Source organism: Salmo trutta, chromosome 7 (genome assembly GCF_901001165.1).
Source record: "Salmo trutta chromosome 7, fSalTru1.1, whole genome shotgun sequence".
In the NCBI taxonomy this organism is placed as follows: Eukaryota; Metazoa; Chordata; class Actinopteri; order Salmoniformes; family Salmonidae; genus Salmo; species Salmo trutta.
This window is the reverse complement of record NC_042963.1, coordinates 30241381-30380471: the sequence shown is the minus strand read 5'-3', so window position 1 is coordinate 30380471 and position 139091 is coordinate 30241381. Positions and strand designations below refer to the sequence as shown.

Sequence of the window (139091 nt, the reverse complement as noted above, 5' to 3'; positions counted from 1 at the left end):
TGTGAAATTATTTTGATTTGATATGATAGAGGGATTTATGTTAAGTTTTCGTTTTTTGACAATTTTTTCCCGCCGATAAAGATATGATCTATATGCTTCCAAAACCGTACTGCAAGCGATGCGTGCTACCTGTTTCCAGGTGGATATAGACAGGCCTTCATGGTAACCGTAGTATCCCAGGTGGCAAAGCCACCCACCATGCTTTGCCCTGTCTGGCAATCCCCATACTTTACCTGTTTCCGGCTCCAAAATCTTGGACGAGGTGTTGGGTTTTTGAAAGGCTTGCAATGGCATTGCTGCTTAACACTGTTTGGCAATGCAATGATAGAAGATATATAAAAAGACTAACTACATTATTGAAGGAAAATGACTGACTTATTACACTTGTGATACATGATTGTCTCACCTAGCTATCTTAAGATGAATGCACTAATTGTAAGTCACTCTGGATAAGACTGTCTGCTATATTTTGATTTCCTATTTATGAATGATAAGAAGCCATCTGTGCTCTTAAGGTCCTTACTACTAAATAGTGTCTGTTACAGGTGCATAGGAGTCAAAATAGGAATACTGGAAAAGATTGAGACCCGCACTGTCGAAAAAAGGAATAAATCCAAAACTGAGGCTTGAATGCAAAATAAAGATGCTTATTAAAATAGCACGGTGCTAAATCAGGTGAAAACAAAACAAATGTTTCGGCCTCAGGCCATCATCAGTGTAAATCGTTGGCACAAACACCTGGCTTCTATTTCAAGTATAATTGCACATGTCACATGATCAAGCAAGAAAATGCATCAGAAAATCTATAAATCAGTGCTTAGTACAACAGAATGCATGAGATGACATACAAAATGTACAAATGTGGACAGAGAAACAACAAATTATTGCTTTAACATACTGTATACAATGTCAACATTTCCTCAGAATACATAACACAGGATTGTAATAGAGTAGGTAGCTAGAGAGACCACTAGTAGGGGATATGGAACACCAGTAAGACTCACTATACCAGTTACAGAACACACCACAATTACAATGCCTGATGGGTGGAGAGTTTTTAAATAAACTCAGCAAAAAAAGAAACGTCCTCTCACTGTCAACTGCGTTTATTTTTAGCAAACTTAACATGTGTAAATATTTGTAGGAACATAACAAGATTCAACAACTGAGACATAAACTGAACAAGTTCCACAGACATGTGACTAACAGAAATGGAATAATGTGTCCCTGAACAAAGGGAGGGGGGGGTCAAAATCAAAAGTGATAGTCAGTATCTATTGTAGCCACCAGCTGCATTAAGTACTGCAGTGCATCTCCTCCTCATGGACTGCACCAGATTTGCCAGTTCTTGCTGTGAGATTTTACCACACTCTTCCACCAAGGCACCTGCAAGTTCCCGGACATTTCTGGGGGGAATGGCTCAAGCCCTCACCCTCCGATCCAACAGGTCCCAGATGTGCTCAATGGGAATGAGATCCGGGCTCTTTGCTGGCCATGGCAGAACACTGACATTCCTGTCTTGCAGGAAATCACGCACAGAACAAGCAGTATGGCTGGTGGCATTGTCATGCTGGAGTGTCATGTCAGGATGAGCCTGCAGGAAGGGTACCACATGAGGGAGGAGGAAGTCTTCCCTGTAACGCACAGCGTTGAGATTGCCTGCCTGCAATGACAACAAGCTCAGTCCGATGATGCAGTGACACACCGCCCCAGACCATGACGGACCCTCCACATCCAAAACAATCCCGCTCCAGAGTACAGGCCTCGGTGTAACGCTCATTCCTTCAACGATAAACGTGAATCCGACCATCACCCCCAGTGAGACAAAACCGCAACTCGTCAGTTAAGAGCACTTTTTGCCAGTCCTGTCTGGTCCGGCGACAGTGGGTTTGTGCCCATAGGCAACGTTGTTGCCGGTGATTTCTGGTGAGGACCTGCCTTACAACAGGCCTATAAGCCCTCAGTCCAACCTCTCTCAGCCTATTGCGGACAGTGTGAGCACTGATGGAGGGATTGTGCGTTCCTGGTATTACTTGGGCAGTTGTTATTGCCATCCTGTACCTGTCCCACAGGTGTGATGTTCGGATGTACCGATCCTGTGCAGGTGTTACACGTGGTCTGCCACTGTGAAGATGATCAGCTGTCCGTCCTGTCTCCCTGTAGCGCTGTCTTAGGCGTCTCACAGTACGGACATTGCAATTTATTGCCCTGGCCACATCTGCAGTCCTCATGCCTCCTTGCAGCATGCCTAAGGCACGTTCACGCAGATGAGCAGGGACCCTGGGCATCTTTCTTTTGGTGTTTTTCAGAGTCAGTAGAAAGGCCTCTTTAGTGTCCTAAGTTTTCATAACTGTGACCTTAATTGTCTACCGTCGGTAAGCTGTTAGTGTCTTAACGACCGTTCCACAGGTGCATGTTCATTAATTGTTTGTGGTTCATTGAACAAGCATGGAATACAGTGTTTAACCTCACTAGGGTAGGGGGCAGCATTCGGAATTTTGGATGAAAAGCGTGCCCAAAGTAAACTGCCTGCTACTCAGGTCCAGAAGCTAGGATATGCATATATGTAGATTTGGATAGAAAACACTCTAAAGTGTCCAAAACTGTTAAAATAATGTCTGTGAGTATAACAGAACTGATAATGGCAGGCGAAAACCTGAGGAAAATCCATCCAGGAAGTGCTATTATTTTGAAATGCCTGTTTTTCCATTGAAAGCCTATCGCATACAAAGACTTATGACCTAGTTCACGATCCCTATGGCTTCCACTACATGTGGCCAGTCTTTAGGCATTGTTTCAGGCTTTTACTCTGAAAAAATGAGGGAGAAACACCACTTTCAATGATAGGACAGTGGAAATTTCCAGACATGAGTCCTGCGCATGACTGGGAGCGTGCCTTTCTTGTTTTTCCTTTTCTACTGACGAAGCTATTGTCCAGTTGAAATATGATCGATTATTTATGACAAAAACAACCAGAGGATTGATTATAAGCATCGTTTGACATGTTTCTACGAACTTCTATGGTACTTTTTTGATTTTTCGTCTGTCTGTTGTGACCGCACTTGTTCCAATGGATTACTGAACAAAACGCACCAACAAAACTGAGGTTTTTGGATATAAAGAGGGACTTTATCAAACATAACTAACATTTATTGGGTAACTGGGAGACTTGTGAGTGAAACCATATGAAGATCATCAAAAGGTAAGTGATTAATTATATCGCTATTTCTGATTTTCGTTACTTGTCTACTTGGCTGGTTACTGTTTTTAATGAATTGTCTGCTGGGCGCTGTTCTCAGATAATCGCATGGTTTGCTTTCGCCGTAAAGTCTTTTTGAAATCTGACACCGTGGTTGGATTAACAAGAAGTTAATCTTTAAACCGATGTATAACACTTGTATGTTTCATGAATTTTTATAATGAGTACTTCTGTTTTTGAATTGGGCGCTCTGCAATTTCACTGGATGTTGGCCAGGTGGGACGGTAGCGTCCCACACCCCCTAGAGAGGTTAAACCCTTTACAATGAAGATCTGTGAAGTTATTTGGATTTTTACGAATTATCTTTGAAAGACAGGGTCCTGAAAAAAATCACATTTATTTTTTTGCAGAGTCTAGAACATCCACCTTCATTCTGTCTGGAGAAGACTACGTTCAAGATTACCACCGCTACGTGAACATTTTATCTGCTGTATAACACAGAAGGACATGGAGGAGACCGGCCTCTGAGAAATGATATGCAATTGGGGATTTTGGGTAATTTCTCCTGAAAGCTCTCTTGTGTTCTATAATAAGTGTTCTTATCTGTCTACTGGTTTTACCCTCATATTGTTTATTGCAAGGACAGGAGATAAGGTCTATGAAGCTAGAAGAGCTGCATGTGAGGAACTGTTTATAGTGTGTTATTTGCTAAATATGCTCACTTTTTTTATAGGAATCCCTACATGCCGCACAACTACGGCAGGGGTACAAGCCAGTCACCTTGTCCAGTCTTCTGCCATTTATTTTCGGGGGGACATGAGTGTCAACCCGAATAATTAAGTCCCTGACATTCCTGGCCTTGTAATGTGAAAAGAGAGGAGGGTCAGAGAAAATATTTTGGCTAGCAGGATCAGCCATTCCAATGCTTCTTTATCATTCCCTTGATATCATCACTCAAAGGAAAATATATAGTGGTACAGACACATTCATGTTTTTGGATTTTTTACTTTTATCCTTTCAGGTCGACCTCTCATCAATGGTGTTTTCTTTACGGAAAGCATCATCAAGCCATTCTTTAGGGTATGAGAGGGCCTCAAGATATTTTCATAGTCTAATTTCTAAAGTCTGTTTTATGTGCTTCAGTCTCAGAAATTGTGTGTACGGTAATCCCTTCTTCAGAAATGTGGGATACGCACTAGAAGTATGTAGGATACTGTTCTTGTCTGTAGGCTTTGCATACAAAGTAGTGGACAAGGACCCTGAGTCAAGGCGTACAAGAGATCAAGGAAGGTTCTCACCCTGACTAATCTCGGTTGTGAACTTGATATATTGAACCATATCATTAAGGTAAGTGAGAAAATCATCAAACACATTGAGGGGACCATTCGAAATGAGAAACATCTTATCAATATCTTTTGAGAAAGGGTTAGGGTTATTGTGCCAAAAAAACTTGTATTCAAGATAACCCCCAAATAGACATGCGTAGTCAGGAGAGAAAATGGAAACCGCTCCCTGTTTTTGTAAATAGCAACCGTCTTCAAACAAAAAAAGTAACTGGCACAGGAGGTCCATTGAAATTTTTGTTTGCGGCTGATAGGGGTTGGCAGGCCAGAGTTTGTGGCGGATCAGGGTGACAGGTTCCAGCTCACAGCTGCAGAACTGCAGCCAGACATCATGAGATCTTCCTGAAATGAGGACATTCCTTAGATTTTATTGCGAAACATTACATTTACATTTACATTTAAGTCATTTAGCAGACGCTCTTATCCAGAGCGACTTACAAATTGGTGCGTTCACCTTATGATATCCAGTGGACCAACCACTTTACAATAGTGCATCTAAATCTTTTAAGGGGGGGGGGGTTAGAAGGATTACTTTATCCTATCCCAGGTATTCCTTAAAGAGGAATACCTGGGATAGGATAAAGTACATTACCTCCAATGTTGGTGAGATGCATGTCTAAGAACTTTCAATATTTTCTCCATATTTTCATCATAACCGAGTGAACAGTTTTAAGGTAAACTATTCAAAGTTGTAATTTGTGCAGGAATACAGTGTAGTGTGCACAATACAATGACATAAGTAAATAACTAGAGAATATTAAGTACAGTGCAGTAGATGCCATAGCAAAGAGTCAGGGTTAATCTATTCAACAGTCTTATGGCTTGGAAGTAGAAACAGTTTCTGAGCATGGTGGTGCTACACTTGATGCTCCAATAAAGGAGTAGGCATCTTATGCTGCATTCACGTCATGTCCGGAACTCTTAAATACAGTATGTCCTTCCAAATGGGAAAAATGCATGTGAACGCCCCAACTCGGAATTACGACTAGGAAACTCGTGTATGAACCCCGATGTTTCTCACATGCTGAACTCTGACGTTATACACCACTGTAAATGGCAACAAACATGGCCACAATTTTGGCTGTCAATGGTGAGAATGGTTCTTGCATTCCTTCCGAGCGCGTGAACACCAAGTTGTTCCTCCCAAGTAGATAATTATTCCTTCAATAACTCCGACATGACGTGAACGCAGCATTAGTTTCCAATTTTAAATAATAGGCCTACCTCTAAAGCCGGGCGGACACTACACGTTTTTAGCCTGATCTACGGACTTCCGATCAGCTGCGGGCGCATTTTTCCAAATCGGCGCAAACCAGGAGTAAAACGTAGCACTGCAGCACATAAAGTATAGGCACATACCGATTTGCGGTTGATGGCTCTCACGGGCTCCCAGGCACTCTACACGACTTATAGTGTCCTCATCATTTTCTAACAGGTTGAATATATTCAGCCTCAAATCGGGTTAGTTACAACTGGGGTTGGAGCGAGAACCTACAGGAGTATAGCTCTCGAGGAACATGGTTGGAGAGCCCGGTCCTAAAGAGTAGTGACAATTGTTATTGAGTTACCGATCCTGGTTAAATTAAGTTGAACAGAACAGAGCAACTATCTCACTGATCCAAGTTGATGGCATGAGTGTGAGCATTATCACGCATTGAGTCAGGTCTCCGTAAATCAGCATGGATAGCTTTCTTCTAAAAGATGGCATCGATAAAGAAAAACAACACAATGACAACTACAGTTTAAGTTGGAAGTTTACATACACCTTAGCCAAATACATTTAAACTCAGTTTTTCACAATTCCTGACATTTAATCCTAGTAAAAATTACCTGTCTTAGGTCAGTTAGGACCACCACTTTATTTTAAGGATGTGAAATATCAGAATAATTGTAGAGAGAATTATTTATTTCAGCTTTTATTTCTTTCATCACATTCCCAGTCGGTCAGAAGTTTACATACACTCAATTAGTATTTGGTAGCATTGCCTTTAAATTGTTTAACTTAGGTCCAACGTTTCGGGTGGCCTTCCACAAGCTTCCCACAATAACTTGGGTAGATTTTGGCCCATTCCTCCTGACAGAGCTGATGTAACTGAGTCAGGTTTGTAGGCCTCCTTGCTCGCACACGCTTTTTCAGTTCTGCCCACACATTTTCTATGGGATTGAGGTCAGGGCTTTGCGATGGCCACTCCAATACCTTGACTTTGTTGTCCTTAAGCCATTTTGCCACAACTTTGGAAGTATACTTTTGGTCATTGTCCATTTGGAAGACCCATTTGCGACCAAGCTTTAACTTCCTGACTGATGTCTTGAGATGTTGCTTCAATATATCCACATAATTTTCCTCCCTCATGATGCCATCTATTTTGTGAAATGCATCAGTACCTCCTGCAGCAAAGCACCCCCACAACATGATGCTGCCACCCCCGTAATTCACGGTTGGGATGGTGTTCTTCGACTTGCAAGCATTCCCCTTTTTCCTCCAAACATAACGATGGTCAAACAGTTCTATTTTTGTTTCATCAGACCAGAGGACATTTCCCCAAAAAGTACAATCTTTGTCCCCATGTGCAGTTGCAAACCGTAGTCTGGATTTTTTATGGCGGTTTTGGAGCAGTGGCTTCTTCCTTGCTGAGCGGCCTTTCAGGTTATGTCGATATAGGGCTCGTTTTACTGTGGATATAGATACTTCTGTACCTGTTTCCTCCAGCATCTTCACAAGGTCCTTTGCTGTTGTTCTGGGATTTATTTGCACTTTTCGCACCAAAGTATGTTCATCTCTAGGAGACAGAACACGTCTCCTTCTTGAGCGGTATGACAGCTGCGTGATCCCATGGTGTTTATTCTTGCGTACTATTGTTTGTACAGATGAACTTGGTAGCTTCAGGCGTTTGGAAATTGACCACAAGGATGAACCAGACTTGTGGAGGGCTACAATTTATTTTCTGAGGTCTTGGCTGATTTCTTTTGATTTCCCCATGATGTCAAGCAAAAAGGCACTGAGTTTGAAGGTTGGCCTTGAAATACATCCACAGGTACACCTCCAATTGACTCAAATTATGTCAATTAGCCTATCAGAAGCTTCTAAAGCCATGACATCATTTTCTGGAATTTTCCAAGCTGTTTAAAGGCACAGTCAACTTAGTGTATGTAAACTTCTGACACACTGGAATTCTGATACAGTGAATGATAAGTGAAATAATCTGTCTGTAAACAATTGTTGGAAAAATTCCTTGTGTCATGCACAAAGTAGATGTCCTTATCAACTAGCCAAAACTATAGTTTGTTAACAAGAAATTTGTGGAGTGGTTGAAAAAATGGGTTTTAATGACTCCAACCTAAGTGTATGTAAATTTCTGACTTCAAATGTACGTTTGATTTATTCTAAATGCAGAATATTACATTTAAATGAACTGATACATGGGACACAATTATCAATCATAAATCATGACTAGTGGAGGTACATTGCTTGTACTTAATTGTTTTCTTATAGGGAATCTAAAGACAGTTATGGGTAGCAAGTTGTGCTTCACATTGACATAAGTAGTCTGCAATGGCTTCAGAGACAGGTGATGACATCCTTGGGCTTCAAGTGTGGAACAGGAATATATTGGGCATCTATACTAATGGATGATTATTGTTGGAATTGTTAGAATGTATTTCTAATACTTGCCTGGTCCAGTGGTTCTCAACCTTTTTTGGCCGTTGTAGCCCCCCATTACATCTTGCTCTGCCCAGAGTGCACTCAAAACACACCCCTCATGCGCATTTTACATGTAGGCATATGAAATTAGTATTTCTAAGTACCCACTTCAAATGTTGGTTCCTGATTGGGAGCCACTGTCCTAGTCTAGCTACGTAAGCCACATTAGGCAATGGCTTTGTCTATCTGTTCCTTTCATCCCAATTGTCATTTCATTTGACTGGTGTAAACAAGGGATAGGGGGATTTTTCACCATAATGCACCAGTCATTTTATTTAAGATGAATTAATGTGAACGATCAAGAGCACACTTCAGGCTTAAGGACATAGGCTGCATCCTGATTCTCTACCCTTTTTCAGAAGTGTGCACATGCACACTCCTTGTTATGGATTTAAAAGTATAGAAATGCTGTAACCATTGGCTAGTGGAAGTTTAAATTCATGGGAGAAGGTGTACTACTTTCAAAGAATCATGGAGAATTAAGAAGCAGCCAGAGAAAAGAGACACAGCTTAGCACCCAAAATAAGAAATGACACCATGCCAAAAATCTTGATTATATCGACTGATTGGTTCTGTATGAGGTGACCTGAAGAGATATCCTTCAAGTTCTCAATGGTGTTGATGCTTTGCCTCCAGTCATTCCTGATGTCTGCCAGGGAATTCTGGATGTCCTTTATGTCCCCCAGGGCATTATGGAGCTCAATGAGGCCTGTACGTACCTTGTCTAACTGGGAGTGGATGGCAGACTGGAGAGTGGGGACAGACTATTGTAAATAGTTCAGATAGGGCTTTACATTAACCAAAGGCCAGTACATATTCACAGAATCCAATGTAAAAGGTTAAAAAAAAAATCTATCTTCAGTCATGCTTCTACTAAAACTCCAGATCTAAATGGGTGATCAATAAATCATTGGATTTATGTCAGTTGCTAGGTCTTAGCAAGTGAGTGACTCCTTTTCTAATGATTATGCTAGCTAGCTATGGCTCCATACCAGTGGAGGCTGGTGGGAGGAGCTATAGGAGGACGGGGTCATTGTAATGCCTGGAATTGAATAAATGGAAGATAGCATCAGACTACAACGTTAGAGTTACACTTGTAGAAAACTCTTATTAACAGTGACTTGGACAATAGCTTCTAAAAACGTATTATAAATAAGAAAAAAGCTTGCTACCTAGCCAGAAAAGAAAGACATTTTAACTTACCCACCGCCATGGCAGATGGACTTCTTTGTTGGACATGCTCAATCAGGACATGCACAAGCAGATTGGCTGTCAACTCAGCTGTTTACAGCTAGCATTCGACAACCAGCTAGGAATCATAGCTAAGACTTGAATGTCTCTCTGGTTGATAACGTTAACTAGCTGGGTCAAAGAAATGTATAGCCAGATATTAGTATTTCTGGCATAGTTATAAATGGCCAGCTTGCTAAATAACTGGCTAGGTAGCTAACGTCATAACTTTTAGGACCTAGATGTGATCGCTGACAGGAAAAAAATATTATTGGTAATGTCAGCTAACAGGATAGCCACTTCACTCCGGGAGACCTGTAACTTACATGTCAATTGTATATCCAAGGTGTACAGGTCTCCCGGAATGAAGAGGATACTAGCAGGTGGAATGCAGCGCTAACAAGCAAGCCTGTAGCTAGTTAACGGTGTCGCGTTTCCGAATGTCGCAAGTCTGTAAATAGCTATTCAGATAGCGAGAACTTGGCTAGTTTGGTTTTCTGTGACAATGTTAGCTAACAAAATACTTAGATAATTTTCTAGCTAAAGGTAGTGTCCTCTAATATTGGCAATACAATGGCACCGTTCTATAACTTAATAATTTTATTATTTCAGGGGGGCTCCCGAGTGGTGCAGCGATCTAAGTAGGCCGTCATCGTAAAATAAGAATTTGTTCTTAACTGACTTGCCTAGTTAAATAAAGGTTACATTAAAAAATAACCAGTTGAGCTGACAGCCGTTTTGCACTGTTTCGCTGTGGCTTTAGTCATCAATCTAGCAAGAGGGAAATATTTCATTAATGTAGTAGTGTTCGCCCCTAGAAAGCTATGACTGGCTTTCACCTGGAATTGTTTATTTATGTCTGAGAAAAAAAACACTTTTCAAGCTATATGATCTAGTACACAATAAAAGTATAATAAAACATATACTGTACAAATATGATATGATAAAAAACTGTGAATGAATACCGTAATTTCCGGACTATTGCGCGCACCTGAATATAAGCCGCACCCACTGAATTAAAAAAATATTTATATTTTGAACATAAATAAGCCGCAGGTGCCTACCGGTACATTGAAACAAATTAACTTTACACAGGCTTTAACGAAACACGGCTTGTAACAAAAATAAATAGGCTTTAACGAAACACGGCTTGTAACAAAAATAAATAGGCTTTAACGAAACCCGGCTTGTAACAAAAAATAAAAAATGAGCAGTAAGCTTTAGTTGTCTTTTTGCACTGAGTCAATTCCTCACGCTGCTGTTTCCAACGTCTTATGAGCTTGGTCTTAATCATCGACTCAAAAATTTGAAAGCGGGAAAAATCCATATATTAGCCGCATCATTGTTTAAGGCACGAGGTTCAAAGCGTGGGAAAAAAGTTGCCGATTATAGTCCGGAAATTACGGTAAGCCTTTTCATACTTTATAATATGTCCATATATAGTTCAAATCTGTTTTAGGAACATCTACCCAAAATATTTCACCTTCTATATTACTATACCAAACATATAATGACATTGATGATAGTTAAAAGCTGTTAAATTTGTGAACTTGTGAACATTTGGGCCATTTATAGACATGTGGAGAAAAGTAAAATGCTAGATTTTGTCATTCTGAGCAATGTGTCTGCCTCTGACATTAAACAAATGTTTGACTTCCACACAAAATGACTTCTTTACTTATTTTAGGTTTAAGAAAGTATGTAGGTTACATTCTTTATCGTAAAGCTATGAAAGTTATGTATTTAGATCCGCCTGCTCGAGACAAACTCAGTGATTGCTTTGCCATGTCTGTGCCATGTAGCAGTCGAGCTGGATACATATTTTTTCTAAGTATAGGCCCTTTGATGTAATGTTGCAGTGAAGTGATATTCATCAATGTAATGATGTACCCAATCACCAGAGGGAGGCAAATACAAGTTTATTCGACAGAGGACTGGATTGCTGTCTTCTGACTTATAAAACGGTGGGAAATCAATAAAATAAGTCATGTAAACATATACACTACCGTTCAAAAGTTTGCGGTCACTTAGAAATGTCCTTGTTTTTGGAAGAAAAGCAAATTTTTTGTCCATTAAAATAACATCAAATTGATCAGAAATACAGTGTAGACATTGTTAATGTTGTAAATGACTATTGTAGTTGGAAACGACTGACTTTTTCTGGAATATCTACATAGGCCCATTATCAGCAACCATCACTCCTGTGTTCCAATAGCACGTTGTGTTAGCTAATCCAAGTTTATCATTTTAAAAGGCTAATTGATCAGTAGAAAACCCTTTTGCAATTATGTTAGCACAGCTCAAAACTGTTTTCCTGATTAAAGAAGCAATAAAACTGGCCTTCTTTAGACTAGTTGAGTATCTGGAGCATTAGCATTTTTGGGTTTGATTGCAGGCTCAAAATGGCCAGAAACAAAGAACTTTGTTCTGAAACTCGTCAGTCTATTCTTGTTCTGAGAAATGAAGGCTATTCCATGCGTGAAATTAACAACAAATTGCAGATCTCGTATAATGTTGTGTACTACTCTCTTCACAGAACAGCGCAAACTGTCTCTAACCAGAATAGAAAGAGAAGTGGGAGGCCCCAGTGCACAACTGAGCAAGAGGACAAGTACATTAGAGTGTCTAGTTTGAGAAACAGACACCTCACAAGTCCTCGACTGGCAGCTTCATTAAATAGTACCCGCAAAACATCAGTCTCAAAGTCAACAGTGAAGAGGCGACTCCGGGATGCTGGACTTCTAGGCAGAGATCCTCTGTCCAGTGTCTGTGTTCTTTTGCCCATCTTAATCTTTTCTTTTTATTTGCCAGTCTGAGATATAGCTAATTCTTTGCAACTCTGCCTCGAAGGCCAGCATCCCGGTGTCGCCTCTTCACTGTTGACGTTGAGACTGGTAACAGAACAAGAATAGATTGACGAATTTCAAAAGAAATGTATTTGTTTTTGGCCATTTTGAGCCTGAAATCAAACCCACAAATGGGTTTGCAGCAGGCTCCAGATACTCAACTAGTCTAAAGAAGTCCAGTTGTATTGCTTCTTTAATCAGAACGACAGTTTTAAGCTGTGCTAACATAATTGCAGAAGGGTTTTCATTTTAAAATTATAAACTTGGATTAGCTAACACAATGTGCCAAGAGTGATGGTTGCTGATATTGGGCCTCTGTACGCCTATGTAGATATTCCATAAAAAAATCTGCCATTTCCAGCTACTACAGCCATTTATAACATTAACAATGCATACACTGTATTCGTTTTAATGGACAAAAGAAAGTGCTTTTCTTTCAAAACAAGGACATTTCTAAGCGATCACAAAGTTTTGAACGGTAGTGTAATTTTTTTTTAAAGTAATTCTGTCAGCAAGTGAAGGATTCCTTACTAATGATTATGGTATCAAGCTAGCGTAATTAATGTTAGCTGGATTGGTGGCTAGCTAGTACCTCTATGTTCAACGTTTAACGTTGTTAGCTAGACACAAACATAATGATGCATAGAATGATCTGCACAAAAAGGCAACCAAGCACGGTCTATTAGCTGTTCACATTACCTTTAAGCACTACATTACGTTGCACCAAATGTCATGCCTTTCAACGGGGACGTCCACAACGGAGTGGCAACACAACGCTCCATGCGGTTGAAGGCTCGGTTGTTGCGAGACAGACGCCGCATACTTTGAAATGTTTCAAACTCTGCGGTGTCTTCAGTCTAGCCAGGGTCCATTAAAGGACAGGAAGTTACCAAACCACATATGATGAAAATATTGATGACTTTGTAGGATAGCTAGCAACTTGTAAACAATTACCCATTCCTATAAGTAAGTTCTATGTTAAATAATACACATTGGTTTTTGAGGCAATTATATTAAATGACTGTTGCTTCCCGTTTAAGTTTATTGTTATGGTAATGTCATGTGTTTTTGATTGTAATTATTAGGTGGAGGTCGCTAGATACAATGGTATCTTCAACCTAGCCTAGCTTTTAGCTTGCTAGCTGCTCTGCTGTTCAAGCTAGCTTGATTTACTGTAAAGTTACAGAAACAAAACATGTTTTTATTATCACCTGAAACAATATATGTATCCTGTCTTTTAGAAGTCAAATGGACATCTTACAATTTATTCACCCTCCTTAGGTATTGTAATATAATTATGTTATAGCACCATTAATGTGCAAGTGTGGTAAGAATAAGGTTTGGGGTATGACTTTTCTTTAGGAAGCAAAGCAACTCCCTTTCATTGAATCATATGCCAAGTATTCCCATTCTTCCATCTTACACAATGGAACTACAAAGTATGTTTTTAAAACAAGACTATAAGTAGTAATTTGCTTTCTTTGTTTTTTTTCAACCTCCTTTTCATATCAAAATGTGTTACACGTGAAAATAATTTCACAATATTTATGCCATTCAGTTTCAGTCACAAAAGGTAATATGTGAATTGCCCACAAGGTGGCAGTATTTTCCCTATTGAAGTGACTGCTCTGCACTCTGTCAACCACTGCTCAGTCACAACAGCACATTATCCCGTTTCTACTTGTGCTCAATTTTCCATGAAAGACAGAGGCCCAGTCCCAAATGGAACCTTAGACCCTACGCCATACCTGGGCAATTATTTTCCATGGAGGGCCACATTAGAATATATTTTTGCCATCATGGGCCAGAATCATATTACAGGATTATACATCATGTGTATGACTGTGTTGACAGATATATCTACCGTAAATCACATCCAGATATGCCACTTATTTTACTTTTTTAACATGCACAGAAATAAACCACATCCATGTTCTCCTTTTGGTAGGTATTTTCATTATTAAACATGCAATGAACTACACAGAGGAAAACGTTTTCTGTGCATTCAGCACCACGGACAGAACTCTTGTTAATAATGGTTATGCACAAAAACACAAGAAAGAGAGAGAGCTCAACATTACATTTAAACTACTCAATCAGTGTGAGGAGTGAAGTCTCTGATGGGCATTGACTTGAGCAATGAAGTCAGGTATAGTTTCTGACGTTGCTATGCTCAGGATTGCTGAGAGCTGAGAGTCAGTAAGAGATGATCTGTGCCTTGACTTGTTATAGTTCATCACTGAAAATGTCTGTTCGCATACATAGGTTGACCGAAACAGTACAAGCAACTTCTGAGCATGACTCCTAATCTTTTTTGACTCCTAATCTTTTTTGACTCCTAAGTTTTGTTCATCGAGAGATGCATAGAACCTTGTCAGTGACATTGTTTTGAATAGTTCTCCAATCACAGCATCAGATTGAAGATCGATAAGCTCAAGTTGTAGGTCAGTTGGAGCGTTATCCACATTGAAGGTGAAAGGAGAGGAAACCAACAGCATGTCATTTTCCAACACTTTGAAATCCTCAAAACGAAGAGAAAACTCACCGTTCAAAGCACGCAGCAGCAATGTATACTGCTCCCACTGGTCATCTGATAGGGAACAGACTAGTAGTGTAGGAAGGTGGGTGAGATTGTTAGCTTCTACTTGGCAGGTCAGGAGGAGTAATTTTCCCTGGAAGGCTTTGACAAGGCTGTACATCTGATGTGCAAAAAGGCCCGTCCCTTGTAGTTTGGAATTCAGTTAATTCATGGGGGACAGGATGTCCACGGTGAAGGCAAAATCAGCCAACCATTCTTTATCTTGCAGTTGAGGGAAATCCACATATTTTCCTTTCATTTGCAAAAACTCAGCAATCTCCAAATTCAGGTCCCACACCCTTTTAACCACCTTCCCCAAACTCCGCCATCTCACGTTTGTGTGGTAGAGGAGATCTGCATGACCCGATTCTGTCTCTTCCATCAGTGAGACAAACTGCCTGTGGTTTAAAGATTTTTTTTACCACTTTAGTGACTGTATCCACATGGCTCATTTTCAGAACACATTTACAGAGCACCTCCTGATGAATAATGCAATGCAGGAAAATCATTTTCTGATCTGGGTTCAAAAGGACAACGTTTTTTCCCGTCAAGTTTGAGCACCCATCATTGGTCACACTCGATAACTTTTCAAAATTCAGTCCCAGCATTGCAACACACTTATTAACCTCCAATAAATATTTCCCTGTGGTTGTGCTCTTCATTGACTGCACTGAAGCAAGCTCTTCTATAATTTCAAAGTCTGGGGTTATGCCTGGTAAGAATATCAGTGTCAGGTGCATCACCTCTCTCATCCAGGGCCAAGGAGGAATAGGTGAAAAATGTACCATGTCTATCAACTGTTGTTCCATATTCTCTGCGATGTCCTCAACACGCTGTGTCACTCTTCGTCTTGACAGGGAAACATTTTAAAACAGCTTTTTCTTGTCGGGGCAAGGTATTGCTACAGAATCAATTAAACATTCTTGAATGAATTCGCCCTCAGCGAATGGCTTGCTATGTTTAGCAATTTTGTGGGACAGTACATAGCTAGCTATCGCAATTCCGTAATTTTCTGAAGGCAGTTTAGTGAAAAGTCCTTGCTGCTTTTGCAACTGAGAAAGCAACTCTTTCGATGCACTTGCCCTCTGCTCAGAAGACATATTCCTATATTTCTCTGCGTGCTTCGTCTGGAAGTGTCTGTTCTCGTACAGTTGTTATTTATACGTCCCTTCAAAATAAATGTCCCACAACCGCTGGGAGTTAAATCATTATACAAAGGCAAGTATTCATTGGGCTTTTAATTTGAATAACAAATACATTTTCAAAACTTTACTATTGCAAATTCTTTACGTGATCTGAGCATGATTCCGCGGGCCATGTTCCGCATGCCGTATTGCCCAGGCCTGCCCTACACCCTGGGCACAAATCTGAGAGGATTTGACAGGTGCATTCAATATTTTTATTTAACCTTTATTTAACTAGGCACGGCAGTTAAGAACAAATTCTTATTTAAAATGATGGCCTACCAAAAGGCAAAAGGCCTGCTGCGGGGACGGGGGCTGGGATTAAAAAATATATATATATATATATATATATATATATATATATATATATATATATATATAGGACAAAACACACATCACAACAAGAGAGACAACACAACACTACATAAAGAGAGACCTAAGACAACAACATAGCAAGGCAGCAACACATGACAACACAGCATGATAGCAATACAACATGTGAACAATATGGTAGCAACACAACATGGTAGCAGCACATAATATGGTACAAATATTATTGGGCACAGACAACAGCACAAAGGGCAAGAAGGTAGAGACAACAATACATCATGCAAAGCAGCCACAAATGTCAGTAAGAGTGTCCATGATTGAGTCTTTGAATGAAGAGATTGAGATAAAACTGTCCAGTTTGAGTGTTTGTTACAGCTCGTTCCAGTTGCTAGCTGCAGCGAACTGAAAAGACGAGCGACCCAGGGATATGTGTACTTTGGGAACTGGCAGAACGTGACTGGCAGAACGTGTGTTGTATGTGGAGAATGAGGGCTGCAGTAGATATCTCAGATAGGGGGGAGTGAGGCCTAAGAGAGTTTTATAAATAATCATCAGCCAGTGGGTCTTGCGACAGTTACACAGAGGTGACCAGTTTACAGAGGAGTATAGAGTGCAGTGATGTGTCCTATAAGGAGCCTTGGTGGCAAATCTGATGGCCGAATGGTAAAGAACGTCTAGCCGCTCGAGAGCACCCTTACCTGCAGATCTATAAATTATGTCTCCGTAATCTAGCATGGGTAGAATGGTCATCTGAATCAGGGTTAGTTTGGCAGCTGGGGGGAGAGGGGCATTCTTCTTACCAAAACACATGACCTTTGTTTTGGAGGTCTTCAGAACAAGGTTACGGGTAGAGAAAGCTTGTTGGACACTAAGAAAGCTTTGTAGTAGAGCATTTAACACAAAATCAGGGGAGGGGCTAGCTGAGTATAAGACTGTATCATCTGCATATAAATAGATGAGAGAGCTTCCTACTGCCTGAGCTATGTTGTTGATGTAAATTGAGAAGAGCGTAGGGCCTAGGATTGAGCCTTGGGGTACTCCCGTGGTGACAGGCAGTGGCTGAGACAGCAGATTTTCTGACTTTATACATTGCACTCTTTGAGAGAGGTATTTCGCAAACCAAGCCAAAGACCCCTCAGAGACACCAATACTCCTTAGCCGGCCCACAAGAATTGAATGGTCTACCGTATCAAAAGCCTTGGCCAAGTCAATAAAAATAGCAGCACAACATTGCTTAGAATCAAGGGCAATGGTGACATCATTGAGGACCATTAAGGTTGCAGTGACACATCCATAACCTGAGCGGAAACCAGATTGCATACCAGAGAGAATACTATAGACATCACGAAAGCCAGTCAGTTATTGATTATTGACAAGTTTTTCCAACACCTTTGATAAACAGGGCAAAATAGAAATAGGCCTATAACAATTAGGATCAGCTTGATCTCCCCCTTTAAATAAAGGACGAGCCGTGGCTGACTTCCAAGCAATAGGAACCTCCCCAGAGAGGAGAGACAGGTTAAAAAGGTTGGAGATAGGCTTGGCAATGATAGGGGCAGCAACCTTGAAGAAGAAAGGGTCTAAATCATCTGACCCAGATGTTTTTTTGTGGTCAAGTTTCAGGAGCTCCTTTAGCACCTTGGAGTCAGTGACTGCCTACAGGGAGAAACTTTGTAGCGGGCAGGGGAAAAAGAGGGAGAAGCATAGGGGATAGTCGCATTAGAAGGGGTGGGAGATGAGGAAATGTTGGACGGGCAAGGAGGTATGTATGAGTCAAATAGGAATCCTGACTTAATGAAGTGGTGATTAAAAAGCTCAGCCATGTGCTTCTTGTCAGTAATAATCACATCATCAACTTTAAGGGACATGGGCAGCTGTGAGGAGGAGGGTTTATTCTCCAGGTCTTTAACCGTTTTCCAGAACTTCTTGGGGTTAGACCCACAGAGAGAGAACTGCTCCTTAAAAAGAAGGTCCAAGCGTCTTCAACAGAGGGGGTCATGCTGATTCTATACCATTTTACAGAGGCCAGTTCATGAAGGAAGGCTTGCTCATATAAGTTTTTTAGCAAGAGTCTATGACAAATTAGGACAGGTCATTTCACTGAGCAGCCATTACGAACACAAGCTGTTAAACAGTGATCACTAAGGTCTTTACAGAAAACACCAGACTGGTACCTATCAGGACTATTTGTGAGGATAACATCAAGAAGAGTAGCCTTTTCTGGGTGTTTGGAGTCATACCTTGTGGGATTGGTAATAATCTGAGAAAGATTTAGGGAGTCCCATGGCTTTAGGATTTGGTCAGGTGGTTTAAGCACGTCCCAGTTTAGGTCACCTAGCAGGACAAATTCAGACTTAGTGTAAGGGGCCAGGAGAGAGCTTAGGGCATGGTAATGCCTCCAATATAGTAATAGCTCCATCTTGTCTTCTGATAGGTTAGGTTGAAGTTTCACTATATTGTTTATACCAATCACCTCCTCTGAGTTCTCTACAAGTGCATAGGGTGTAGACTCTAGGGGTCCATTTGGGATTGGACCAAATACTACACTGAGTGTACAAAATATTAGGAACACATGCTCTTTCCATGACATAGCCAGGCGCACCAGTTTGAGTGTGTCAAGAGCTGAAACGCTGCTGGGGTTTTCACGCTCAACAGTTTCCAATGTGTATCAAGAATGGTCTACCACCCAAAGGACATCCAGACAACTTGACACAACTGTGGGAAGCATTGGAGTCAACATGGGCCAGTATCCCTGTGGAACACTTTCGACACCTTGTAGAATCCATGCCCTGAGGGCAAAAGGGGGTGTTCCTAACGTTTTGTACATTGGTGTATGTGTGCAAGTTTAAGGACCAGAGGCAAATACAGGTTCAGATGTCCAACACAGGTTAACTATTTTAGCCAATGGTGTAATTGCCTGTGTGAGGGAAGTAGAAGTCACAAGGACGGACAGGTACCACTTGTATGGCAGGCTGAGTCCCAAATGGCAACTTATTCCCTACATAGTGCACTACTTTTGGCCAGAACCATAATCGGCCTTGATCAAAAGTAGTGGGGAATAGGGTGCCATTTGGGACCTAGAGTCTAGACAGGATAATGTGGTCAGACAGTGTGCTCAGGTAATTGTTCTTTGGCAGTGGTAATGTTAGGCCCTATGAAAGATTTTATGCTTACTGAATTCTCTGAGTCAGTCCCCTGTATTCAAGCATGACTGCCAGTCTGTTTGCGCTATAATGCCAACTCCTTGTTACTCATTGTCATGCCAAAATAATTGTTTTGAGCATTGGAGTTTGCAAGAGCACAAACAGATCTGGAAACAGGCTAACTGTATTCCCTTCTTTTCACTCTCCTGTACTTCCTCTTGCTGTCTTACTGAAGACACCGTGCCTCCAGACTGCTACGCTCTAAAAAATGCTGTGTTAAAAACAACCTAATTTGGTTAAATATTGGACCGAACACAAGTTGGGTTATTTTGACCTAGCCAGTTGGGTTACAAACATCTCATTACCATGCCCTGCTCAGATCAGAAGACTGGAGGTGTGGCTTATTAGGGGCGTGGCTTTCAGGTAGTTTTTTGGGAGGACTACCTGTGATAGTAAATGTAATTCCGGTGAATCTGTTCTGTTGTAATGTCAACACATGTTGTTGTAGAGCACTGACACTTTTATAGCTTTAATAAGACTTACACAAAAGTATGAGTTCCTAAGTGCCTATGCATATCACAAGCCCCCCCCTTGGATTACCCAAACATGGGTTAATTTAACCATCAGTATGGTATTTATTCACTTTCATGCAGGTTTGACCCTGCAGATGGGTATTTTCATAATGTTATCCATAGGTTATTTTCAGGAGGCGTGGCTTTCAGGTATTTTTGGCCACCCGTTATAGTAAATGTCATTACTGTTTATTATGTTACGTTTGTTCACTGCATATTAAAATTGCCCTTCATTATTTTAACCTTTTCACGCACGATTTTGAAATATCTCTTATGGTCTTTCAAGCATGAGTTTTTTTATGTGATTGATGTCAGAATGCACTCACTGTTTCAAAATGTGGTTGTTACGCAACAGTACAGTTATCCTGCACTCAAACCAAGGCATGCTGCCTGCTAATTATCTATAGGCTATGTTTCAACTTACCAATTTAAAGTTGTTTTCAAACAACAGTTTTATTTTCTAACAACAGTTTGAAATTAGGATTTCTGCCTCCTCATTAATGCACATAAAAGTAGCCCATTTTACTGGGCAGCCGATTTACTTTTGAGGCATGCTATACTAATGTAAGGCGAGGATTAGCTAGATGAGCCGGGCAAACTTCTCTCTTCGAGCCCAAGCAGTCCCCCAGTGTTTCCCCAGGTCAAGTATGCAGACACACCCCCAGTTAGAACCTGCATGAACTTTTTCCCCCGGCGCATTTCCCAGCTGACCCACATTGCCTTCATTGCTGTTTACCTTATTAAAAAACTTTGGACATGTGTGCATTCCCATCAAAGTATGTGATCTTATTACTACACTGCTCAAAAAAATAAAGGGAACACTTAAACAACACATCCTAGATCTGAATGAAATAAATAATCTTATTAAATACTTTTTTCTTTACATTGTTGAATGTGCTGACAACAAAATCACACAAAAATAATCAATGGAAATCCAATTTATCAACCCATGGAGGTCTGGATTTGATTTGGAGTCACACTCAAAATTAAAGTGGAAAACCACACTACAGGCTGATCCAACTTTGATGTAATGTCCTTAAAACAAGTCAAAATGAGGCTCAGTAGTGTGTGTGGCCTAACATTGCCTGTATGACCTCCCTACAACGCCTGGGCATGCTCCTGATGAGGTGGCGGATGGTCTCCTGAGGGATCTCCTCCCAGACCTGGACTAAAGCATCCGCCAACTCCTGGACAGTCTGTGGTGCAACGTGGTATTGGTGGATGGAGCGAAACATGATGTCCCAGATGTGCTCAATTGGATTCAGGTCTGGGGAACGGGCGGGCCAGTCCATAGCATCAATGCCGTCCTCTTGCAGGAACTGCTGACACACTCCAGCCACATGAGGTCTAGCATTGTCTTGCATTAGGAGGAACCCAGGGCCAACCGCACCAGCATATGGTCTCACAAGGGGTCTGAGGATCTCATCTCGGTACCTAATGGCAGTCAGGCTACCTCTGGCGAGCACATGGAGGGCTGTGTGGCCCCCCAAAGAAATGCCACCCCACACCATGACTGACCCACCGCCAAACCGGTCATGCTGGAGGATGTTGCAGGCAGCAGAACGTTCTCCACGGCGTCTCCAGACTCTGTCACGTCTGTCACGTGCTCAGTGTGAACCTGCTTTCATCTGTGAAGAGCACAGGGCGCCAGTGGCGAATTTGCCAATCTTGGTGTTCTCTGGCAAATGCTTAATGTCCTGCACGGTGTTGGGCTGTAAGCACAACCCCCACCTGTGGACGTCGGGCCCTCATACCACCCTTATGGAGTCTGTTTCTGACCGTTTGAGCAGACACATTCACATTTGTGGCCTGCTGGAGGTCATTTTGCAGGGCTCTGGCAGTGCTCCTCCTTGCACAAAGGCGGAGGTAGCGGTCCTGCTGCTGGGTTGTTGCCCTCCTACGGCCTCTTCCACATCTCCTGATGTACTGGCCTGTCTCCTGGTAGCGCCTCCATGCTCTGGACACTACGCTGACAGACACAGCAAACCTTCTTGCCACAGCTCGCATTGATGTGCCATCCTGGATGAGCTGCACTACCTGAGCCACTTGTGTGGGTTGTAGACTCCGTCTCATGCTACCACTAGAGTGAAAGCACCGCCAGCATTCAAAAGTGACCTAAACATCAGCCAGGAAGCATAGGAACTGAGAAGTGGTCTGTGGTCTCCACCTGCAGAACCACTCCTTTATTGGGGGTGTCTTGCTTATTGCCTATAATTTCCACCTGTTGTCTATTCCATTTGCACAACAGAATGTGAAATTTATTGTCAATCAGTGTTGCTTCCTAAGTGGACAGTTTGATTTCACAGAAGTGTGATTGACTTGGAGTTACATTGTGTTGTTTAAGTGTTCCCTTTATTTTTTTGAGCATTATATATCATAATAGTTTCTGTATATTGTGTTATATAGTTTCTACTGTAGCAAACCATATTTATGTATGGAGGATAATTGTATATGTGTGTATTCCTTTATAACCGCAGACAATCGAGGTACTGATTTCATAACCTTTACAGTGTTTATAACAATTGTGCTTATGTAGGTAACTGGCACCGGATGAGATGCCTGCCGTTGTACGGGCTCCTAACCAACTGTGCTGTTTTGTTTGTTTTTTCGCATTGTTCGTAACTCAATTTGTACATAATGTTGCTGCTGCCATCTCTTATGACCGAAAAGAGCTTCTGGACATCGGAACAGCGATTACTCACTTCAAACTGGACAAAGATTTTTAATTTATGAGTCCAACGCGAAGAATATACTGCTTTGTCAAGACTCGAGCGTACCAGATGAGCTAAATGCCTTTCATGCTCGCTTCGAGGCCAGCAACACTGAAAAATGCATGAGCGCATCAGCTGTTCTGGATGAATGTGTGATCATGCTCTCCCTAGCCGATGTGAGCAAAACCTTGACACAGGTCAACATTCACAAAGCCGGATTACCAGGATGTGTACTCAAGGCATGCGCGGACCAAGTGTCTTTACTGACATTTTCAACCTCTCCCTGGTCAAGTCTGTAATACCAATATGTTTCAAACAGACCACCATAGTCCATGTGCCCAAGAAAGAGAAGGTAACCTGCCTAAATGATTACTGTCCCGTAGCACTCATGTCGGTAGTCATTAAATGCTTTGAAAGGTTGATCACACCATCATGCCAGAAACCCTAGACCAACTCCAATTCACATACCCCCCCAACAGATCCACAGATGACGCAATCTCAATCACACTCCATACTGCCCTTTCCCACCTGGACAAAAGGAATACCTATGTGCGAATGCTGTTCATTGACTACAGCTCAGTGTTCAACACCATAGTGCCCAAGAAGCTCATCACTAAGCTAAGGACCCTGGGACTAAACACCTCTCTCTGCAACTGGATCCTGGATTTCCTGACGGTCTGCCCCCAGGTGGTAAGAGTAGGCAACAACACATCTGCCATGCTGATCCTCAACATGGGGGCTCCTTAGGGGCCCGTGCTTAGTCCCCTCCTGTACCCCCTGTTCACCCACGACTGTGTGGCCAAACACGACTCCAACATCATTATTACATTTGCTGACAACACAACAGTGGTAGGCCTGATCACCGACAACGAAGAGACAGCCTAAAGGGAGGAGGTCAGAGACCTGGCAGTGTGGTGCCAGGACAACAACCTCTCTCTCAATGTGAGCAAGACAAAGGAGCTGATCGTAGACCATAGGAAAAGGAGGGCCGAACAGGCCCCCATTAACATCGATGGGACTGAAGTGGAGCGGATCGAAAGTTTCAAGTTTCTTGGTGTCCACATCACCAACAAACTGTCATGGTCACACCAAGACAGTTGTGAAGTGGGCACGACAGCACCTTTTCTCACTCAGGAGATTGAAAAGATTTGGCATGGGTCCCCAGATCCTCAAAAAGTTATACAGCTGCACCATTGAGAGCATCCTGACCGGTTGCATCACCGCCTGGTATGGCAACTGCTCGGCATCTGACCATAAGGCACTACAGAGGGTAGTGCGTACAGTCAAGTATGTCACTGGGCCAAGCTTCCTGACATGCAGGACTAGGCAGTGTCAGAGGAAGGCCCAAAAAATTGTCAAAGACTCCAGTCACCCAAGTCATAGACTTTCTCTCTGCTACCGCACAGAAAGTGGTACCGGAGCGTCAAGTCAAGGACCTAAATGCTCCTTAACAGCTTCTACCCCCAATCCATAATACTGCTGAACATCTAGTCAAATGGCTACCCAGACTATTTGCATTGCACCCCTCCCTCTCTGTTGTCATGTGTGCATAGTCACTTTAATAACTCTACCTACATGTACATACTACCTCAACTAACCGGTGCCCCCGCACATTGACTCTGTTTCGGTACCCCCCTGTATATAGTTTCGCTATTGTTATTTTACTGCTGCTCTTTAATTACTTGTTACTTTTATCTCTTATTCTTATCCAGATTTTTTTTTAAACTGCATTGTTGGTTAGGGGCTCGTAAGTAAGCATTTCACTGTAAGGTCTACACCTGTTGTATTTGGCGCATGTGACTAATAAAATTTGATTTGCTTTTGATTTGACTGTCAATTACCCCACTACCAGCAACGTTTCTCTTCAATCTACTCCGGCTTCCCAAGAACCCCTCTTACCTCCTCCGGAGCGCTACGCTGGAGATCCCGGATCCTGCCGGACATTTCTCTCCCAGTGTTCCCTCATCTTTGAGCTCCAGCCCTCTTCATTTCCCTCGGATCGCTCGAGGATAGCGTACGTGAGCCCCGGTTCATCTGGGGCTACAGCACCCGGGCTTCCCCCCTGTCAGTGCTTACCTCTCCCAATGTCCCGTTTATGTGGTCTCCAGCTACAGACCAGGCATTCAAAGACCTCAAGCACCAATTCACTACCTCCCCCATCCTAATCCATCCGGATCGGTCGCGGCAGTTAGTGGTAGAGGTCGACACCTCGGACGTTGAAGTAGTGGCTGTCCTATCCCAGCGTTCAGCGCAAGACCAAAAGCTGCATCCCATCGATTTCCTCTTCTATCGTCTCAACCCTACAGAAAGAAATGACTTGCGGTGGAGTGGAGGCACTGGTTAGAGGGGGCGGAACACCTATTCATTGTATGGACAGATTACAAGAACCTGGAATATCTCTGCATCGCCAAGAGCCTCAACTCCAGGCAAGCTTGATGGGCCCTGCTGTTCACCCGATTCAACTTCACCATTTCGTATCGCCTGGGGTAAAAGAATGTGAAGCCGGATGCGCCGTCACGCCTATATAGCCCCACTGCTACACCATGGGACCCCGAGACCATCCTCCCTACCTCTTGTCTCGTGGCTGCACTCATCTGGTGTATAGAGAACTGGTTCCATGAGGTGCAGAGTTCGGGGTCCGGTGGTGGGGGGCCCGGCCAACCGGATGTTTATCCCGGTCTCTGCCATTCATCGGTTCTGGAATGGGCACATTCCTCTCGACTGGCCTGCCATCCTGGCTCCCGTCGGACGCTGACCTTTGTACAACAACATTTTTGGTGGCCCACCTTGGTTCCTGACGTCTCTGCGTTCGTCGCCGCCTGCACCGTGTGTGCTCAGAATAAGAGTCCTCAGCAAGCTCCGTCTGGCCTCCGTCAACCACTTCCCGTCCTTCACCATCCCTGGTCACATATATCCCTGGACTTCGTCACTGGTCTCCCCCCATCTGATGGCAACACGTATGGTGGACCGGTTTTCCGAAGCCGCCCGTTTCATTCCTTTCCCCAAGCTACCCTCAGCCAAGGAGATGGCCCAGCTCATGGTGCAGCACGTCTCCGGTATCCATAGACTTCCGGTGGACATGGTCTCTGACTGGGGTCCTCAGTTCTCGTTCCAAGCCTGGAAGGCGTTCTGCACGCTCAGTCTGTCCTCCGAGTTCCACCCCCAGTCTAACGGCCAGTAGGAGCGAGCCAATCTGAACCTGGAGATGACTCTACGCTGCCTGGTCTCCGTGGGTGGGTAGAGTACACCCGCAACACCCTCCCTGGCTCAGCCACTGGTCTCTCGCCTTTTGAGTGCTCCCTGGGATATCAGCCCCCACTCTTCTCAGAGCAAGAGGGATCTGGGATCTGACAATCCTGGTAAAGTCCCGCAAACTGTCCCTCCATTTTATTGGCCCTGTCACAGGATCCAACGAAAGTGGCGCCCCTCCTCGGTCGGGGGGCGCTCGCCGGTCGTCGTCGCCGGCCTATTAGCTGCCACCGATCGTTGTTTCAGTTTCGTTTAGTTTGTCTGTCTGTTCCGCACCTGTTTTGTGTATGTCATTAGTGGGGACTTATTTAATGTGTGTTTTCAGTTGGGATTTTGTGCGGGATTGTTTGTTGTCCACTCAGGACGGTGGGCCTGTGAATGTAGTTGCTTCGCTGGTTGTATTTTGGATGTTTTTGTATTTTTGTGTTTTGTGCTGGCTGACGTCTTATTTCTCTCTTCGGACCGTTTTGCCCTGTGTTTTGGGTTGGTCATTATTATTACGCGCCCTTCTGTTTTGGCGTGACCAGTTTGTTGCCGGAGAAAATAAAGACCGTATACTTTACCTCTGCTCTCTGCGCCTGACTCCAACCACCACTCCTAGAATCATCTGACAGGTCCTGTATACAGTTGAAGTCGGAAGTTTACATACACTTAGGTTGGAGTCATTAAAACTCGTTTTTCAACGACTCCACAAATTTCTTGTTAACAAACTATAGTTTTGGCAAGTCGGTTAGGACATCTACTTTCTGCATGACACAAGTAATTTTTCCAACAATTGTTTACAGACAGATTATTTCACTTATAATTCACTGTATCAGAATTCCAGTGGGTCAGAAGTTTACATACACTAAGTTGACTGTGCCTTTAAACAGCTTGGAAAATTCCAGAAAATGATGTCATGGCTTTAGAAGCTTCTGATAGGCTAATTGACATAATTTGAGTCAATTGGAGGTGTACCTGTGGATGTATTTCAAGGCCTACCTTCAAACTCAGTGCCTCTTTGCTTGACATCATGGGGAAATCAGCCAAGACCTCAGAAAATAAATTTTAGACCTCCACAAGTCTGGTTCATCCTTGGGAGCAATTTCCAAACGCCTGAAGGTACCACGTTCATCTGTACAAACAACAGCACGCAAGTTTAAACACCATGGGATCACGCAGCCGTCATACCGCTCAGGAAGGAGACGCGTTCTGTCTCCTAGAGATGAACATACTTTGGTGTGAAAAGTGCAAATAAATCCCAGAACAACAGCAAAGTACCTTGTGAAGATGCTGGAGGAAACAGGTACAAAGTATCTATATCCGCAGTAAAACGAGTCCTATATCGACATAACCTGAAAGGCCGCTCAGCAAGGAAGAAGCCACTGCTCTAAAACTGCCATAAAAAAGCCAGACTACGGTTTGCAACTGCACATGAGGACAAAGATCGTACTTTTTGGAGAAATGTCCTCTGGTCTGATGAAACAAAAATAGAACCGTTTGTCCATAATGACCGTCATTATGTTTGGAGGAAAATGGGTGAGGCTTGCAAGCCAAAGAACACCATCCCAACCGTGAATTACGGGGGTGTCAGCATCATGTTGTGGGGGTGCTTTGCTGCAGGAGGGACTGGTGCTCTTCACAAAATAGATGGCATCATGAGGGAGGAAAATTATGTGGATATATTGAAGCAACATCTCAAGACATCAATCAGGAAGTTAAAGCTTGGTCGTAAATTAGTCTTCCAAATGGACAATGACCCCAAGCACACTTCCAAAGTTGTGGCAAAATGGTTCAAGGACAACAAAGTCAAGGTATTGGAGTGGCCATCACAAAGCCCTGACCTCAACCCTATAGAAAATGTATGGGCAGAACTGAAAATGCGTGTGCGACCAAGGAGGCCTACAAATCTGACTCAGTTACACCAGCTCTGTCAGGAGGAATGGGCCAAAATCCCCCAAGTTATTGTGGGAAGCTTGTGGAAGGCCACCCAAAATGTTTGAGCCAAATGTAACAATTTACTGAAATACTAATTGAGTGTATGCAAACTTCTGACCCACTGGGAATGTGATGAAAGAAACAAAAGCTGAAATAAATCATTCTCTCTAGTATTATTCTGACATTTCACATTCTTAAAATAAAGTGGTGATCCTAACTGACCTAAGACAGGAATTTTTACTAGGATTAAATGTCAGGAATTGTGAAAAACTGAGTTTAAATGTATTTGGCTAAGGTGTATGTAAACTTCTGATTTCAACTGTATATACTGTATATAGGCTTTTTTTTTTTACATTTCTCTTTTTGTCACGTCCTGACCAGTATAAGGGGTTATTTGTTATTGTAGTTTGGTCAGGACGTGGCAGGGGGTGTTTGTTTAGAGTGTTTCGGGGTTTGTTGGGCTATGTTCATATTTAAGAGGGGTGTTTGTTTAGAGTGTTTTGGGGTTTGTTGGGCTATGTTCTTTGTTAGTCTATTTCTATGTTAGTTCTAGTATGTCTATTTCGATGTGATGTTTATTGGGTGGACCTTCAATTGGAAGCAGCTGCTCCTTGTTGCTTCTAATTGAAGGTCCTATTTAAGAGGGGTGCTTTTCTATGGGATTTGTGGGTAGTTGTTCCTTGTTTAGTGTTTGTTGCACCTGACAGGACTGTTTCGTTTTGTTCTTCTTTGTATACATATTTAGTTGTTTCTCCTTCTTCAAAATAAAAAGAAGATGAGTATACATATTCCCGCTGTGTTTTGGTCCAATCCATACGACAACCTTGACACTTTTTTTTATAAATATATCTAACAACAACAGATTAGACACATTTTGGCCAAGCTATCCGTGGAATAAGTTTAGAGGGTGTTAAATAATATTACATTGTATTATATTTTATATCTTCAGTTTATGTTCTTAACCCTGGGCAACATTAATGCACTGTAATGTAAAGCTAATATCCTGAGTAGCCTCATGAGCATAGTTCAACTGTTTTACCCCAACCCAAATTGTAAGCTTGTAAATGTAAACAAACACTGTATAGGCTCAAAACATTGTTAAAAATATAATTTCGATATCATGGGATGGTCAGTCCTTGCATCCGTAGTTCTGTCTATGAATTTGAGAGTGTTTATATTTCTCCAGGCCCATCAGGCCTAATTTCAGGAAATTAGCTTGAAAACGGCAACATTTTTTATCTTATTCCAAAAGGTGGGCTTTTAAAATCTTCCTTCCCTGGTCTTGAGACCTGGTTCGTCCGGCCATGCACTGCCGAAGTCATAGTAAAACTCCTTGTATGCTATTCCTATCTCACTCGAGTTAGGGGATCCCTGATGAATTTGCTATCACAAAAGGGGTCCCCGGCCCCAAAAAAACTTTGAGAAGCCCTGCCATAAGTCATAGCAAAATATGTAGAATTTCAGGAAATTAGCTTTAAAACGGCAAAAACATCTCTCCACCCCACAGCAAAACGTGTAGAATTGCAGAATATGTGCTGTAAATTTGCCAATATTTCTCTCCACCCGAACCAAATCTCACTTAGGGCCCCCAAAAGGATAGAGCCAGCCATGCCATGTGTTATAACTGTTTATTACATATACCATTCTATAAAATGTTTATTACATTTATAAGCTATATATAATAAAGAAAATATAACAGTTAATAGTATATAGACTTTATTAATACTTTTATAAATCCAAGGCTTGTCCAAAATTATATAAAGTATCTTAGGCCTATACTTAATAACATTGACACGCCAGACAACTTTCCACTAAGAAGTAGGCAAAAATGTTTTGACAGACATAACTCGAAAACACATTATTCTAACCTGCTTGCACTTCCTTCAACATTTTCCATGTTTAAACGTTTTAACTCATTGCCCTGGCCCCCGTTTTCAGGGTGGGAAATATTGTTCACGTTAGAATAAGAACAGAAACGTGTATTATGTCAAAACGAAGTCCTGTTTACCTTATACACATACCATTGGTGGCCGCTGACTGTCACTCAAGGTCTTAGTGGGTGTTACCAGTTGACTTCGTAGGACTTACGAACGTAATAGATGTGTGATTGACAGTAGACAACGACAGTCAGGCGCGATAGACTCTACGAACAGAACACAGATACACTTTGCCTGTCAACGCGCAGTTTTAGATAAAGGACATCCAGAGTGAGTTGTATTTTTTATTCCATCATCGCAAACAACCGGTTATCAACTAGTGCCTTCAATCAGAGTTCATGAAGAAGTGACGACGCTTTTTACACTTTTACATTTGGTGCCTGGACGGGACGATTCATTGCGTGTCTTTATGTGACAGTTGAGCTATTTGTCCGTTTACTTTAGAGATGGCAGATTTACCGCTGCCGCAACAGTTGGTTGATATAGACCCGGATTTCGAGCCGCTCTCGAGGCCCCGGTCATGCACCTGGCCTCTGCCTCGACCAGAGTTCATCGAACCGGCCTGCTCAAACACATCTTCACCGGTGCCTTCAGTCAAGCAGGAGCCTGTCGAATACATCAGTAACCTCAGTTTTTTAGAAGAGTCAGAGGACTACCCGGAGGATCAGAAACCGCTCGTTTTGTGCAATGATTTTCAGTGCCAGGGGAACTGCATACACCCGCAGCAGGAGCAACAACATCCACAGCAGTTACAGCATCAGCAGCAGCACCCGTGTCCTCTGCTGCCGCACCAGCAACAGGTGCCCCCGATCTCATCCCCTGTCGGGTCGATTTCGGTGACCGCCGCCGCAGCCGTGCAGAGGAAAAGCAGCTCGTCGCGTCGGAACGCCTGGGGCAATATGTCCTATGCGGACCTCATCACCAAGGCGATAGAGAGCTCACTGGAGAAGCGACTCACCTTGTCTCAGATCTATGACTGGATGGTGAAGAGTGTGCCATATTTTAAGGATAAAGGAGACAGTAATAGCTCAGCAGGTTGGAAGGTAAGCAATAATGATCAGTTCTTACGTGATATCTATATAACATTATGTAGGCCTATTTTATAGCCAACGCGTTTTGTAATTAAACCCTGTTTAATTTTAAGTCAATAAAATTACGAGGTTTAATGCCAAGAATGGCCCACTTCATTAATTCACTGTGTGCCACAATGTCCTGCAGTGCAGCATCATGAATAGATAGAGGTATTTGGGGATCACTGAGCAGCGATAAAAGACAAGAACCAAATTGTGTATAATTTTGAAGGATGGCTGATATTCCCCCACCTGTTGCTTGTACATGGTGCCGTGGTCTCACCCAGTGAGTACGGTGAGGTCGGTGGATGGTTAGGTGTGTATAGTGTCTATTTTATCAATGCCAGATTTACTCACAAATAAACCTTGATGAAGCCCAAGTTCACCATACAACATATAACTCCAACAACCAGAGTGACATAGGCTATTCACCGACATTGACAAACAATTTTCACCAAATGTAAATACCAAATGTAAATATCAAGCTATACAAGAAATAGCCTCTGATGGCGGCATATTTCATATCATCCAACAAAATGACACACTGCTCAACTCAGCTCAGCCATAGAATGATGTAGCCAATACAATGCATTTAGAAAATATTCAGACCTCTTGACTTTTTCCACATTTTGTTATGTTACAGCCTTATTCTAAAATGGATGAAATAGTTTTTTTTCATCGGTCTACACACAATACCCCATAATGACAAAGCAAAAACAGGTCTTTAGAAATTTTTGCAAATGTATAAACCCCCTGAAATAACACATTTACATACAGTACCCATCAAAAGTTGGGACACACCTACTAATTTAAGTTTTTTTCTTAATTTTTACTATTTTCTACATTGTAGAATAATAGTGAAGACACCAAAACTATGAAATAACATATGGAATCATGTAGTAACCAAAAAAGTGTTAAACAAATCACAACATATTTTATATTTGAGATTCTTCAAAGTAGCCACCCTTTGCCTTGATGACAGCTTTGCACACTCTTGGCATTCTCTCAACCAGCTTCACCTGGAATGCTTTTCCAACAGTCTTGAAGGAGTTCCCACGTATGCTGAGCACTTGTTGGCTGATTTTCCTTCACTCTGCAGTCCAACTCATCCCAAACCATCTCAATTGGGTTGAGGTCGGGTGATAGTGGAGGCCAGGTCATCTGATGCAGCACTCCATCACACTCCTTCTTGGTGAAATAGCACTTACACAGCCTATGTGGTCATTGTCCTGTTGAAAAACAAATGATACTCCCACTAAGCGCAAACCAGATGGGATGGTGTATCACTGCTGAATGCTGTGGGAGCCATGCTGGTTAAGTGTGCCTTGAATTCTAAACAAATCACCTGTATTTTGGGAGTTTCTCCCATTCTTCTCTGTAGATTCTCTCAAGCTCTGCCAGGTTGGATGGGGAGTGTTGCTGCACAGCTATTTTCTGGTCTCTCCAGAGATGTTCGATCGGTTTCAAGTCCGGTCTCTGGCTGGGCCACTCAAGGACATTTAGAGACTTGTCCCAAAGCCACTCCTGCGTTGTCTTGTCTGTGTGCTTAGGGTCATTGTCCTGTTGGAAGGTGAACTTTGCCCCCAGTCTAAGGTTCTGAGCGCTCTTGTGCAGGTTCGCTACGTTCTTTGCTCCGTTCATCTTTCCCTCGATCCTGACTAGTCTCCCAGTCCCTGCCGCTGAAAAACATCCCCACAGCATGATGCTGCCACCACCATGCTTCATCGTAGGGATGGTGCTAGGTTTCCTCCAGACGTGACGCTTGGCATTCAGGCCAAGGTGTTCAATCTTGGTTTCATCAGACCAGATAATCTTGTTTCTCAAGGTCTGAGAGTGCTTTAGGTACCTTTTGGCAAACTCCAAGCAAGTTGTCATGTGCTTTTTACTGAGGAGTTGTTTTCGTCTGGCCAGTCTACCATAAAGGCCTGATTGGTGGAGTGCTGCAGAGATGATTGTCCTTCTGGAAGGTTCTCCCATCTCCACAGAGGAACTCTGGAGCTCTATCAAAGTGACCATTGGGTTCTTGGTCACCTCCCTGACCAAGGCCCTTCTCCCCCGATTGCTCAGTTTGGCTGGGCGGCCAGCTCTAGGAAAAGTGTTGGTGGTTCCAAACTTCTTCCATTGAAGAATGATAGAGGCCACTATGTTCTTGACAACCTTCAATGCTGCAGAAATGTTTTGGTACCCTTCCCCAGATCTGTGCCTCGACACAATCCTGTCTCAGAGCTCTAGGGACAATTCCATCTACGGACAAGGATGATCAATGGAAACAGGATGCCCCTGAGCTCAATTCGAATCTCATAGCAAATGGTCTGAAGACTGAAATAAATAAGGTGTTTCTGTTTTTTATTTGTAATACATTTGCAAACATTCTAGAAACCTATTTTCACTTTGTCATTATGGGGTATTGTGTGTAGATTGATGAGGGAAAAAATGAATTTCATCAATTTAAAAAAAAGGCCGTAATGTAACAAAATGTGGAGAAAGTCAGGTGTCTGAATAATTTCTGAACGCACTGAATATGGCACATTTCTTCCAACTAGTTTGCAATACAAACACCATAGACAGGTTGGTTGTTTAGCAACAAAACCAACGTGTGTGCAACTATGGTTTGGACAGGGTTGGCTTAAATTGTTGACAACCTGTAAACTATGTTTCATCGCCGATGTTTATTGAAAACATAAATGCATTTGCACAATTTGCACGTTGTCTCTCAAATACATTGTAACTGTTAGCTATACGGCACATTTTAGCCGTATTAGCATTGGCATGAAATCAGTCAAACACCTCAAAAGACATGGAATCAAGAACACGATGAAACTAGCTTAAACAGGTCACTTACAATTCCTCACATGGCAGCTTGTCATTGTTGCTAACTATCTGGCCATCCAGAATCACAACAACACACTGACTTTAAAGCATTTCAAATGTCAAAGTGTCATCAAAATTCTAGCTTGATAAATCAAATGCTTTAAAGCGATGTTGTCTATTCTCATGTTCATTCACAATTGAGAATAGCCTATTCTCAGACTTAGGTTATAGACCTTTTTTTTAACACCTTCTAAGGATAGAATATTTGGGAAATAAGCTACTGTAAATAACTTTAACTTTAAGATTTTATGATCGGCCTAGTAGGAGGATAGGTTATTGGCCATTTGGTTTTCAACCTTGCGTGGAGGGATTTTCCCGGCCCGCATGGGTCATTATTAAGCCTAAACTTGATTAAACTTGTCATTAAATGTTTCTATAGGCTATTGATATGGTTTGTTCTCTCAAGTTATTAGTCCCATTGCTACCGTACGTTTTTAGGCTATTAAAACAACTTTTTGAGATCGAACTCTGTTACATTCACAGTTTGATTGGGAGAAAGCCATGCATAAAACAATAAAAGACTAGCCTAACCCGCAACTAAAAATGCATTCGTAAGTCTTTCATGCTGAACTTCTCTGTGATAAAGTGATACAAATTATCAAACTTGGCTTTCATTTGAACACTGATATTGTAAGAAACAACATTCCTCTCATCTCTGACCGGCTGCCTGCTCCAGGTTGCTGTGTCTGTCAAGCCGAGTGTGGTGCCTGCGATCTGATGATATTCTGTCCATTCCTCTGATGAAGGTCAGGACGATACAGCTAATTAGTGACCTTAATTCATCAATCAAGTACAAGGGAGGAACAAAAATCCACAGATACTCAGCAGAATGACTTTGACACATGTACAAGTGTGTGGTGTATTTTTTTTAACGTATCCTACTCCCCCAAATACACCCTCAGATAGTGGGGTCAAAACCAGGGACCAGCCATTATTGGCAGCAACCCTGGAGCAATTATGGTTAAGTGCCTTGCTCAAGGGCAGATCAAGAGACTTTTCATCTAGTCAGTTTAGGGATTCAAACTAACAATCTTTCAGTTATGGGACCAACACTCTAACCGCTAGGATATCAGGGTACACCTGCATGGAGGCCTAAAGCAGCACCTAAACCTTTACCATGCCGTCACGTTAATCTGAGAGAAGTCATCTGACCTCCCTGTAACGCAAGTCCTGCTAACATGCCCAGTACACTCACACTAGGCTGTGAGGTCACAGTTTGTCTTGTGATTTAATGATCAGTTTGACGTATTAAGTCTTGTGGGGCCTCAGTGTGTCTGGTGACTGTTACTAGGAATCAGAGATTCACACCAGCCTGACCAGGGATCAATAGCGTTCTTCCTGCTTTATGGCTCTCTGGTTTACCATGATGGTTAGCTCGATGTTCATCTTTAGCTCAGTTGGTAAAGCACGGCGCTTGCAATGCCAAGAGAGTGGGTTTGATTCCTAGACCACCCTTACGTAAAAATATGATGCATGCATGACTGTAAGTCACTTTGGATAAAAGCATCTGCTTAATGGCATATATGATAATTACCTGTATATTGTAATTATCAGGGTCTGAGTCAATTCTGAATTGAGTTGCAAATTGCTTTTTTTTTCAGTTCTTGATTTTGAATTGGCCACACCCCACAGGAAATGTAATTTCAATTTGAATTAAAACCTCTTAAATGTATCTAAATGTAATTGAAAATGTAATCTACGTAATCCCCAAAAGTAATTATTTATCATGTGAGGGCCATAAACAATAACTAGTAATGTTGTATACTCCAAGAAAGGTTCAAATCTCACATTTCTGGTAAAAATTGTTATAAATTGCTGAGGTGTAGTCGCTTTTGAGGACAAAAGCTCAAGTACACAGTACAAATATGATACAAATATCATTTATTTCCTATTCAACAAAACTGTATGAATAAGGCTTGAAATGACTCATATCTTTTTAGTATATTCAATTTATAAAACAACTAACTATAAGATTTCACCTTCTTTATAACTGTAAAATACGTATTTGCATATTTAGCGTTAGAGAAGATGTGCATATTTTCTAAAGTTCTCTCTTGATCAAAACGTCGGCCCCCATTGCTGTCAACGTCTCACAGACATCTAGCTTGTCTTCCTGAAGTCATCTTTTTTTAAATATATATATATTTTTTACCCCATTTTCCTCCACAATTTCGATCTTGTCTCATCGCTGCAACTCCCCAACGGGCTCGGGTGGCGAAGGTCGAGTCATGTGTCCTCCGAAACATGACCCGCCAAACCGCACTTCTTAACACCCGCCCGCTTAACCCGGAAGCCAGCCGCACCAATGTGTCGGAGGAAACACCATTCAACTGACGACCGGAGTCAGCCTGCAGGCACCCAGCCCACCACAAGGAGTTGCTGGAGCACGATGAGCCAAGTAAAGCTCCCCCGGCCAAACCCTCCCCCGATGCTGGGCCAATTGTGCACTGCCCTATGTGACTCCCGATCACATCCGGTTGTGATACAGCCCTGGACCGAACCCTGGTCTTTAGTGACGCCTCTAGCACTGCGATGTAGTACCTTACACCGTTGCGCCACTCAGGAGGCCTGATCTCATCTTTCATTTCATATTAATCTCTTCCGTCTATGACAAACAGAAAGTGTTTTTTTTGTTTAAAATCAATGAATTATTTCAGATTACTGACAAGAAATCGATCTCTGAATGAGCTACAGCGACGAAACAACACTAGCCTGCTGCGCTACGGTGTAAGGATTCCAGGCATATATGTTGTTAGTGGCTGTGATGTAGATTTCAGCCAGGAGTTGATGGGACAGTCGGAAGAGCGAATGAAATGGTAGGAGGGACAGCCCAGCTTCAAGTAGTGTCAGATTTCACATCCTGCTTCACATAGGCAGAAGAGACATACTCCTGTGTCTGTGAGAATCAGGGCTACCGCTCAATGCAATCAATTTCGAACTATGGTGTCCAAATATCAATTTTAAAGTGAAAATCTCTATCGGAACCGGTACCAGAACCCAAAACAGGGGACTTTACATATAAGAGAAGTTACATTTTTTATTCAATTAAATTCAATGAAATTCAAATGACTTATCGCCATAGTAATGTTTATTTTGACATGTAGCATAAGGTCATTTTTAAAAGTAATTCTCCTAAAACAATTTTAAATAATTAAAGTGGTCCGGCAACATTCTAAGATCATGTTGAGGGTTCAGTTGTCTATAATAGTTGATCATTCCTTTATTGTTTTGAAATATATACGTTACATATATATACGTTATTCTAACATGGATTAAATTAATGTTTTCCCTTATCAATCTTCACCCAATACCCGATTATGACAAAGCGAAAAAAGGTTTTTAGAAATGTTCGCAAATGTATTACAAATGAAAAACAGAAATACCTTATTTACATAAGTAAACAGACCTTTTGCGATGAGACTCGAAATTGAGCTCAGGTGCATCCTGTTTCCATTGATCATCCTTGAGATGTTTCTACAACTTGATTGGAGTCCACCTGTCTATATAAGGTCCCACAGTTGACAGTGTATGTCAGAGCAAAAACCAAGCCATGAGGTCAAAGGAATTGTCCGTAGAGCTCTGAGACAGGATTGTGTTGAGGCACAGATCTGGAGAAGGGTACCAAAACATTTCTGCAGCGTTGAAGGTCCCCAAGAACACAGTGGCACCTAAAGGACTCTCGGACCATGAGAAACAAGATTCTCTGGTCTGATTAAACCATCAGACCAGAGAATGCCAAGCGTCACATCTGGAGGAAACCTGGCCCCATCCCTATGGTGAAGCATGGTGGTGGCAGCATCATGCTGTGGGGATGTTTTTCAGCGGCAGGGACTGGGAGACTAGTCAGGATTGAGGGAAAGATGAACGGAGCAAAGAACAGAGAGATCCTAGATGAAACCTGCTCCAGAGTGCTCAGGACCTCAGACAGGGACAAAGGTTCACCTTCCAACAGGACAACGCCCTATGCACACAGCCAAGACAATGCAGGAGTGGCTTTGGGACAAGTCTCTGAATGTCCTTGAGTGGTCCAGCCAGAGCCCTGACTTGAACCCGATCGAACATCTCTGGAGAGACCTGAAAATTGCTGTGCAGCGACGCCCTCCATCAAATCTGACAGAGCTTGAGAGGATCTACAGAGAAGAATGGGAGAAACTCCCCAAATTAAATACAGGTGTGCCAAGCTTTTAGCGTCATACCCAAGAAGACTCAACGCTGTAATCATTGTCAAAGGTGCTTCAACAAAGTACTGAGTAAAGGGTCTGAATACTTATGTAAATGTGATTTTTAAGTTTAGGATTTTTTATACATTTGCAAAAATTTCGCTTCATCGTTATGGGGTGTTGTGTGTAGATTGATGAGGTGAAAAAAACGATTTAATCAATTTTAGCATAAGGTTGTAACATACATAACAATGTGAAAAAAGTCAAGCGGTCTGAATACTTTGCGAATGCACTATCTTTAAAAATATCAGAATTCATTAGATCAAACACTGCTATACGGAAGGGAACAATCTAACATCTCATGACAAAGAAAAATACTGTTTGATATATTTTTGTTGTAAACAAACTAATATTTGAAATGGTATGTGTATTCTTTGCATTAATAAGCGGCATATATCCCAAAATATTTGCCAAATTAATGAGATTTTCACGTTTTATGTTGAATTGGTTTGAATTGCTTGGAATTAAATTCTACTTCCTTGAATTCAAATTCAATTCAAATTCTGCTCACTGTGAGGTGGGATCAATTAATTGTTTTAATTGAAATAAATGTAGAAATTCCGAATTGACCCCAACATTGATAATTATGTTACTAGAGATAATGGTAGTCTTCAGGGGAACCTCAACGTAAACAACAGCAGCAGCAGTACAACTTCAGAGAAGTTGACTCGTTTCTCAAAGCTGAAGTGTATTCTCAGGGATGTGAAGCACTCTGATCACAGCAGATAGAAATAGATTGAATAGAGCCAAGACAATTCCCTTTTATATTTAGTTGATTCTGTCTACACATTTCTCACAGCTGATCCTTTCCAGTGAAGAACATGTTTCTCCATTATAGGTGAACCAACTTGCTTATCATAAGTGCTTTATAGAGCATTCATTAACTATTCAAATGTACTACTTGGGTGCTTCACAAATCATAAAAAAAACGAATGGTAATAAAATGTACAATAAAGCCTTTATAAATGTTTGTTTGCTTAAAGCTGAATCTATGGACAGGAATGGGGGCCTGCTTAGAACTGCCTCTCATTCACTCCACTACATAACTGAAGTTTTTGCTTATCAGTCTTGAGGCTGTTATGTTACTCTTATGGACATCAGGCACCCCTCCCTTCTTCAGGCTAAAAATAGCTGTGGAGGATTACCTGGAATTACCTGCGAGACAGATACTCCAGAGGTGTGTTTCAAGACGTAACAGTTATGGTCTGCCTACGCGTGCCGTGGAAAAACATTTGCCCTCGTTCTCCTTGTTAAAGGTCAGTGTCAACGTTCCATGTGGTCATGGGATGTTTCTTTGGATCCACTTTTAAGCTTTAGCTGTGGGTATGTGTCAGAGAGAGAGAGAGAAGAAATCGAGAGAGACAGAGAGAGAGAGAAGAACTAGAAAGAGAGACAGAGAGAATGAATAGACAGAGAGAGAGAAGAAAGAGAAGAAAGAGAGAGTAGAATCATTTTTTATTCAGAAAAGCCAACCTGCTGCTTAACACTTTATGCTTTTCTGAAGTTGTACTACTGCTGTTGTGGTTCACTTTGAGGCAGAGGTTCTCAAAGTAGGGTCCGCGGATAGACCTCAAATAATTTATGAAAATAAAATAAAACGTTATATTTTTAAAAACATTTTTACATTTCATTTTTTTTAATGAATATTACTAACCTACAACAGACAAAAACATTTTTGGCAAGGGATCTGTGGAATAAGTTTAGAGGGTATAATACAATAAAATGCAATGTAATATTATTAATCTACAATTTATGGTCTTAACCCTTGGCAACATGGGTCTAGGAGACTCACGGGGATATTGGTATCCACAGTACTCCACCAATTATACATTTTTCAACTCAATACTTGTTGTATTCTCTTCTTGTTTTATACTTCTTTTTTATTATTACATAAATGCACTGTATTTTAAGCTTTAAAACTGCAAAGTCTTCTCTCTGTCTCATGGCAAAATGTGTAGAATTGAAGGATATTAGCTTCAATTCTGCAACAACAAAATATGTATCTGCCCCATGACAAAATGTGTAGAATTGCATGAAATTAGCTTGAAAACTGTGAATAAAATCAGCCTTGCCCAGAAGCCGCTTATAAAATGTTCCGTCCCAGGGCCTGAGACTTGGTGCGTCCGTCCATGCACTGCCAAACTTATAGTAAAACTATGAGTGGGTCCCTGATGAATTTGCTATCACAAAAGGGGTCCTCGGCTCTAAAAAGTTTGAGAATCCCTGCTCTGAGGTTCCTCTCTAGTATAGAAAGGCTATTGTATTATGGTCTTCTTTTCAGTCCAGCATACAGTTATGATGGACTCAGCTCAGCCAAGACTGAAGAATAGTTTCTCTCCATCATAATCGACTTGCTAAAGAAATGTCCCAAAGTCATTTACACCACCTATACTGTATGCACATTTTATTTCAGAATATTGCATTTACTGTCCTTCTAAAGCAGAATAAATGCTATATTTTCTTACATAATCCTTTTTGACCCAATTTAACTATGCCTATAGACACAGTGTCGATTATGCTATGGTTTGTTTGTGTGTCAATCCTGAATGTTTGGTTCCTTTTAAACTCTAACACAAAACCACCTCTGTTTATATTAGTAATGTATTACTCTGTGTACTTGTCCATATTCCTCAACAGCACTGTTTATGTAGCAAAATAGCCTGCTGCTGGTGGCTGTGCAAGTGTTCATCAGTCAGCATTGATGTGGCTGGTAGCTGGATGAACCTTGGTACCCCAGCAACTTTTGAATTCCAGAGGAGTGAGGGAAGAGAGTGGAGAGATTCCCCCCTGTCCAGTGATACAGCACGTGCTTCGGCCTCCCTCCTCTCTGTCACTCATTTTACTGACTTCTTTCGAAATAAACAAGTTCTAGAACCTCTGTCGGAAAACTAGAGCGAGAGCCCCGTAGCAGACTTATCTGAAAGTAAACAAAACAAAATACACTATCGGTCGATGCACATGATGATATTGTAGGACAAGAGAAGCACAAAAAATAGTGAGTGAGTGTGTTCAGAGTTGGTCACGGAAAGATTTGGCATGCACTGCAGGTTATTGGCACCCAAACGCACTGCATGACTCTCGTGGACACAATGACACAATTCCCTGTTGTTGTCAATTCTACAGCGCTCTGAGTTTATTGTGGTGTCTTACAGACATCCAGGCAATCAGAGAAAGCTTCACTCAGCTCTATTTCTCCACTTAGTGTTGGATCACACGTGAACAGCAGACAGTGACACTGCACTAGACTAGACAGTTGTAAAAGTACTATAAGCCTCAGTGGAGCTGGTCTGGCACTAGGCCAGTTCAATAAGAGCTATCATAACGCTGGCACAGGAAGTTGTCTCCTTTACTACAGCACTGTGAGCTGAGAGCAGGCTTGGGCTCAGACTAGAGGCCATATGTTTCAAGCATTTCAGAGTAGGAGTGCTGATCTAGAATCAGGTCCCCCCTGTCCATATCATCTTATCCATTGTGATCTTAAAGGCAAAAATTATCCTAAATCAGCACTCTTACTCTGAGACTCTTGATAGGCTACATATAGCCCCTGGACTAGGGTGACTGACTGCTGTAAGTGTGTGGTTGGAAGAGTAGAGAGAGAGAGAGCAATGAGAGAGCCCAATGGATATTGCAGAATAACAAGAAGAGCATTGCTTTGGGGATTCGTCATAGAAGAATTCTCCTCCTTGATGTTCGCCAAAGACATTCCTTAACGGCTTGTTTGTGCTTTTTAAGTAAAATGCCCCACCAAGGTTATTATAGTACACTAAAACTGCATCTAAAACTAAAACTAATCATGAATAAACTATTTAGTAAACTGAAATAAAATAATTAAGAAACCTGTTTGAAAAACTTAAAGTATACTATTATCTTTGAATCCAAAACGAACTAAAATTAAATAAAAACCATCATGAATTATATTCAGTTCTATTTTTTTGGGGAACAAAAATCTAATGGGGGTTTCAAGCACATTGAGATTTACTTCATCATTTAAAGATAGACTCAGCGAGATGACGTTGCCACAAGCAGCACCTCAAGATATTGGGAGTGTGTTTGAGTGGTAAGGTTAAAGCAACCGATGGTACACGAAAGCCGAGGACTGAAGTCGGGGGAGGTGCATCTGCAACAGCTGAAAGCCAGATACTAATCTGGTTTTCTAACAGCAAGCCTCAGATCAACATGGCAGTTTTGCAATTTTTTATAAAGAAAATATATATTATAATGTTGAATTTAACATGTATCTAAACCCCATATCACACATTACAAACTGAAATCATCATATAATATTATGTGTGTACACATTGTACAATCAGTTAGTGAGAGAGAGCTTCCAATATCAAATATTTTTGTATATATCCACTGTACACATAAATAATGGCAAATTGGTTCTTGTTTCAGTCATGTCTTTGCTCACATTTGTGTGGGTTAAACAAAAACACCAATGATTGGTTGACAATAGAGCCTTCCACAATGCAGGCAATGCTGCAGGAGGAAATTGGTGAAGAGCAACTGTAGAAACATGCAGTCGACTGCAGTCAAATCTTCATGACCTTTGATCCCAGGATTTTTGTAAAGTTCCTGCAGTTGACATGTAGGCGCAAGTCTGACAATTTTATCCCCAGAATGCAACACACTTTGAAATGCTGACTTGACAAAAGTGATCTGCTCAAACGTGCCCATTGAGATTAGTAGACAGAGTATCTGCGCTACAAAGTGGTAGCCACAGGACCAAAATAGCAGAGAAGTTTAACCTCGCGCTTCAACACTCCAGGTTGTGGCGAAAATTTACCCACCACTACTGTTTACTTCATGCATCTATGTCATCTCGCTGAGCCTACTTTTAAACCTCACCTAACCTATGACCTGACCCATCACCTTATGCATTACTACCCAAAAAAAAAAAAAAGCTACACAACACATAAATGGCTCCTAGCCTCCCACGTATAGGCTACTTTATGTCCCTAATACTAAAACTGAAACGAAATAATATAAAAACAAAATATAAATGTTTTTATAAAAGTTAAACTAAGTAAAGACTAGTCAAGTGGATCTGAAAACTAACTGAAACTAAACTGAATTTCAAATAAAAATCGTAAAACTAATAGAAATAAAAACATAAAACTCTAATAACCTTGGGCCCCACATACTATATTTTGAGACTCTAAACCAATTCCTCTGTGCGAAAGGAATGTAAAAAAAAATATATAATAATGCACAACAATATTCTTGTATGGACCGTAATTTTATTTTTCAGTCAAAACACTTGGACTCTTACAAAATCTATTTCATGTTGTTTTTATTAGGATATCTTGCCAGCGCTGACTGAGGCACAGCCGTGGGTAGGCTATGTGTTAATATGGATGTGTGAGTTCAGATAGGGTGACTTATTATAAGAGACGTTCTGCAACATAAATGTACTAGAATTGGAATGCCCTGGGCCAAAGTCTGTTGTTGCTGTCGTGGTAGTTAGTCAGCTCAGTGGTGATGACACAGGAGAGGCGAGCCGGGGAGAACCGACTCGGGAGGTGAGGAGGATCATGTGAGCTACACTACTAATTAGATCAGATACACAGACAGATGGACAGATGGAATAACAAATAGAAGAGGAGATGCAGACGCAGTTAGAAATACAGAATGACTGGTAGCTGTGGACTGACAGACAGTCCGGAAGACAGGCACAGATACGAACATGGACTCATAGAGAATAAGCCTAGCATTTTAACTCATCTCACACGTCTTTCTGTGCTTTACTTGTTTTCAATTTACTTTCTGCAGTAAATGCCTAATAGTTGAGTGTTAAGGAAGTTAATGTGCAGACAGACATACTTCTCAGCTGGCGCACCTCCTCTTTTGTGAGATGAAACACCAACCTTATGTCAGGAAATGCCTGCAGAGCTATGTGTGACTGACTGGCTGCTGGGGCTGAACAAAATCAGTTTCCCTTGTGTGAAAACTGTTCATGTACAAAATGGCTTCGTCACTGCATGAATTCTATAAAACAGCCCTTTTCCTCCTAAATATGTCTGAAATTCTTTGACATAGCTCGGGGGTGCATCGCAGCAAGGGTAGGGTAGGGACGCTAGGAGCTGCTAGTAGCCACAGACCTTATTTTTAGGCCTGAAAACCATAACTCAATTAAATGTTCATCTTACCTGCTAAAAAAAACAACAGTTTAGACCAGCATAAATTTTAAGCTGGTCGGATGCTTGTCAAGCTGTTGTGACCAGCTGGTGCTGCTGGTCGACCAGCCTTTGTTGTATTTTCGCTGGTGATCAGTATTTTCAACACTGGTGACCAGCATTAGCTAAAACAAAACTAGCATCAAGTCACATTATACAGCCTTATGAAGTCATGATTCATTCCTGTTGAAATCCAACCAGAGTGGATTCCCACAAACTGCATTCAGAATGACTGCTAGTATTAGAATAATACATGCGACTACCTAAACCATCTAAACTGGAACAACCATTTCAGTAACAGGTGAAATAAGTTAAACTAACACCTTAGATTAGTTTAGAAAAATGTAAGTTATTTATATTTGTCTAGTATAAGATACATGAATTGATTAATTAATCAATCAATGTACAGTACATGCAAAAACACAGATATTGGAACAAACAATTTTAAAAAATCAAACTGCAATAGAGCATGCTGGGAAATATGAAAATGACAGGTGTGGTTTTGCAGACCAGCAACATTCTGATTACTTGGGAGTCAGCCTCATTTGAGATTGGATCTCACAACTTCTCAGTTTCCTGCTTCGCCACTGGATCTGTGAGTATAATAAAGATTGTTAAAAGACTAGAACCAATAGACATTCTGTCATTTTTCCCTATGGGGGAACCCTTTTGGGTGCCACATAGAACCCTTAGATTTGTCCCTATAAGGGAACCCTTTTGAGCTCCATTCAGAACTCTCTCATGAAGAACCCTCTGGTTCCAAGTAGAACCAAGGACAAGTTCTACAGTTATACTTATAGGATACTTCAGCTATGCTTATGGCACACACTGTTAAAAATTACCTGTAATTTGATGGTAAGTTACCAGCTACTGAGTTGCCTACAGTTGAATGAAGGTGTTATTGTTGTAAAATGACTTGTTGTTGTTTACCTTACTTTCACTGCTCTTACAAATGTAGGTGAGGGCACTGTGGTGGCTGGGTAATATTAGCATATTTGGGGGCATGGTCTAAAATATGTTATATTTGAGCCAACCGTTAGTGGAAGTGTTGTACCAGTTTAAATGGTTTTATTGTTATGTTGATGAAAGTCGAGCAAGTTGACCACGCTCAGGTCTACAGTCTTGCTTAGAGCTTGTGATAATAAAGCATTATACTGTTAACCTTTCTGGCGCAGGCGTTCCGCTAGTGACCCACCTCGACAACATCCGGTGAAATTGCAGAGCGCGAAATTCAAATTATAGAATTATTTAACATTCATGAAAATACAAGTGTCATACATCAAAATAAAGCTTAACTTCTTGTTAATCCAGCCATTGTGGATTGTGTCAAATTTCAAAAAGGCTTTATGGCGAAAGCACACCATGCAATTATCTGAGGACAGCGCCCCGCATACAAAAGCATGAAAAACATTTTTCAAACAGGCAGGTGCACCAAGAAAGTCAGAAATAGCGATATAATAAAAGCCTTTACCTTTGAAAATCTTCTTCTGTTGGCACTCCAAAAGGTCCCAGCTACATCACAAATGGTCATTTTGTTCGATAAAGTCCTTCTTTGTAACCCCAAAAACTAAGTTTAGCCAGCGCGCTTCATTCAATAATCCACCAGTTTCCCTCCTTCAAAATGCATACACAATGAATCCCAAACGTTACCAATAAACTTCTCCAAACAAGTCAAACAACGTTTATAATCAAACCTCAGCTACCCTAATACGTAAATAAATGGTACAATTTAAGATGGAGAATCGTTATTGTCTTTACCGGAGATAAACAACAAAGAACGCGCTCTCATTCACGCGCATGAAAACACTACAGCCAAAATGGGAGCCACTTAGAAACTCTCAAAATTCTAGCTCATTTTTCCAAAAACAAGCCTGAAACTCTTTCTAAAGACTGTTGACATCTAGTGGAAGCCCTAGGAACTGCAATCTGGGAGGATTTCGCTCATAATAAACATGACAGCCATAGGCAGATTCTTTTTTTTAATGATTTGTCCTCTGGGTTTCGCCTGCCATATCAGTTCTGTTATAGTCACAGACATTATGTTAACAGTTTTAGAAACTTTAGAGTGTTCTATCCAAATCTACCAATTGTATGCATATCCTAGCTTCTGGGCCTGAGTAACAGGCAGTTTACTTTGGGAACGCTTTTTATCCGGACGTCAATATACTGCCCCCTAGCCCAAAGAGGTTTTAAGAGATAACTTTTCATTTTCCAGTGACTTGTAGAATTTTTATTTAGAACTGAAGGATGTTCAGCTTATGTTTTGTTTCAGGGCTGGGTTTTATTTGAATGTTACCACCCACCAGCATAGTGCTGTTTATTGATCAGAAACAGTTGCAAAGTTATTCCTCTTTGTGACTGAGATGAGCCAAACAGCCTTGTGTCCACTTGGCCAAATTAAAATAGGGGGTGCAAACTTGTTTTTACACCTGCACTTTTTTTTACCTGAAAAATATCATAAGCCATTGGATAATTTGTCAATTTTCATTTTTTTAGCTAGTCTGTATGTAAAAATGATGTATGACCATTTTATAAATTGTAGCCACTGGGATTTTTGCCCATTCTTCAAGGCAAAACTGATCCAGCTCCTTCAAGTTGGATGGGTTCCGCTGGTGTACAGCAGTCATACCACAGATTCTCAATTTGATTGAAGTCTGGGCTTTGACTAGGCCATTCCAAGATATTTAAATGTTTCCCCTTAAACCACTCGAGTGTTGCTTTAGCAGTATGTTTAGGGTAATTTTCCTGCTGGAAGGTGAACCTCTGTCCCAGTCTCAAATCTCTGGAAGACTGAAACAGGTTTCCCTCAAGAATTTCCCTGTATTTAGCACCATCCATCATTCCTTCAATTCTCCAGTTTCCCAGGCCCTGCCAATGAAAAACATTCCCACAGCATGATGCTGCCACCACCATGCTTCACTGTGGGGATGGTGCGCTCGGGGTTATGTGAGGTGTTGGGTTTGCGCCAGACATAGCGTTTTCCTTGATGGCCAAAAAGCTACATTTTTGTCTCATCTGACCAGAGTACCTTCTTCCATATGTTTGGGGAGTCTCCCACATGCCTTTTGGCAAACACCAAACGTGTTTGCTTATTTTTTTTATCTGTACTTCTCCACAACTTTGTCCCTGACCTGTTTGGAGAGCTCCTTGGTTTTCATAGTGACGCTTGCTTGGTGGTGCCCCTTGTTTAGTGGTGTTGCAGGCTCTGGGGTCTTTCAGAACAGGTGTATATATACTGAGATCATGTGACAGATTATGTGACACTTAGATTGCACACAGGTAGACTTTATTTAACTAATTATGTGACTTCTGAAGGTATTTATCATCTTCTTCTTTATTGAAGGAAAAACACTTAAACAAAACAAACGACGAAAACAGTCCGTAAGGTGCACAGACTATACTAGGAACAACCACCCACAAAACACAAGAGAAAACTAACCCAACTAAATATGACCTCCAATTAGAGGTAACGACAACCAGCTGCCTCTAATTGGAGGTCCTACCAAAACCCCAACATAGAAATAGAAAAACTAGATAAACACATAGAAAACCCAAACCACACAAAAACCTGAACCACACAAAACAAACACCCCCTGCCACGCCCTGACCAAACTACATTAACAAATAACCCCTTTTACTGGTCAGGACGTGACAGTAATTGGTTGCACCAGATCTTATTTAGGGGCTTCGTAGCAAAGGGGTGAATACATATGCACGCACCACTTTTACGTTTTTTATTTGTAAGAATTTTCTGAAACAAGTTATTTATTTAATTTCACTTCACCAATTTGGACTATCTTGTGTATGTCCATTATATGAAATCTTGGACTATTTTGTGTATGTCCAATAAAGCTATGCTTCAAAATAAAGCCTTATGAGATATTTAATGTATTGTCATAAAGAGTTTAATTATAACTTTAACATTTGCCTAGGAACTCACTTGGTGAAGGCCACAGGACTGAAAATAAACAAATTCAACAACCATGTCTCTGTCACTAACAAGTACAGTCATGGGTGGTAACTCGACAATTCACTCAAAAGGGGGGGCATCAAACATCCTCGAATTCCAGAGTTGTGTGCTCATATCCCTGCCTTGTCCGTGTCCTCTAGAGTTTCCTGAGCGGATGCCACTGCTTGGCCTTTTAGGTCTGCATCTAGTGCACTGCTTTTGACCAGAGCCCAAAAGTAGTGCACAACATAGGGAATAAGGTGCTATTTGACCAGGAGACCAGGCCCAACCAGGCTCTCTCTCTCTCTGAGAAAGAAGGGCTTGTTGTTGTATCTTATCCTAGAACTTCCCTTTCCTCTCTGGTCTTACTGTATGAAGAGATGTCTGACTGTATATGTTTAAAGCAGTAAGAGTAGTGTGCAGTGGTTTTCTTTATTTTTATTATTTTCTACATTGTAGAATAATAGTGAAGACATCAAAACTATGAAATAACACATATGAAATCATGTAGTAACCAAAGTATATTTTATATTTGAGATTCTTCAAAGTAGCCACCCTTTGCCTTGATGACATCTTTGCACAAAGGGTGGCTACTTTGAATAATCTAGAATCTAAAATATATTTTGATTTGTTTAACACTTTTTTGGTTACTACATGATTCCATATGTGTTATTTCATAGTTTTGATGTCTTCACTATTGTTCTGAAGAAAATAGTAAAAATAAAGAAAAACCCTTGAATGAGTAAGTGTGTCCATACTTTTGATTGGTACTGTATATCAGGTGATTATAACCTGTTAATAACATAACAACCACTAAAGAAAATGCTGTTTTGTTTGGTTGACCCAACTGCTGGGTGTTGGGTCACTTAGTTTCATTGTTTTCTTTAAGGCCAGGTACCACAGGCTTTTTTGCGAATGTAAAAATTTGAATGAAACAAAGTTAATGAAAATGCATATTTCTTTTAGTTTATCATACTACAATAATTAAAATGTCATCAATTCTAACCACTTATAAATGGACATACAGTGCCTTCAGAAAGTTTTCACACCCCTTGACTTTTTCCACATTTTGTTGTGTTACAGCCTGAATTTAAAAGGGATTAAATTGAGATGTTTTTGTCACTGGCCTACACACAATACCCCATAACGTCAAGTTGAATTATGTTTTTCGAAATTGTTACAAATTAATTAAAAATGAAAAGCTGAAATGTCTTGAGTCAATAAGTATTAAACCCCTTTGTTATGGCAAGCCTAAATACGTTCAGGAGTAAAAATGTGCTTAACAAGTCACATAATAAGTTGCATGGACTCACTCTGTGTGCAATACTAGTGTTTAGCAGGATTTTTGATTGACTACCTCATTTCTGTATCCCACACATACAATTATCTGTAAGGTCCCTTAATCCAGCAGTGAATTTCAATCACAGATTCAACCAGAAAAACCAGGGAGGTTTTCCAAAGCCATGCAAAGAAGGGCATCTATTGGTAGATAGGTTAAACAAGACAAAGCAGACATTGAATATCTCTTTGAGCATGGTGAAGTTGTTAATTACACTTTGGATGGTGTATAAATAACAGTCAATATAAATATATTTGTTTGTGATATCCAATTGGTAGTTACAGTCTTGTCCTATCAATGCAACTACCGGTAGACTCGGGAGAGGCAAAGGTCAAGAGGCGTGCATCCTCAGAAACACGACCCTGCCAAGCCGCACTGCTTCTTGACACACTGCTCACTTTTCCCAGGAGCCAGCCGCACCAATGTGTCAGAGGAAACACTGTACAACTGGCGACCGTGTCAGGGTGCATGCACCCGGCCCGCTACAGGAGTCGTTAGAGTACGATGGAACAAGGACAACCCGGCCGGCAAACCCTCCCCTAACCCGGACGACACTGGGCCAATTGTGCACCGCCTCATGGGTCTCCCAGTTGTTTCCGGCTGCAACACAGCCCAGGATCTAATCCTGATCTGTAGTGACACCTCAAGTACTGCGATTCAGTGCCTTAGACCGTTGCGCCACTTGGGAGGCCCGTTACTACAAAGATACAGGTGTCCTTTCAAATTCGTTTGCCGGAGAGGAAGCAAACCGCTCAGGGATTTCACCATGAGGCCAATGGTGACTTTAAAACAGAGTTGTGATAGGAGAAAACTGAGGATGGATCAATAATATTGTAGTTACTCCCCAATACTAACATAATTGACAGAGTGAAAAGAAGGAAGCCTGTACAGAATAAAAAATATTCCAAAACGTGCTTTTTATTTGAAACAAGGCACTAAAGTAATACTGCAAAACATGTGGCAAAGCAGTTCACTTTTTGTACTGAATACAAAGTGTTATGTTTGGGGCAAATCCAATACAACATATTACTGAGTACCACTCTCCACATTTTCAAGCATAGTGGTGGCTGCATCATGTTATGGGTATGCTTGTAATCGTTAAGGACTGGGGAGTTTTTCAGGATAAAAAAGAAACTGAGCTAAGCATAGGCAAAATCATAGAGGAAAACCTGGTTCAGTCTGTTTTCAACCAGATTAATTCACCTTTCAGCAGGACAATAACCTAAAACACAAGGCCAAATCTACACTGGAGTTGCTTACCAGGAAGACTCAAATCTGCTTTAAAAGACCTGAAAATTGTTGTCTAGCAATGATCAACAACCAATTTGACAGAGCTTCAAGAATTCTGAAAATAATAATGGTCAAATGTTGCGCATTCCAGGTGTGGAAAGCTCTTAGAGACTTACCCATCACAGCTGTAATCACTGCCAAAGGTGATTCTAACATGTTTTGACTCAGGGGGTTGAATACTTATCTAATCAAGATACTGTATATTCCTTTTCTTTTTTTTCTCTTTTTTTACAAATGTTAGAATTTTTCTTCCACTTTGATTTTACAGAGTATTTTGTGTAGATTATTGACAAAAAAATTACAATTAAATACATTTTAGTTCCGCTTTGTAACACAGCAAAATGTGTGAATACTTTTTTAAGGCACTGTGCATACATAATTTCGAAACTCAATCACAGATAATTTTAAAGCTCATTTCATAGAGAATGTTACGAACTGGACTATATGTAATTTACTTTGAAGAGATGGTGATTGGGTCTAAATAGATGTTTGTCGTTTGGTAGTCTGAATTAAATGTCCTTGTCTTTAACTGCCATTTCCCGAAAGTCAACACATTTTTCTCAGCCTCAGAAGCATCTGCATTCACCAGATTTTGTGTCGTTATCCTTAGACGTATTATCCAGAATTATACATCGGGAATTGTTGATACGTTTTATTTTTGTTAATTGTAGATAACATTTTCTTTGAAAAATGCAAAAAATATGGATTTTACGTATCTTTCTTTAGTATTTTACAGATAGAAAAATGTAATGTTTTTATCCACAATCGGCTATGTATAAGTCCAGTCCTGGAGTGTCTTAACCATATTAAACCAAAATATTTAGGCTGACTTCATCCAGTGTCCAGAAAAATGGATTTGCGTGATATGCATATACGTGCATATTTAATTAGATATCACATAATTAGTATATTTTTATACAATATTCAAGAAATTGTTAATACAAATAGTACTATGTTTGTGTCTACACTAATTTTTTAGAGAGTGCAGGGACAAATTATCCTGAAAGACAACCTCAAAGAGCATCCTCACTCGTTGCGTGCCAACCGTCATTTTCCTTTAATGTACAACTAAAAAACACATGAGGAGCTTTTCATGTCATGTAATGCCAGCCAGCCCCGGCCGCCAAGCCCCGCACCCAGCCCCGGCCCCCAGCCCAGGTCCCTGGCCCCAGCCCCCGGCCGCCAAGCCCCGGACGGTGGAACCTTTGGCGATTGGTTATTTTTACCCCTTCCTGTAAAAACAGCAGCAGCTCGGTTGGTGTGTTGGTTCGTCCCCCACAATGAACTATGATGCACATCCTGCTGACTGGCTGGAAAATAGCACCGGCCTGCTGTTCACATCTCCTCCCTTCGCCCTGAAAAACATAAGGGCCAGGCAGGGAGAGAGGGGAGGGAAGGAGGGAGGGAGTGGTATGGTTCCTGGCTCAGGCTAATTGTGTGTATGTGTGTGCACGTGCATGTGTGTGTGTGTTTTCTCTAGCTGCTCTCCATTCTCCGCAACGGTCATTCCCTGTGCTCTCACTCTGTTGTCTATCACTGTATCAACAGTTTTCTCACTGCTCTAGTAGTGATCATATCTCTAAAAAGGTCATAGGTCAGATCTAATCTACAGTACTGTAGTATGTACAGTAATTACACTAGCATAATTCTGAAACAATATAGGGTGTGGGAAATCATTCCCAAACACCACACCCAGTGATACTGACATAATGATGATAAGGGTGATAGTAGGGTTGGGTGGTATCCAGATGTTCATATCGTCATACCGTCCTTCTTTCATACCTGGATATACATTATTACCCGCTTAGTATGCATGCGCCATATATTTATGTGGATGCATCATATATTTATGAGGTGGACACTTGATACGGTCACATGATATTGTTGTGGTATGTCACAAAATCATGTTACGACCACACATATCAATATTCATTTTATATATCAATATTTTGCTAAGTCTTGCTAAGTGGATGGATCTCTACAGAAGGTGTAAACGGTACAGCCAAATGGTGACTTGCATAGTAGCAATATCAGAAATAGTGTCAAAATAAAATAATATCAATAACGATATCAGTGGTAGAGGTAGTTATATGCATACAATCAGGGGTAAAGTGGCTGAGCAACAGGTCTTCTGAAGTGCTGCTTGATGAGGCCGAAGCACCAGTCGGGGGTGTAACAGTATAGCTTCCGTCCCTCTCCTCACCCCTACCTGGGCTCAAACCAGGGACCCTCTGAACACATCGACAATAGCCACCCCCCTCGAAACATCATTACCCATCGCTCCACAAATGCCGCGTCCCTTGCAGAGCAAGGGGAACAACTACTTCAAGGCCTCAGAGCGAGTGACGTCACCGATTGAAATGCTATTAGCGCGCACCACCTCTAACTAGCTAGCCATTTCACATCGGTTACACTCACCCCCCTTTTGACCTCCTCCTTTTTCGCAGCAACCAGTGATCCGGGTCAACAACATCAATGTAACAGTATTGCTTCCGTCCCTCTCCTCGTCCCTACCTGGGCTCTAACCAGGGACCCTCTGCACACATCAACGACAGCCACCCTCGAAGCATCGTTACCCATCGCTCCACAAAAGCCACGGCCCTTGCAGAGCAAGGGGAACAACTACTTCAAGGTCTCAGAGTGAGTGACGTCACCGATTGAAACGCTATTAGCGCACACCACCGCTAACTAGCTAGCCATTTCACATCGGTTACAGGGGCAAACTTGGCGTGGCCTGTGATCAGGAAGTGAAGGTCCAGACTGTGGTGGAGCTGGTGCATGGATCACCAGGCACAATACCAGAGCACAAACTTGTTCTTGTTTTGGCCACTACAGTTATCACAATTCAGGTTCACACGTGTTTTCCCAACTCCATAGTTGGTGAAGAAATGGTGCATGTAGTTGATGACTGCACTGCTGCATTTGCTTGCTTGGGCCAGCTCTTTTTTTGATGGGAGGCATTAGACCATTCTCCTTGTATGACTGGTGGAGGAGATTCAGGCATGTTCTACTGATGCTGAAAGACAGATACAAATATTTTAGCATTATTATACAATAGATGTGAAATGGCATCACTACACACACTCCATACACATAATATTAGCTAGCTAGCCAGCCATATAACGTCAGCTGGCTAGCTAACAGCAAGCTTTAACTAGCAATACAAACCGATTGTCATAGCTACCTAAAGTTAACCAAATAGGTTCAATGTTAGCTTGCTAACATTAGGCTATAACTAGCGATGCGAAATGGCAATTCTGAGAAAACATCACTAACGTTACACACAATTCATACACGTAAATTAATATTAGCTAGCAATCCAGCCATCTAACCTCAGCTAATGTTAGCTAGCTAACAGCAAGCTTTAACTTGGGGTCTTTTGTTTAGACATGTCACGTTAACATTAGCTAGCTAAAAAATTACCTATAATCCCAATCCATAGAGTAACATTACTAGCAATACAAACCGATTGTCATAGCTAAAGTTCACCAAATAAGTTAGGTTCAATGTTAACATTAGCTAGCAAGCCAGCCATCTAACCTCAGCTTACGTTAGTTAGCTAACAGCAACCTTTAACTTGTGGTCTTTTGTTTAGACATATCACGTTAACATTAGTTAGCTAACAGCAACCTTTAACTTGTGGTCTTTTGTTTAGACATGTCACGTTAATGTTAGCTAGCTAAAAAATTAACTATAATCCCAATCCATAGTGTAACATTCCTAGCAATACACACCGATTATCATAGCTAAAGTTAACCAAATAAGTTAGGCTCAATGTTAACTTAACTTGCAATGAAAACAACTTTCTGACAAAATTAGAAACGTATAATATCTGAAACTGTAGCTAGACTCTTACCCGTATACATGGATGAAAGCTTCATGGCAGACTGCAACCCCTTTCATTGAATAAGGCGTTCTGTGTCGTTTGCACAGTTTGTTTGGCCCGTTGTATTCCACCGATTTCAAAACTCGGTCAACTTTTTCCGTGACAACACCATTGTTGATCGCTGTTTCTTCCCCATCACCGTCATCAGAAGACTTTACAATGTCTTCGTCAATGAAAATGTTTTTACCTAAATCAGGGATTTCCTTATCGTCTGATTAATATTCAGAGTCAGAGAGTCAGCATGGCACGATTGTCCTACAGAAAGTAGTTCATCACAACTTTTTCCACTGACCTTGGTCGATAGCGCCTGATAAATTCAGAGCAGCGATGATTTTGAGAGCACTAGCAACATATTTGTAGTTCTCCATGGCTAACATTATATGTTTAGAAAAAACGGCATTAGAAAGGATTATCTACGCATAACGAGCAGCTCATTTTAGAGACACAAGATGCTACACCGCAGACCAATCTGAATCTCATCTCTCGGCATATCCAGCCCACTCATTATCTCAGCCAATCATGGCTAGTGGGAAGGTTCCTTCCGTTTTCTTTGGCTTAACCAACTAGGCTCTTAATTTAACAACTTTATTCGTATTTACAGATGGCATAAACGTTTGTTAGTAAGGCAGCTGAAAGTTCACATATTCGAGAAGGCATTTCTGCCAAAAAAACACATTTTGATTAAAAACATTTTTTTTACGTTCAAACTGCTCTCCTGTGAAGTCGTGACTTGCGACATACGCCTAGTTTCCTGAATCGGGTCACATAAATTAAAAAATGTAAAATAATAATAATACTGTCGCCGAAACAAATACGATTCTGACGAGTTGTCCTGCAGAGTTATTCGAGGAAGGAAAGAGAAAGAAGTCTCACATCACTCTCTCATTTTCAGATTATCTAATTACTGCTCTTTTTGTAGCTTGGCAACTATGTGTGTGTTTTCTATACCTATTTGCTTATCTCCCTGTAGGCTTTACAGATGCTCCCCACCCCTTGGCTGCAACCCTTCTAATTTAGTGTACCCTGCGCGCACAACCCATGTGGAATTCTGGGTCTCTGGCATCGTTTGGAACTGCCGATCTGCGGTCAAGAACGGCGAGTTAATCTCAGCCTATGCTTCCCTTCAGTCACTTTACTTTTTGGCACTGACGTAGATCACTCCAGAGAACACTGCTCATCCAGCTGCTCTCATCATCTGACTATGTTTTCTCTCATAGACCGAGAGCTTCTGGTCATCGCAGGGGTGGCACAGGGCTACTCTTTTCTCCTGAATTGAGATTTTCTCTTTTCTCCCTCTCCCACCTGTCCATCTCTTCATTTGAATTCCATGCTGTCACTGTCACTTGTCCACTCAAACTTGTTGTCATTTAGCTTATCAAAGTTTGACACTTTGATAAGCTATTTTCCTGACGATGGCCCACTGCTCTTCCTACTTGGCGACTTCAACCTCCTGACGTCGGCCTTCGATTCATTTCTTTCCAACTCACTTTCCTGTCCTTGCCTCTTTTGACCTCACCCTTTCCCAATCCCCTCCAATTCGCAAGGCAGGCAATATGCTTGACCACATCTTTACTAAAGGTTACGCGCCTACTAATCTCACTGCAACCCTGATCACTACTTTGTTTCCTTTTCTGTCTCCCTTTCCTCCAACCCTAACCACTCAGCCCCATCCAGATGGTCATGCGCCATCACAATCTTCTCTCTATCTCTCCCACTACTCTCTCTACTGCAACTCGCTGTTGGCTGGGCTCAATGCTTGTGCCATCATACCCCTGCAACTTATCCAGAAAGCTGCAGCCCCCCTGGTTTTCAACCTTCCCAAGTTCTCTCATGTCACCCCACGCCTCTGCACACTCCACTGGCTTCCAGTTGAAGCTCACATCCACTTCAAGACCATGGTGCTTATTTACGGAACAGCAAGAGGAACTGCCCCTCCCTACCTTCAGGCTATGGTCATTGGCCCTCCCACCCCTACAGGAGGGTAGCTCCCGCTCAGCCCAGTCCAAGCTCTTCTCTGTCCTGGAACCCAAATGGTGAAACCAGCTTCCCCCTGAAGCTAGGACAGCAGAGTCCTTGCCCATCTTCCAAAAACATCTGAAACCCTACCTTTTCAAACAGTATCTTAAATAATCCTCCTCCTCACCTCGACAAGAAAACCATCACTTGCACTTGTCCTCCCGCCCCCTTCTAGCTCTGACTCGACTGATATTTCTGTGTTATGTGGTTGACCCACCTAGCTATCTAACTGTTGACCCACCTAGCTATCTAACTGTTGACCCACCTAGCTATCTAACTGTTGACCCACCTAGCTATCTAACTGTTGACCCACCTAGCTATCTAACTGTTGACCCACCTAGCTATCTAACTGTTAGTCGCTCTGGATAAGCGCGTCTGCTAAATTACTAAAATGTAAAATGAAAATGAAGCTATTTAATGCCGAATGTGTTGTATTTCTGTGAAGGAAAACTATAGTTGCACATCCCTGATCACTCTACTGAAGCAACAAATCAATACACAGCTTGACTCACCTGCTCCCGCTTCTCCTGTTGTGCTATTTACAAACAAACACGTGACTGGCTTAACAGTTCTGGGGAACTACGGTAAGCTTCATAATGTAAAATAATGTGACAGGTGAAATGAAGAACTCGATCTGCTTAATCTCCTAATGTATTGCACAAGTTGACTTCAGGTATTGACTCAAAAAGTAGCTACAAATATAAAAATGTATTGCAAAACTTAAAATAAATTGTTTCAATGGTATTGACGTATTGAAAAACCATCCCGTGGCTATTTCCAAATACCCCGGTATACGGTATATGGTTGATTTTGCAAATACGACAACTTTTGGATGTTAAATGTTTTGGAAAGGGAAACCTCTTGAAACCTCTTTTTATCTATCTGAATATTTTCTTCACTCTGTCTGGAAACAAGATCTAATAGTGGCTGAGACCATAATATTTAAGAATATATATTCTTTTATTGTTCTCCCCAAATACCCGAGGGGAAATGTCACTACCACCACGTCTCAAAAATTGCTATTTTAGTTGAAAAGGAAATTACAGAAATTCAATTGTAAGGCATTCGGCATTGGGGCAGGTGTCGTTCTCTTGGCATCTGCCAAACCCAGATTCATCTGTCGGACTGCCAGATGGTGAAGCGTGATTCATCACTCAAGAGAACATGTTTCCACTGCTCCAGAGTCCAATGGCGGCTAGCTTTACACCACTCTAGCTTGGCATTGTGTGGCCTACTACTTCTTGGAGATGGAGAGATAGAAGGAGGAAGGGATGGAGGTAGATGGGACGGAGAGAGGAGAGGAGAGAGCGAAAGATGATAGAAATAGAGAGGGAGAGAGAGGCTTGGTGAAGGGGAGAGAGGGAGTGGAGAGGGAACGAGAGAGAGAGAGGGGCTTGTGGAAGGAGAGGGAGGGTTGGGAAATGGGCTTTCACAGGCGGAGAGAGACTTAGTAGGACGGGTGTCTGTCTGGAACTGTCAGCTGACTGCTGGGGCTGTGGTTTAGAGCTCAGGGGCTGAGGAGGGCTAAGGGTTTGAGGACAGTGCAGGGTCTGTGTGTGTGTGTGTGTGTGTGTGTGTGTGTGTGTGTGTGTGTGTGTGTGTGTGTGTGTGTGTGTGTGTGTGTGTGTGCCTGCATCTGTGTCTATGTCTATGTGTCTATGTATCTATGTGTGTGAGGTTGAGGCCTGAGAGGGGCTGTGCAGAAGCAGTACAGTGCAGGGTCTATGGTCCAAGAAGCAGACTGTGTGAGGCTGTGGAATGTGTGGCATGCTTGGCCGCTGCATTGTCCTCCAGTTCCATCCAGCCAGCGACAGGATAATCACCTCCCTTACACTACACCCCACCCCTCACTTCCCCCTCTATTCGGGGCACTGGGGGGCCTCTGGGCCACCACTAACAATTCAACACACATCATATAACTGCAAGTATTTAAGAGGATTCATCGGGCTGGCTGGGGGCTGTTGTAGGGCAGACAGACTGGAAGATCATGGGGTGGTTTCTATAGTAGTAGGGAGGACGGATAAACTAGTTGGAAATTGTTTTTACTGTTGTTGTTTTTCTATATGTGTTAGTAGAAATATGTTGCAGTTAGACCTTGTTTTAGACAAGGTTAAAAACACAAGATATAAAGTCACATTGAACTCAGTCAGTGTGCCTGCCTGCCTGCCTGGGTGCATTTGAGGTGAAACAAAGCAAGTGGAAATAAAAATGCAGGCCAGTTCTCTGAGTTTTCCTGCTTCCAACCTCTTCCTACCAAACTCCTCAGCCATTCTCCAATGCTCTCAGTACAGATTTCCACAACTCTTCAAAGTTTAAGTGGGCATCAGCACATGTCATCCTAACCCATGTTAGATATTGGGCGTCATATAGATATCTGCAGATGTTGTGATGACTAGTTGACCACGTCAAATCAAATCAAACGTTACTGGTCAATATTGGACCAATACAACAAGTCAAATCAAATCAAATTTATTTGTCACATACACATGGTTAGCAGGTGTTAATGCAAGTGTAGCGAAATGCTTGTGCTTCTAGTTCCGACCATGCAGTAATATCTAACAAGTAATCTACGAATTCCACAACAACTACCTGGTACACACAAGTGTAAAGGAATGAATACGAGTATGTACATCAAAATATATAAATGAGTGACGGCCGAACGGCATAGGCAAGATGTAATAGATGGTATGGAGTACAGTATATACATATGAGATGAGTATTGTAGGGTATGAAAACATATAAAGCAGCATTGTTTAAGGTGGCTAGTGATACATTACATCAGGATGGCAAGATGCAGTAGATGGTATAGAGTACAATATATACATATGAGATGAGTAATGTAGGTTATGAAAACATTATATAAAGTGGCATTGTTTAAAGTGGCTAGTGATACATCTAATTACATCAAGATGGCAAGATGCAGTAGATGGTATGGCGTACAGTATATACATATGAGATGAATAATGTAGGTTATGTAAACATGATCTAATATAAATAATATAAAGTGGCAAGTGATAAATTGATTACATCAATTTTCCCATTATTAAAGTGGCTTGAGTTGAGTCAGTATGTTGGCAGCAGCCACTCAATGTTAGTGATGGCTGTTTAACAGTCTGATGGCCTTGAGATAGAAGCTGTTTTTCAGTCTCTCGGTTCCAGCTTTGATGCACCTGTACTGACCTCGCCTTCTGGATGTTAGCGGGGTGAACAGGCAGTGGCTCGGGTGGTTGCTGTCCTTGATGATCTTTTTGGCCTTCCTGTGACATCAGGTGGTGTAGGTGTCCTGGAGGGCAGGTAGTTTGCACCCGGTGATGCGTTGTGCAGACCTCACTACCCTCTGGAGATTCTTCCGGTTATGGGCGGAGCAGCTGCCGTACCAGGCGGTGATAAAGCCCGACAGGATGCTCTCGATTGTGCATCTGTAAAAGTTTGAGTGTTTTTGGTGACAAGCCGAATTTCTTCAGCCTCCTGAGGTTGAAGAGGCGCTGCTGCGCCTTCTTCACCACACTGTCTGTGTGGGTGGACCATTTCAGTTTGTCCGTGATGTGTACGCCGAGGAACTTAAAACTCTCCACCCTCTCCACTACTGTCCCATCAATGTAGATAGGGGGCTGCTCCCTCTGCTGTTTCCTGAAGTCCATGACCATCTCTTTTGTTTTGTTGACATTGAGCGTGAGGTTATTTTCCTGACACCACTCTCCGAGGGCCCTCACCTCCTCCCTGTAGGCCATCTCGTCGTTGTTGGTAATCAAACCTACCACTGTAGTGTCGTCTGCAAACTTGATGATTGAGTTGGATGCGTGCATGGCCACGCAGTCGTGGGTGAACAGGGAGTACAGGAGAGGGCTGAGAACGCACCCTTGTGGGGACCCAGTGTTGAGGATCAGCGGGGTGGAGATGTTGTTACCTACCCTCACCACCTGGGGGCGGCCCGTCAGGAAGTCCAGGACCCAGTTGCACAGGGCGGGGTTGAGACCCAGGGTCTCGAGCTTAATGACGAGTTTGGAGGGTACTATGGTGTTAAATGCTGAGCTGTAATCGATGAACAGCATTCTTACATAGGTATTCCTCTTGTCCAGATGGGTTAGGGCAGTGTGCAGTGTGATGGCGATTGCATCGTCTGTGGACCTATTGGGTTGGTAAGCAAATTGGAGTGGGTCTAGGGTGTCAGGTAGGGTGGAGGTGATATGGTCCTTGACTAGTCTCTCAAAGCACTTCATGATGACGGAAGTGAGTGCTACAGGGCGGTAGTCATTTAGCTCAGTTACCTTAGCTTTCTTGGGAACAGGAACAATGGTGGCCCTCTTGAAGCATGTGGGGATAGCAGACTGGGATAAGGATTGATTGAATATGTCTAAACACACCAGCCAGCTGGTCTGCGCATGCTCTGAGGACGCGGCCGGGGATGCCGTCTGGGCCTGCAGACTTGCGAGGGTTAACACGTTTAAATGTTTTACTCACGTTGGCTGCAGTAAAGGAGAGCCCGCAGGTTTTGGTAGCGGGCCGTGTTAGTGGCACTGTATTGTCCTCAAAGGGAGCAATAAAGATGTTTAGTCTGTCTGGGAGCAAGGCATCGTGATCCGCGACGGGGCTGATTTTTCTTTTGTAGTCCGTGATTGACTGTAGACCCTGCCACATACCTCTCGTGTCTGAGCCGTTGAATAGACTTTACTGTGAAATGCTTACTTACAAGTCCTTAACCAAGAGTGCAGTTCAAGAAAGAGTTAAGAAAGTATTTACCAAATAAACTAAAGTCAAAAATAATGAGATGTAACCAAATATAATAACAATAACGAGGCTATATACAGGGGGTACCGGTACTGAGTCAATGTGCAGGGGGTACAGGTTAGTTGAGGTAATTTGTACATGTAGGTAGGGGTGAAGTGACTATGCATAGATAATAAACAGCGAGTAGCAGCAGTGTACAAAACGAATGGGGGGGGGGTGGTCAATGTAAATAGTCCGGTGGCCATTTGATTAATTGTTCAGCAGTCTTATGGCTTGGGGGTAGAAGCTGTTAAGGAGCATTTTGGTCCTAGATTTGGCGCTCACATTGAGGGAGAGGTTGTTGTCCTGGCACTACACTGACCTCTTCCCTATAGGCTGTCTCATCGTTGTCGGTGATCAGGCCGACCACTTTTGTGTCGTCAGCAAACTTAATGATGGTGTTGGCCACGCAGGCGTGGGTGAACAGGGAGTACAGGAGGGGACTAAGTACATAACCCTGTGGGGCCCCAGTGTGGATCAGTGTGGCAGGTGTGTTGTTGCCTACCTTTACCACCTATGGGCGGCCCATCAGGAAGTCCAGGATCCAGTTGCAGAGAGAGGTGTTTAGTCCCAGGGTCCTTAGCTTAGTGATGAGCTTCGTGGGTACTGTGGTGTGGAACACTGAGCTGTTGTCAATGAACAGCATTCTCACATAGGTGTTCCTTTTGTCCAGGTGGGAAAGGGCAGTGTGGAGTGCGATTGAGATTGCGTCATCTGTGGATCTGTTGGAGGGGTATGCGAATTGGAGTGTGTCTAAGTTATCCGGGAGGATGCTGTTGATGTGAGTCATGACCAGCTTTTCAAAGCACTTCATGGCTACTGACGTGAGTGCTACGGGTGGTAATCATTTAGGCAGGTTACCTTCTCTTCCTTGGGAACAGGGACTATGGTGGTCTGCTTGAAACATGTATGTAGGTATTACAGACTCGGTCAGGGAGAGGTTGAAAATGTCAGTGAAGACACTTGTCAGTTGTTCTGCGCATGCTTTGAGTACACGTCCTGGTAATCCGTCTGGCCCTGCGGCTTTGTGAATGTTGACCTGTTTAAAGGTCTTGCGCACATCGGCTACCGAAAGCGTTATCACACAGTCGTCCAGAACAGCTGGTGCTCTCGTGCATGCTTCAGTGTTGCTTGCCTCGAAGCTAGCATAAAAGGCATTTAGCTCGTCTGGTAGGCTCGCGTCACTGGGCAACTCGCGTCTGGGTTTCCCTTTGTAAGTTTTCAAGCCCTGCCACATCTGACGAGCGTCAGAGCCGGTGTAGTAGGATTCAATCTTAATCCTGTATAGATGCTTTGCTTGTTTGATGGTTCGGGTTTGCGTCCGGATTAGTGTCCAGCTCCTTTAAATTGGCAGCTCTAGCCTTTAGCTCCATGCTAATGTTGCCTGTAATCCATGGCTTCTGGTTGGGATATGTACGTAGGGTCACTGTGGGGACGATGTCGTCAATGCATTTATTGATGAAGCCGATGACTGAGGTGGTATACTCCTCAATGCCATTGAATGAATCCCGGAACATATTCTAGTCTGTGTTTGCAAAACAGTCCTGTCGTGTAGCATCATCTGACCACTTTCGTAGAGCAAGTCACTGCTACTTCCTGCTTTAGTTTTTGCTTGTAAGTAGGAATGAGGAGGATATAATTGTGGTCAGATTTCCCAAATGGAGGGCGGGGGAGAGCTTTGTAAACATCTCTGTATGTGGAGTAAAGGTGGTCTAGATCTTTTTTTCCTCTGGTTGCACATGTAACTTCCTGGTAGAAATTTGGTAAAACGGATTTAAGTTTTCCTGCATTTAAAGTCCCCGGCCACTAGGAGCACCGCTTCTGGATGAGCATTTTCTTGCTTGCTTATGGTGGAATAAAGCTCATTTTTTTATGGCCTTATAGCCTTATGGCCTTGAGTGCGATCTTAGTGCCAGCATCGGTTTGTGATTGTAAATAGACGGCTACAAATAATACAGATGAGAACTCTCTTGGTAGATAGTGTGGTCTACAGCTTATCATAAGGTACTCTACCTCAGGCGAGTAATCCCTCGAGACTTCTTTAATAGTTGACGTCGCGCACCAGCTGTTAATGGCAAATAGACACACACCCCCACCCCTCGTCTTACCAGACGTAGCTTCTCTGTCCTGCCGGTGCATGGAAAATCCCTCTAGCTCTATATTATCGGTGTCGTCAGTGAAACATAAGATATTACAGTTTTTTATGTCCAGTTGGTAGGATAATCATGTTTTATTTTATTTTATTTTCCAATTAGCCAATAGAACGGATGGCAGTGAGAGTTTACTCGCTCTCCTACGAATTCTCAGAAGGCATTCCGACCTCCGCCCCAGTTTATCTCCTTTTTATCTTCATGCAAATGATGGGGATTTGGGCCTGTTCCTGAGAAAGCAGTATATCCTTTTCGTCGGACTCGTTAAAGGAAAAAGCTTCTTCCAGTTCGAGGTGAATAATTGCTGTTCTGATTTCCAGAAGTTATTTTCGGTCATAAGAGACGGTAGCAGCAACATTATGTACAAAATAAGTAAAAAAATAAGTTACAAACAACGCAAAGAAACTAACAAAATAGCACAGTTGGTTGAGAGCATGTAAAACATCAGCCATTCTCTCCGGCGCCAAACATGCATGTTTCTTCAGCTGATGTGGCCAAACTATTTCCCTCACTCACAAAATCTCTCTCCTGTGATTGGAGGTTTGGTTTTAAGAGGCTGTTTTGGAAGGATGTAGACCCAGGTATTCTCTAAGAACATGAAGTATGGCTGCCATCTTCAAAAGGCAGCAGAGGTCCCTTCTTCCTGACTCGTTAGACGTTTCCCCCTGACTTCACTGGGACGCACACACACTCACACATGCACAAACACACAAACACATGAACACACACACACCCACACACTTAGCCCCAGTGTGTTCATGGTGCCCTTTAGGGGGCCACTGTCTCCTGTGTTTGGCAGTCAGAAAGGCCATATCAGCACCAGGCAGCACTTCCTGAGCGGATATGATGGAGAAGGGAGCTCTGAATGAACTGCCCACTAACATGAACTGCCCACTAACTAGCCCAATGGGACACTGAGGTCTCTCGCTCTCTCTCTGTACTCTCTCTCTCTCTCTCTCTCTCTCTCTCTCTCTCTCTCTCTCTGGCATAACACTGCTCTGGCTTCGTACAGAATACTGCAGACTATCACAGCACACACACTCTTAGTCATGCACTTACGTCCAACACACACACACCCACCCACACCCACACCCACATACACACACAATCTGATCTTCTAAAATCCATTATATAAATCACAGAGAGAGAGAGAAAAAGAGAAAGAAATGGGGAGAAATAGAAAATGAGACAGAGAGAGGGAGGGAGAACGAGAGACAAAAAGAGCGAGAGAGGCAGGGAAGGGGGACAAAGAGTGTGACATGGTGTGAAGAAATAGAAAGAAATTAGAGTTCATTCCTGTTAAAACTATTTGGACTTTTTACCCTGTAAGTAGATGCAGAAATGTGAGTCATTAATTTTCAGATTAGACCCAGTCAGAGATTACAGTTCATAATATCTCTGTCTAGAATGTATGCCTAAATTTCATACTGTGGAACTATTACAAGTCTGAATATATCTGTCATAGCTTCAGCCTGTGGAACTAAGACTGAGTCCTTATTATCGTGCAAATAGACCTACACTGAGAATATAAAGCATTAAGTACACCTGCTCTTTCCATGACATAGACTGACCAGGTGAATGCAAGTGAAATCTATGATCCCTTATTGATGTCACCTTTTAAATCCACTTCAATCAGTGTATATGAAGGGGAGGAGACAGGTTAAAGAAGGATTTTTAAGCCTTGAGACAAATGAGACATGGATTGTGTATGTTTGCCATTCAGAGGGTAAATGGGCAAGACAACATATTTAAGTGCCTTTGAACAGGGTATGGTAGTAGGTGCCAGGCGCACCGGTTTGTGTCAAGAAATGCAACGCTGCAGGGTTTTTCACGCTCAACAGTTTCCTGTGTATCAAGAATGGTCCACCACTCAAAGGACATCCAGCCAACTTGACACAACTGTGGGAGGCATTGGAGTCAACATGGGCCAGCATCCCTGTGGAACGCTTTCGACATCTTTTAGAGTCCATGCCCCGACATATTGACCCTGTTCTCGCAAGACTGACCTGAAGATATCTCTGTATCCCAGCGAAATCGGTGCCATGAAAGGTTGCCATGTCTGCAGTTTTCTAGACAAATTGGGCTACTTTAAAAACAATGTCGCAGGTGAAAATATTTTGGTCGAGAATTGCAGGTTTTGGGCTACTTCTACATTGCACCGCGGCCACCATGGCATTTCTCTCTATCTCAAAAAAAGATTTCACTGTGACCTGCTGCTGCTGACTATCAGGCAGTGAGCAGGCTGTTGCTGAGTGAGTGAGTGTGGTGGGGAGGGCTGGAGGGGTGTGTGTGTGTGTGTTGAAAGCGCTGATTGAGAGTCACGTGACTAAGGAGACGCGCGCACTTCGTGCCAACTTTTTACCAGTTGTAGGTAGGCTATTCAAATCAAGTGAAATGTTATTTGTCACATGCGCCGAATACCACAGGTGTAGACCTTACAGTGAAATGTGTACTTACAAGCCCTTAACCAGCAATGCAGTTCAAGAAAGAGTTAAGAAAATATTTACAAAATATTTACTAAATCAAAAGTAAAGTAAAAAATATTCAAAAGTTACACAATAAAATAACAATAACGAGGCGATATACAGGGGGTACCGGTACCGAGTCAATATGCGGGGGTACAGGTTAGTCGAGGTAATTTGTACATGTAGGTATGGGTAAAGTGACTATGTATAGATAATAGACAGCACGTAGCAGCAGTGAAAAAACAAATGGAGGTTGGGGTGTCAATGTAAATAGTCCAGGTGGCCATTTATATTAATTGTTCAGCAGTCTTATGGCTTGGGGGTAGAAGCTGTTAAGGAACCTTTTGGTGACTTGGTGCTCCGGTACCGCTTTGCCGTGTGGTAGCAGAGAGAACAGTCTATGACTTGACAATTTTTGGGGCCTTCCTCTTACACCACCTGGTATAGAGCTTCTGGCTGGCAGGAAACTTATCCTCAGTGATGTAATGGGCCGTACGCAATAAACCCTCTGTAGTGCATGGTCACAGCGCTATCGCAAATGTATCATTCTCCACGTTTAATGTCAGTTTCATTGTGTACTTTTCTCTGAAATGAGATGTAGGCCTATCAGGGGCCATAGGCTACCTGCATCTAGCTCAGCAAACCATGGCAAAATGTAATTACAATCATAAACCCAGATTTTAGTCAGTAGCCTATGCCTATTGAAATTACAAGTCAATCTCGCAAATAGTCAATTTATAACGGCTTATGGTCTTAACATCTGGCACAAAATAACAGCACAATTGCCAGAAAATAGCCTAACATTTGTTTTTTGAACTTTGTCCAATTTACACAGAGATTTTGAGATCCTCTCTCCAACTTTCATCACTCAAACTCGCCTGTCGGATTTTTCTATAGGTATGCACATGCGCAAACAGGATTTATTTACAATCATAGGAGTCAAACAAGTTCAGTCCACATCCACTGATGAAAAATGATCTGGCGAGTTTAATAAAGGAAAATGATATTTTCTCTTCAGACATATTCAAATTCCTTTAAAGTCACGTTAAGCTTGCAAAAAATATTATTTTGATTGAAAACCAAATTTAGCTTCTGACGTTGTTACGAATTACATCGATATTCCTTCTTAATCCAATCAATAACATTTTGGAAAAAGGGTTTATTGGATAAATGTGGCAAATCCTCTCTTGCTGCACAAAAAAAAACATGTTAGGATAGTTTTCAGGCCTTGTGGGCGGGCTTTGAATTGTCATTGTTCTGGAAATGCTTTGTTAGACATGGCAACCCTGGTGCCATGAATAGGCTAGGATAGTCTACAGTGCATTCGGAAAGTATTCAGACCCCTTGAATGTTTCCACATTTTGTGGAAATACATTATTTACATAAGTATTACGGGCGGCAGGTAGCCTAGTGGTTAGAGAGGATGGAATCGCCGAGCTGACAAGGTAAAAATCTGTCGTTCTCCCCGTGAGCAAGGCAGTTAACACACTGTTCCCCGGCACCGAAGATATGGATGTCGATCAAGGCAGCCCCTCGCACCTCTCTGATTCAGAGGAGTTGGGTTAAATGCAGAAGACACATTTCACTTGAATACATTCAGTTGGACAACTGACTAGGTATCCCCCTTTCCCTATTCAGACCTTTTGTTATGAGACTGGAGTTGAGATTGGAGTCAACTTGTGGTAAATTCAATTTATTGGACATGATTTGGAAAGGCACACACCTGTCTATATATGGTCCCACAGTTGACAGTGCATGTCAGAGCATGGAGTTTGCCGAAAGGCACCTAAAGGACTCTCAGACCATGAGAAACAAGGTTCTCTGGTCTGATGAAACCAAGATTGAACTCTTTGGCACGAATGCCAAACGTCACGTCTGGAGGAAACTCCATATGGTGAAGCATGTTGGTGGCAGCATTGTACTGTGGGGATGTTTCTCAGGGACTGGGGCTGTTAGAATAGTCACCATCGATGGAAAGATGAAAGGAGAAAAGTACAGCAAGATCCTTGATGAAAACAACACAGGAGTGGCTTTGGGACAAGTCTCTGAATGTCCTTGAATGGCCCAGCCAGAGCCCGGACTTAAACCCGATCGAACATCTCTGGAGAGACCTGAAAATAGCTGTGCAGCGATGCTCCCCAGCCAATCTGACAGAGCTTGAGAGGATCTGCAGAGAAGAACGATAGAAACTCCCCAAATACAGGTGTGCCAAGCTTGTAGCGTCATACACAAGAAGACTCGAGGCTGTAATCGCTACCAAAGGTGCTTCAACAAAGTACTGAGTGAAGGGTCTGAATACTTATGTAAATGTGATATTTCCATTTTTTTTATTTTTATACATTAGCAAAAATTTCTAAAAACCCGTTTTTAGCTTTGTCATTATGGGGTATTGTGTGTAGATTGATGAGGGGGAAAAACGATTTAATACATTTTAGACTAATGCTGTAACGTAACAAAATGTGGAAAAAGTCATGGGGGCTGAATACTTTACGAATGCAATGTACATGCAACAGACTGAAGACTGAACACACATACTCAGATCATTAGCGAAGAGAAAGAGCAGGCAGGCCAGCGCGAGGGAGATAGGATGGGGCAGGCAGAGCAGTGGCATATGTCTTGGAAATATGCATCTCGCCAGCTCTTGACTTGCATGCCTCGCAAATTCCCAAAAGTAGCCTATAGTTCGCCTCTTCCTCTCTGGTTTCATTTCAATTACACAACTTTGCCCAGTCCTCTATGGCCTATCATCTAGTTAAGCTATAAACACAGAAAATAATGTGTTTTGTTATAACTGCACTGTGAATTTTAATTATGTTAGGGTTTTCTCTTAGCGTTAAGGATCCCAACTTCGTTTAAACGTTTAAACCCCTATAGCGTTTATCGAAAGCAACTTACAGGCATGCGTGCACACAGTACATTTTACATACAGGTGGTCCCAGAAATCGAACCCACTATCCTGGCTTTGAAGTGCCATGCTCTACCAACTGAGCTACAGAGACCTGGAATCAGACATAATGAGTTGTTTTCTGAAGAACAGTTACCTCAGATATTGTTAATGCAGCATGTAGATATGAGCAGCAACATTAAGTGTTAGACTGTCTATGCTAGTAAAATGTGACTCTCTAGGTCCATTAAGCCTGATGAAGCTTTGTTGTTTTCAACCTGACTCAGCGCTCACTCACAAGCAAATTAACAGGCTTGGCATAAAAAGGTCACTCATCATGTTGCTTAGTGTTCACAGAGGAGAGGATGCAACCCAAATGGCACCTAATTCCCTGTGTTGTTCACTAGTTTTTACCAAAGCCTTATGGGCCCTAGTCAAAGTAGTGCACTATATAGGGAAGAGGGTGTCATTTGGGACATAAATGTCATGTAGCTTAGTGTTCACAGAGGACAGGAGAAGGCTGCACTATACTATGACCATTAGAAGTCCTTCCCAAATGGCACCATATTCCCTGTGTTGTTCACTAGTTTTTACCAAAGCCTTATGGGCCCTGGTCAAAGTAGTGCACTATATAGGGAAGAGGGTGTCATTTGGGACATAAACGTCATGTAGCTTAGTGTTCCCAGAGGACAGGAGAAGGCTGCACTTTACTAGGACCATTAGAAGTCCTTCCCAAATGGCACCATATTACCTTTGTAGTGCACTACCTTTGACCAGAGCCCATAGGTGCCATTCAGCTTTATCTCTCTCTCTCTCTCTCTCTCTCTCTCTCTCTCTCTCTCTCTCTCTCCAGATTGTGCAAGAAGAGTGATTTTCATCTGCACCCACTGTGCACATGCCTCACTACTGGCCTCTTTACAGGCCCGTCCAACCGAGACTGCTCTCTCTCTCTCTCTCTCTCTCTCTCTCTCTCTCTCTCTCTCTCTCTCTCTCTCTCTCTCTCTCTCTCTCTGTTTCTCTTTGACTCAGCTTTCTGCTCAACTCTCATTTTGTAATTTTCAGTTTGCTCCTGGGCTAGCTAATGTGTGGAGTGAGAGAAAAAAAGAGGTCGGTGGTGGAGAGTGTCAAGGGGGAGAGAGACAGAGAAAGATAGAAAGCTTGAAAGGGAGAAAAGAGAAAAGAGAGATAGAGAGTTACGTACAGGAAGAGCACATAAGGATGTGGTTAGCCCATTCAGCCTGTCATTGTGAACTTCTCTATAAGCTCTGAACATGTCCTCTTGCTCTCTCTTGCCTCTCTCTCTTGTCTCTCTCTCCATTTATTATCTTATCTCCGTAAGACTCCAGTTGTCTTAAACCTCTTAAGCAAATCTCAGCAATGTGAACCTGCTTGTTGCTCTAACCATGACCATCTGACTCACTTGAAAACTGACACTGGCTACTGTATATCTTAAAAAGCAGGAATGTTCTTTGTGCTGTTTCGCTAACACTCTTATGGTTGTTGGACCAAGCTTATAGGCAATGTGATCTTACAATGTGGTGTTTGTTGATGTGGTGGTTCGTCTCCTTGAATGACAATCTCCTGGAGATACTTTTGGCAGTTACAATTAGTGTTGTTGTGATGCATCTGTCAGTTAGTATTCTCTCTGTAGATAGATCAGTCAGTATACCCTCTATTAGCTGTCGAGGCTGTTTGGTCACCCAGGGTGCACCTGGCAGTATCTGGGTCTTGTTGTGACCTGTGACCGTTAATGTGATCCTCCTCACACCTCACTAGTCTCCCTGGGCCAGCCTCAACAGCTGGGACCATGAACTGGTTATTCATATTAGAAAGATGATGATTATGTTGTTGTTGTTGGAAAACAGTTGAGTTCATCATTAAGACTTAAATATGTTGGAGCGCTTGAGAATCACCACCAAGACTGATGCCTTAAATCAAGACATCTATCTCCTGGATACATCATAGAGTATATATCATCTCTTTTGCGGTCACCATTTGCTCATAGACTTATTTATAGACTCACAGAACAATGGGTAGAATAGGGAAGAGGAGAGTGTCCATTGGTCATATGGTGAGATGTAAAGATGCCTAGCACTGGTTAGCAGATGCTTAACTGTCTCAGATAAACAGATGGATGGTCGGGCAGACATGCAGACAGACAGACAGACAGACAGACAGACAGACAGACAGACAGACAGACAGACAGACAGACAGACAGAAGCAGATGGGACCAGGGCATCAAACCATCAGATGTGATGACAGTGAGAGGTGAGAGGGGATGCCTTTAAATCCCATTGGCTGACTGCCCTCTGCTGACTTTAAACCCCACACCATGAACACACACACCACTGGCATCTCTGACTTATTGTGGGCAACACTGGAAATAGACCAGAGAGCAGCGAGGAGACATTCTCCTACAGCACAGTATACTATGTGTCCTTTCTTGTACATTGACATTATGTAGCCTGTGAAAATAAACCTACAGTACAACAAGCTGTTTATTTGTTTAGTGCACCTTTGAATTGCAAATTGCACTAGATGTTTGTCATCAGTAGAACTGAAGGTGTCAGCAGCAGGCCTGCCACTTAAAGTGCCTGTAGATTCAGTAGATGGCTAGGTAATATATACATGCCATTTAGCAGACTTACAGTCACACATGCATACATTTTACGTATGAGTGTCCCCAGCAGGAACCTAACCCATAACCCTTCACACTGCAAGCGCCGTGCTCTACCAACCGTGCTACACAGGACCAGAGACACAGATAAATAGAGCAGATTCTATCCACTCATAGCCAGAGAAAACAGAGGGTTCTGTCTGTAGGGAAACACAGATCTAAGGGATGGAGTTCACACAGCTATCATTTATCTGATCTCCCATACCTACCTCTCAGCCTGACACTGGCTCGACTTTGGTTTTGAAGGGGTGCTTCAAATGACTCACAGGGTATTTTTTGGGACAGGGTTGACATTTCAGGGTATTGTTTCTGAAGAGGAGTGGGAGGAGGGGACACCCCCAGCCCAGAGTCATTGAGGTTGCTGAGGTCTCTTCTGCTGTGTCCTGCAGAGTGAGACCTGTTTCAGTTTAGGGATTTAAAAAATTTGTATTTCACCTTTATTTATCTAGGTAAGGCAATTAAGAGCAAATTATTATTTACAATGTCGACCTGTCAGCGAGCGAGTGAGCGCACCACGTATAACACACAAGTAGGTGAAACAGTATAATACAAACAACAATACACATAATGAACAGTCAGCAATACATTTAGTAATAGGCGGGATTTAAAAGGCAGGGGGAAAACACATGCAGTTATCAGATTAGCCCCCCAGAGGAATGGCCATCTCCATGGATCCCCCCATGGCTGCCACTGCATTCACCGTGGACCCTTTAATGCTACGGCATTCATACATAGTCATGCACATACGCACGCACGGACACGCACGCACGCACGGACACGCACGCACGCACACACACACACACACACACACACACTTGCACAAAGTAGCACACACACTGTCATGTTACTATCCTTGTGGGAACCAAAAATTATATTTTCCCTAACCCTAAAACAATTCTTATTGAATTTTAAAACATACAATCTACTTGCAGTGAAGACACTCAACATTTATATTACATCCCAGTCATCTAACAGACTCCTTTCCAGAGCGACCCACAGGAGCAACAAGGGTCAACATCCTGCTCAAGGGCACGTCGACAGATCTCCCACAAGGTAAAAAACGGGGACCCGAACCAGCAACCAGTCAGCCACCAGCTCAAGCTTCCAACCGCCAGGCCACCAGCTCTCCAAGATCCTCCCACAGTTTCCCGAGTGCTGCCCCTCAACCATCCGAGCCCCCCCCAGTCCCCCCCCTTAGAAAAAATTAAATAAAAAATAACAATAAAATAAAATGATTCCATTTCCCCTCCCCAAAGACCCCACCCCCACGCACCAACATCCAACAAAATGAACAAAAGAGAAAAAATGAAAACAGAAAACAACAATACAACAAAAAATCATAACAGCAAGACCAACTAAATATGTTTGAGTGCATGTATGGCACTATTTACATGTGTGTAGTGTGTGTGTGTGCACGTGTGTGTGTTTGAATAAGTGTGTGTATATGCATGTGTACACGCATACAAACACCTGTGTGGCATCAGCCTCAGGCAAACAGGCATTAGATGAAACAACTATGCCCCTCAGTGTAAAACAAACATACTTAACTTCCTATCCCCCGCCCAGCAACTCCTCTCCCACTTGTCTCCAATTCCACTTCCCAACCCTCAGCTTCCCTCAACCCATCCCACCTGTCTCTGCTGGCCACCCTCTTCTGAATTCTACGCACCATATATCTTTCAACTATGCTGTGATGTTTAACATCCAATTTGTATCTATCTATTCAAATAGAATCCACATATTGCGAGTTAAATGAATACTTTTAATCAAATCAAATAAAATTTTATTGGTCACATACACATAGTTAGCAGATGTTAATGCGAGTGTAGCGAAATGCTTGTGCTTCTAGTTCCGACTGTGCAGTAATATCTAACAAGTAATCTAACAATTTCACAACAACTACCTTATACACACAAATGTAAAGGAATGAATAAAAATATATACATATAAATACAAAGATGAGCGATGGCCGTGCGTTATAGGCAAGATGCAGTAGATAGTATAGAGTACAGTATATACATATGAGATGAGTAGTGTAGGGTATGTAAACATTATATAAAGTGGCATTGTTTAAAGTGACTAGTGATACATTTATTTCATCCAATTTTTATTATTAAAGTGGCTAGAGATTTGAGTCAGTATGTTGTTGGCAGCAGCCACTCAATGTTAGTGATGGCTGTTTAACAGTCTGATGGTCTTGAGATAGAAGCTGTTATTTCAGTCTCTCGGTCCCAGCTTTGATGCACCTGCACTGACCTCACCTTCTGGATGATAGCGGGCTGAACAGGCAGTGGCTCGGGTGGTTGTTGTCCTTGATGATCTTTTTGGCCATCCTGTGACATCGGGTGGTGTAGGTGTCCTGGAGGGCAGGTAGTTTGCCCCCGGTGATGCGTTGTGCAGACCTCACTACCCTCTGGAGAGCCTTACGGTCGTGGGCGGAGCAGTTGCCGTACCAGGCGGTGATACAGCCCGACAGGATGCTCTCGATTGTGCATCTGTAAAAGTGTGACAAGCCAAATTTCTTCCGCCTCCTGAGGTTGAAGAGGCGCTGTTGCCCCTTCTTCACCACACTGTCTGTGTGGGTGGACCATTTCAGTTTGCCCGTGATGTGTACGCCGAGGAACTTAAAACTTTCCACCGTCTCCACTACTGTCCCATCAATGTGGATAGGGGGGCTGCTCCCTCTGCTGTTTCCTGAAGTCCACGATCATCTCCTTTGTTTTGTTATGTTGACGTTGAGTGTCAGGTTATTTTCCTGACACCACACTCCGAGGGCCCTCACCTCCTCCCTGTAGGCCCTCGTCGTTGTTGGTAATCAAACTTACCACTGTAGTGTTGTCTGCAAACTTGATGATTGAGTTGGAGGCGTGCATGGCCACGCAGTCATGGGTGGCCATGCACGCCTTCCCTGTAGCTCAGTTGGTAGAGCATGGTATTTGCAATGCCAGGGTTGTGGGTTCGATTCCCACGGGGGGCCAGCACAGAAAAAAAAAAAAATGTATGAAATGTATGCATTCACTACTGTAAGTCGCTCTGGATAAGAGCGTCTGCTAAATGAGTAAAATGTAAATGTAAGGGTGAACAGGAAGTACAGGAGAGGGCTGAGAACGCACCCTTGTGAGGCCCCAGTGTTGAGGATCAGTGGGGTGAAGATGTTGTTTCCTACCCTCACCACCTGGGGGTGGCCCGTCAGAAAGTCCAGGACCCAGTTGCACAGGGCGGGGTCGAGACCCAGGGTCTCGAGCTTAATGACGAGTTTGGAGGCTACTATGGTATTACATGCTGAGCTGTAATCGATGAACAGCAATCTTACATAGGAATTCCTCTTGTGCAGATGGGTTAGGGCAGTGTGATTGCGATTGCGTCGTCTGTGGACCTATTGGGTCGGTAAACAAATTAGAGTGGTCTAGGGTGGCAGGTAGGGTGGAGGTGATATGATCCTTGACTAGTCTCTCAAAGCACTTCATGATGACGGAAGTGAGTGCTACGGGGCGATAGTCATTTAGCTCAGTTAGCTTTCATTGGGAACAGGAACAATGGCGGTCCTCTTGAAGCATGTGGGAACAGCAGACTGGGATAGGGATTGATTGAATATTTCCGTAAACACACCAGCCAGCTGGTCTGCGCATGCTCTTAGGACGCGGCTAGGGATGCCGTTTGGGCCGGTCTGCCTTGCGAGGGTTAACACGTTTAAATGTTTTACTCATGTTGGCTGCGGTGAAGGAGAGCCTGCAGGTTTTTCTGAGCCGTTGAATTGTGGCTACTTTGTCTCTATACTGACGCTTAGCTTGTTTGATTGCCTTGTGGAAGGAATAGCTACACTGTTTGTATTCGGTCATGTTTCCGGTCGCCATGATTAAAGGCAGTGGTTCACGCTTTCAGTTTTACTAAAAGTATTAGTAATTGACTGACCAGGTGTCTCCAGATCTCCCAACAATGTTATTTTTAGGGTCAATTTTAGATTAATGTTATGCTTTTTCAGCCATTCCTGAACCTGAGACCATAAACATGCTACCTGAAAGCAATACCAAAACAAATGGTCTATTGATTATGTATCCTCACAACAAAATCTGCAGAGCTGCAATGATTGTATTCCCCAGATATTCAACATTTTGTTGGTGGCAAGAATACTGCAGAATAATTTTTGCTGAAAAGCACTTCTTGAATTTTGTGTCATTTTATCTTTCAACTCATACACCCTGTACCACAGGTATTTTATCAAACAGCACATTTGAGTTCAACCGTAATATTTGTTCTATCTTTTCAGGGGGATGAAATTCAAATTGTAACCAGCTCTGCAATGCTTGTTTGAAAAAGAGAGATACTTTGAAAAAGGTTTCATTTTCAATTAATCGAAAATGAGACATGGCAATCTTTAAACAATAGATAAGCTTTTCTTAGTAATCCACTTGAGAACCATTTAGGATTCAAGTAAAAACTTTTGTATAAGTGAAGCTTTTAGAGAGAGGTTTATTGCTTTTATATTTAATAATCTCAACCCACCCAGTTCATATTTATTATATAGATAGGCACGCTTTATCTTGTCTGGTTTAGCATCCCAGATAAAGCAAAATATTTTTTGCTCATATCATTTGAAAAACCAATCATCAGGAGTAGCCAGTGCCATTAGTAAGTGAGTAAACTGTGATATTACTAAGGAGTTAATCCTTTTTTTTTACTAGTTTTCTATTGAAATTCATTGTGGAGAGCTCATTTATATATTTTGTGATATGAATACCAAGTATGTCTACTTCACCATCAGCCCATTTTATAGGTAAACTGCAGGGTAATGTAGAAGTTGTATTTTTTTAAAGATCCAATATTGTACACATTATAATTAGGTTTTAGTCTAGAGAATCCAGAAAAGTAATTTCGATTTTCAATGAGAATCGGCTCTACCTTGCGGACTTAATATAAAACTTGAGACATCGGCATACATGGACACCTTTGTTTTTAAGCCTTGGATTTCTAATCCTATAATGTTGTTATGTGCACTGATTTTAATAGCTAGCATTTCGATGGCCATAACGAATAGATATGGTGACAGCGGAAACCCTTGTTTAACTCCTCTTGACAATTCAAAATTCTCTGAGAAGTAGCTGCTACATACTATTTTACACCTGGGGTTGCTATGCATTACTTTAGGCCATTTTATAAGAGACTCATCGAAATTGAAAACATATACATTACATTTACATTTTAGTCATTTAGCAGACGCTCTTATCCAGAGCGACTTACAGTAGTGAACGCATACATTTCATACAATTTCATACATATCATACATTTTTTTTCTGTGCTGGCCCCCCGTGGGAATCGAACCCACAACCCTGGTGTTGCGAACACCATGCTCTACCAACTGAGCTACAGGGAAACATTTATGAATTAAATCCAATCTTACTTTATCAAAGACCTTTTCAAAATCCGCTATAAATACCAGGCCTGGCTTCTTAGATGTTTCATTTTGTTCTATTATTTCTAGTAGTCATCTTATATTATCTCCAATGTATCATCCATGTAAAAAACCTGTCTGATCAGGATGAACAATACCTGGTAAAACCTTTTTATTTCTGAGTGCTATGCATTTCGCAAATATTTTTGCGTCACAACATTGAAGTGTAAGAAGCCTCCCATTTTTTAGATGGACTGGGTCTTTATATTTGCCATCAGGGTCTTGTTTTAATAATAGAGAAATCAGACCTTCCTGCTGAGTACCTGGTAGACTACCATTTCTATAGGAGTAGTTAAAACAAGCTAATAATCAAGCTTTGAGTATATCAAAAAGGCTTTATATACCTCTACCAGAATGCCATCAAGCTTGGTTTTTTTCCAGACTAAATGGATTTAATAGCCTCAAAAAGATATTCCTCTGTATCTTGGCCTTCGAACTGATCTTTTTGTACATTTGTACATTTTTTATAATCTTTTGGAAATAATTCCTTACACTGATTGTCATTTAGATGGTGAGGATGAGACAGAAAAGATAACATCTGCTTAAAATATTTAGCTTTCTCTTTTAAAATAGAATTAGGAGAATCATAGATGACTCTGTCTTTAGTAAAGAGTTTCTGCAAATTATTTTTGGTTGTGTTCCTGTGTTGGAGATTCAGGAAGAATTTGGAGAATTTTTCTCAATATTCCATCTAGTTTCCTTTATTTTTGTAATAGATTACGTTAGATCGTTCTTGAATAAGTTCCTCCAGTTATTTTTGTTTTTCCTCTAACTTATTTTGTATCACCGTACTACAGTTTTCATTGCTATCTACCTGTACTATTAGTTCATGTATTTCCTTGTTAGTCTTGTCTCTTTAGACAGGAACTGCTTTTTTATTATTGATGCATATGGAATTGAATGACCTCTGAAGGTACAGTACATTTAAAGGTATCCAAAACAATAAGGGGACTTTGATTACATTTCCAATATCCCCGTCCACGTGGAAATTCTGTAAGAGTTATGTGAATTAGGTGATGATCCGATCGCATTCTGTTTCCGATTAATACTTTTTTAACCTTTGATTCAAGAGAGAAAGAGACAAGAAAGTAGTCAAGAATACTAGCTTAATTATGTCTCCTCCATGTAAATCTCACAAGGTCAGGGTTTTTTAGTCTCCAAATATCCACGATTGTGTCCATAATATTTGTGATCTCCTTAAGGGCACGGTGATGATAGTTTGTAGAGTGATTTTCTTTACGGTCCATTGAGGTACTTAACACTGTTTTTGTCTCCCACAATAATGATTTGATCATTTGTTGCCTGTAAGTTCAATAAATTGGAATAAATATTGTCGAAGCATATGGATAATCCTGATTAGGACCATATAGATTAATTAGCCAAATCTATTTTTCATCCACTTTCGTAATCAAAAGCATCACAACTTTTCAGTTCTTTTCCCAATGACAGAGTGTGTATGATGTCAGGATGAGTAAGACTATAATGTGTGATGTCTAAATAAATAATAACCCAGCCATTTTGCGTTGTTGATTGTCTATGTGTGTAACATGAAGTGAGTTTAGCCTTAATATTCAGGATGATAATTGTAATCGTTATCATATCACCATCGTAGTTGCATCATATTTACATTAAACATAACTCTCATAGAAAAAACATCCCAGTATTTCCATAGTAATTGACGTTTCACATGATTATGAAAGAGACCTTGCATTACTATAGAGATGGCTTCACTACAGTACAAATGTATCCCGTACAATATGTTATTATTTCCCAACATCCTTGTTCTGATATCTTCCCATTGCTTGTTGTAAACATAGATAAACATGTAGGCAAAGACATACAAAAAATAGGCAACCAAAAAATATATTAAATTATAGAAAAGTTCTCAACAATAGAGAGAGGAGAGAAGATAGAGTGAGAGATCAAGTGTGTGTGTGTGTGTGTGTATGCGACCATAAGCGAGTGTGTAATTGAGTGTGTGTGCACGTATCAACTTCATAGTGTTCAGATATTTTTACAGTCCCCATTATTTTTTCTGGAGCCTGATGTCCCCGTAGAATTTAGTACAGCCATGGTGTTATGGAGCTGTCTCAGTAGAGCTGTCCATCTATAAAGAGTTTGTTCACAATGAGAAAGGCACGCTTGCCCTTCTCCCTCTGTTGCCTTTACGCCGTTCGTTTATCTCCCTTGGAATTGGTAATTGAGACCGAATTTGGTCCCTTTAAGCTCCCTTCCGCTGCTTTTGATCAGCTCCTTTTGATGGTAGTGTTCAAATTTTGTGATAATCGGTCGGGGACCCTTGGTCTTGTCGCTCCGAGCTCCAAGTCTGTGCACTCGGTGGTAAGCCACCTTGTTTACGGTCTCTAAAGGAAGTTTCAAGGCGGATTTAGTGAACTCTCAACAGGTAGAGTGCTTGCTGCGTAGTCTGGTTCGAGTATAATGATCCCTGGACCTGGGAACCCAGGTCCCAAATGGCTGCCTGCTGCACCAAAGCCCAAGAGCTAGACTGTCCCTTTTTATAATTCATTCAATATAATATACATTCATACCATTCTCATTCTCCAAGTGGAAATGTTGTTTGGATAGCTCAGAAACTGCACAACACTTGTGATGAATAACTTTTGGCTTATTTAATTGCATTTACTAGTTTACTGTCAATTTCTTTGTTGTTTTTGTTTGGAGAGCATGTGTCCGGTTTGTCTGTCATGTTTAATGTTGTGTGAACATGCACGCTTTAGCGTGCATAGATATACCTGGCCTGCGCGCCAAGAATAGGTGTGGCCAAATGTACACTACATGAGCAAAAGTATGTGGACATTTGCTCGTCGAACATCTCATTCCAAAATCATGGGCATTAATATGGAGTTGGTCCCCCTTTGCTGCTATAACAGCCTCCACTCTTCTGGGAAGGCTTTCCACTAGATGTTGGAACATTGCTGCGTGGGCTTGCTTCCATTAAGCCACAAGAGCATTAGTGAGGTCATGCACTGATGTTGAGCAATCAGGCCTGGCTCGCAGTCGGCGTTTCAATTCATCCCAAAGGTGTTTGATTGGGTTCAGGTCAGGGCTCTGTGCAGGCCAGTCAAGATCTTCCACACTGAACTTTACAAACCATTTCTGTATGGACCTCACTGTGTGCACGGGGGCATTGTCATGCTGAAACAGGAAAGGGCCTTCCCCAAACTGTTGCAACAAAGTTGGAAGCACAGAATCGTCTAGAATGTCATTGTATGTTGTAGCGTTAAGATTTCCCTTCAATAGAACTAAGGGTCCTAGCCCGAACCATGAAAAACAGCCCAAGACCATTATTCCTCCTCCACCAAACTTTACAGTTGGAACTATGCATTGGGGCAGGTAGCTTTCTCTTGGCATCTGTCAAACACAGATTCGTCCATCGGACTGCCATATGGCAAAGCGTGATTCATCACTCCACTCTCATCACTCATGAAGCTCCCGACGAACAGTTCTTTGCTGACGTTACTTCCAGAGGGAGTTTGGATCTCGGTAGTGAGTGTTACCACCGATTGATGATTTTTACACGCTATGCGCTTTAGCCCTCGGCGGTACGGTTCTGTGTGCTTGTGTGGCCTACCACTTTGCATCTGAGCCGTTGTTGCTCCTAGACATTTTCACTTCACAATAACAGCACTTACAGTTGACTGGGGCAGCTCTAGCAGGGCAGAAGTTGGACAAACTGACTTGTTGGAAAGGTGGCATCCTATGACGGTGCCACGTTGAAAGTCACTGAGCTCTTCAGTAAGGCCATTCTACTGCCAATGTTTGTCTATGGAGATTGTATGGCTGTGTGCTTGATTTTATACACCTGTCAGCAACGGGTGTGGCTGAAATAGACAAATCCATTAATTTGAAGGGGTGTCCACATACTTTTGCATATAGAGTGTATTTAAGTGCCCATTTGAGGATGTTCCAGCTAGTTAGTAATGTTTTGGGTAAGGAGAGGCAGTATCTGAGCCTGGTAGACCCCACATGTGCTTTGTTGGTTAAGACAGGTGTTGCCTGATGAGAGGATTTTTCTTTTGAATGCTGACATTTTGATGTCAGAACTTTGTAAATATTACCGTCATCTTTGAAACACCAGCGCTGTGTAAATATATCCAACACTCATTTGCACCTCTACTGTACCTGCCTATTCAGCCTCCTGCTGAATCTTGTACTTGAATGCCCTTATTTTACGCTGACACAGCGCGGCGGAGATGGGCTACAGATTTCACGCCAACCTGTCACTTCATAGGCACTCAGTGGTCTCGGAGTCTCTGCATTTCAACTTTATGTTTATTGTGGTATAGTGTGATATAAGCAGAATTCAATATAATTCCAATGCAAGAACCCCCCAAAATGTAGCCCTCTCGCTGATTTCATCTGCCCCCTGGCGCCGGGTCTGACCTGGTGACCGAACAGGCTACCATGTGCAGCTGGGGGGGATAGCTCCAGGAGCCCTTGGGGGTGGGCTGGGCATTCATGGCCGGTTTGGCGGAGACCCAGGGAGGGGGGGCCTCGGAGTACCTGACCACCACACAGGCCTGCCTGTCGACATAAGCCCCGCACACCACAGGGTCGTCGGCCTGCCAGGGGTGGTCAAATCTCCCATTCCCGAAGTTGAACTTTAACCATTAATAACTGGCACACAAGAGCATGTCTAGACGTGCATTTTCCCATAATCAAATCCATTTTGGGATAAAGTGTAATATAAGATAAGGCGAGGACAGCAGGGGTGGAGGAGGGGGGGGAAGGCATTCCGGGGGATGGATAGGTCTTGTTCGAAAGTTGGTAACTGTAGGGTGAGACCCAGAGAGGGGCACTCCATCCAGCCAGCTTCCTGCCCTGACCCACGGAACTTACTCTGCCCCCCAGAAGAAAAGTGTCACTCCCCCAGTCACCTAGCTCTATGCCTCAGCCAGCCCTCCACTCACTAGAGGCCCAGTAAGCCAGAAAAAGGGGGAACAGAACAGCCAACCTCCACAGATGCTGCCTGCTCTTCTCTCCTGAAGGACAGTGTTACACACACCTATTTACGTAGGCCTTCTCCCTGGGGTCTACCTGACCTCCAGGCAGGCTCCCACGGACCTGGTGACCTCTTCTACTGTCAAAGCACCGTTGTTGGTCCTGACTCCTACCTCACCCTCCTTGGATCTCTTTGGGCATCACCCATCACCGCGTCCCGGCCAGGGCTCAGCCACCTCCACAACCTCACCCCAAGGCGAACCTGGGCCCCCACACTCAAGCAGCCCTCTCCCGGCCACAAAGAACTCTATTGCCCCGCTGTCAGGAACCACCAGCACCTGGTGACCCAAAAGCGCACTGTGCACCTGGTAACCTATAACAGGCTCTGTGCACCTGGTAACATGCTCGCTTTTCTGTTCATAGAGTCCCAACTCTACGCTCAACAGCCTAAGTCCAACTATGCACCTGGTGACACCCCGATCCGTTTCCGCGCCAGAGAGGGGCCCTGCCCGAGTCCGGCCGCCCTTGCTCTAACTCTGAGTGCCCCGTCTGGGGCCCCCCGCATGTGCCTTGTGACACTTCGACTTCCAGGAAGGCCACAGTGAGTCAGGCCTGACTCTGCCCCCAGGCCTGACTCACAGTCCAAGAGGACGGGCCCACTCTGTTTCTGGCCCATGCTTCCCTGCCTTCCCTCTCCCTGGGCCTGAGAGTCCAGCTTACTGCCCTGGAAGCCCAGACCTGCAGGCCTCCACACCTACTCTCCTGTCCCAGTCCAACACCCCTCTCTCTGGGCATCACCCTTGACCAAATAACTGTATGTATTTAACAGTGGATGAAGGATGTATTGCTGCCTCGATCAGAGCTCTGGCCTGACTTGGCTTTTTATTTGCAACATCCCGGGGGTCGCCTCTTCACTGTTGACTTTGAGACTGGTGTTTTGCAGGTACTATTTAATGAAGCAGCCAGTTGAGGACTTGTGAGGCATCTGTTTCTCAAACTAGACATTCTAATGTACTTGTCCTCTTGCTCAGTTGTGCATCGGGGCCTCCCACTCCTCTTTCTATTCTGGTTAGAGCCAGTTTGCGCTGTTCTGTGAAGGGAGTAGTACACAGCATTGTACGAGATCTTCAGTTTCTTGGCAATTTCTCACATGGAATAGCCTTCATTTCTCAGAGCAAGAATAGACTGATGAATTTCAGAAGAAAGTTCTTTGTTTCTGGCCATTTTGAGCCTGTAATCGAACCCACAAATGCTGATGCACCAGATACTCAACTAGTCTAAAGAAGGCCAGTTGTATTGCTTCTTTTATCAGCACAACAGTTTTCAGCTGTGCTAACATAATTGCAAAAGGCTTTTCTAATGATCAATTAGCCTTTTAAAATGATAAACTTGGATTAGCTAACACAACGTGCCATTGGAACACAGGAGTGATGGTTGCTGATAGTGGGCCTCTGTACGCCTATGTAGATATTTCATGAAAAATCTGCCATTTCCAGCTACAATAGTCATTTACAACATTAACAATGTCTACACTGTGTTTCTGATCAATTTGATATTATTTTAATGGACAAAAAATTTGCTTTTCTTTCAAAAACAAGGACGTTTCTAAGTGACCCCAAACTTTTGAACGGTAGTGTATATTGACTCTATGCACAATCACAGGACTCTACACACTCACTCACACACACTCACACTGACACTCCAACACAAACACACACTTCATTTTCTCACACACATAAAACGCACAGACATTCATACTGACTCTACACACACCCACACACACACACTCACATATAATCCTCATATACGCTGCTGCTACTCTGTTTATCATATATCCCTTTTTACAGAAAGTGATGCGACAAACAAAAAACATTCAGTCAGCAGCAGTCCTGTGGGAGAAAACATGCCCAGTTCCTGTTGCGTCATGCTGATGACAGAGTCAGGATTTGACGTAAACAGCATGAGTCCATGGCCCCATCCTGCCTGGTGTCAACGGTACAGGCTGGTGGTGTAATGGTGCTGGGAATGCGTTCCTGGCACACATTATGTTCCTTGATACCAATTGAGAAACATTTGAATGCCAAACCTTGTAGAATACATGCCCCAGAGATTTCAGAATGTTCTGTAGGCAAAGGGGTGTCAAACCTGGTACTAGATGGGTGTACCTATAAAACTGGCCTCTGAGTGTATATTTGATAATTTTATTTGATTTATGCACTTTGAGACTATTCTTGTAAAATGAAAAGCACATTTTACGAATGTAATAAATTATTATTATTATGTATCTCTACCCCTTCCAGTCCAGTATCCCTGCATATTGTAAATATGGTATTGGCACTGACACTGTATATACACTATAAACTCAGCAAAAAAAAAAACTTCCTCTCACTGTCAACTGCGTTTATTTTCAGCAAACTTGTGTAAATATTTGTATGAACATAACAAGATTCAACAACTGAGACATAAACTGAACAAGTTCCACAGACACGTGACTAACAGAAGTGTTCCTGAACAAAGGGGGGGTCAAAATCAAAAGTCACAGTCAGTATCTGGTGTGGCCCCCAGCTGCATTAAGCACCGCATTGCATCTCCTCCTCATGGACTGCACCAGATTTATCAGTTCTTGCTGTGAGATATTACCCCACTCTTCCACCAAGGCACCTGCAAGTTCCCGGACATTTCTGGGGGGAATGGCCCTAGCCCTCACCCTCCGATCTAACAGGTTCCAGACGTGCTCAATGGGATTGAGATCCGGGTTCTTCGCTGGCCTTGGCAGAATACTGACATTCCTGTCTTGCAGGAAATCATGCACAGAACGAGCAGTATGGCTGGTGGCATTGTCATGCTGGAGGGTCATGTCAGGATGAGCCTGCAGGAAGGGTACCATATGAGGGAGGAGGATGTCTTCCCTGTAACGCACAGCGTTGAGATTGCCTGCAATGACAACAAGCTCAGTCCGATGATGCTGTGACACACCGCCCCAGACCATGACGGATCCTCCACCTCCAAATCGATCCCGCTCCAGAGTACAGGCCTCGGTGTAACACTCATTCCTTCGACGATAAACGCGAATCCAACAATCAGTGAAAATCACGTTTTGCCAGTCCTGTTTGGTCCAGCGACGGTGGATTTGTGCCCATAGGCGACGTTGCCGGTGATGTCTGGTGAGGACCTGCCTTACAACAGGCCTACAAGCCTCTCTCAGCCTATTGCGGACAGTCTGAGCACTGATGGAGGGATTGTGCGTTCCTTGTGTAACTCGGACAGTTGTTGTTGCCATCCTGTACCTGTCCCGCAGGTGTGATGTTCGGATGTACCGATCGTGTGCAGGTGTTGTTACACGTGGTCTGCCACTGCGAGGACGATCAGCTGTCCATCCTGTCTCCCTGTAGCGCTGTCTTAGGCGAGTCACAGTACGAACATTGCAATTTATTGCCCTGGCCACATCTGCAGTCCTTGTGCCTCCTTGCAGCATGCCTAAGGCACGTTCACGCAGATGAGCAGGGACCCTGGGCATCTTTCTTTTGGTGTTTTTCAGAGTCAGTAGAAAGGCCTCTTTTGTGTACTAAGTTTTCATAACTGTGACCTTAATTGCCTACCGTCTGTAAGCTGTTAGTTTCTTAACAACCGTTCCACAGGTGCTTGTTCATTAATTGTTTATGGTTCATTGAACAAGCATGGGAAACAGTGTTTAAACCCTTTACAATGAAGATCTGTGAAGTTATTTGGATTTTTACGAATTATCTTTGAATGACAGGGTCCTGAAAAAGGGCCATTTCTTTTTTTGCTGAGTTTATATACAAAAGTATCTGGACACCGCTTCAAATTAGTGGATTCAGCTATTTCAGCCACACCCGTTGCTGATAGGTGTATAAAATCGAGCGCACGCCCATGCAAACTCCATAGACAAAGATTGGCAGTAGAATGGCTTTACTGAAGGGCTAAGTGACTTTCAACATGGCACCTTTCAAACAAGTCAGTGTCTTAAATCTCTGCCTTGCTAGAGCTGCCCCAGTCAACTGTAAATGGAAACATCTAGGAACAACAGCAGCTCAGCTGCGAAGTGGTAGGCCACACATGCTCAGAGAACGGGACTGCCGAGGGCTGAAGCACGTAGCATGCAATCGTCGTCTGTCATCAGTTGCAACACTGACTATGGAGTTCCAATCTGCCTCTGGAAGCAACGACGGCACAAGAACTGTTCGTCGGGAGCTTCATGAAATGGGTTTCCATGGCCGAGCAGCTGCACACTAAGAGTGGTGTAAAGCTCGCCGCCATTGGACTGTGGAAACGCGTTCTCTGGAGTGATGAATCACGCTTCACCATCTGGTAGTCCAACGGACAAAGCTGGGTTTGGCGGATGCCAGGAGAACACTACCGTTCCCAATGCATAGTGCCAACTAGAGGTTGACCGATTAATCGGAATGGCCGATTAATTAGGGCCAATTTCAAGTTTTCATAACAATCAGTAATCGGTATTTTTGGCCACCGATTTGCCGATTTAAAAAAAATATATATATATATTTATTTATTTTTGTATAAATATTTTTTAACTAGGCAAGTCAGTTAAGAACACATTCTTATTTTCAATGACGGCCTAGGAACGGTGGGTTAACTGCCTTGTTCAGGGGCAGAACGACAGATCTTTACCTTGTCAGCTTGGGGATTCAATCTTGCAACCTTACGGTTAACTAGTCCAACGCTCTAACCACCTGCTTTACATTGCACTCCACGAGGAGCCTGCCTGTTACGCGAATGCAGTAAGAAGCCAAGGTAAGTTGCTAGCTAGCATTAAACTTATCTTATAAAAAACAATCAACCAATCAATCATAAACACTAGTTAACTACACATGGTTGATGATATTACTAGTTTATCTAGCCTGTCCTGCGTTGCGCATTCGCGAAAAAGGACTGCCGTTGCTCCAACTTGTACCTGACCATAAACATCAATATCTTTCTTAAAATCAATACACAAGTATATATTTTTAAACCTGCATATTTAGTTAATATTGCCTGCTAACATGAATTTATTTTAACTAGGGAAAATGTGTCACCTCTGCAACAGAGTCAGGGTATATGCAGCAGTTTGGGCCGCCTGGCTCGTTGCGAACTGTGAAGACTATTTCTTCCTAACAAAGACAGCCGACTTCGCCAAACGCGGGATGATTTAACAAAAGCGCATTTGCGAAAAAAGCACAATCGTTGCACGACTGTACCTAACCATAAACATCAATGTCTTTCTTAAAATCAATACACAGAAGTATATATTTTTAAACCTGCATATTTAGCTAAAAGAAATCCAGGTTAGCAGGCAATATTAACCAGGTGAAATTGTGACACTTCTCTTCCGTTCATTGCACGCAGAGTCAGGGTATATGCAACAGTTTGGGCCGCCTGGCTCGTTGCGAACTAATTTGCCAGAATTTTACGTAATTATGACATAACATTGAAGGTTGTGCAATGTAACAGGAATATTTAGACTTATGGATGCCACCCGTTAGATAAAATACAGAACGGTTCCGTATTTCACTGACAGAATAAACGTGATAGTTTCCGGATTCGACCATATTAATGACCTAAGGCTCGTGTTTCTGTGTGTTATTATGTTATAATTAAGTCTATGATTTGATAGAGCAGTCTGACTGAGTGATGGTAGGCACCAGCAGGCTTGAAAGCATTCATTCAAAACAGCACTTTCGTGCGTTTTGCCAGCAGCTCTTCGCAATGCATTGCGCTGTTTATGACTTCAAGCCTATCAACTCCCAAGATTAGGCTGGTGTAACCGATATGAAATGGCTAGCTAGTTAGCGGGGTGCGCGCTAATAGCGTTTCACGTCACTCGCTCTGAGACTTGGAGTAGTTGTTCCCCTTGCTCTGCATGGGTAACGCTGCTTCGAGGGTGGCTGTTGTCGATGTGTTCCTGGTTTGAGCCCAGGTAGGAGCGAGGAGAGGGACAGAAGCTATACTGTTACACTGGCAATACTAAAGTGCCTATAAGAACATCCAATAGTCAAAGGTATATGAAATACAAATCGTATAGAGAGAAATAGTCCTATAATTCCTATAATAACTACAACCTAAAACTCCTTACCTGGGAATATTGAAGACTCATGTTAAAAGGAACCACCAGCTTTCATATGTTCTCATGTTCCGAGCAAGGAACTTAAATGTTAGCTTTCTTACATGGCACATAATGCACTTTTACTTTCTTCTCCAACACTTTTTTTTTTGCATTATTTAAATCAAATTGAACATGTTTCATTATTTATTTGAGACTAAATTGATTTTATTGATGTATTATATTAAGTTAAAATAAGTGTTCATTCAGTATTGTTTTAATTGTCATTATTACAAATAAAGGGTTAAAAAAATCGGCCGATTAATCGGTATCGGCGTTTTTGGCCCTCCAATAACCGGTATCGGTATCGGCGGTGAAAGATCATAATCGGCCGACCTCTAGTGCCAACTGTAAAATTTGGTGGAGGAGGAATAATGGTCTGGGGCTGTTTGTCTCAGGCTAGGCCCCTTAGTTCCAGTGAAGGGAAATCTTAACGCTACAGCATACAATGACATTCCAGACAATTCTGTGTTTCCAACTTTTGCGGAAGGCCCTTTCCTGCATGACAATTCCCCCGTGCACAGCCAGGCCTAATCGCCCAACATCAGTGCCCGACCTCACAATTGCTCTTGTGGCTTAATGGAATATTCTAACATGTAGTGGAAAGCCTTACCAGAAGAGTGGAGGCTGTTATAACAGCAAAGGGGGACCAACTCCATATTAATGCCCATGATTTTGGAATGAGATGTTCAATGAGCAGGTGTCCACATACTTTTGGTCATGTAGTGTAGCTTACTTCCTTTCTTGTGTTCTTCTTATTTCTATTTCTCGTCTGTTTTTGTTCTACTTTATTTTATAGTACTACTGTTATTGATTACGGCATTGTTGGGAAAGAGCATACAAGAAAGGCATTTCACTGTGCTTGTGCATGTGACAATACAACTTTGGAACTTAAAACTTGAGTATGTGCTGTTGTTGCCCCTTACATCCTTCTGCTGACCTTACAGTTTGCTAGAACAAAAAAAGGGAACGGTGGTCATTGAGTGTGTGTGTGTGTGTGTGTGTGTGTGTGTGTGTGTGTTCGGTCTCTTTAAGCTCTTCCCAGCAAGCAGGGGACGTCCTGATGACATTTGGTGATGTTACCATTTGGTCCCTTAAGGGTTTCAACGTGTTGTTATCCCAAAGACATTTTGAGATTTTATTTTATTTATTAGGATTGTTCTAAGAACATTATAAAAACATTGAGTGATAGTCCCAAGGGAATGTTCTCTGGGGGACCTTTGTGATCTTCCCTGTAAGTTCTCAGCGTGTTACTGAGGACCATGTCAGGACCTTTTTAGGACGTTCTCACAACTTAAATTTTACTAGTCCTTAGGATGGTGTGAAAGCAACATTCTCTGGGGGACTTTTATATAGTTGCCGGTTTGTCCCAGGGGAGTTTTTTTAGGATTTTCTTGGGACGTTGTGCTATGATCCCCTTAAGGTCACATTAACTTTCTTGGTAGGTTTTGTCTAGATCCCGGTTTGTCCCAGGGACGTCCCCGAGGACGTTTTTAGAACGTTCTTGGGACGTTTGTGTCATGGTCCCCTGAAAGTTTTTTGGACGTTCTGTCATTGTCCCCTGAAGGTTTTTGTCACGTGATGGTCCCAGGTCCCAGGTGTCCCAAACCACATTCATTACTTATAATAGATCTCTGCACTTAGCAAAATAATGTCATCTGCACTGCTATTTTAGTTATCAGGTAATCTGACTATTCTGTCACTGATTTAATTTACTCATTTCAGCAATTTGAGTTTGAGGTTTCAGTAGAGTTGTTGGTGGAGCATATCATTCGGTTTTAATGTTACTCCTGAATCACTATGATAAATGTAATAGTTCAGTGTATTTTTACCAGAGCTGAGATTTACTTACATGTGAAACGTGTAGGAAAAGGCCATCAGTCATTGATGTAGACATGGTGGTGTAGCAGGAGGATTGGAATGCTGTGAATCAAGAGGTTGTGAGTTCAAATCCAAGGTGAGGACATGCTAAATAATAAGTACTGTATGAATAAACTTACATCATGTGTGGCAAATATGTAAGTTGAAAACATTGTGTTGAATGCTGTGGGTGTGACTGGATCAGTTTGGTTCACCAATCAGGGTCTTGATGGGCTTGGCAAGAGTAACAAAGGGTGATGTAAAATGAAACTAGGGTGTGTGTGCCCTGGGTAAATAAATAACATTTTTTGTGTGTGTGGGGGGGTTCTTTGTGACCATCAGGTGACAAAGAACAAAGACCTCCAGGGGACCATGACACAGTGTCTCAAAAATGTCCCTGGGACTAACTGGGAACTAGGCAAAACCTCCATGCAACCATGACAAAAAGTCCTGATGACTTTAGGTGGCCATTTTGTGACATCCCGGGGACGTCCTAATGCCTCATTATTGTTTGCAGGGTTACTCCAGTACTTACTGTCTTATACTCAACTCAACCCCCACACACACACACACAGAGAAGGGAAGTGAGTCATGTGGAGACAGCGTTGCCAGGCTAATCAGATCTTACCTCACAAAACCCACTGGCCTAGCCAAGTCGGGCTGGAAGAGAGAAAAAAAAGTTTTATTGTCACATACTCCAGATAGGACTAACTATTCACCTGTCATTGTCACTTCACCAAAAAACTATAACGTTGTTTTCATACAGTATATATTCTCTTGTGACTGAAAAACATTGCAGTTAATGTTGAGATGTGTTCTTTACTTGAACTCTGTGAAGCATTTATTTGGGCTGCAATTTCTGAGGCTGGTAACTCTAATGAACTTATCTTCTGCAGCAGAGGTAACTCTTGGTCTTCCATTCCTGTGGCGGTCCTCATGAGAGCCATTTTCATCATAACGCTTTATGGTTTTTGCGACTGCACTTGAAGAAACTTTAAAAGTTCTTGAAATTTTCCAGATTGACTGACCTTCATGTCTTAAAGTTATGATGGACTGTCGTTTCTCTTTGCTTACATGAGCTGTTCTTGCCATAATATTGACATGGTCTTTTACCAAATAGGGCTATCTTCTGTGTACCCTAGTCACAACACAACTGATTGGCTCAAACGCATTAAGAAGAAAATAAATTCCACAAATTAACTTTTAAGAAGGCACACCTGTTAATTGAAATGCATTCCAGGTGACTACCTCATGAAGCTGGTTGAGAGAATGCCAAGTGTGTGCAAAGCTATCATCAAGGCGAAGGGTGGCTATTTGAAGAATCTCAAATATAAAATATAGTTTGAGTTATTTAACACTTTCTTGGTTACTGCATGATTCCATATGTTATTTCATAGTTTTGATGTATTCACTATTATTCTACAATGTAGAAAATAGTACAAATAAAGAAAAACCCTTGAATGAGTAGGTGTTCTAAAACTTTTGACCGGTAGTGAAAATGTAACTCAACTTACTGTCATCTAGCTATATTGTTTGTCAGTTATGTTCTTCACTGTTGTGTTTTTGACGGAGAAAGGATTTGTGTGGGGAACTATTTCCATTGTCGTTTACTGAGCTCTTCAAACTGCTTCTCTGGGTGTCTTTTGTAATGCTGCCCGGCCCGCCTGTAAAAAGAAAACCTTTTTTTGATATTTTCCCCTCCCTTTGTTCTTTCTCTCTCTCTATTTTCTCTTTGTTTGATGGTGTAGGCAGTTAGGGTGTGTGTGTGCGCATGTGCATGCGTGTGTGTCTGAGGGGGAGTTGATAGATGAGTGGGAGAGGGTTGTACAGGTGAAACAGGGTGGAGCTCTACAGGAAACGTGTTACTCAGAGCTATTGTGAAAAGGATTACAACCATTGGTTGTGTGTGTATGCATATTCGTGTGTATGTGTGCTGTGACTGAAATGTAAAACCCCCACTATTTTGCTCTCTGTTTTGTTTCTTTTTAAATCACACCGCAAGGCTAGCACTAGCACCTCCCCTCCCTCTCTGGCTCTACACATCTACACATATTTTTAGATTGTATACAAGGTTCTAGACCTTTTCAACTGTCAAAACAATAACACGTTCTATATGCAAGCGCAACCAAGACGTTCCCCAGTAAACATCCAATCCTGCAGCTCACCATAATTGCTAACTACCTAGTTAGTTGGCTAGCTAGCACAAAATTATAAGTTTGTATTTGTTGAATCAACCCAAAAATGTAACAAATGAATTATATACATACATTGACTTGTTGCTACCAGATCCACTAAACAAAATCATCAGAAAATGTTTATTTCCCATTTATTATCCGTTTAATCTAATGGTCTTACATTTGGCTAGCACAGCAAATAACCAGAGCTAGCATTGTGAAGGTAGACAAAGATCAGCTTACTTTTTAAGCCAGCTAGGTAGATGAATTTATCTCACGACAGCCAACAATATAACTAAACTAAATGTAGCTAGCATACGAGTCCAATGTTTGACGGCCACATTGTTTAGCTACATCAAAGTTAGCTAGCAGCAGTAATTACCCCACTATCGACCTCTCTCTCCCCCTCACTAATCTCTCTCCTAGCTCTTTATCGACTTCCTCCAAAACGCAACTATATTTTAACCAGGTGTACTGCCCACTTAGTTTCAATTAAGAAACATACTGTAGTTTTAATGAACCGCTAGCTTGTGCTAGGCACGTATTATAAACGTCACGTTACGAGACCAAGCTAGTTGTTTGTTTACATGTAGTAAAGTTTATAATACCAATGCTAGCGCTGTCACCTTGTGGTAATGTTGAACTGCATATTAATTACACCAGGATGATGCATTACATGAAGCAAATAAATTGCAACTTTATTTCAACCATGTATTTTGAAATTAAATAAAATGAACCTTAAAATATTCCTTTATGCACACCCTCATGATAGTGACATTTACTAATAATGTCTCTCTACTGAGAAAGCCCTCCTTAAGACTGGGCTTGCACTAATCCATGTCATGATGGCATGTACAGTAGCTGTAGGAGTCAAGTCAGGTATTCTTCAACATGGTTAGCCTCATTAACTGTCTAATGAAAAAAAGCACTGATATTGCCATTATCAATCAGACTTTTCTTGTCTTTCAAGTTATTAGCAAATGATTAACATACACAGGTTATCTCAGATGTATAAGTGAGTTTCCTATATCTAATAGTATAATTTCAAATGGAGAAAAAATCTCAGCAAAATGTAAACAATGTGTGAGGATTTGCTGTTTCAAATGACAAGCCACATGTACAAGTACCCACGAGGCCAATACTAATCCAATCATGTCTGCATTGGGCATGTACTCCATAAATAATCTCACATCCACTGTAACCAAAAGGGTAGAGCACGGATAGTGGAGGCAAGAGAAAAATCAAAGAAAAATCCCCTGGAGAATGACCACTGTGAAGGGTAACTTTTACATGGGCTGCAAAGCAGCTATGTAATGTGTGAGTTCGATCTTTGTGTGGCTGACCTGACCAGGCCAGGACGCAAACCCTAATCAAATTACACTGTAGCTAGCATGCTAACCACTGGAGAAGGAGCACAATGAGTGTAGCAGAATGAAGCAAATCGGTGCAAAGTTGCAGGAGGAGATCCTCCCGCAGCCGAGATGCTTACAGTATTAAAATATAGATACCGTCATGATAGACAGGAGGATACACTACTTCAAGTCCCAAGGGGGATGACATCACATCACATTGGCTACTAGAACTCACATGCAGCTCACCTCCACTACAGTCACAACCCTTTCACCTCCTCCTACGCCAGCGACAGTATAACTCAGCCACCGACTGTGTGTTCAGAGTCAATGTAGCAGAATTAAATACCCACAAAATGTATTCTGTGGGTGCTAGATTGACTCAGTTCACACAGGCTGCTCTGCTGGCTGCTGAGGTTGATGCGGAGGAGGACGAGGTCAGTGAGTGTAGAAGAGGGGTGAGCGTGTATCACATGTGAGCTAGTTGACAGGTGAGTGCTAGGCTCTTTCTCAATTCATCCTTACTCGATTGCTCTCCCAGTCTCTTTCTAAAAACCCATTGGAGAAGGAGGTCAGAGGGGAGGGACTTTGTACCTTCTCCTCTAGTACAGTTGCAATACAATACAGTTGAGGAGATAGGATGCAAATAATCAAGGAAAGACAAAGTGAGAATGCCCTAGTAGCCATGGTGTGGTTATGTCACCCGCCCTGAGACCTATGGTACTGTTATTCTAGCCCAACCAAGATTGTGGTTTTGGTATGGTAATAGACGCTGCTTTGTGGGTATGTAGTGCTGTTGTGGACCGGGGTTGCATCCTAGGTTAGCCATACAGGGATTGTTACAACCACAGCAATGATCAAGGACATCAGCTGCAGCTGCAAATCTGTGCAATATCATCAGACAAAATGAGAGTGAGTGACAACCAAATAAAACAGAAACAGTGAATGTTCAATGACCAAAAAAATCCACTATACTTAATTAAACACTTTATTTCATATCATACAAAGAACGTCTATGTAAATCGTTAGTGGGTTTAGACATTAATCTTACTCCAAAACAAGAGAATATTGAATAGTTCAAATAATAGTGTCTAATACAAATAATAAGCAGGATATCAGGGATGGTCTGGAACAGAAACCTGAATACCCGGTAGCTAGATCGCCATGCATGTTCTAGGTCTATGCATTGTTTCTTTTAAGAGTATTTGTGTATTCCTTACAACCAATTATAACATTAAACCAGTAGTATACAGTATACATCCCATTGGCGATATACCCTTCAGTCTCCCCAGGACTTGGGACTTTCATAGGGTCCTTTAGCCGCAGTCAGGGTTTACCATCTTTCACAGGTCTGTGTATCTGAGGTTAGGAATTATAGAAATTAGACCAGTCATCATAGAATCAGCTCATTAGCAAGTAAGCTTAGCTACCTGACATTACCTAGAATAGATGGTTAACTTGATAAACAACTTACCCGTGTGCTACACATCATCCTGGCGCCGCCACCTCCTGCTGCTGCTAACATTACTATCCATGCACACCGTGATGCTTCTTTGGGAAATCTATCTATAAACTTTAATTTTCCGCAGACGTAAGTTGAGAAAAAAGAAGAAACCCGCATACTGCTCTTGATAGTATCACTGCTCTTTAATAAGCTTTACATATCGGCCTCAACCTCTCTTTCGTATCGTCTGAGATCCCTAAAGATTGGAAAGCTGCCGCGGTCATCCCCCTCTTCAATGGGGGAGACACTAGACGGAAACTGTTACAGACCTATATCTATCCTACCCTGCCTTTCTAAAGTCTTTGAAAGCCAAGTTAACAAACAGATCACCGAACATTTCAAATCCCACTGTACCTTCTCCGCTATGCAATCTGGTTTGCGAGCTGGTCATGGGTGCACCTCAGCCACGCTCAAGGTCCTAAACAATATCATAACTGCCATTGATAAAAGACAATGCTGTGCAGCCGTCTTCATCGACCTGGCCAAGGCTTTCGACTCTGTCAATCACCACATTCTTATCGGAAGACTCAACAGCCTTGGTTTCTCAAATGACTGCCTCGCCTGGTTCACCAACTGCTTCTCAGATAGTTCAGTGTGTCAAAGTTCAGTGTTTCAAATCGGAGAGCCTGATGTCCGAACCTCTGGCAGTCTCTATGGGAATGCCACAGGGTTCAATTCTCGGGGCGACTCTTCTCTCTGTATACATCAATGATGTCGCTCTTGCCGCTGGTCATTCTCTGATCCACCTCTACGCAGACAACACCATTCTGTATACTTCTGGCCCTTCTTTGGACACTGCGTTAACAAACCTCCAGACAAGCTTCAATGCCATAAATCACTCCTTCCGTGGCCTCGAACTGCTCTTAAATGCTAGTAAAACTAAATGCATGCTCTTCAACCGATCGCTGCCCGCACCTGCCCGCCTGTCTAGCATCACTACTCTGGACGGTTCTGACTTAGAATATGTGGACAACTATAAATACCTAGGTGTCTGGTTAGACTGTAAACTCCACTTCCAGACTCACATTAAACATCTCCAATCCAAAATTAAATCTAGAATCCGCTTCCAGTTTTGCAACAAAGCATCCTTCAATCATGCTGCCAAACATACCCTCGTAAAACTAACTATCCTAATGATCCTTGACTACGGCGATGTCATTTACAAAATATCCTCCAACACTCTACTCAGCAAATTGGATGTAGTCTATCACAGTGCTATCCATTTTGTCACCAAAGCCCCATATACTACCCACCACTGCGACCTGTATGCTCTCGTTGGCTGGCCCTCGCTTTATATTCGTCGCCAAACCCACTGGCTCCAGGTCATCTATAAGTCTTTGCTAGGTAAAGCCCCGCCTTATCTCATCTCACTGGTCACCATAGCAGCACCCACCCATAGCACGTGCTCCAGCAGGTATATTTCACCGGTCATCCCCAAAGCCAACTCCTCCTTTTGATGCCTTTCCTTCCAGTTCTCTGCTGCCAATGACTGGAACGAACTACAAAAATAACTGAAGCTGGAGTCTTATATCTCTCTAACTAACTTTAAGTATCAGCTGTCAGAGCAGCTTACTGATCACTCTACCTGTATACAGCCAATCTGTAAATAGCACACCCAACTACCTCATCCCCATATTGTTATTTTTTTTCTCCTTTGCACCCCAGTATCTCTACTTGCACATTCATCTTCTGCACATCTGTCACTCCAGTGTTTAATTGCTAAATTGTAATTATTTCGCCACTATGGCCTATTTATTGCCTTACCTCCCTAATATTACTACATTTGTTCACACTGTATATATATTTGTCTATTGTGTTATGTGTAACTCTGTGTTGTTTGTGTCGCACTGCTTTGCTTCATCTTGGCGAGGTCGCAGTTGTAAATGAGAACTTGTTCTCAACTGGCCTACCTGGTTAAATAAAGGTGAAATATTTTTTTATTTTTTTAAACTCCCTCCCTCCCCTCACCACAGAGGCCCAGTGGGGGTTCTGCCAACAGGTCTCGTCAGGGTGGAAAAATCTGGCTAGACAAAACATCATTAGGAAGGTTGTGTGTATATTCATGCAGCGTAGAGCAGGGCACTGTCCGTCTGTCTGTCTGGCTTGTTTATTTTGATTTCACTCCCACCTCCTTCTCATATGAAAAAATGGCAAATTAGTTTTCCTTTTCAAGCCCAATAGGCCATGCCTTACCTATGTAGCTCATATTGAGTGGCTAGGATTGTGGCAGCCCTTGTGTGGTCTCTGGATGTGTGTGTGTGTGTGTATGTTTGTGTGCACATGCATGCGTGTGTACGTGTGTGTGTGTGATGTGGTGTTTGTGTGTGGTGTAACGAGGCAACACTTGATCTACAAGTAGTTGGAATTGTCTCCTCAAACACACACTGACATGTCACACCATTAAGTGTTTCGTAGGGACATTAGGTCAGGTTAGATATGGATTATTTAATGGACGAATACTGGGGAGGAAGACAAAGTTACACCATTATCGAAAATCAGAGGACAGACTTTATTTGAGTATAGAGTATATCCTGAAATGTTGAAGACAAGTAAAGCCTGAATGGTGTTATTACCAATGTCTATTTTGATGTTAAATCAAAAACTCTCCCTCCCTCTCTCATCCAGAACTCCATCCGCCACAACCTGTCCCTCCACAGTCGTTTTGTTCGTGTGCAGAACGAGGGGACAGGGAAGAGCTCGTGGTGGATGCTGAACCCAGAGGGAGGGAAGAGCGGGAAGTCCCCCCGACGTAGAGCTGCCTCCATGGACAACAACAGCAAGTTTACCAAGAGCAGAGGGCGGGCTGCCAAGAAGAAGGTAGGAAGGAATAGAACAATACATACACTGTCTATCATTAGCTGTATTTCAGCATCTCTACAGTGTTTCTTTGTTAATATGGAAAAGTGAATAGGCTCATTTGTCACAGGCGTCAAAATGAGTAGACCAAGGTGCAGTATGGAATATGTTCATCTTGTGGATTAATGAAAGAATGAACACTTTACAAATTAAACAAAAATGACAGCAGACAGTTCCGTCAGGTACTTACAACTAAATGGAAAACAACTACCCACAAAACCCAAAGGAAAAACAGGCTGCCTAAGTATGGTTCCTAATCAGAGACAACGATAGACAGCTGCCTCTGGTTAGGAACCATACTCGGCCCAACACAAAGAAATACAACACATAGAATGCCCACCCCACACCCTGACCTAACCACATAGAGAAACAAACCCTCTCTCTCAGGTTAGGGCGTGACATCATCACTCAGACCATTATAGGTTAATATGAGGTGCCACAAATTGCTGAAACTAAAACAATCTCTACTTTTAGCTACTGTGCAGAGTTGTTCTGCACATCTGTCAGCCTTGTGTCAGTGGCCTGTCCACCTGTGTACCTTTGTCTACCTGAGCTCACCTCTGTCCCTCTCCCGCCTCCCCAGGTGGCTCTCCAGGACGGGGTAGTTGGGGGTGCAGACAGCCCGGGAGGCTCCCAGTACTCCAAGTGGCTCGGCAGCCCCAACTCCCACAGCCACAGCAACGATGACTTCGAGGCCTGGACTACCTTCCGGACGCGTGCCTCCTCCGACGCCTCCACCCTCTCTGGCCGTCGCTCTCCCTTCCTGGAACAGGACATCGACCTATCAGAGGCCGACGTCCATATGGGCTACCCTGGAGGGGTGGGGCCTAAGATTACCTCCATGGCCACCCTGCCCAGCCTATCAGAAGTGGGCCTGGCCGGCTCCATGGGGGGTCATCATCATGGTCACCACGGAACAGAGAATGTCATGGAGAGTCTCCTTGACAACCTCAACCTGTTGTCCCCCAAGAATCAAGGCCAGCTGGTGGTATGTGGCGGGCCTGGGTCTGGGCCTGACTCCTCCCGGTCCTCCCCCTCCTCCATGCTTCAGAACAGCCCCTATAGCTCCCCCTCCATGAACCCCCAACCCCAACAGCAGGACTACAGGAAGTGCCTCTATGGCCAGGCTGGGCCAGGCATGAACAGCCCGCATCTCTCCCCCATCCCCATGCAGACGCTGCCAGAGAGCAAGCCTCCAGGGTCCTTTGCACCCTTCCGGAGCCATTACAACTGCCCCGCTGGGCTCCTTAAGGAGCTGCTGACCTCTGACGTAGCTGACTCCCATGGCAGGGGTGGGGGTGAGGCCATGCCCACCATGGAGACAGTAGTGTCCCAGTCAGGGAGAGGGCAAGGAGGAGGAGGGCGGATGCTGCCCAACTACAGCAGCCAGGGGCAGGTGGGACAGGTAGGGGGGCACGGAGGGGTGAAAATGATGAGTCCACCTCCTCAGCAACACCCACAACACCCTCAGTCCCACCCTCAAAATCCACACCCTCACCCTCACCTGCAGCCTTTCCACAGCCAGGGCCAGTGCCCTCACCCATCTGGGTCCTCCATGAACGGCTGTGGCCTGATTCCCCTGACCAGCCTCAACCACGCTGGGGGCCCAGCCCATCTAGCCAGCCTCAGGACACACATCCACCAGCTACAGCAGCGGCCCCACAGTGGTGGTGGTCACCCAGTTTCAGGCCATCACAACCACAGTCCCAACCACAGCGGAGCTCCTCCACCCAACTATGGCAGCAGTGCTAATCGTTATGGGAGACCAGGTCCAGGTCACAGCTCTGCTCATCCCCAGTCCCACCATCGCCATCACCACCATCATCATCATCATCAGGAGAGGCTGCCTAGTGATCTAGACGACATGTCCATCGAAAGGTTTGAGTGTGACATGGAGTCTGTTCTTCATGATACGCTGATGGATGGAGACTCGTTGGACTTCAACTTTGACCCCATGGTAACCACCCAGGGGTTTAGTCAGGGGGTTGGGGTGAAGACCACCACACACAGCTGGGTGTCTGGCTAAGACACACACACCTCTCCGACTCAGAGCAGACAGGTTAGTGTATAGAGATACAATATAATAAATACAACAGTGTAAATATAATATAATATATTTACTATTAAATTGTGTCTCAAACCATGTATGGTAAATGTTTTGAAATCCTTTAATACATTAATTATGCAGTTATTGATGGTTTTACATTTTTGATTTTTCAGGTTTTTCACCATTCTCCACTGGCCTCTAAAGAAACCATTGCCCCTCTCCAGAGGACTATCATCAGCCTGTCCCAATTCTGTCACTATCCATTGCAGATATGTAAGGTGGAAGAAATAAGGTGGAAGCTCCATCACTAAACTGTGTTTACATATCTAGACCCTGTAGATTTGCAAAGATCAATGGCTACGGAGGTACTGCGCTGGCTGAGACTGTGAGGGAAAGGCTGGTCTGAAGTTGGTCTTGTAAATATAGCAGCACTTGACTCAGCACAATATCATTCACTTCAACAGTACTTGGAAGAAGCTGGAGACTCTTAAAGCAATGTTTTATTGTGAAAAATGTTTTGTGTTTATTATGTTATTTTAGTTTTTTGGATCTCACATTATGTTTTTGCAAGTGTATATTTATTTTTTTATGTTCAAAATCAGGGCTGGTTTTAGCGCTTCAAAAACAACTGGAACGGAGTCGGTTCTATTTCACATTCAAGTGGGGTCTGTCCCACCCTTCAAGGTGCTTTTCAATAAGGTTGTCAAAAAAAGTTTGACATATTATGGCTGAATAAGATATTATCGATGTAAATATGCTACTATACTTCAAACATACAGTGTATTCGGAAAGTATTCAGACCGCTCAACTTTTTCCACATTTTGTTACGTTACATCCTTATTCTAAAATGGATTAAATTGTTTTCCCCCCTCATCAATCTACACACAACACCCCATAATTGCTAAGCAAAACATTTTTGTAATTGTATAAAATAAAAAACCTGAATGTGACATTTTCATAAGTATTCAGAGCCTTTAGTCATTACTTTGTTGAAGCACCATTAGCAGTGATTACAGCCTGGAGTCTTGTTGTGCTCCCTCTCCAGGTCACCAGGCTGCTCATTATGGCGCACACCTGGCACCATCGTTACGCGCACCTGCGCATCATCAGACTCACCTGGACTCCATCACCTCCCTAATTACCTTCCCTATATATGTCACTCCCTTTGCTTCCTTCCCCAGGTGTTATTGTTTCTGTTTCATGTCTGTGCATTGTTCGTGTTTCTTGTTTTGTATTATGTTTTCATTTATTAATTAAATGATTCACTCCCTTAACTTGCTTCCCGACTCCCAGCGCACACATTAGAACTACAAGCTTAGCACACCTGCATTTGAGGAGTTTCTCCCATTCTTCTCTGCAGATCCTCTCAAGCTGTGTCAGGTTGGATGGGGAGCATCGCTGCACAGCTATTTTCAGGTCTCTCCAGAGATGTTCGATCACATTTAAGTCCGGGTTCTGGCTGGGCCATTCAAGGACATTTGTCCTGAAGCCACTCCTGCGTTGTCTTGGCTGTGTGCTTTGGGTCGTTGTCCTGTTGGAAGTTCAACCTTTGCCCCAGTCTGAGGTCCTGAGCGTTCTGGAGAAGGTTTTCATCAAGGATCTCTCTGTACTTTGCTCAGTTCATCTTTGCCTCGATCCTGACTAGTCTCCCAGTCCCTGCCACTGAAAAACATCCCCACAGCATTATGCTGCCACCACGAGGCTTCACCGTAAGGATGTTCCCAGGTTCCTCCAGACGTGACTCTTGGCATTCAGGCCAAAGAGTTCAATCTTGGTTTCATCTGACCAGAAGATCTTGTTTCTTATGGTCTGAGAGTCCTTTACGTGCCTCTTGGCAAACTCCAAGCGGGCTGTCATGCGTCTTTTACTGAGGAGTGGCTTCCGTCTGGCTACTGTACCATAAAGGCCTGATCGGTGGAGTGCTGTAGAGATGGTTGACCTTCTGGAAGGTTATCCCATCTCCACAGAGGAACTCTCCAGCTCTGTCAGAGGGACCATCGGGTCCTTGTCACCTCCCTGACCAAGACCCTTCTCCCCCGATTGCTCTGTTTGGCCGGGCGGCCAGCTCTAGTAAGAGTCTTGGTGGCCCCAAACTTCTTCCGAGTTTTGAGTCTCATAGCAAAGGGTCTGAATACTAATGTAAATAAGGTATTTATGTTGTTTATTTTTAATACATTTGCTAAAATAAAAATAAAAACTGTTTTCGCTTTGTCCTTATGGGGTATTGTGTGTAGATTGATGAGAAAAGAAATGTATTTAATCCATTTTAGAATAAGGCTGTAACGTAACAACATTTGGAAAAAGTCAAGGGGTCTGAATACTTTCCAAATGCACAGTATATGCTATATGCTGTGTGTATATTTGTGATACAGAATATTCTTACATTTTTTCATATTTCCCTAAAACCAGAAATGTCTTAGTTTCTCTCGGTCTATGCATTAAAAAGCCTTTCAAACTGCCGATATTCTATGTTGAACCATGTACCCAGGAACCAGTCCAGCATAGGAATAGCCATAATCACAGTGATTATATATGAGTGATAGTACATATCAGACTAGTTCAGTGATAGTAGATTCAGTGTATTTCAGTGACAGGACAAATCAGAGAGGTGTAGCAAGGGGTTACTTATCCAACATCTTAGGCTATTCTCACCTCAGCCTTTCATCGGTCTTCCATTCTCTCCCTCTTCAAGTCACTCCTGAGTTACGATTCATCATTCCATCTACTTTTCTCTCATCTAATGAATTTGACAATCAAACTCTCCCTTCCTGGCCTTTCTCTAATCAGCTCACTTCCCAATACACTACTTGTTCTTTCTCCCACTTCTAAAATATCTCCCTCCCACTCTCCTGAATTTTATTTTACTCACCTCTCCTTATGCCTTAATATTCTCTCTCACTGTATCTCTACTCCTTCCTTCTCCCTCTCGCTCTCTCACCCTCTCTCTGTCTGTCTCTCCCTCCCTGTCTGTGGGTGTGAGGGCGCTGTTTGCTTTAAGAGGGCAGTGGTAATTTGAAAGGCTGATAATGGAACCTAGTTTAACTCACGGAACAAAGGATTTGAGCTATTTTCTTCCATATGAGCCCTGCATCTTTGCTTCCCTGTTTATCACGAACCACAACGTGTTACCCAACTAACCTGATGTTTTGGAGTCAGTGTACTTATTCTACAGGTAACTGCCAAAATAATAAAACACAATTAAATGGGGGATACAAAGTAAATTGAAAGCAGGTGCTTCCATACAGTTGTGTTTCCTCAGTTAGTTAAGCAATTAACATCCTTTCATGATGAGGACCATTATTTTGGCTTCCATGGCTATGCCACCATAGGATGACAATGCCCCCATCCACAGGGCACAATTGGTCACTGAATGGTTTGATGAGCATGAAAACAATGTAAACCATATGGCATGGCTGTCTCAGTCACCAGATCTCAACTGAATTGAACACTTATGGGAAATTCTGGAGCGGCACCAGAGACAGCGTTTTCCAGCACCATCAACAAAACACCAAATTATGGAATTTATTATGGAATAATGGTGTCGGATCCCTCCAATAGAGTTCCAGACACTTGTAGAATCTATGCCAAGGTTCATTGAAGGTGTTCTGGCTTGCCCAACAACCTATTGAGAAACTTTATGTTGGTGTTTCCTTTATTCAAGTTTTATTAGTCGCATGTTCCTTCTCGACAATGCAACAACAATAAAAAATAATAATATGTACAGAAAGTAAATTGCTCAGTAGAATAAATTACAATTTTAGCATAAGTATAATACAGGAAGGCACAATTTATAGTCCAATATTTACACGTTTTGGAGAAGGGTTGATTGGGGGGCAAGTGTTTAAACTGTGCAGTATTTATCAATAATAATTAGAAGCTGTTGTGTTATGTGTAGCATGAATGTGTGTGTGAGTGTGTGTGTGTGTTTGTTTGTTGGTGTGTGTGCGAGTGTGCGTGCCCATGTCTGTGTGGGTGAGTGAGTGCATGTGTGCTGAGGTGCGGAGAGTCATTGCAGGTTGTCAGTCCAGTTCAAGTGTTCAGCTGTTTGATGGCTTGTAGATAGAAACTGTCTCTGAGCCTGTTGGAATCAGACCTCATGCTGCAATACTGTCTGCCCAATGGTAAGGAAGTGAACAGCTCGTGGCTGGGGTGTGTGGGGTCCTTGACGATGCTGCAGGCCTTCCTCAGGCACCGTTTCAAGTAGATGTCCTGGATGGGTGGGAGCACGGTCCAGGTGATTTATTTAGGCAGTTCCCTGTATATAGTCTCACATTTTGCTTAAAATAGTTGTTACTATTCTGTTCCTATTAATTTAGAACATTATTTTCCCGAGATGTTGTGCGGTCCTCCCATTACGACCAGTCGGGAAAGCATGACGTTTATTAGGCTACATATGAAATAAGTTATAATGAACTTCACAGGGTGGTGAAAGTGCAAGGTGATGAGCTTGATGTTATTTTCCAATAAATATTGGGGGTCTTATTCTGGAGACATGATCAATGATGCTTGGCTGCCGTTTGGTAATCTCTTCCTTTTGTTTTATTCTGTACAAAGTCCTCATGCACAGCCTTTTATCCACAATAAGTAAATGATGGAAACGTCTCTGTTAATGCACATATAGTTTGTTATGCAGATTTTAGAATATTTGCATGAAAATCAGTTGCCAATTGGATGGAAACCTAGCTAGTGACAGTCACCCAATTAGCATTTTTTTTTTAAAGTTAGTCTAGTCTCCAGCTATCTAAACTTGTAGTAATCATGGTTGAATTCCCGACTGGGTAGCTCCCATTGATTTTGTTAGTCACTCTCCCTCAGAGATCATATTAAAAACTACAAACATTTCTCTCCACCCCATGGCAAAATGTGTAGAATTTCAGCAAAATGTAACTTAGGGCCCCCAAAATGCAAGGGCCAGCTCTGACTGTATGTGTGGGAATGGATGTGGGTACGCAGACCCGCGAGCCACTGCATCCTCTCATTATAAGTTTTTCTTGACCCCACCCCATCAAAATTGCCCATCCCTGATTTAGAATCCAAGTTTGGGAAAGTGAAGGCTTAGATGTTATTTGTTAGTGGACATAGCATTGTAATGTATAGTAATTCCCAGAGTAACCTGTTAGAGTCTACGTCTGCATTCCAAATGGTACCCTATAGGTGCCTTTTGGGACATAACCTTAATCAGCAGTCTCAAATTCCAGGCCCGGGAGCGATATCAGGCCTGCAAGATGAGTTATTGCACACTCACACCTCAACTTTTTACCTCTCAACATCTTGAAGGGATATTTAAAAAAAAAAAAATCATTTTTCTGTCACAGTGCGTAGGGATTGTGTATGGAAAATATGATACATAACTTTTTTTCTTAATTCACAGTATGGATAAGTTGTTGATGCTAGAATAGACTGTTCACAAACCTTACCAGCCATGTGTGTACTGAGTTATATATTTATTCTTTCAATTTCTGTTGTTTCCATTTATTTTTTGCTTATTTCAAAATAATAGCCATTACTAACTTTCAGCATACATGTGACCTCACTGTAAATAATAATACATTAATATGTTGATTGTTTAAAATGAATGAAAAGTTTAAGATAGGGTATGCAGTATCTGCAGAGATCTTATCGTGAGTGACTCCGTCCCAAACAGTACCCTAGTTCCTATATACAGTGCATTTGGAAAGTATTCAGATCCTTTCCCTTTTTCCACATTTTGTTAAATTACAGCCTTATTCTAAAGTGTATAAAATATGTATTTTCTTATCAATCTACACACAATACCCTATAATGACAAAGTGAAAACAGGTTTATAGAAAATGTTGCACATTTATTAAAAATAAAACAGGAATACCTTATTTACGTAAGTATTCAGACCATTTGCTATGAGACTCATAGACTCATAGCAAATTGAGCTTAGGCGCATCCTGTTTCAATTGATCATCCTTAAGATGTTTCTACAACTTGATTGGAGTCCACCTGGGGTAAATTAAATTGATTGGACATGATTTGGAAAGGCACACACCTGTCTATATAAGGTCCCACAGTTGGCAGGGCATGTCAGAGCAAAAACCAAGCCATGAGGTGAAAGGAATTGTCCGTAGAACTCCGAGACAGGATTGTGTTGAGGCACAGATCTGAGGAAGGGTACCAAAAAATGGCTGCAGCATTGAAGGTCGCCAAGAACACATTGTCCTCCATCATTCTTAAATGGAAGAAGTTTTGAACCACCAAGACTCTTCCTAGAGCTGGCCCTCCGGCCAAACTGAGCAATCAGGGGAGAATAGCCTTGCTTAGGGAGGTGACCAAGACCCAATTGTCACTCTGACAGATCTCCAGAGTTCCTCTGTGGAGATGGGAGAACCTTCCAGAAGGACAACCATCTCTGCAGCATTCCACCAATCAGGCCTTTATGGTAGTGGCCAGATGGAAGTCGCTCCTCAGTAAAAGGTACATGACAGCTCGCTTGGAGTTTGCCAAAAGGCACTTGAAGGACTCTGACCATGAGAAACAAGATCTGGTCTGATGAAACCAAGATTGAACTCTTTGGCCTGAATCCCAAGCATCATGTCTGGAGGAAACCTGGCACAATCCCTATGGTGAAGCATGGTTATGGCAGCATCATGCTGTGGGGATGTTTTTCAGTGGCAGGGACTGGGAGACTAGTCAGGATCGAGGGAAAGATGAACGGAGCAAAGTACAGAGAAATTCTTGATGAAAACCTGTTCCAGAGTACTCAGGACCTCAGCCTGGAATGAAGGTTCACCTTCCAACAGGACAACGACCCTAAACACTCAACCAAAACAATGCAGGAGTGGCTTCGGGACAAGCCTCTGAATGTCCTTGAGTGGCCCATGATAGAAACTCCCCAAAAACAGGTGTGCCAAGCTTGTAGCGTCATACCCAAGAAGACTCGAGGCTGTAATCGCTGCCAAAGGTCCTTCAACAAAGTACTGAGTAAAGGGTCTGAACACTTATGTAAATGTGATATTTCATGTTCTGTTTTTTGTTTACATTTTAATTTATTTTTTTCCCCTGTTTTTGCTTTTTCATTTTTGGGAACTGTGTGTAGATTGATGAGGGGGGGAAACGATTTAATCAATTTTAAAATAAGGTTGTAACATAACAAAATGTTGGAAAAGTCAAAGGGTCTGAGTACTTTCCGAATGCACTGTAGTGCACTTTTTTGGGCTAAATTCCATAGGGATTAGGGTGCAATTTGGGATGCAAACACTTTAGTAAATGCCAGCTTTAAGATCATCATCCCTGAGACAATTATATTGTATAAAATATAAACTTTGTTACTATTTTGATTTAAGTGCTGTTTTTTGATTTTGTAACAGACATTGTTACGTAGCTGCTGTTTGTATTTATAAAAAAACAATAACTAAAAGTAGAAATGTTAAAAGGTAGCCTACTGGTTAGAGCGTTGGGCTAGTAACCGAAATGTTGCCAGATCGAATCCCCGAGCTGACAAGGTAAAAATCTGTTGTTCTGCCCCTGAGCAAGGAAGTTAACCCACTGTTCCTAGGCTGTCATTGTAAAAATAATTTGTTCCTAACTGACTTGCCTAGTTAAATAAAAAAATACACAAAAGTTGAATGAATACAAGTAGGACCAATTTTCATTTAAGATGTTGCACTACTAAAGTTTTGTAGTTGCTCAAGTGTTTCATATAATTTGTTTTAATTAAAAGATTTTACAGAAAAATGCTTATCCTCAAACATAAAAAAGTGTTTGGGCCGGTTACATTTCTTAACTTATGTACAGAAAGCAAAATGTATTTTGATATACAGTATGTGTGAAATGCCATGAAAGTATAATATAATTATTCAATGCGATTTGTTTATGCATTACAGATGATCTATATTCAGAATATATATTGTAAGGTAGCTGTTGCTGTTTGTTATATAGAGAATTTACTGTTTTGGTAGTTATGATTTGGAGCGAGGTAGAATTGTTAACAGTTGATATGATTTGTATCATATTTTGACAATGGAAAATATTTTAAGTCAATGGTTATTGTTCAATGTTAATTCTGACCTTAAAATCACTGTTGATGAGTTGGTGTTGACTCTGACTTGAAGTTGTTTCTGGTAAGTGTTCATTACATGTTAATGTTATTGGTAAATGTTTATTCTGCCATGTAAATGTTGTCTGGAATTATTTAGCCTTGGTGTTAAAAAAATACATCCAACCACCCCCCTAGAGTCGATGTCCGAGCCCCCACAGAAATCTAATTAGCATAAAACAAAATCCCCATCAAAATCTGTCTGTCTAAGATGAGATGTGTTTTTTTGCATAGGCTGCATATCAATCCACTGTATCCCTCTATGTCGGCCTTCCACCACAGATGCGGAGCTACAGCGGTGTTTGTCAGACCAGGAGACATCTAGAAAATCGGTATTCTCACGAAAATGTCTAGCATCCGAATGCTTTGGCCTCACAAGACTCGCCCGGTACAAACAATGTATGTGAGTATATACAGTGCATTCGGAAAGTATTCAGACCCCTTGACTTTTGCCACATTTTGTTACGTTACAGCCTTTTTCAAAAATGTATTCAATTGTTTTTTTCCTCATCAATCTACACACAATACCTTACAATGATGAAGCAAAAACGAGTTTTTAAATTTTTTTGCTAATTTATTGTAAAGAAAAACCTGAAATATTTTCAGGTCTCTCCAGAAAGGTTTGATCGGATTCACGGTACCCTTCCCCAGATCTGTGCCTCGACACAATCCTGCTGTCTCAGAGCTCTACAGACAATTCCTTCAATGTCATGGCTTGGTTTTGCTCTGACATGCACTGTCAACTGTGGGACCTTGTATAGACAGGTGTGTGCCTTTCCAAATCATGGCCAGTCAATTTAATTTACCCCAGGTGGACTCCAATCAAGTTGTAGAAACATCTTAAGGATGATCAATTGAAACAGGATGCGCCTAAGCATGTGTCTATGAGTCTCATAGCAAATGGTCTGAATACTTATATAAATAAGGTATTTATGTTTTTTATGCTTTAAACATTTGCAAAATTTTCTAAAAAGCTGTTTTCGCTTTGTCATTATTGGGTATTGTGTGTACATTAATGAGGAAAAAATGTAGTTTAATCAATTTTAGAATAAGTCTGTAACATAACAAAATGTAGAAAAAGGAAAGGGGTCTGAATACTTTCCGAATGCACTGTATGAAATTACTTTAGTGCCAAAAAAGGGGTTAAATATGGGCATTCAAAAAAGTTGTATTTGCTGATCTTTCTTTTAGCTATCAGATATAGGACAGACACTTCAAAATATGCTTCCTTCTGATTTATTTGGGAATAATCTGTTTTGCCATGCATGAATATGTTATTCAATGCATTTATATGGGCTAATAGCAGGAAGGCCAAATTCAATGTTTAATCAAATATTAAAACATTTAAAAAATAATTATTCTTGCAGGGGTCCTACATTTCCAAATCAAATAGCTAAATTATTGTTGGTATGACCATCTTAAAATAATTCCATGTGTTAGCTTAGTAGAAATCCAGCCCCAGGCCTTTAGACATTAGTAGTAATTTCTTTAAATTACAACCCAGACCAGCTAGCTAGACCACAGTGCTTTCTTGGAACCTCTCCTTGAGGGGCAAGTGCCTGACACTATTCTATTTGTGCCATATTTACAACAAAAAAATGCAACAAGTTCAATTTTTGCAAATGTTGGTTGAAGCCATATATGTATATAAATGATCTTACTGAAAATATTTGTAGCTGTCTCTTCATTGTATAGTTGGTGACCGTCTCTCTTTGTAACCCCTATATCAAAGGCCTGATATTAAAAGGCTGTTTTTAACTACTTACTGTACTTTCCACCTTTCTACACCCATCCCCTTAGCCTCTAATCTGCAGTACACTACATTTTTACTGTTATCTTTTCCAGTTATTTGCACAATGTTTATAAACACATACTGTAGCGATAACGGTGCTAGATTAATTTAGATTGTACAGGCTCTTGTGATTTGTTGTAAATCCATGCTGAATGCGTTTTCAGAACTACACCCCCTTGCCAAAAAAACAGGCTTCTGGACAACAGTTGTGGCAAAACTTTGGCCAATTTCCTGCAAGCTCATATTTTCACATGCAAATTCGTTTTGTGACATACTGATGCGGTAAATTTGCGGCAACTTGTAAACTTCTGGGAAACTTGTGGAAAACATTCTGTTTGCTGCAAACTCAGTATGAACATGCAAATTCTATCAGGTTTTTGGTTACTGTGTGTTAAAAAAACATTGAAATGTGTCCACATAAACCAAATCACATAACTTTAAGTGGACGTACTTCAGAGTAAAAAAACATACTAAATGTAGTAAATATACTAAACAACACATCTTCAATGTGCAGCATGGTAATGAAGATAATAGCAAAGACTATATTTCCCAAATTAATTGTTTAATAAAAACAACATTTACACTATAGGGATGATGACATTAGGATGTTTAAAACCTCTTTGGGATAGGGGGTGGTATTTCGACATCTGGATGAAAAGCATGGCCAAAGTAAACTGCCTGCTACTCAGGCCCAGAAGCTAGGATATGCATATAATTGGTAGATTTGGATAGAAAACACTCTAACGTTTCTAAAACTGTTAAAATATTGTCTGTGAGTATAACAGAACTTATTTGGCAGGCGAAATCCTGAGGACAAACCATCCAGGATTGTTTTTTTTTTGGAGTTGACTGAGCTTTCTATGGGGAACTAGATTTGTGAGGCACTTGGTTGTAGTTCCTATGGCTTCCACTAGATGTCAACAGTCTTTAGAAATTGGTTGATGTTTTTCCTTTGAGAAATGAAGAAGTACAGCTACTCAGAATGAGAGTCAAGCCAAGTGTACTTTTTTGTTTGGTGCGTGCGACCTGGACCTCGCTCCACTTTCATTTTATCCGCTATTGAACACAGTATATTCCGTCTTAAATTATATTGATTATTTACGTTTTAGGATACCTAAGGATTGATTAGGAAAGTTGTTTGAAATGTTTGGACAAAGTTTACAGGTAACTTATTATATAATTTGTCGTCATAATGGGCGAGTTGGAACCGGTGTTTTTCTGAATCAAACGCGCCAAATAAATGGACATTTTGGGGATATAAAAAAGGAGTTTATCGAACAAAAGGACCATATGTGATGTTTCTGGGACATATTGGAGTGCCAACAGAAGAAGATCTTCAAAGGTAAGGCATGAATTATATCGTTATTTCTGACTTTTGTGTCGCACCTGCTTGGTTGAAATATGATTTTCATGTGTTTGTATGGTGGGGTGCTGTCCTCAGATAATCGCATGGTTTGCTTTCGCCGTAAAGCCTTTTTGAAATCGGACACGGTGGCTGGATTAACAAGAAGTTAAGCTTTGTTTTGACATATTGCATGTGTATTTTCAAGAATGTTAAATATTTCAAATAATTTAATTTGAATTTCGCGCTCCGCTAGCGGAACATCTAGCCGTAACAGGTTTTAAAGGGCAACTACATAATTATTTACATGAGCCAAGTGATAACTGAACAATAGATTAACCAATGGAAGTTTAAAAGATAATTTAAAAAATGCAATAAATGTAATAAAAACAGAAACTTTTGAGTGAACTTTGGAGATTGCGGCCCTGTGGAAGTCCTTCGTTCAAAGCTTATTGAATGCAGACACTTAAACAATCAGAAAACAAAATAAAATTAGGATACAGAAAACAATTTATATTTTGGCATCTTAAAAGATACAAATTGAGCTATGTCTAATATGGCAATTCATATAATTTTTCAAAAATGAATTATTGTTACTCTAAAAAATGCTGGGTTAAAAATAACCAATTTGGGTATTTTGACAACCCAGCGCTGGGTCAATATTGGTCCAAAAATATTGACGGCCGACACGTCCCTAGTGTCCTACGTGTCAAAGAAAGGCAAAAATGTGGTACTCATGAGTATGCTGCATAGGGATGGGAGAATCTGTGGCCAGGAACATCAAAAAACAGAAATCATAATGGATTACAATGCCACAAATGGAGGGTGGACAATTTAGAGACTGGCTACAGCTGCAAAAGAAGAACCCTCTGCTGGCCACTTGTGATATTCTTCAACATCTTGGACATCTCGGTGTACAGCCCGTTTGTCGTCTGGCTGTTGTTGAACCCAGATTGGAACAGAGGGAAGCTCCAGTGGAGACGGCTCTTTCTCGAAGAGCTGGTAAGACCTAAAATCCAGAGAGGACCCCAGCTTCTGCAGCCATCGTGTGGAGGATTCAGGAGGAGGATGCTGGTGTGTAGGCTGGCCTTCATTTATTTTCAATGGGATTCATTTATCATTTCCATAAAATACTGTGTCAAATGTGTCCTTCCAATTTGTTCAGTTCAAAGCAATAAACATCAATAGTGATGAAAACCTTTTTTCATTTATATTTGTTCAAGAAAAACATATTCCACCCATATCTTGATTTTAATATATATATTTTTTACAAAAATCCCATTTTATAAAAAAAATAACAAATCGCGCTTATATTGATAAATGTGATCTAGCAGAAGTAAATGGCAAATATGAACCATGTATGCTGTCTATATTGCTTGTAAATGATAAGTCAACATCAAATAAAAAAAATCAAAGTTTATTTGTCACGTGTGCCGAGTACAACAGGTAGGCCTGATCACCGACAACGATGAGACGGCCTATAGGGTGGAGGTCAGAGCACCACACTGCCAGGAAAACAACCTCTCCCTCAATATGAGCAAGACTAAGGAGCTGGTCATTGACTACAGCAAAAGGCGGGCCGAACTGGCCCCCATGAACATCGACGGGGCTGTAGTGGAGCGGGTCGAGAGTTTCAAGTTCCTTGGTGTCCCCATCACCAACAAATTATCATGGACCAAACATACCAAGACAGTCGTGAAGAGGGCACGAGAAAACCTTTTCCCCCTCAGGAGACTGAAAAGATTTGGCATGTGTCCCCAGATCCTCAAAAGGTTCTACAGCTGCACCATCAAGAGCATTCTGACCGGTCGCATCACCGCCTGGTATGGCTACTGCTCGGCATCTGACCGTATTTTTATTTTTTTACAAACAAAAACATGCATTGACAAAAACAATTGACAAGCTAACATATCTACAAACATTAATGACATCACACTTGATCAGATCCACATGTTCCCACCATATCCACACCCAATGCTGTTTCTAATGCTTGTGAGACTCTGCCACATATGACTCAAATGTGTCATGTTTAAGTCAGACAAACAATTACTTTTGCATTGCAGTTAATCACTAGCCTGGCTAACACCTAACTCTTGAAATCGTCCTGACTTCAGCATCTGGAATGGCTCTTTGATGTTGTCGGCACAATGCGTTGATAATGAAGGGGGCTGTGCTTTTACTGGTTGGCTTTCCTCTGTCTTTCTCACGCAAACACCCAGAGCCACACACAGCCCCCGAGTGACGCCCAATTCAATTACAATGGTTGGATTTTCAAATTCAAACAATGGAGGTCTCAACCCAGAAGAAATAAAAAAAAAACTTTTGAGAGAACCAATCAAACCCCGTAGCACAATTTATTAGCGAATATTACATTAACAAACATCCCCTTTTCCAGACCAGTGTGGTCACAACTCTCCCTGCGCTGTGAGTCACGTCAGCCAGGCTAGTTAATCACAGCAAACAGAATCAAATTCAGTCTCATGTTTTTTGCCTGGAGTATACAGCAGATGTGGACTGTCTGGTCCACTGAGCTCTCTGGATCGCAGCCAGATGTTGTTCAGCCACTTGATCATCTGGGCTGCTCTCTCACATTTGACTCTTTTGGGAGCACAAAGTACTCAATGAATTATAAATCCCTTTAAACAACCAATTTTCTAAATACAAAACTAATCTTTCAACATGTACCTGGCAAGACCCAGCTACTGCTCAAGCTTGGTGTGTCCACAGTCCTATGTTTTCATGTGTGTCCCAAGAACCTCCCCTCGTGTATAAAAAAGGTGGTATTTACAGAATACGCACTGCGTGTAAGGCTATGTTCTTCTTAAATTTCAGGCTACAGTTGTGCAAAAGAAAGTGTGCTTTTGCACCTTGCTGGCTCTGGGATTCGAACCAGTGACATATTAGTTACCGGCCGAATGCTCTTAACCGCCTGGCTTAACCTGTAGTGGGGAGTTAAGGGATAGTTTCACCCACATTTCTAAATTAAATACTTTGAGGGAAGGGTTGATAAGCCAGGTCAAATGGTTGAACAAAGGCAAGGGAGTGAGGAAAGAGCTACATTTATAGGTGTGGCAGTAGCGTCGAGGTTAGAAAGGCAGGCCGATTTTAGAACGCCAGAGCTGCCTGCGGGGAAATCTGCAGGGAGTGATCTGTCAGCCAGGGGGTTACCATCTACAATATCTCTATACTACCTACTGATGTTGAGGAAGTGCCCATGAGCTACTCCAAGCCTGTAATGTGTCAGGTTGGAATCAAAGAGGCAAGGTTCCACTCATTCAGTATATGTTTACAAAGCTGTCCATTCATTGGTCTTGACCTCTGCATTTGTTACAGAAATGATGAAATGTTAGAAACATAGCTAGCTAAACTAACGTGACTACATCCAATTTGAGATAAACTAACATTAGCTAGCTAACAGAATTTGCATCCATCCTCCTCAACTTCACAAGTCCGACTAAAGCTGCCACTGTCAGCATCCATTGACAACCAGTACAGTAACGCTAGCTAACTCAATCACCATGCAAGCATGAGATAAGCCTGCTAAATAGCTTTTAAATTAAACCGGATGGAGAATAAGTAAAATCTAGCTATGGTAATTTAGCTAGTTAGCCAGCTAACTTAACTAGCTAATGTAACTAACGAGTGAAACAGTGTCCGAGACAGTCCAGAAGTGTCAGACTAAGCTAGCTAAAGTAGCTAGCCAGCTAAATTTATCTAGCTACTCTTACAGACATAGGTAGCTAGCTAGCCAAACGCTGACAAAAAAAACCTACATTTAGTTACAACACTTCAGTAAACTTGCGTTGAGAGCATGGTCGCGAGGCTAACGTTACCACAGCCAGAGATGTTAGAACAGAAAATGGCTAGCTAGCTAACGTTCATTCGCTAACTATCTAATGCTCAAGCTAACGTTAACTACCTACCTAATTACGATAGGACAACACATTTAACCTGAATGACCATCAAATGTATAATTCGTTACTTTTGTTACTTAGCGTTTTCAGTCAGCCAAAATACCCGTAGTCTGTCGAAACAGTCAGTCACACTAACTATAACTAGAATACGTGCAAGTATTCTGGTGGACTTCACGTGCTGATGGTGGGAGAATTATCCCACTGGCTGGGTCAAATATCCATAACCCAACCTTAATAACCCAGCACCAACAACCCAACCTTGCTATACAGTATTTACAGTAAACAACCAAACTACTGACCCAATGCCTGCAACCCAGAAATTGGGTCATACACTCTAAAGAAATGTGGGTTGTTTGTAACTTACATTTGAAAGCCATGCATCCAAGAAGCCTTGACCTGTCTGGTGCACACATATTTCTCTGTCCTCAGTTTGATTGAAACCTCAATCTGTATTTTTGCCTAACTGATTGCTTCTAGAAGAGAGAAGGAACAACATGATCAAGATGAACTAGCTACTAGTTTAAAGCAATGCAAGCTCGAATTGTTACAAAGCATGAATGTATGGGCTACATGTATGAGAATAATACCTGCATTTACTTACCCTATCAATCTTGAAGACGATATAACACATTTTTTGAGTGATAAATTAGTGTGAGTTCACCACAAACATATTTCCTGGGTGTCTTGTTTTGTACGCTTTGTACAAATAATAAAACGCAGAACTACAGGATGTTTCTTAACATAACTCTTTATTAACTAGCTACAACTACATGTTCGCCTATCTCCAACCACGATCAACTGACTATGCCCTAACCGTCTGGGTGGTCTTAACCAATCACTGCACAGTAGGATACGGCGGTAAAATGCATCCAATTATAATTCAGTATGTATTCACATATGAATATTACATCCCCCTTCTTTTAAAACAAAATACAAATGTTTACATATTCTAAGCTTTTCTTTTTAATACATGCTCTGTAGTTTGAACTCAAGGTAAGTAACCATTTATATTGCATAACACACCAACTGAATCAACATAGACTCTAAAACAATGATCCAACATACTGTTACTTTTAGAACAAGGGATTCTCAGCAACTCAGCTTTCACTGTAGAAATGACATCTTAACATTTCAAACAAATACAATACCAAAGCATTTCAAGTGAACTTTCAATAACAAGTTTACAGTCTGGAACTCTTTTAGGGCAGCGATCCGCCTACACCCTTTGACATTTCACAGGTCGAGGACAGCTCTGGGCTTGACCTCTCTTCCTGACCTTGTGCGATATGATGTTGAGCATGCTTCTGTGTCAGTCAACAGCTCTTGTGGTGTTGCAGGTAAGTATGGTGTATGTTGTGCTGTGTGTGTGTTTAGTCCATCACGTTCTCTTTCAGGGGAACAGTTCATCTCATCAGTGTGTTGTTCTTTTGTGTTCAGTAAGTGACGACGATTGCGGCGGTACACTGCTCCTTCTGCTGTGCGGACGTAATATGAACGTTCAGTGTCAGCTGGCTGGATGACGACTGCTGGTTTCCAGAGGCCATGCTCCTGGATTCTAACTGACTCTCCGTCGATCAGTGGTGGCAGTGGTATAGCTGACCTGTTGTAGTATCGCTTTTGTTGTTGTTGTCTCTGTGCACGTTTTCCATGCATTTCATTGTAGCTGACGACCTCAGGTTGCAGCTGCTGGTTGGTGCTGGGAAGGGTTGAGCGAAGTCTGCGGCTCATCAACAGCTGGGCTGGTGATTTGAAGTTGTCAACTGGAGTGTTGCGGTATTCAAGGAGACTGAGGTAGGGGTCTCTCTTGTCTGCTTTTGCTTTGTCCATGAGTGATTTAGCAATCTGCACAGATATTTCAGCAAGGCCATTACTTTGAGGGTAATGTGGGCTTGTGGTGACATGTGTGAACTCCCATGCTTTTGTGAAGGATTCAAACTCATTTGATTTGTAACAGGGCCCATTGTCAGATATTAAAGTCTCTACAATGCCATGCCTGGCAAAGGCTGCTTTTAGCTTGTGTATCACAGCTGCAGATGTGGTGCTGTGAAGCTTGTCGAGTTCGAAGTATCTGCTGTAGTAGTCCACTGTTACGATGTAGTCCTCGTTGTTCCAGGTGAACAGATAGGTTGCCACGACCTGCCAGGGTCGGTCTGGGATACAGTGAGGTAACATTGGCTCTTTGGTGTTTGAGGGGCGTCTTTCAAGACAGATGGTGCATCTACCAACAATGTCCTCTATTTGTTTGCACATTCCAGGCCAAAACATAATGTCCCGTGCTCTCTGTTTGCACTTTTCCATGCCCATGTGTCCAGCATGGATCTTTGTCAAAATCTCTTCCCTGAGACTGGTAGGAATAATGATTTTCTCTCCTTTGAAAATGATTCCGTTGATCTGTGATAGTTCATCACGATGGTTCCAGAATTCTGAGACGCTCTGAGGGCATTTTCTCCTCTCCTCAGGCCATCCATCCTGTATGACTTCCCTCAGCTGTGTGAGTTGAGAGTCCTTTCCTGTTTCTGCTTGGATCTCCTTCAGTTTTGTGTCACTAACTGGTAAGTTGCTGTACACAGTGTGTACTTGCATGTCCATGCCTTCACTGAGGCTGCTGTCCTTGTAGGTAAGAAACTTCCTGGAGAGTGTGTCTGCGACAGGGATGTCTTTGCCTGGACGGTGAGTGATTGTGAAGTCGTATTTTTGTAGTTGAAGGATCATTCTCTGTAGCCTTGGCGGGGCTGCAGCTAGTGGTTTCCTCATGATTGACTCAAGGGGCTTGTGGTCGGATTCCACAATGACTTGTCGTCCATATACGTACTGATGGAAACGTTTACATCCGAATAGAATGACATAGAGCTCCTTTTCAATTTGAGCGTAGTTGATTTCACAGTCTGTGAGAGATTTGGAAGCGTAGCCGATGGGCTTTCCTTCTTGCAGTAGCACTGCACCTAGTCCATACTTCGACGTGTCCACTTGGAGTCTGAGCTCTTTGTTGGGGTCGTAGTAGGCAAGGATTGGTCCTGGTTCTCTCGTGATCAAGTCTTTCACATTCTGGAAAGCAATGTCGTGTTGCTTGTCCCAAAGAAACTCACTGGACTGCTTTAGCAGTTGACGCAGGGGTGCATTAGCATTGGAGAGGCTGGGTGCGAACTTGGATAAGTAGTTGACCATGCCAAGCACTGTTTCCAGCTCTGCACGGTTTTTTGGTGGCTCCATTTCTTTTATGGCTGAGATCTTCCGTGGATCTGGCTTGATTCCATTTGCTGTGAGAAGATGTCCGAAGTAGCTGACCTCTGTAGCGCCGACTGTGCTCTTCTCTGGGTTGAGCCGGACTCCTCTCTCGCGGGATCTTTGCAGCATCGCGCGGAGGTTTCGGTCGTGCTCCTCTTTGGTTCGACCATAGACAAGGATGTCATCCACAATTGCCACAACTCCGTCGAGGCCTTCGTACACTTCGTCGATCTTTCGCTGAAACTCGTCTTGGGCTGAGATAATCCCAAAAGGCAGGCGACGGAACCTGTAGCGTCCAAATGGTGTGTTGAATGTTGTGAGCTTAGATGACTCTTCTGTGAGCTTGATAGCCCAGTAGCCTGATCTAGCGTCCATGACACTGAAGTAGTGTGCTCCCGCTAGCTTGTGTGTGATGCCATCTAGCGTCGGTAAAGGGTAATGGGGCCGTTTGATAGCCTTGTTCAAGTCTCTTGGGTCGAGGCATACTCGGAGCTTGCCTGTGCGTGGTTTCTCCACCACCACTAACGCGTTTACCCAGTCGGTCGGTTCTGTAACCTTGGTGACTATGTCAGATTGTTCCATGCTCTCCAACTCTTTCTTCAGACGGGCACGGAGAGCAAGGGGAATCTTTCTCGGGGGGTAGACCACAGGGGTTGCGTCTGGGTCAAGGTGAATGGTACATTCTCCTGGGAATAATCCTATTCCTGTAAAGACATCAGCAAACTCCTCCAGTACATTTCCTGTCTCTACTGGTGCTGTTACTGATAAAACTAGCTTGATGAGGTCCATGTCTAAACATGCTTTAAGACCTAGCACTGCAGGTGCTCTAGTGTCAACAATGTAAAAGTCCAACATCATGTCACTTTCCTTGTATTTGCATTTGAAAGTGCATGTGCCTTTTACTGGGAGCTGTTCATCACCACCATAACCAGTCAGTCTGCGCATGGTGGGCTGTAGCTCGCACTCAGATGTCAAGCTGCGGTACTTATTCAGAGGAATAATGTTTACTTGTGCACCAGTGTCTAGTTTGAACTTTAGCTTTGTGCCTTGTGTTCCTATCTCAATGTCAGCAAAGGCTTGCTCTGTCTCTGATATGTGACTTTTTTGTGTCACTGAATCAATAAACAGTTCATCATCATTTGACTCTTTGATTGACATTTCATCTTCACTCACTGTGTGTACTGTTTTTCCACGGTAAGCTCTGCACACTTTTGCAAAGTGATTCCATTTACCACATTTAGTACACTGTTTGCCTTTAGCTGGGCAATTTCCTTGTTCGCCATGCACTTTGTATCCACAATATCCACATGTTTTGGGGCGTTTTGAGTCTGTGTCGCTCTGTTTTGGAGTTATGTCTCTCTCCGTTCTGAAACGCGCTCTCTGGGCACCGGAGGTGTGCTTTGATGTCTGCCTGACTGCGTGCACTGCTTGTTCACGTGATGCGCTCGTGCTGCGGCGCGAAATGGTTTTCATCTGAGCCTGTGCTTGCTCGTGAGATCTGGCTATGTCGATAGCTTTGTCCAGCGTTAGCTCAGACCCAACATTCAAAAGTTTCTCTCTCACTCGCGGTGAGTGTATTCCAAATACGATACGGTCCCTGACCATCTCATCCTTGTTTGCATAATCAGTCTTTCACAAGCAGACGCAGCTCAGTCACAAACGGTTCAAAAGACTCGCTAGCTCCCTGTACTTTCTCATGGAATTTGTACCTAGCGAAAATTGTATTAGTCTTCGGCACAACATATGCTTCAAAACGATCGTAGTATGTTTTCAGTACCTTTGATTCAGCCTCGGTAAGTGTCCATGTGTTGTAAATATCTCTCCCTTTTTCACCGATCCAGAGGAGCAGGTAGCTACATTTTTCCTCTTCTCCTCTTTCCTTCAGAGGACCGGTGAACATTAGCTCCACATGCTGTTTGTACTTACGCCATGCATCGGGTAAGTTTGTAGACTCCCAGTCCAATCGAGGTGAAGGAACTCCAGAAAAATCCATCTTTTAAGACCATTTACTCTGACACCATGTCTTGTTTTGTACGCTTTGTACAAATAATAAAACGCAGAACTACAGGATGTTTCTTAACATAACTCTTTATTAACTAGCTACAACTACATGTTCGCCTATCTCCAACCACGATCAACTGACTATGCCCTAACTGTCTGGGTGGTCTTAACCAATCACTGCACAGTAGGATACGGCGGTAAAATGCATCCAATTATAATTCAGTATGTATTCACATATGAATATTACACTGGGTTTTGATGCATCCGCCAACACCATGGGTAGGGTATCCACCTTCAAAAGTTTAGTTTTGCGTTGATGTCAAATCAACTCAAAGTTTTGCAAGCTAGCTAGCTAGTTAGCTACCTACTTTAGCTGTTGTGCTAGCTAACATGATACGGAACTGTGACACTAGCATATTGACATGCATATTGGTTTTAAAAGACAGCAACGTATTCACCTAAAAATAGGCAGATCATTAGTTAGCTAGCTACCTATCACATGAATTGTGCAAAAATATAATATCTAATGTTAGCTAGCTATGCTCTAGCCAGTCAGTGGCACTGACAGATTAAAACTGGTATCAACAAAATATGTTTCACTCTATCCCCAAAAACATGACATTGCTAACTAGTCATCATTTAGTTAATACAATGTTAAAGTTTATTAGGAAGTTTAATTAATAAGTTAGACACTCACAGGACAACATTGGTAGGTAGCTAGCTAAATAGCTTAGTTTCCATTTAACCAACAGATGTTTCTAATCCCCCTGATTGGTCATCAACTGTTACTGGTCTTGGAAATTGTTGCCATAGTTTTGCCACAGATTAAAATTAAATCCTGAGTGAATTGTCCTCCAGAAACAAATTGCGCTATTGGCAATAAATACTGGGTGTGTTCTTAAATTCAATCTGGAGTGCACTCTTGGCATTGGTAAATTCAGAGCGTTGTCAGATTGTCCATTCAACAATTCAGACCGTTTCGCTCTAGGAGCGTTCAGATTGCATACTCAACAACCTGGCCGAGGAAGGTGTAGGGTTGATCCGAGCGATCTGACCTCACACGACAGTCAAGCACCCAAACCAACTGGCCAACGTTGGCGAGCTTGCTATCTACTTCCAGACACAAATGAGAGAACACCTCACTCTGACCATTTTACTCGCCCTAGCAGAGCTGGTTAGGCTGTTTTCATGTTATCCAGAGCATTGGTGACTGTAACTGTGCTTCTGAAAACAATTTAATTACGTTTTTTTTGCCAAAGTTTACTGACACCGGCATATTTATTGGGTGTTGAGCTTTTGTAAATTCATCAGTTATTCTGTTTCTGGCACACTCAGACAAGTGTGCTCTCAGACAAGTGTGCTCTGAAAGCGGAGTAGACAGCCAGAGTGAATTTACGGACACACCCATTATTGTTGCCTAAGGCTTGCAGAAGATTTAACACTAGTGGCAAACATTTGTAAACTTTTTGTGCTACACTATTTAGTTTGCAGAAAATTTGGCACAAACTTACGGAAAGTTTGCAGCAATACATTTATTTTTGTAAGGGACCGCAGCAGACCAGGGTTCAAATACTATTTTAAATCTTTCAAATACTTTGAGCGTTTGCTTTAGACGGCCTGGAATGCAGACTGCAAACTCTATTGGTTCCATTTTGCCTGGCAAGCTCAATCAAACACAGCTAAAGGATTTTACATTATTTCACAAAGTGTTTTTCAACAAGGTCTGCGCTGCAGTGACCTTCTCATGACTCTCTTCAATTTAGCAAAATTAACCACTAAATACATTTTAAAATACAGAAATACATTTGCAATTACACGGCCCAAAAAGCAACAATATTCTCATTAACTGTTACAGCTGAACGACAACATGAACGACATACAGCTGGCGTGTTATACATTGAATCGGCAGGATAGAACAGTAGCCTCCGGTAAGACAAGGGGTGACGGTCTATGCATATTTGTAAACAACAGCTGGTGCACGAAATCTAAGGAAATGTCAAGGTTTGCTCGCCTGAGGTAGAGTATCTCATGACAAGCTATAGACCACAGTATTTACCAAGAGAGTTTCATCTATATGGGCTATACTCGGCCTTGTCTTAGGACGGTAAGTTGGTGGTTGGAGACATCCTTCTAGTGGTGTGGGGGCTGTGCTTTGGCAAAGTGGGTGGAGTTATATCCTGCCTGTTTGGCCCTGTCCGGGGGTATCATCAGATGGGGCCACAGTGTCTTCTGATCCCTCCTGTCTCAGCCTCCAGTATTTATGCTTCAGTAGTTTATGTGTCGGGGGGCTAGGGTCAGTCTGTTACATCTGGAGTATTTCTCTTGTCTTATCCGGTGTCCTGTGTGAATTTAAATATGCTCTCTCTAATTCTCTCTTTCTCTCTTTCTTTCTTTCTCTCGGAGGACCTGAGCCCTAGGACCATGCCTCAGGACTACCTGGCATGATGACTCCTTGCTGTCCCCAGTCCACCTGGCCGTGCTACTGCTCCAGTTTCAACTGTTCTGCCTGCGGCTATGGAACCCTGACCTGTTCACCAGACGTGCTTGTTGCACCCTCGACAACTACTATGATTATTATTATTTGACCATGCTGGTCATTTATGAACATTTTAACATCTTGACCATGTTCTGTTATAATATCCACCCGGCACAGCCAGAAGAGGACTGGCCACCCCTCATAGCCTGGTTCCTCTCTAGGTTTCTTCCTAGGTTTTTGGCCTTTCTAGGGAGTTTTTCCTAGGGAGTTTTTCCTAGCCACCGTGCTTCTTTCACATGCATTGCTTGCTGTTTGGGGTTACAGGCTGGGTTTCTGTACAGCACTTTGAGATATCAGCTGATGTACGAAGGGCTATATAAATACATTTGATTTGATTTGATTTATATCCTTCGTAGCTGTCTATTAACCACCACAAACCGATGCTGGCACTAAGACTGCACTCAATGAGCTGTATACGGCCACAAGTAAACAGGAAAACACTCATCCATTTGGCCAATCAGAGTTCCTCTGTCCAGTGGCTGTGAAATTTTGCCCATCTTAATCTCTTATTTTTATTGGCCAGTCTGAGATATGGCTTTTTCTTTGAAACTCTGCCTAGAATGCCAGGATCCTGGAGTCACCTCTTCACTGTTGATGTTGAGACTGGTGCTTTGAGGGTACTATTTAATGAAGCTGCCAGTTGAGGACTTGTGAGGCGTCTGTTTCTCAAACTAGACACTCTAATGTACTTGTCTTCTTGCTCAGTTGTGCACAGGAGCCTCCCACTCCTCTTTCTATTCTGGTTAGAGACAGTTTGTGCTGCTCTGTGAAGGGAGTAGTACACAGCATTGTACGAGATCTTCAGTTTCTTGGCAATTTCTCGCATGGAATAGCCTTCATTTCTCAGAAAACAAATAGACTGATGAGTTACAGAAGAAAGGTCTTTGTTTCTGGCTATTTTGAGCCTGTAATCGAACCCACAAATTCTGATGCTCAACTAGTCTAAAGAAGGTCAGTTTTATTGCTTCTTTAATTAGGACAACAGTTTTCAGCTGTGCTAACATAATTGCAAAAGGGTTTTCTAATGATCAATTAGCCTTTTAAAATGATAAACTTGGATTAGCTAACACAACGTGCCATTCGAACACGAGAGTGATGGTTGCTGATAGTGGACCTCTGTACGCCTATGTGGATATTCCATAAAATAATCTGCCGATTCCAGCTACAATAGTCATATACAACATTAACAATGTCTACACTGTATTTCTGATCAATTTGTTGTTATTTTAATGGACAAAAAATTGCTTTTCTTTCAAAAACAAGGACATTTCTAAGTGACCCCAAATTTTTGAACGGTAGTGTACATATTACCCCTATTGTCTTGACTAACCGTTGCCCCCGCACATTGACTCTGTACCGGTACCCCCTGTATATAGCCTCGCTATTGTTATTGTACTGGTGCTCTTTAATTATTTGTTGCTTTTATTTCTTGCTTTTTACTTATCTATTTTTTACTTAACACATATTTTTCTTAAAACTGCATTGTTGGTTAAGGGCTCGTAAGTAAGCATTTCACTGTAAGGTCTACTACACCTGTTGTATTCGGCGCATGTGACAGATAACATTTGATTTGATTTGATAACCTGTTATAATATGGTCATAACACTTTCATGACTCATATATTTAGACCTGTTGTGACATATATTCCATTATGTTATGGCTGGTAATGACACCTACATAAAAGTGTCAAAACCCACATTTATATATATTTAAAACAATTCTGACAAGAACATTCCTTTCGTTTCAAAGTTTGTCTCTTAAATCCTTTGTTTTTGTTGTAATTATTTCGTCATATATATTTTTTTCATCATATTTTAAATAACTGGTAGAAAATACACTTTGACACTGTCAAGAAGCATTATGACCATCCTGTGTCACTTTACTTGGACTAAGAAAATACACTTTATGACACTGTCAAGAAGCATTATGACCATCCTGTGTCACTTTACTTGGACTATGAAAATACACTTTATGACACTGTCAAGAAGCATTATGACCATCCTGTGTCCCTTTATTTGGACTAAGAAAATACACGTTATGACACTGTCAAGAAGCATTATGACCATCCTGTGTCACTTTATTTGGACTAAGAAAATACACGTTATGACACTGTCAAGAAGCATTATGACCATCCTGTGTCCCTTTATCTGGACTGAGAAAATACACTTTATGATACTGTCAAGAAGCATTATGACCATCCTGTGTCCCTTTATTTGGACTAAGAAAATACACGTTATGACACTGTCAAGAAGCATTATGACCATCCTGTGTCACTTTATTTGGACTGAGAAAATACACTTTATGATACTGTCAAGAAGCATTATGACCATCCTGTGTCACTTTATCTGGACTGAGAAAATACACTTTATGACACTGTGACACTGTATATATAACATACTGTTTTTGTGGGTTTTGACACTCTTATGTAGGTATCATTACCAGCCATAATATAACTTAATACATATCACAACAGGTCGAAATATATGTGTCATGACAGAGTTATGACCATATTATAACAGGTTATGTATGAAAAGTTATCTCAGCTGTTTTGACATATTATGACATGGTTAAGACCATGGCATAACGTGTTATGAATCTGGGTGTCAAGTAAAGTGGTACCCAATTTTGTTTTGCTCATTTCAGTTATATTGTTTGTCCCTCCTCTCTTATCAAGAGATGGAGTCCATAACAGACTACTTTAGGAAACTTTCTGAATGGACATAGAGAGAATTAGCTAACTTCGACACACACAATCACCCTAAAAGGACCCATCAATCAAAGCTACCAGCGCATCTCAGACACACACAAATCACTTTTCCTAAAAATGTGTTCAAAACCTAGGGCTCATCTTCAAATCTGTAGTCCATCAGAAAGTAGGCCTTGGCTACATTACGCATAATGCAGCCAGGGTGATATTAGAGAACTATACTTTTTTATTGCACATTTAACTGAACTTCTGCATTTAGCGATATTCATCTTCAATTAATTGGCTCATATGTTTTTGTCCCTGGCTTGCATAGCACAAGTGATGGTCACCTAAATTCACTATAGTAGGCTAGCATACAAATGGTGGATGAATAGTCCAGCCTATGAATCAATTCCTAATTTACACGTGTCTTCACTGTTCCCTGCTTGCGTAATTCATGCATCTCCACTGGCCTCTCTATCTTCCATCCTCTCTCTATTCCGTTTATAGCTCTTTAACCAACCTAGCTGAATTTCATTTAACCAGGCAAGTCTGTTAAGAACAAATTCTTATTTACAATGACGGCCTAAACCGGCCAAACCTGGACGACACTGGGCCAATTGTGCACCGTTCTATGGGACTCCCAATCATGGCAGGTTGTGATACAGCCTGGATTCGAGCACTGAGATGCAATGCCTTGGACCGCTGTGTCACTCGGGAGCACCTACAGTGTGTGTGTGTCCCAGAAGTAGCAATATGGTCACTAACTTTGAGCAATTAAAAAATATATATATTCCAGGAAAGAAGAACCTTGCTCTTGCTTGCTGGATATAAAATAGGCCACAGCCTTCACAGTGAACTGTCAGGGAAGTTTGAATGGCAAGAGCTTCTCTGGCTTGATGTGATCACATTGACTGGTGGTAAAAATGCAATAAATGGGAATCCTCTTTCCCCATGCCCAATACATACAATTTAATGTATTACGTCAGAATGCCCAATTTTAGAATGTTTCCAATGAAATGTATGAATTAATCAGTCTAATTTGCATTTTTGAATGATAGCTGTGAGGGTTCTCAAATTAGGATCAAGTCCTTAGATGTTCATATTAGAAGACTGACAAAAGGCCAGCTTCTTTGGCAAATGACAGGAGTTGCAAGGAGTGGAATGTAATAGCAGAGACGGCAACCAGGCTATTCCAGACCTGCATTGTTTGTTGAATTGAGAGAATTATCACAATAGGGAACCAACAGTAATGCTCTAAAAGAGTGCTGTATTTGAGTTCATCAGTAACTGCACTTAGTTGCTTTACAGTGTTAATTCAACACTTTCCTTGGAGTTCCAGTATGACCTCAGCAAAGCCTTTGAAATTGTGCCTGTGCGGTGTGGTCACATTTTATGGAAATTCCTCTCAAGTTTGGAAATTCAATATGGAGCCTTTCATGTTTCACAGTGTGAGCCACTCCAGAATTCCATCATGGTATGCAGCAAGCTGGGAATAGTCTCTGATACAGAGGGGTTGGGTTAAATGCAGAAGACACATTTAGGTTGAATGCATTAGGTTGCGCAACTGACTAGGTATCCCTATTCCCTTTCCCTTTCAAAGCTTGTGTGTTTGTTAGAGAATTACTGACTGAGTCAGGTGAGTTCAACTAACCATGCTCATCGTGTCTCGTGTCCTGGCTGTTTCCCTCTTTAGTCACAAGCTCTCTGTATCCACCAGCAGCCATCCCCATATGACTCTGCCCTCCCTTCAGCCTACTGATGCCCAACATCAGTATCAATGGGTAGTTTAGTTTTCTAAAAGAGCGTGGTCACTGTGTTTACTTCATATGAGGAAGAGCGAGAGGTATCTTTAGAATTTTCTCGTGGCACGAATGGTTGTTTTGTTTTTCTGCATCTGACATAATGCCAGAGAGGTTTCATAATCTGTGCCACCCATCAATGACTGGGCACAATTGGAAATGCCCAGAGTAAGTTTTAAGCACATGGCCTGTTTTTGATGAGGAAGTGAGAGTGTGTGTCCCTCGCTTGCCAATGCCACCAACTTGCCCAATACACTTGTTAGCTGTTTGGGCAGAAAGAATGTCCATTGTGGTGAATGCATGAGATGCCACCATTGTTACCTGTGCCACACAAATGTTACCTGCGTCGCACAAATGTTATCTGTGCCACACAAATGCAGACATGAAGTATTTTGATTAATTTCCTCTATTCCATGGATAATTCGGTTTTGTTGGAGTTCATGAATTACAAGCTGTTGTGTTATGAATTGGCCAAGGAACCTCTCTGTCTGTCTGTCTGTCTGTCTGACTGTCTGACTGTCTGTCTGACTGTCTGTCTGACTGTCTGTCTGTGTCTTTGTGTGCAGCTGTACTCTGCTTGTAATGTGTCAGACCATATTGAGACAATTAACATCATTCTATTGTCTTTATAGGTTTCTTATGTTTTATATAACAGCTATTCTGAGCTTTCGTTCCGTATTTAGTGTTTTGTGCAGTTCAGCATACGTACAACGCTACATGGCTTCTATTGGAAGACCAGCAGTGGCCTTGTGAATTTGAAAAGAGTTTAAATACTTATACATTGTAAAACTTTGTCTCTCTCTCTCTCTCTCTGGACTTTGATATTTACTTCTGTTTGACTGAGATTCCAGTTTTTTTTTGTATCATAAAAAGGCTGAACAAGACAGACAGTGTAAAGCAGGAACAGTTGGTTTAGCTGCATGTTGGTTCGTTCCACCCGGTGTCGTTTTTTCTATTGTCTTATTATATGTTGACTGGGATGAAGAATGAAATGATAAAACTGCATCAATTCAAATGACTGGGGAAGTTAGACAGAGGCCATAAGATGATCATCTCATCTACATACAGAACGCGTTGGAAAACCCTGGTCCAGAGCCAAATCATTTCTAAGCCTATATCAAAGATTGCAGAATGAAACTGATATTCCACCATTGTCTAACAACCTTTTTGTTTAGATGTGCCTGAGAGTAAGTCAACCTTACAGATAGATGGCTGGTTATTAGCGGCCTATGATGTCATGGAAAGATGTGCCGCTCGCCTATGGTGGAAAATAGTGCCAAAGTCTGTCATTTAATGAGGATTTAGAGTGTGGGGTATCCCTGGTGATACAGGAGGACAGCAACATGCATGGTGTTGGTGGTGCAGGTGGTGTGGGTTAATAGCAGCAAGGTGATGGATGCAAACACATACGTTTACTCTCTTCTCCTCTCCTCTCTGCTTCTCTCCCCTTTCACTGTTAATGGAAAGCTTAAGGTCTCTATTAAGATACTGTATGTAAGTGTCACGCCCTGACCATAGAGAGCCCTCGGTTCTCTATGGTGTTTAGGTCAGAGCGTGACTAGGGGGGTGTTCTAGTCATTCATTTTCTATATTGCTGGTTTGTATGGTTCCCAATTAGAGGCAGCTGGTAATCGTTGCCTCTAATTGGGGATCATATTTAGGAAGCCCTTTCTCCCACCTGCTTTGTGGGATATTGTTTTGGTTAGTGCTTTGTGTGTGCCGTGACTGCACGTTTGTTATATTCTTTGTTGTAAGTGTCACTATTTAATATAATGTGGAACTCTACGCATGCTGCGCCTTGGTCCACTCATTTCAACAATCGTGACAGTAAGTTGTAAAAATTGACAGTGTTCTCCCTGTTTTTCCTAATGCAGGCATAATTTCATAGACAAAAATATTGCTCTTTGCCTATCATGAAAATGTAGCTTTGTCATTGTTTTAATTACATATTTGAAGGGAAGCAGTGAAAGGACAGCATAAAATGTGCTTTTATTTCCTTACAATCTGTGCCATGTATAGAGACACACTGTATCAGACTATTCATGTGACTAAAATGAATAAATAGAACATAAGACTTCTATAAGACAACAGGGAAACCATTCCTTCTAAAGTTTGGAAAAACAAAGCTTCAAGGTGTAATGCCTTAGAATTACATATAGAAATTAATAGGATCTCTGTTCCATTTACATAAAAAAAGACTAAATGGACTCGAGGTGGGCAAATAACAAGCAACATTGATCTATCATCCATCTCCAACAATTAAAGAAAAAGAGGGTCAAAGGACAGAATTTCAGTGTGCTCTTTAAAGGGGGAGTAAAAATGGGAACCTTGGTATTAAAGCTACACTACTCACCCTCACTTACCACTCTCACCCCCCCTTTTCCTGCTACTCTCTTTCTCTCCATGAACTTTCTCGCTCACTCTTTCTTTACCTCCCTTGATCCCTCTCTCACTTCCCCACTCTCTCTGCCCCCTTCCTTTCTCTAATCGTCAGATTACCAGATGCTGCCAGTTTCACACTCAATTAATCCCGGTAAGATTGGTCAATCAAGTGGACTGAGAGCCATTTAGCAGTGGGGGGCGGATGACAATAAAATGCCTTAATTGGTTGCTGTTCCCAGAGACGGGGGTGCCCCCGGGTTTGAGTTTGAGTTTATTTTATTTTTACAGGGACAGTGCACATTAATCAACGTTTCAGTAAAAGTGCCGGTTTTAGCCAGCCGGCTAATTTTCAACCGCAGTCCCTGGGCAGGTTATTAAAAACAATTACAATATAGACAATCATAGAACAGTGAGCACACGCAGAGTAACATAGGACAAGCAAGACATAGCATACAGACAGAGCAACATAGGACAAGCAAGATGTAGCATACAGACAGAGCAACATAGAACAAAAAGCAACTAGACAAAATCCATAAAAACAACAAAGTGTTTCCACACCTCACAAGCTACAGACAATATGGAAAGCGGCAATACACAGCTAGGGATTATGTTCACAAATCTGATTGACCTTTAGCCATGTCTTCATGCATTTTGTGAAAGTGTGATATGTGGTGCAGTTGTGTGTCTGATGGCAGTGTATTCCAGACATGGGACCCTCTCACAGAGAAAGCGGATTTACTAAAGGTGCTTTTCCTTAAGGGAACTATACAGTCACCTCTCATGGCAGACCTTGTGGATCTGCTGCCATATGTTTGGATTTTCTGTTTAACAAAAATACTGAGTGGAGGGGGAGCTAGGCCATTTAGGATCTTGAATACAAGACATGCGTCGGTGTATTGCACCAGATTTTCCCAACTCAGGAGCTCATGCTTTCTGAGGATGTAACAGTGATGGTGGCTATTGGGCTTCCTATCGAGCACTTTGAGAGCCTGTTTGTAGACAGACTGAATAGGTTTTAATGTTGTATAGCAAGCTTGGGTCCAACTAGTCAAGCAGTATGTTAAGTGGGGGAGTATCATCGATTTGAATCCAGACCTCTGATTGGTCAATGAACAAGTGAGTGATGGGGGGGGGTTGAGTCATACACTCTTAGAAAAAAAAGGGGCCAAGTAGAACCACATAGAGTTCTTTGGTTTATCCCCATAGGGGAACCCTTTTTGGTGCTGGTTACAGTAATCTTTGCAGGTTAAATCAAAACTTAGAGTTAGTATTAAAATTATCTGAGTACATATGGTCCTACTCTACAGTGTAAAAAGTACTCTGATTATAGTGTTACATTTTGAGTGTTAATGTAACACGCCATAGTTTAAAAAATTACCACTGCATTACACTTGCCAGTGTTACTCAAATGTATGAGGTAATTAACACTTATTTGTATTCAACACTAGTGTTGATCTAGAGTTAACTCCTATTAGCGTTAAACAAAAACTGTTACAGTAAGTAATTTGGGTGTTTTAACACTGTTGTAAAGCCTAATTTGTATATTTCCAATGGTTCCTTTTATCGAGTGAATTGTAGAGTTACCACCCATGTATTTGTTAGTGACAGAGACATGATGTGATGTCCCTCCCACTCAGTCTGCTGGGTTCTCCTGTTTGGTAGTCTGCTTGTTGCAGGAGGCCAGTAAGCGGACTGTTTTCACCATACAACACCCTCTCCATACACTACTGATCCTATGGATGTCCACAACTCATGTTACATTTTTGTATTTATTATTTGTTTAATAAATGTACAGTTGAAGTTGGAAGTTTACATACACCTTAGCTAAATACATTTAAACTCAGTTATTCACAATTCCTGACATTTAATCCTAGTAAAGATTCCCTGTGTTAGGTCAGTTAGGATCACCACTTTATTTTAAGAATGTGAAATGTCAGAATAATAGTAGAGAGAATTATTTATTTCAGCTTTTATTTCTTTCACCACATTCCCAGTGGGTCAGAAGTGTCACAACTTCCTCCTGTAACTGTTGTCGTCGGGAATGGAGGACCAAAACGCAGCAGGAATGTGGATGCTCATCTTGTATTTTATTTTAAACCAAGAAAACACCAAAATAACAAAATGAAGAACAAAACAGTCTTGTCAGGCTCACACACGCAAAACAAGAAACAACCTCCCACAAATCACAAACACACCCTAATATATAGGACTCTCAATCAAAGGCAACTAGACAACCCCTGCCTCCAATTGAGAGTCCACACCCCAATTAACTAAACATAGAAACAGACTAACTAGAAAGAACACAGAAATAGACTAACATAGAGCAGTGACCAAAACCCGGAAATAATAAATCAAACACCCTACTACATAAACCATCACCCCGAAACACAAACAAAATACCCTCTGCCACGTCCTGACCAAACTACAATAGCAAATAATCTTTATACTGGTCAGGACGTGACACCTCCGAAGTCAGTCTCTCCTTGTTTGGGCGACGTTCAGCGGTCGACGTCACTGGTCTTCTAGCCATTGCCGATCCACCTTTCATTTTCCATTTGTCTTGTCTTCCCACACATGGTTTCAATTACATGTGTATTTAACCCTCTGTTCCCCCCATGTCCTTGTCCGGTATTGTTTATTGTAGTGATTGTGCACGTTATACTGGTGTGTGACGGGTTTGACCCATTGCTTTATTGTACTGTTTAGAGTGGTTTTATTTAGTAAACTGCCAGGGGTTCCTCTTGCAGCTGGACTTAAACCGTTTGGCTCCTTTGGGCCGTGAGAGGGTGTCCGCCCTCGTCTCGTGCCTCACCGGGAAAGCCCTGGAGTGGGCCAATGCCGTGTGGAGAGGGAGATGCGGCGTTGGACCAGTTTGAGGTGTTCACCTGCTGCTTCCGGGCAGTCTTCGACCACCCGCCCGAGGGTAGAGCGGCGGGTGAATACCTCTTCCATCTGAGGCAGGGGACGAGGAGCGCCCAGGAGTTTCGGACCCTGGCTGCCGGCATGGGATGGAACGACAGGGCCCTGATCGACCATTATCGCTGCAGTCTGCGCGAGGAGGTCCGTCGGGAGTTGGCCTGCAGACACACCACCCTCACGTTCAACCAGCTGGTGGACCTGTCCATCCGCCTGGATAACCTGCTGGCTGCCCGCGGACGTTCAGAACGTCCGGCTGGGAATGCAGATAGATCGTTCACCCATAGTTTAGGGATCCCCATTGTTCCAGTGGCTGTGCCTTTCCCCGTTCACGCCTTAGAAAGTTGACCATTAGGGTCAGGGTTGATCAGGGAGGCTACCGCTCCTCTGGGCATGGTGACGCAGGGGGGTCACAAGGAGAGAATTAGTCTGTTCCTTATTGACTCTCCTGCGTTTCCTGTGGTGCTAGGCCTACCCTGGTTAGTTTGTCATGACACCACTGTTTCTTGGCCACAGAGGGCTCTCACGGGGTGGTCGCGAGTGCTCGGGGAGGTGTTTAGGGGTTTCCGTAGGTGCTACTACGGTGGAAAGTCCAGACCAGGTCTCCACCGTGCGCATTCCCCCTGACTATGCCGATTTGGCTCTCGCCTTCTCCAAAAAGAAGGTGACTCAATTACCACCCCATTGATGGGGCGATTGCGCGATAAATCTCCTGGTAGACGCTTTACTTCCCAGGAGTCACATGTATCCCCTCTCACAGGTGGAGACGGAGGCTATGGAAACATATGTCTCCGAATCCCTGCATCAGGGGCGCATTCGGTCATCCACTTCACCCGCCTCCTCGAGTTAATTTTTTGTGAAGGAGGGAGGTCTGCGCCCGTGTATTGACTATCTGGGTCTGAACCAGATTATTGCGGTACAGTTACCCGTTACCGTTCATAGCCACAGCGATTGAGTCAATGCACGGGGCACGCTTCTTCACCAAACTAGATCTCAGGAGTGCTTACAACCTGGTGCGTATCCGTGAGGGAGTCGAGTGGAAGACAGCTTTCAGTACCACCTCATGGCACTATGAGTACATCGTCATGCCGAACGGGTTGATGAATGCGCCATCAGTCTTCCAGGCCTTTGTAGATGAGATTTTCAGGGACCTGCAGGGTGTAGTGGTGTATATGGATGACATTCTGATATACTCCGCTGCACGCGCCGAGCATGTGTCCCTGGTGCGCAGGGTGCTTGGTCGCCTGTTGGAGCATAACCTGTACATCAAGGCTGAGAAGTGCCTGTTCTTCCAGCAGTCTGTCTCCTTCCTAGGGTAACGCATTTCCACCTCAGGGGTGGAGATGGAGAGTGACCACAATTTAAGCCGTGCGTAATTGGCCGACTAATTGGCAGCGGTTCTTGGGTTTTGCCAGCAACTACCTGAGGTTTATCCGGGGTTTTGGTGAGGTAGCGGCTCCCATTACCTCACTGCTGAAGGGGGGCCCGGTGCATTTGCAGTGGTCGGCTGAGGCGGACAGGGTTTTTGGTCATCTGAGGGCTGTTTACCTCGGCTCCCATGCTGGCCCATCCGGATCCCTTTTTGGCGTTCATGGTGGAGGTAGACGCGTCCGAGGCTGTGATGGGACCTGTTGGCTGTCGTCAAGGCTTTGAAGGCATGGAGACATTAGCCCCCTCAAGCCAAACACCCTTTTCTCATCTGGACTGACCACCGCAATCTGGAGTACATCCGGGCAGCGAGGAGATTGAACCCTCGCCAGGCAAAGTGGGCTATGTTTTTCACCCGTTTTGTGTTTACCCTTTCCTACAGACCAGGCTCCCAGAACGTGAAGGTGAACGCATTGTCCCGGCTGTATGACACAGAGGAGCGGCCCATGGATCCCACTCCCATCTTCCCTGCCTTGTGGCGCCGGTAGTGTGGGAGCTGGACGCGGACATCGAGCGGGCATTACGTGCAGAGCCCACTCCCGTCCAGTGTCCCGCTGGGCGTTTGTACGTCCCGTCTGCTGTTCATGACTGATTGATCTATTGGGCCCACATGTCATCTTGGGATTGGTCGGACAGTGCGTTGTTTGAGCGGGAGGTACTGGTGGCCTACCTTGGCTAAGGATGTGAGGGTTTATGTTTCCTCCTGCTCGGTGTGCGCCCAGTGTTAGGCACCTGCCGAGAGGGAAGCTACACACCTTACCTGTTCCACAACGGCAGTGGCCGTACCTGTTGGTGGACTTTCTAACCAGTCCCCCCCCCCCCTGAATACCAACTACTGAGAAGTTATAGGAAAGGCTTGTGTAAGAAAGGTGTAATTGCCTGAGTCGGAATCAGGCCCTTTATGAACAAGTAACTATGGGTGACAGGTCACATCTTGGCCCACTCTATATTTTAGATCAGGGTTTCCCAAACTCGGTCCTGCCACCAAACATTTCTGTAAAAAAAAACAATGATTTATCTGCGCTCTGATTTTTTCTTTTTTCGTTTCGCACTGTTGGGGGTAGGTGCACATGATTCAGCAGCCCTAGCGCTGGAAAGGCAGTGTTCCCATTTTGAACTATTTCATGTCTGAAGGTAGAACTTCGCCTACTCGGCAGGCCCAGAGAGCAAATCAATTGCACCTATAGGTCTACCGCTGGCCAATATATAGCTCTGATCACAGTGGCTGACCAGCTTCCTCAAGCCATAGACTGTAAAAAGAAGCCTCAAAATCACAGATAAATTGATAGTGAGATTTAAAAACTTTTAAAACCATGACTAGAGAGAGACTCAACGAACACAGCAAAGAGCTGCTGTTTTTATGTTGTTATTCAGCAGCCTTTATAAGCCATAAAATGTGCATTCTCCCTACTTCCACATGCTACAACCAGCTCTGCAGCTGCAATTAAGGAGTATAGTAACATTTTTGAAAAGCTTGTGTTATTAGTGGCTTGTGTCTTTTTTAATATCGTGGAATATTTAACTGTATCTGGTCATTGGAGTAACAACATGAATTGGTGCATGAGACAGAAATACAATAATGCAGTGCGACTTGAGTTTCACCATCAGCTGGAAGACTGTGTCCCCTTGTCTCAGCAGAGGGACAGTGAGCCTTACCGCTGTTCCCTCCCTCCTCTCAGACTGACCATCAGATGCAGGCCATCGATCCAGTAAAAAGAAAATCAGCTAATTATTATGCTCACGTAGCTGTGCCTCACAAGTAATACAACAAATTATATATTACCAGTGTGATTATATACTTACATTTAAAAACAAATATAGCCCAATTTCAAAATGGTCTGAGAAGAACAACATTGGTAGGTCAATTAAACCATAGCCAGTATGCAGTGATAATGTATGTGGAAATCTGAGTCCAAATTTGAGACTTCTGGTCCCAACCGCTGTGTATTTTTGAGACGCAGAGTAGGTGAACAGATTATCTCCATGTGTGGTTCCCACCGTGAAGAATGGAAGAGGATGTGTGGGGGTGCTTTGCTGGTGACAATGTCTGTGATTTATTTAGAATTCAAGGCATACTTAACCAGCATGGTCTGATAGTCCAGGAATATGAGGAAAAACATTAAGATGTGCAATATTTATTCCACGGGACAAAACTAGGTCCAGATTATGACTGTGGCAGTGAGTAGGTCCGGAGACATGTTGGACAAAACCCACTGAGTCGACGATGGCTCCGAAAGCTTTTTGGCGTGGGTCTGTGGACTTTTCCATGTGAATATTAAAGTTACCAAAAATGTGAATATTATCTGCCATGACTACAAGGTCCGATAGGAATTCAGGGAACTCAGGGAACTCAGTTACATGAAGTTGATGCTAAGAGTCAATATTTGCAGTGTTGACCCTTTTTCAAGACCTCTGCAATCCGCCCTGGCATGCTGTCAATTAACTTCTGGGCCACATCCTGACTGATGGCAGCCCATTCTTGCATAATCAATGCTTGGAGTTTGTCAGAATTTGTGGGTTTTGTTTGTCCACCCGCCTGAGGATTGACCACAAGTTCTCAATGGGATTAAGGTCTGGGGAGTTTCCTGGCCATGGACCCAAAATATTGATGTTTTGTTTCACGAGCCATTTAGTTATCACTTTTGCCAAATGGCAAGGTGCTCCATCATGCTGGAAAAGGCATTGTTCGTCACCAAAATGTTCCTGGATGGTTGGGAGAAGATGCTCTTGGAGGATGTGTTGGTACCATTCTTTATTCATGGCTGTATTCTTAGGACAAATTGTGAGTGAGCTCACTCCCTTGGCTGAGAAGCAACCCCACACGTGAATGGTCTCAGGATGCTTTACTGTTGGCATGACACAGGGCCAATGGTAGCGCTCACCTTGTCTTCTCCGAACAAGCCTTTTTCCGGATGCCCCAAACATTCGGAAAGGGGATTCATCAGAGAAAATGACTTTACCCCAGTCCTCAGCAGTCCAATCCCTGTACCTTTTGCAGAATATCAGTCTGTCCCTGATGTTTTTCCTGGAGAGAAGTGGCTTCTTTGCTGCCCTTCTTGACACCAGGCCATCCTCCAAAAGTCTTCGCCTCATTGTGCGTGCAGATGCACTCACATCTGCCTGCTGCCATTCCTGAGCAAGCTTTGTACTGGTGGTGCCCCGATCCCGCAGCTGAATCAACTTTAGGAGACCGGCCTGGCGCTTGCTGGACTTTCTTGTGCTCCCTGAAGCCTTCTTCACAACAATTGAACCACTCTCCTTGAAGTTCTTGATGATCCGATATATGGTTGATTTAGGTGCAATCTTACTGGGAGCAATATCCTTGCCTGTGAAGCCCTTTTTGTGCAAAGCAATGATGACGGCACATGATTCCTTGCAGGTAACCAGAGGAAACGTGAGACAGAGGAAGAACAATGATTCCAAGCAACCACCCTTTTGAAGCTTCCAGTCTGTTATTCGAACTCAATCAGCATGACAGAGTGATCTCCAGCCTTGTCCTCGTCAACACTCACACCTGTGTTAACGAAAGAATCACTGACATGATGTCAGCTGGTCCTTTTGTGGCAGGGCTGAAATGCAGTGGAAATGTTTTTGGGGGATTCAGTTCATTTGCATGGCAAAGAGGGACTTTGAAATTTTTTGCAATTCATCTGATCACTCTTAACATTCTGGAGTATATGCAAATTGCCATCATACAAACTGAGGCAGCAGACTTTGAATTAATATTTGTGTCATTCTCAACTTTTGGCCACGACTGTGGAGTGTATCTTATCATGTGTCTTCACAGTCCCTGCTGTTCTGTAAGGTGTATTTCTATCATTTTTAAAAAATCTGATTCTATTTGCATCAGTTACCTGATGTGGAATAGAGTTTCATGTAGTCATGGCTCTATGTAGTGCTGTGCGCCTCCCATACTCTGTTCTTGACTTGGCGATTGTGAAGAGATCTTTTGTGGGGTATGATTGGGTGTCCGAACTGTGCTAGTAGTTAAAACAGACACCTCGGTGCATTCAGCATGTCAACACTTCTTACAAAAACAAGTAGTGATGAAGTCAATCTCTCCTCCACTTTGAGCCATGAGAGATTTACATGCATATTATTAAATGTACACGGAGAGCTAACATTAAGGGCCAGACGTGCTGCCCTGTTCTAAGCCAATTGTAATTGTCCAAGGTCCCTATTTGTGGCAGCTGACCACACGACTGAACAGTAGACCTGCCTTTTTAAAAAGGCAGAGCAGGGCTTTATTATTGACAGACTTCTACCCATCTTAGTTACTGTTGTATCAGCATGTTTTGACCATGACAGTTTACAATCCAGGGTTACTCCAAGCAGTTTAACCACCTCAACTTGCTCAAATTCCAATTATTTATTACAAGATTTAGTTGAGGTTTAGGGTTTAGTGAATGATTGGTCCCAAATTATTTTAGTTTGAAATATTTAGGACTAACTTATTCCTTGCCACCCATTCTGAAACTAACTGCAGCTCTTTGTTAAGTGTTGCAGTGATTTCACTCACTGTAGCAGCTGACGTGTACAGTGAGTCACCTGCTTACATAGACACACTGTCTTTACTCAAGGCCAGTGGCATTCCTGGGGAATTCCTGACTTTACCTGGATTATGTTTGAGAGGCTTCAATTAACGAACACCCTCTGTTCTGTTAGACATGTAACTCTTTAGCAAGAATATAGCAGGGGGTGTAAAGCCATAACACATACATTTTTCCATTAGCAGACTATGATCAATAATGTCAAAAGCCACACTGAAGTCTAACAAAACAGTTTCCACAATCTTTTATCATCAATTTCTCTCAGGCAATTATCAGTTATTTGTGCAAGTGCCATGCGTGTTGAATGTCCTTCCCCATAAGCATGCTGAAAGTCTTGTCAATTTGTTTACAGTAAAATAGCATTGTATCTGGTCAAACACCATTTTTTTCTAAAAGTTTACTAACAGATTGTTTGGCTATTTGAGACAGACAGC

General features: G+C 42.4%; 1 protein-coding gene across 1 annotated transcript; it reads left to right on the top strand.

Annotated features, from left to right (window-relative positions):
• Positions 1-29915: 29915 nt before the first annotated feature.
• LOC115197216 (forkhead box protein O1-A) lies at positions 29916-100733 on the top strand. The gene is made up of 4 exons (XM_029758542.1): positions 29916-30985; positions 97744-97935; positions 98558-100033; positions 100195-100733. The coding sequence occupies exons 1-3, from the start codon at positions 30389-30391 to the stop codon at positions 99998-100000; spliced, it is 2232 nt and encodes a 743-aa protein (XP_029614402.1). The 5' UTR covers positions 29916-30388; the 3' UTR covers positions 100001-100033; positions 100195-100733.
• Positions 100734-139091: the final 38358 nt, after the last annotated feature.

Bases quoted from the DNA above. Each gene is read 5' to 3' on its own strand.
- LOC115197216 (XM_029758542.1), top strand. From the start codon at position 30,389: ATGGCAGATTTACCGCTGCCGCAACAGTTGGTTGATATAGACCCGGAT. The intron at 30,986-97,743 runs GTAAGCAATAAT...TCTCTCATCCAG, and splicing joins ATAGCTCAGCAGGTTGGAAG to AACTCCATCCGCCACAACCT. The intron at 97,936-98,557 runs GTAGGAAGGAAT...CCGCCTCCCCAG, and splicing joins GGCGGGCTGCCAAGAAGAAG to GTGGCTCTCCAGGACGGGGT.